The 113313-nt window shown below is 41.0% G+C and overlaps 1 protein-coding gene, 1 non-coding gene and 2 pseudogenes across 2 annotated transcripts; 2 read left to right on the top strand and 2 right to left on the bottom strand.

Moving 5' to 3' along the window:
* Positions 1-30782: 30782 nt before the first annotated feature.
* On the top strand, positions 30783-82489 carry IL2RA (interleukin 2 receptor subunit alpha). The gene is made up of 8 exons (XM_070408772.1): positions 30783-31023; positions 68059-68238; positions 68864-68971; positions 71277-71492; positions 72936-73019; positions 73390-73461; positions 75909-75975; positions 80562-82489. Exons 1-8 carry the CDS (start codon positions 30960-30962, stop codon positions 80584-80586), a joined length of 816 nt encoding a protein of 271 aa, XP_070264873.1. The 5' UTR covers positions 30783-30959; the 3' UTR covers positions 80587-82489.
* On the bottom strand, positions 53869-55024 carry LOC139006347 (THAP domain-containing protein 5 pseudogene; annotated as a pseudogene).
* Positions 82490-91188: 8699 nt separating the features above from the next.
* Positions 91189-91295, top strand: LOC138999789 (U6 spliceosomal RNA). Its single transcript, XR_011469451.1, has one exon. It is a non-coding gene; the product is annotated as a U6 spliceosomal RNA (small nuclear RNA).
* A 4216-nt stretch (positions 91296-95511) lies between these two features.
* LOC139021190 (transmembrane protein 223-like) lies at positions 95512-96188 on the bottom strand (annotated as a pseudogene).
* Between the last annotated feature and the right edge of the window lie 17125 nt (positions 96189-113313).

Here is a 113313-nt window from a genome sequence, read left to right as displayed (position 1 = left end):
TGAGTCAATAGACAATCTAAGGAAATAGATAATTAAGGACACCAGATAACATAATTATTATGGCAACCCAGAACAAAAATACAAACCTTTCAAATTATCGAAACACATACACACAACTACAACAAAACAAACAAAATCACATAGTAAAATCTTTGAAAAAACTACAAAACACAAAGCATAACAAAACAATACAACAGAATTAAGATCAAACATCTTACAAGAAACACAAATGAGAAAAATTGGCTTATTTAAAATAGACAGCTTTAGACTGGAACACAAACCATAACACTTTATGTTGTATACAATTTAGAGTTATTTTAAAAGTTGGAAAATACAAGAATAGAAAAACTATACCAGGAATATACAAACATAAAGAAATCAGGGATCACAAACTTAGTATTACACAGGGTTGATTTCATGACAGAAAGCATTGAATGAGATTAAGAAGGGCATTTTATAATCATAAAAGTCATAATTCACAATGAAGAAGATATAGGAATATTTGTACAAATAACAATTTCATTTTTCATAACAATGATAGGAGATATAAAGAAAAAGACAGAAATAATTGGTATAGTTCTTGCTAGCTTAAGAGCATAAGAGATAAATGAGGATAGAGAAGAGCTAAATGTATAATTAATATGGTAGATCTAATATATAAACTCTGTACAGAGATTACATCTTTGTAAGTGTCCTGGGTACACTCAGAACAATTGACTATATTTTAGGTCACAGAGAAAATCTTAATATATTCCAATAAGTTCTATTTATTTTATGGATAATATCTGATCACAATTTAAAAACAACTAGAAGCCGAAACCGGTTTGGCTCAGTGGATAGAGCGTCAGCCTGCGGACATAAGGGTCCCAGGTTCAATTCCGGTCAAGGGCATGTACCTGGGTTGCGGGCACGTCCCCGGTGGGAGATGTGCAGGAGGCAGCTGGTCGATGTTTCTCTCTCATCGATGTTTCTAACTCTCTATCCCTCTCCCTTCCTCTCTGTAAAAAATCAATAAAATATATTTAAAAACAAAAACAAAAACTAGAGATGTCAACAAAATTATTAAAAAAAATAAAATAAAAAAATAAAAACAACTAGAAATTAATAACAACTGTGGTTCAGTTGGTTGGCCATTGTCCTGTGTACCGGGGAGTTGCTGATGTGATTCTCACTTAGTGCACATGCCTGGGTTTTGGGCTCCATCCCAATGGGGGGCATGCAAGGGGAGGCCAAATTGATGTTCCGATCTCGCATTGATGTTTCTCTCTCTCCCTTCCTCTTCCAGAAAAAAAATCAATAAACATATTTTTTAAATAAAAATGAAATAAAACAGAAAAATATAGACTTAAAACAATAACTCCAAGGACTGATTCTTTGACAATAAATAGGTGAGCTGTTAACTAAACAAGAAAAAGGGAGGAAAAGCACAAATATACAAAATATGGAATAGGGAGAATTAACTCCAGATGCAGAGAAAAGTACCATTTTCTTAAGAGCTGACTCTGTTTAGTTTTAGCAAATAAATTAGAAAATCTAGATGAAATAAATAATTTTAGGACAATATAATTTCTCAAAATGGACTTTAAATGAGTTATAAAATTTAAACAGACCAACTATCACAGGAGAAATGGGGAAGAAGAAGACGAAAGAGCTACTCTCCAAAATAGCACCAGGTCCAGATGTTTCCACAGGGGAATTTTACCAGGCCTTTAGGGCCAATGAATTCTGATGTACTGTTTCCGAGCCTAGTGAAAGAAGGAAAGCTTCAAATTTCTTGTATGGAGCCAGCACAGTAGTGATTCCCAGCAAATATAGCCCAAAGAAAACTGCAGGCCATTCTCACTTATAACTCTCAATCCAGAAATCCCAAGTAAAATATTAGTACAGCATTTGCACAGAGACCCTCAGTCCTAGAATAATGTTATTCCCAGAGCTTCAGGTATCAGCATCCCCTACCAACCGCCACCACCATGGGAAGGGGAACGTTCTGGAAGTAAGACATGCTTAGGACTGGAGTGCTCAGGCTAAGTTTCAGGAAGACTTAAAATGTGATTAATAACCCTGGCCAGAGTGGCTCAGTTGGTAGGAGCATTGTCCCATGCACTGGAAGATCTCGAGTTCAATTCCGGATCAGGGCACATACCTAGGTTATGGGGACTATCCCCCATCAGGTACAAGAGGCAACCGATCAATGTATGTTTCACATCAATCATTTTTCTCTCCCTCTGTCCCTCCCTCTCTAAATCAATAAAAAAAATAAATCAAAATTTAAAAAAATCTGAGAGGGGAAAGTTGAACATTTAAGAAGTAAAATGAATTTATCAGGTGTCTCTGATAGTTTTGGTGGGTGGGCACAAACGCCCTGATGCTGAAGCCAAGAGCCTTGGGGACGCTCCAAGTGGAATCTGCTGTCTTCCAAGCCTCCCTCATTTGCTGGACATCTCCAATTTGCAGGCTACTGACTACCACTGCCCTCCTTCTGCTTGGAGTTTTGCGCATTTCCAAATCATTAAGTCACACATTGACAACCTTTTGATTACAGACCATAGATGCAATCACCTTCATTGTTTGGGAATTTTCTATTTTAATTCTCAGGAGGAAATCTTTTTGCTTCTCATCTCTGAATATATTAAAACATTATTCTTTTTTAAAAATATATTTTATTGACTTTTAGAGAGGAAGGGAGAGGGATAGAGAGTTAGAAGCATTGATGAGAGAGAAACATCGATCAGCTGCCTCCTACACACTCCCCACCGGGGATGTGCCTGCAACCAAGGTACATGCCCTTGACCGGAATCGAACCTTGGACCCTTGAGTCCGCAGGCCGACGCTCTATCCCCTGAGCCAAACCAGTCAGGGCTAGAAACATCATTCTTACTTCCACTTCCTGTCTAAGGTAACTAATATGACTTTAGTTTACAAACAGAATTCAAGGCTTAATGAGATGGAGGACTGTAACCCAGGACATGCAATTAGAAGGAAGGATAAACCAATTGTGGATCTTGGACAGAAATAAGTGAAAAGATAGTATTAAAAGAAGGGAAAATATTCAAAAGATTTCCCAGATGCTTTAAAACCATGGGGAGCATTTAATTCTGGTTTGATCTGGGATATAAGTTAGTCCACTTACTTTTTTTCTAAATCATACAACTGGTTTCTGAATTGAATGTTCATCTGTGCCCTTGTGAACAGTTCCACCACAGAGATGAAATTATTGGAGAGGTTTCCACAAATCTGAGTCATTCAAGGGTAATTGTAATACTTTTTTCCTTTTCTCCTCTTCATGATTAAAAAAAAAATGTAATAAAAGCATTGTTTTTGCCATAATTTCAAAGACGGTCAGAACATTTATAGATCTTGGCAAAGGTGGATCGTTTAGGTAACTACTTATTCCAACTTTGAGATAGATGTAGAGTAACATGCTGTAGGTGTTATCTGTACTTAAGAGTCTCATGAAATATAAAACCCATTCATTGTTTAAAAAAAAAAAAAAGAGGCACAGGGGCCAATTCAGGCTGGAGAGCAAACATGCCTAGTGACACCTAGTGAAACAAGTTGTATGCTTTTTCTCCAGCTGTGCTCAGCATCCCGGAGGGAGGAGGGCAGAAAGTAGATGGTAGCATCAGTCAAAAACTAGAAATTAGCAAGGCAGGTGTTCTAGAAAGAAGGGCGCTTAGGTTAGACTGGCAGGAAGTGGCTAGAATGAAAAGACATAGCGTACAGGACAGAGACTGGAGGAGGACCAGAAAGAGTGAAAAACAAGTGGATGTATTAGAAGAAAAACATATTAGTTAAGATGACAGTTTGATCAAAATTATAATTTGATAAAAAATGATTGTTTCCAGGGACTCTATATATAGTGACACTTTTTATATATCATGAAGGATAGTTTTTGTTCACTTTTATGTAACTCTAAGCAGTTTTGTCCATTTTTCAGAATTTTTTTGCTCCCCCCCCCCCCACATTTTCTTTCCTTCTAAGTCATCCTTTACAGTTATTCCTACTCTGTAAATTTATAAAAGCAAAAATTTAGAAACAAACTAGGTAGTCAATAATAAAGACAGTGAAATGAAATAATTTTTGGTGACAATTTATATGGAAGAATCCCGTTTTTGTTTTTAAATAATGTAAATATATGCAGAGAAGTATGTAAGGGATATTTACCTATATGGTTTTCTCTGGGTTGGTGGGATTACAGCAGTTCTGCATTTATATATTTTGCTAATTTGTAATTTTTCCCAGTGAAATTTAAAAAATATATGTAGAATTTTCTGAAATTTTAAACACAGTTTTAACTCCCTTTCTATCAATTGATGTCTGTTGTGCTTGTTGACAAGATTTTCCATAAACTGAATCATTTTAATTTGTTGAAAACTAATCCTTTCAATAAGAAATTTACATTAAAAAACCATAATTTTCCTGCATTTTTAAAACTTTAATGAGGATATACTTTAGATGCTGAGTTTATATAAAAATGGTCAGGAAAATTAAGGAAATGTTTTTATCACTTTCCAGCCGTGAAGTTCCCACTTTTCAAGCAGGGAAACTAAGACCTTGATCTGAGAGAGATTACTCCGTGGGGGTCTGTTATCTTTTCCACCTGTAGCTTGGTGCCATCGCCAGAGTGTGTGGGCAGAAGCAAGCCTCACTTCAGAACTTTGATCATGAGTACAGCTTTGAGTGACAACCTTAATGTGGTCCTCAACGTGTAATCAGGTCATCAAAGCCAAATCAGCGATTTACGTGGCAGGATTGGGAAATGAGTTTATCTGTGATCAGAGGGTTTCGAGGGATTAGTAACCCTTTCAAGTTACACTCCCTCCCTCTGTGGAGCAGAGAGTAATGACGACAGCTAAGCGCAGAGATAAAACTTTCATAGACTGGTGGAGAGAACTAGTGCCAACAGAGTGCTGGGAATTTTAATATAAATCATCCCGTTTATCCCTAGATATCCAACGAGACAGGTGTTATCACCGTTTGAACAGGGAACTGACTCTCAGAGAGGTCAAAGAATTTGCTGAAATTACACATCAGCACATGGCTGACCTGTGATGAGAACACAGGTCTCTCGGACTCTCTGAAGCCAGCATGTTTTTTTAATATATCAAGCTGCCTCCCAATGAGAACACAATTTAACTAAGGAGCAGGACAGTGATGCCCCCCCAGATGTGTCTCTAGCACTCTGTGGCTTATGGCATTCTGCAGTGCAGTCTCCTCACTCTCACTGGAGCTCCCCTGTCCTTCCTACTCTGACAAACAATGCCATTTGTCAATCACTTTCTATGTACCAGGCTCTGGGCTGAGTAATTTACATATGCTTCCTAATTAACTCCTCCTAAGAGACCTATAAGGTAGCCATCATCATCCTCACTTACAGATGAAGAAATGGCACTTTGGAGAAATTACTTACCTAAGGTCCTAACTACCTGAACCCAGAATTTCCTAATTCCAAAGCCTGTTTGTTCTCTTAAACTAGTTAAACATGAGCAGAGAGCAAGTTCATGGTGAAATGCCAGCTCTATAAAATGAAAAGTATTTGTAAGGTGAGATAACATTTTATTTCTAACAACATTGCAGTAGGATTTAATATCCTTGGATGCTTCCTTAGATTTGATTGAGTTCCACCTTGCAATTTCATAGGAACTTGTCCAAGATCAGTATCGTAGTTTAGGAAGTTTGTATATCCAAGCCAAGGCTAAACAAACCCTCCAGTTTTAAAAGGGAATGGGAGAGTTGGCACTGCTTTTCATCTTCTCAGGTGTCACCGAAAAACAGAATCAGAAACAGAAGTGCAAACTCCATCTTTACCCAGAATGCATCCCGGACTCTGGACTGTGGGGAACGGCTGCTGTATGCAGGGAAAGAAAAACAGCATAGGATAAAACTCTCTGCAGTCAACCATCTCAGACACAGAAGGACTCAGCTCTTCAAAGTACCGGGCTTATACTGATGAACAATATCACATTTCCTTGTTGGGACCAGTAGAAATGAAATGTAGGAGAAGCAGAGAAGGTGGGGTGGATGGAAGGCACTTTTGCAGGAAGCTGTAACTGAAGCAGAGTAGAGGAGAGAAATTGCATGTGAGTATCCTTGTAGCTGAGTATGAAGAGAAATAAAAGCTAAAATTAAAAAAAAAAACCACACACACACACAAAACAAACAGATTCTAACACAAACTCTCTGTGCCTGAGAATTTCTGCTACCCTGGACTACGACCCCAGAATATTTCTTATCCAAGCCCCTGTAAATGGATTGTTTAGGAAGGACTTATTGAAATTTCCACAAAAACAAAACAGGAAAATGTACCCCAAACAGATCAATACAAAGTTATACTTTAAAATGAAAGGAAGAAAGTAAGTTACCCAACAAAAACATTGTGATGGAATAGGTGAGTCCTGGAACCAAATGCATTGCCATGGATTTTAAAAATGTAATGGAGCAATAGCCTCTATAAATAAGAGCTCATAGCAGAGATTTAAGAAAATATAATGTATATTTTAAAAAGGAGGTAAAGCATGGGGTGTTTGTGCTCAGGAAATTAGTGTGAAGGTCACAGTGGAAGCGGCACATCTGATAATAGCCCAGCTGAAAACACAGTTTGAGGCCCGGATGGCAAGACTTTGAGAAAATGAGAAGAAACCTGAATGGGCATGAACAGAGTTATAATTTTGGAGAACTTTCTAGGTGAACTGGAATAGTACACCAGTGGAAAGAAATGAACTATCTGGTGTGAGATGTTAGGTATTTGGGAAAGTCAAGGAAACAAAATGATAAGGACAATAGGATTGGATGGTGTCTTAGTTCATTCAAGCTACTATAACAAAATACCGTAGATTGGGTAGCTTATAAACAGAAATTTATTTCTCATAGTTCTGGAGGCTGGTAAATCCAAGATCAAGGTGCCAGCATATTCGTTGTCTGGTGAGAGCCTACTTCCTGCTTCACAGATGGAATCTTCTAGTTGCGTTTTCACATGAAGGGGCTAGGGAGCCCCATGGATTCTGATCTCGTGTAAATGCAATCCATTCATGGGGGCTCCACCCTCATGACCTAATCACTTCCCAGAGGCTCTGCCTCCTAACACCATAACAAAGGTTAGGATTCCAGCATATGGTTGTGGGGGACACAAACATTAAGGCCATAGCAGAAGGCTTTTTCTAGGTTACATTGGTATTTTACAAAAAGAAAATAAAAAACTGTGGGATTTAACAAGCAACTGAAAGCCAAGTTTAAAATCCAGAGGATAGTTCAAAATATTTTTAATTTCGCTTGAGATTTCGTCTTTGACCCATATGCTAACCTCTACACATTTGGGGGGATTTCCAGTTTATTGATTTCTAGTTTAATTCCATTGTGGTCTGAGAGCAGGCATTTTATGATTTCTAGTCTTTTAAATTTGTTAAGGTGTGTTTTATGGGCAAAAATATGGTCTATTTTGGTGAATGTTTTATGTGAGCTTGAGAAAAATGTGTATTTTGTTGTTGAATGAAGTAGTCTACAAAGCCATTATACCTATTTGATTGAAAATGTCAAGTTCAGTTACCTCCTTACTGATTTTCTGCCTGCTGAATCTTTCCATGTTTTTTAATGTGTGTATTTTTTTATTTTTGTTTTTGAGAGAGGAAGGGAGGGGGAGAGAGAGAGAAACATCCATCGGCTGCCTCCTACATGCCCCACTACTGAGGATTGAGACCACAACCCAGGCATGTGCTCTGACCAGAATGGAACCAGCAGCTTCTTGGTGCATAGGATGATGCTCAACCAACTGAGAGAGGGCTGTTGTCTCCAATTATGATAATGAATCCATCTATTTCTCTTTGCAGTTCTATCAGTTTTTGCCTCACATAGTTTGATGCTATTGTTAGGCAAGTACACATAAAGAACTGTTATGTCCTCTTGGAGAATTGACCTCTATCATTATGTGATGTCCTGCTTCATCCTGGATAATTTTCCCTGCTTGGAAGCCTGCTCTGTTTGAAATTCGTATAGTTACTCCTGCTTACTTTTGACTAGTGTTAGAATGGTGTATCTTTCTTCATCCATTTACTTTGAATCTATGTTTTTATATTTAAAGTGGGTGTCTTACAGACAACATAGAGTTGGAAGACTTTTGATCTAACGTTAAAAACTTCAAAGGTGCCCTGACCAGTTTGGCTCAGTGGATAGAGTGTCGGCCTGCGGACTCAAGGGTCCCGGGTTCGATTTCTGTCAAGGGCATGTACCTTGGTTGCGGGCACATACCCAGTGGGGAGTGTGCAGGAGGCAGCTGATCGATGTTTCTCTCTCATTGATGTTTCTAACTCTCTATCCCTGTCCCTTCCTCTCTGTAAAAAATCAATAAAATATATTTAAAAAAACAAAACAAAAAACTTCAAAGGTGAAGGTGTTGTAAATATTTACTTGGTTCCTAAATATTCGTTCTAGAAGAGAGCTGAGGACTCTCACTTTTGAGCTCTCCTGGTGGGAAGACAGGAGGCCCTTAAATTCCTGGTGCTATTGCCATTTTAAGACAGTGTGCCCACATTCCAACTTTTTAGGATTTCATCAGCATCAATTGTAAATTATGTGCACTGTGTATGTTATATGACTCATCTCTTGGCTGATATAGAGAGGAAACTTGAAAATGGATATGAGGTATACAAAGGGGACAATGGGTTGAGGAATCCCAAGTGCATTAGATGGTTCACTGAAGTGGATATGTCATAACACACATGAAATACACCAAAATATACCCCAAGCAGATTTTTAGGAATGGGTATCAGCTGTAATTTCACTCACCTTTTCTCTTAAAAGAACAGTCATACACAGGCCAGTTGGAATGAAGTTCTAAGGATAACTATAGTCTAATTTATGAAACTGGTGAATGCCAGTATTTTTGTAACTGATTACTTGTCACATTTCTCACCACAGGTAAAGACCCACCAATGTGTAAAGACAGTACCATTTCAAGTCATGGACTTGATGACCCCTTTTACATAAGGCTCTACTTCTGATTTTTTTTAAGGGACTGGTAATGAGAGGAGAGTCTAGAAGAGGAAATGAAAGGAGAGTCTAGAAGAGGAACTTAGGAACCTAGGAGAATAATGTAAGGCCAAGCAGTAGACAAATTCTCTAGAGCTGACTCTTACAATGTTGCCTGTGTCCATCTTCATCCACAAAAGAAGCACTCTCGTTGGATGAGTAGAGCACTTTCTCCTTGGAAAACAAAGTCTTGCTCTTTGGGCTTCCTTTCAAAAACTCTCTGGAGTCAATCTTCCTTTTGTTAGAACATTCTTTCAACAGGCAACCAAAAATGACTAGATTTAAGTTTTTAAAAATTACATTCATATTTTAGCTCTCCCCACTTCATACACACACACACATTATCTTCATTGGACATGTATTCCTGGACATTCATGGCAATAATTTCTGATTTGACTTCTATAGGGGCTTACATTCCCCTGTTAATTTTTGTTTCAGATGGTAATCTATTTCTAAGCTCTAGGGTTTTGTGTACTGGCCACATGCATACTACTTAGTATCTTTTTTTTTTTTTAATATATTTTATTGATTTTTTACAGAGAGGAAGGGAGAGAGATAGAGAGTTAGAAACATCAATGAGAGAGAAACATCGATCAGCTGCCTCCTGCACATCTCCTACTGGAGATGTGCCCGCAACCCCGGTACATGCCCTTGACCGGAATCGAACCCGGGACCCCTCAGTCCGCAGGCCGACGCTCTATCCACCGAGCCAAACTGGTTTCAGCTACTACTTAGTATCTTATATAAAAATGCATTTTGCAATAAAAATTTCAAGAAATTATCTCCTATTGTTATTGGTGGGGTGCTCTTTGTGTATATATACACACTAGAGGCCCAGTGCACAAAATTCGTGCATGGCAAGGGCAGGGAGCCCTCAGCCCAGCCTTCACCCTCTGCAGTCCAGGACCCCTCAGGGGATGTCTGACTGTCTCTCACAATCCAGGACCACTGGCTCCTAAACGCTTGCCTGCCTGCCTGCCTGCCTGATCACCTCTAACCACCTCTACCTACTTGCCTGATCGCCCCTAACTGCTCCCCTATTGGCCTGATCACCTTTAACTGCTCTCCTGCTGGCTTGATCACCCCTAACTGCCTCTGTCTTGCCCCACACCCAGGACCAGGATTCCCTCCTCCGGTTGGTTGCAGGCACCTGGGACCTGGGCTTCCCTCCCTCTGGCGGGCTGTAGGCACCCAAGACCCGGGTCGGCTTCGCCTGGATTGCCGCAGCTGCAGGGGACCGTGAGTGGGCGACTTCATCTGGGCTGCAGCCACAGGCGCGGAGGAGCAGGCAGCTCGACCCTCTGCTGGGCCACAGCCCCATCTGCTGGCGTCCAGGACTGCAGTGCGTGCGGCTTGTCCCTTTCCTGGGCTGCAGCTTGACTGGTCCCCATTCCTCTCTCACGAGCTCATTTGTGCCTGGCTGGTCCCCATTTCCCTCTCCCCAGCGTTGACTGAGCAGTTCCAGTGTGAGGGCGTGATGACCATGTGCATATTAGCTCTTTATTATAATATATATATATAATAATATATATACTTTTATATTATAATATATATTATATATACTTTTATTTTATAAAAGTATATATAATATATATGTATATATATTATATAATATATATATATGTGTATATATATATACACTATCTAATAAAAGAGAAACATGGTAATTAGCCATACAGCCGCTACCCTTCCCATTGGCTAATCACTAAGATATGCAAATTAACTGCCAACCAAGATGGCGGCCGGCAGCCAGGCAGCTGACGCGAACAGGGAGGCTTGCTTGCTCCAGTGACGGAGGAAGCCAGGTTCCCCGCCTGCCTTGCCGGACTCTCAGCTGCTCTCTAAGAAACATTGTAACAAATATAGAAGCTAAACAAAACCCCAGAAACCTGCTTTAGTCAGCCAGGCTTCAGCCAGCAGGACCGCAACATTGTTTCAAATACAGAAGGTAAACAAAGGCCAGAAACCTGCTTTCAGCAGCCGAGGCCTCAAAGCTGGAGCCAAGCCTCAGAGCTAAAGCTGGCCCAGAATAAAAAAGAAAAAGAAAAAAAGGAGCGGTTGGGAGCTTCAGTCACCCGCCAGCCTGAAAACAGCCCTCAGCCGCTCATCCAGGCTGGCCAGGCACCCCAGTGGGGACCCCTACCCTGAAGGGGGTGTGACCAAATGCAAACAGCCTTCATCCCCTCACCCAGGCTGGCCAGACACCCCAGTGGGGACCCCCACCCGATCCAGGACACCCTTCAGGGCAAACCAGCCGGCCCCCATCCGTGCACCACGCCTCTATCCTATATAGTAAAAGGGTAATATGCCTCCCAGCACCGGGATCAGCGGAGCTGCGAGGCCTCCCGACACCAGGATCAGCGTGACAGGGGGCAGTGCCCAAACCCCCTGATCGCCCTGCGGCTCTGTGTGTGATAGGGGGCGGGGCCACAACCTCCCTATCCGCCCTGCTCTGTTTGTGACAGGGGAAGGCGCCCCAACCCCCTGATCGGCCCTGCTCTGTGCCTGATAGGGGGGAGCTCCCCAACCCCCTGATCGCCCTGCGGCTCTGTGTGTGACAGGGTGCGGTGCCCCAACCCCCAACCCCATGGGTCCTGCTCTGTGTGTGACAGGGTGCGGCGCCCCAACTCCCCCCTCCCCCCCACAGGCCCTGCTCTGTGTGTGACGGGGTAGAGCCATAACCTCCCCATCGGCCCTGCCCTGAGTGTGACAGTGGCGGTGCCCCAACCACCTGATCTGCCCTGCTCTGTGGGTGATAGAGGGCAGCGCCCCAACCCCCTGATCTGCCCTGCTCTGTGTGTGACAGGGGGCGGTGCCCCAACTCCCCTATTGGCCCTACTCTGTGAGTGACAGGGGGGAGCTCCTCAACCTCTTGATGGGCCCTGCTCTGTGTGTGACAGGGGGGAGCTCCGCAACCCCCTGATGGGCCCTGCTCTGTGTGTGACAGGGTTCGGAGCCCCAACCCCCCTGGTGGGCCCTGCTCTGTGCATGACAGGGGGCAGCGCCACAACCCCCTGATCGGCCCTGCTCTGTGCATGACAGGGGGTGGCGCCGCAACCTCCCTATCAACCCTGCCTTGAGTGTGACAGGGGGCGGTGCCCCAACCCCCCAATCGGCCCTACCCTGAGCATGACTAGGGGTGGCATCGCAACCTCCTGATCCGCCCTGCTCTGTGCATGACAGGGGGCGGTGCCCCAACTCCCCAATCGGCCCTGGTCTGAGCCCGACCAGGGGCTGCACCTAGGGATTGGGCCTGCCCTCTGCCACCCAGGAGCAGGCCTAAGCCAGCAGGTCGTTATCTCCTGAGGGGTCCCAGACTGCGAGAGGGCACGGGCCGGGCTGAGGGACCCCCTCTCCCCGCGAGTGCACAAATTTTTGTGCACCGGGCCTCTAGTATGTGTATATATATATATATATATATATATACATTTTTATTTCAGAGAGGAAGGGAGAGGGAGAGGCAGATAGAAACATCAATGATGAGAGAGAATCATTGATAGGCTGCCTCCTGCATGCCCCCTACTGGGGATTGAGCCTGCAACCGGGCATGTGCCCTTGACCGGAATCAAACCTGGGACTCTTCAGTCTGTAGGCCAATGCTCTATCCATTGAGCCAAATCAGCCAGGGCCCCACCACCTGTTATTGGTGGAAGTGGAACTCTTGGGGTGCTGCGGGAGAAAAAATTTTCTGAGGCTCCCATGGGAAGATGAGGTATGGTGGAAAGCTTTATTGATGAGGTAACATTAAGGGAGTTTCCCTTCAAGGTCCCATTTCCCTCTGTCCCACCATGAAAAAAGTCCCATTTTATCTTTTTTTTAAAAAAAAAACATTTTATTGACTTTTTACAGAGAGGAAGGGAGAGGGATAGAGAGTTAGACACATCAATGAGAGAGAAACATCAATCAGCTGCCTCCTGTACACCTCCCACTGGGGATGTGCCCGCAACCAAGGTATATGCCCTTGACCGGAATCGAACCTGGGACCCTTCAGTCTGCAGGCCGACGTTCTATCCACTGAGCCAAACCGGTTAGGGCCCCATTTTATCTTTAGCAGAGATAGGGTTAAAGCTACTGCCCAGAGTTCCTGTTCCATATTAAGGTCCAGTCCAGTCCAGCATCTGAATAGCTTAGTTTGTGCTCCCAACTGCAGTCCATTGTGTGTGAGGTTCAAATGGCCATAGGCTATGGGGCTTATAGAGCCACATGGCAGGCTAGCACGGGTCATGGAGCAAGCAAGTGCAAGAAAGCAGAAATGAAACAAGGGGAACAAGAGAGTAAGAATTCTTTGTCTGGGGATTGCAACCTTTTAAGATTTTGTGCCTTCCTCCCTTTAGCCAATTATCTTTTCTTTTTTAGGTTACATTGACAGGTAAGCGCCTTCCCTAGGTCACCCTGTGCATGTCTCCATCTCCCTTCCCCCAGTGATTTACAGGGAATGGGCCAGTGGTTACCCGGGGAGTGTAAAATTGCAGCTTCCTGGTGAAGCTGCCCAGATAACTATGTTTATAATGTCTGGCCTCCCCTTTGCTTCTTTCCTAGTATTTTTTAAAAATACAGTGGGGCCTTGACTTACGAGTGTCCCGACTAACGAGTTTTTTGAGACACCAGCTGTCTCTCGGCCGATTTTTTGCATTGAGTTGATAGAGTAATTTGAGTTAATGAGCTCCTTAATGAGCTCGGTCTCGGAACTAATTAAACTTGTAAGTGAGGGCCCCATGTATATTTTTATTGATTTCAAAGAGGAAGGGAGAGGGGGAGAGGGATAGAAACATTAATGATGAGAGAGAATCATTGATTGGCTGCCTCCTTCACACCCCCTACTGGGGATTGAGCCCACAACCTGGGCATGTGCCCCGACAGGGAATTGAACTGTGACCTTCTGGTTCATAGATCAATGCTCAACCACTGAGCCACACCAGTCGGGCATCCTATTATTAATATTAGCTAGCTAATTACAATGGTAACTATAATCTCTTAGATATTTCATTATAAACTCAGTGATAGATTATTGATTTATTCAATGACTTGTTTATGATCCTACCTAAAGTTCTCTTTCTAGTCCAATAATTCCAAATAATGATTGCTCACAGTCCACTCTCATATTCCAAAGCATTCTTAAATGAGGATTGTTTTCTAACAGGGAACATGAGAATCAAGATGAAAAGTGTGGAGTACACATATATGTGTGGTTAGGAAAATAATAAAGATGACCTTGAGGAAAATAAAAATCTTTTCTTCTGTTTTCCTCACCTGCTACCATTCACTACATCTCAAGGTAAGGTGGCAACTCTGTGGACTAAACAGTACCAACTGTATCTCCCTTATCATGTGAAAAGACCACACTCAAAATATCTGTAATTGTGATCTTCAAAGAAACAGAACAACAAGTGCTGGTGAATTTTTTTTGTTTTTCAACAGGCATCCCTCCTTCCTTCCTTGCCTTCATTTCCTTTAGGTAAGATTTCTTCCTTAAGCAAAAACATAGTTTCTCTTTATTATAAAACAGTTGAAAAATAGAATTTAATTTGTTTCCATCCATTTGTTTCCCTTTTCTGTCATGGTTGGTTTTCCCTGCTCTAAGAAGAAACATTTTGTTTGAACATCATCTCAATAAAGAAAAGAAAGTCTGAAACATCTTCTTCAAGCCTTATTTAGAGAAGTCCATAAAGTAACTCTCCTGCATGCCTCTATGCTTTCTTGAGGAGAGATGAGGATGGAATTGAACAGTCAATTTTGAGTCATATAATTGTAGGGTTGAAAGAAACTATAGGTCCTGGCATCTTATTCAATACTTAAATCTTTTCTGTTACACCCACAATATTGGGGTTTCAGGGTGTTAATTCATTTTATCTCTTTTCCCTTTGAGTTTTGAACTTGTTGTGACATAGAGAGTAAATATATATTTGTCTTCAACATTGGTTCTGTCACAGAGCTCCTAAACCCCTTGGAATTTTCTCAGAGATGAGAGTGATATTAGGTGTCTTCTGTTATGTAAATGAGTAACTTTTGGAAAACCCCTAAGGATGGAGACTGGTAACCAGGGGAACCAATCACATAATTTGAGGATTGGAACTTTCAATCCAACCCTCTAACCTTGGGGGAGGGGCTGGAGATTGAGTTCAATCAGCAATGACCAATGATTCAATCAGTGATGCCTAGGTAATAGAGCCTCTATAAAACTCCAAAAGGACAAGGTTCAGAGAGCTTCTGGGCTGATGAACTCGAGAAGATTCAGGGAGAGTGGCATGCTCAGAGAGCACCAACCCTACTTCAACTAAAGTAACTCAGTTTTTGATCATCAACAAATCAACAAATGACAAGTGCTGTTGGGGTCCTGCCCCAGCAGGTCCAGGGGTCCCCAAAGGTGTGGACGGAGTCGGTGAAGAAGGAATGACATGGAGACTGGGTTCAGTTCATCAGCATAGCGAGGTTCTCCCTCCAGGATCTCAAGCCAGGAACTCCAGCCGAGTTCTGGTCAGGATCTTCAGCAAAGTTCTGGTCTCCAGCAAAGTTCTGGTTAGGATCCAGCCAAGTTCTGGTCAGGATCTCCAGCCAGGTTCTGTAGCCATGTTCTCTTGCTAGGTTCTCCATCCAGCTTCTCCAGCCAGGTTCTCCAGCCAGGTTCTAGCCAGGTTCAGTCGCCATGTTCTGTCTAGGTTCTCCAGCCAAGATCTGTAGCCAGGTTCTGTCCAGGATCTTTTGCCATGTTCTCTCCCTAGGTTCTCTCTCTAGGTTCTGTATAGGATCTGTCTCTTGGTTCTTCAGCCAGGTTCTCTCGCTAGGTTCTGTTTCTAGGTTCTGTATAGGATCTCCAGCCAAGTCCTGTCTCTAGGTTCTGTCTAGGATCTCCAGCCAAGTCCTGTCTCTAGGTTCCGTCTCTAGGTTCTCTCTTCAGGATCTCCAGCCAAGTTCTGTCTAGGTTCTCTTGCCAAGTTCTGTAGCCAGGTTCTGTTCAGGATCTTCTGCCATGTTCTCCTTCTAGGTTCTGTGTCTAGGTTCTGTGTCTAGGTTCTGTCCAAGTTCTCTCGCTAGGTTCTGTTTCTAGGTTCTGTCTTGGATCTCCAGCCTAGTCCTGACTCTAGGTTCTGTCTAGGATCTCCAGCTAAGTCCTGTCTCTAGGTTCTCTCTCTAGGTTCTCTATCTTGTTGTCTTGTTACGTCTGTATTTATACCAGTTGATTTTAATCCTGTCAATTTCTATTGCAAAGGTTAGGGCGTTTCTTATCTCCATTCCAGGGAGTAAAGATTATGTAGCTTAAGGGTGATTGTTTGTAGTTAAAGTGATTAACTACCCGCCTGGCACTTAGTTGAGAGGTTTTATCCCCTCCTTAACTTCAGGGAAAAATCCCTACCTGGGAAAACAACCTTTCTCGGAGAGGTGACCTTGGTTAAAACACATAGCGCTAAAGGGAGCAAACATATTAAGAACAGTATGCCATATATGCCAGGTCCCTTGAAACATATGCTGTGCAGATGTTTCTTCCCTGCAGCGACTGTGTCAAGCAGCAAGGATGGACCAGCTCCCGGCAAAGTGCTGGAGAGGATGTGGAGAAAAAGGAACACTCGTGCACTGCTGGTGGGAATGCAGACTGGTGCAGCCACTATGGAAGACAGTATGGAGTTTCCTCAAAAAACTAAAAATGGAACTCCCATTTGACCCTGTGATACCACTTCTAGGAATATATCCCAAGAAACCAGAAACACCAATCAGATAGGATATAGGCACCCATATGTTCATAGCAGCACAATTCACCATAGCTAAGATCTAGAAACAGCCTAAGTGCCCATCAGTAGATGAATGGATTAGAAAACTGTGGTATATCTACATGATGGAATACTATGCTGCTGTAAAAAAGAAGGAACTCTTACCATTTGCAACGGCAGGGATGGAGCTGGAGAGCATTATGCTAAGTGAAGTAAGCCAGTCAATGAAGGAAAAATACCACATGATCTCACTCATTCATGGATAATAAAGACCATTATAAACTTATGAACAATAATAGATACAGAGGCAGAGCTGCCTCAAACAGATTGTCAAACTGCAGCGGGAAGGCCAGGGAGGGTTGGGGGGCAGGAGGGAGGTGGGTAAGAGATCAACCTAAGGACTTATATGCATGCATATAAGCATAACCAATGGACATAAGACACTGGGGGTAGGGGAGGCCAGGGGAGTGTCAAGGGCGGGGAAAAAAAGGAGACATATGTAATACTTTTGTAATACTTTAAGCAATAAAACAATAAAAAAAATAACTCAGCTTTTGTTGATTTAAACACTGGTTTCCAGATTTAATTTTTTTTAAAAGAAGAAGAAAGATTTTATGCTTTAAAAATTTTTGAAATGAAAGCTGACATCTGAGAATGAAGAAGACCAAGACTGAGCTGAGTTTTACTCTACCCTCATGGCAGAGTTGTAGATCACCTTCAGCTGACATGCAGCATGGTAAAACTTTTTGTTGTAAGGCATGCAACTTTGGAGTCATTCATTACTGAAGCAAAGTGACCTAAGAGGTACTCCCATCTCTCACACTTTCTCCAATCTACTAAAATGTAAATTCCATGAAAGTAGGGACATGATTTTGTTCACTGCTATTTCTCTAGATCCAAAAATGGTGACTGGTACATAATAGTGACTTAATTGAACTTGTTGAATGAGCTCTCTCATCTAATATGCTCTGTCCTCCCCCTGTCTCTCAGGTGATGTCCTTGCTTCTTATTTCAGTGAGAAAATTAAGCAATGAGAAGAGAGTAATTTCACCACCACATTTACCAGCAAACCTACCTCTGACCCATTCATTATTCACTATTTTATACCAGTTACAGTAGAAGGACTGTCTATGCTGGTATCTCTGGCTGGTTCTTTCATCTATGCACCAAATCCTCTGCCTTTTCTCATATTCAAAAAGCTTTGTGCCTGCAATGATAATAATCTCTCTCTCTCTCTCTCTCTCTCTCTCTCTCTCTCTCTCTCTCTCTTCATCAGCATACCATAACTCCCTTAAAAAAAAACAAAGTAAAAAAATTTTTAAAAACCTCACTAATTGCCAGGTGTTAGAGGGATGGAGAGATGAAAAGGTGGAACACAGAGGATTTTTATGGCAGTGACACTACTCTGTATGATACTTGAACCCAGCGGTTCTCAATCTTTGAGTCGAGACCTCTTTGGGGGTCGAACCACCCTTTCACAGGGGTCGCCTAAGACCATCGGAAAACATATATATAATTACATATTGTTTTTGTGATTAATCACTATGCTTTAATTATGTTCAATTTGTAACAATGAAAATACATCCTGCATGTCAGATATTTACATTATGATTCATAACAGTAGCAAAACTACAGTTATGAAGTAGCAATGAAAATAATTTTATGGTTGGGGGCCACCACAACATGAGGAACTGTATTAAAGGGTCGCAGCATTAGGAAGGTTGAGAACCACTGCTCTAACCCATAGAATGTACACCACCAAGAGTAAACCCTAATGTCAACTATGGACTCTGGGGTGATGATGATGTGTCAACGTAGGTTTATAAATTGTCACAATGTACCACTCTGGCTTGTTCCCTTACTTCACTGAGATTTCTGGCCAAGTATCACCTTTTCAAATGGGTTTTTCTTGACATCTTCACCTATAAAAGTATCATTTCCTCCCCCGTCTCAGGCATGCTTTACTCACCTACATTATTTTTATTTGTAACACTTATCACCACGGATCATTACACTATATATTCATTTGTTTATTTGTTTATTGTCTGTCTGCTGCATCAGAACTTAAACTCCATAATAATGACAAGGATTTTGTCTATTTTATTCTCACTTAATGCCCATGCAATGTGCCTGGCACATAGCAGGTACTCAATAAATAGTAGCAGTAACAGAGCACCAGAAAATGGATAATTGTCTTCTTTGTATAAAGCATATAAACAAGTCACCAACATGGGGAAATATAGGTAATAATAAGAGAGGTATGGGTTTTTCATAAAAGATAAACAGGTGAGAAAATTAGAAATTAGTTTTGTCTTTACCATGGATAAAATTAACCTAATCTCAACAGATCTGACTCTCTTCATTTATCAAACAAGAAATAGAAAATTTCACAGTGGTTTGGGGTGGGGAGGGAGAGGAGGTAATTCAAACAAAAAAGTTCTGAACTTCTCAGAAAAAATAAATTTCATCAATTCGAGGTATTGTTAATACCCCATCTGGCCACGACTGATGAAACAGATACGTGGATTCCATGAATTTAAGCACTTGTAATGTCACTTCTAGATTCTTCAGACAGGTTCTTTTGTTCTATTTTAATCCTCCAGGTGTCACATTAAAAAAAAAGTTGACCTATTATGAAATTACCCCAAAATTCTTCATTTTGTTTCTGTTTTTAATTTTTATTTTATTATATCAAGTACTGAAAGTAGAAGTTGCTGGAAAAATTGTGGGGAAAGCTGTCAGTTTTTTTTAAATATATTTTTTTATTGATTTTTACAGAGAGGAAGGGAAAGGGATAGAGAGTTAGAAACATCAGTAAGAGAGAAACACGGATCAGCTGCCTCCTGCACATCCCCCACTGGGTACCCTGCAACCAAGGTACATGCCCTTGACCGGAATCGAAACTGGGACCCTTCAGTCCGCAGGCCGACACTCTATCCACTGAGCCAAACCAGTTAGGGGGAAAGCTGTCAGTTTTTATGGAGGGTCAAAGTTGCTCAAAACCTAAATAAGCAAAATGTTATCCTCCTCTCTCTTTACCTAGGCCCACACATTCAGAAGACAAGGCTATCCAGCTCAGTTTATGGAGGCCCATCTGCTCTTAAGAAGAGGCTAGTCCAGAGCCAAAGAGAACAAACTTTGCTCTTAAAAGAAAGGAACTTATATCAGCTAGCTAACTGCATCCAATTCTCTGAATTCATGGTTGAGAATACTGACCATCCTGACTCCTGAAACAGAAGATACAAGTACAATCAAACCTGTGTAAACAAACACGTTGCCTAATTGTGGACCCAGATATACCACAATTGAATATTTTCCCTCAAACCCAACTCCATAAAGTAAAAGCCTGATGAAAAACCAGTTGAGGCTGATACCATATTAATCTTGTCTCCCTAAACCAGAGCTCCAATGGGGTTCTCCATGCAAGCATTCATTCAACAGATACTACTGAGCATCTATTATGTGCATAGTTCTGAATTAGGCACTGGGAATAAAAACGTGACTTAGAGGCATTTCCTGCCTCTAAATACATGTTGGAATGATCAACCATGTCTCCAGAAACCGATAACACAGTTATAAATTTGAAAATGCAGAATGATGGAATAGTAGCATTGTTTAAAAGGTAGATCTAGACATGCTACCTGGGGATCTAGACATGATACTAAGTAATTGTGAGAGTGTGGGCGTTTCACAACCACAATGAGATTCAATGGCTTCATTTATAAAATGGAAACTGTGATAGTACACTGATCTCATCTAATTCCAGTAAGAAGTCAATGAGATAGATAATACATAAGATATGCTTAGCACAGTGCCTGCCATTTGGTATGTGTTTAATCAATGCTCAGCATAGTACCTGCTATGTAGTATGTGTTTAATCAATGCTAGTGATTATTATTGACTAGAGGCACAGTGCACAAAATTCATGCACAGGTAGGGTCCCTAGGCCTGGCTGGTGATCAGGGCCCATCGGGGCCTTCATTCCCCTGGCTGCCTTCGTTCTGTGCCATCCCCTGGTGGTCAGCACACATCATAGGCCGAACTCCCAGTCAGTTGAACTCCCAAGGAGACAATTTGCATATTAGCCTTTTATTATATAGGATATTACTGAGACAGAAGAGAAAGGATACTTCCCAATGTAGGGATAAAGTGAGACTTCTTTTAGGAGGTGGCATTTAAGCTGGATCTTAAAGAGCAAGTTAGATTTTGACTTAGAGATTTGCAGAAACAACCAAGAAAAGAGGAGGTCATGCTGGGGTATTAGTGAGCAGTTGATTTTTGTTGTTGCTTTGCTGTTTGTTTTCATGAAGCAAAGACAGCATGAGAATGCTGTTGAAGAGATAGGCTAGGGCAGGTTATGTAGGATCTTGAATGCCAGGCTTAAGGAATCTGGGCTTAATTTCACAGACATTATGGACATTCTTAGGACTCTACGTTTTGGATATGGAAAGGGAAAAAATAGTGTTCTTCAGAAAGACTAAACTGGAAGCAATGGGCAACAATGATGGAGGTGTGAAGAGATACATTGGAAAGCTGGGTAGAAGTCTGGACAAAAAATGGCACAGGCATGCCTACAAGTTTTATCCTAATACCTACAGCCCATTGAGCTCAGCCTGAGCCCCTGGATCTGCTCCAGGCAGCCAGCACTAACTGATCAGTGCTGGCTTGAAAGACAAAATGTATTATTATCCATATCAAAACTATAGTCACGACGAAGAGGTGAGGGACCTTTTTCTGATATTCATCCCGTAAACATATCCTGTCCTCAGATGGAAAGGGAGTAAAGGAATCTGACTTTTAGACAATCTGTGAGATCTAACAAGAATGGTCATCATAAGTTGCAAACTGATACCAAAGTCAAGTTTCAACTATCACAGATGGAGGGCTCTGTCTTTTATTCATATAAGCAACTGTTCTCTTCCAGTGTTTTATAGGCAGAGCAATTCACAACAGTCAAGTAGCTCATTGGGAACTTGACAAGTGAGTAGGGGGGAGTTATTTGATTCATAGTGGATTTTGGTTTTCCACAGTAACATCTGTGCCCCATCTAGTAAAATCTGGTGGAAATTACATACTGTAGAAATTCAACTCAGTATAACAATAACAGGATGCACCTGTAGATTTCGTAGAATTGGCAGCAGCATTCTCTCAACACCAGTTTGAGAGAAGTAAAACTGTACAGCAGCAACTGGACCAAAATTTGAAGTAGTATTGCACATCTCTCAATGATGGGAGGTATCAATCATGGCAGATACTGTTCATTCCTCCACTATCCATTCAACAAACATGTACTGAAGACCTGCATTGTCCAGCTTCTTTTCATTGGTTGATTTGCTATTAGGGAGTTTATCAAGTTGATAGCTGGTCTGCAGTTAGTTGGGGGCTTTTCTGCTCCCCAACTCTCATAATTAGATTGTAAACTCTTTGAGAGCAGAAACCTGATTTTTATTTGTCTTTGCATCTTAGGTGGAGTGTCTTGTACCTGGATCCTTAATCTGTACTCATTAAATTGAATTATACTAAAAGATGCATCCAAGAGTACATGAACAATTAAAAAAAGTAAATTGTGCCCTAACCGGTTTGGCTCAGTGGATAGAGCATCGGCCTTCGGACTGCAAGGTCCCAGGTTCGATTCTGGTCAAGGGCATGTACCGTGGTTGTGGGCACATCCCCAGTCGGGGGGTGTGCAGGAGGCAGCTGATCGATGTTTCTCTCTCATCGATGTTTCTGACTCTCTGTCCCTCTCCCTTCCTCTCTGAAAAAAATCAATAAAATAAAAAAAAAGAAATTCATTATTTAACAAAAAAAAAGTAAATTGTGTGACCTTAAATGGAAGTTTCAGCCTTGGGTGGTGTTGCTTAGTGGTTACAGTGTCAGCCCGTACACAGAAGGGCTGAGGGTTCAATTCCTGGTCAAGGGCACATATCTGGGTTGCAGGTTTGATCCCCTATCCCAGGTGGGGTGCGTGCAGGAGGCAACCAATTGATTTGTCTCTCACATAGATGTTTCTCTCCCTCTCCCTCTCCCTCTCCCCTCTTCTTCTCCCTCTCCTTCTCTCCCACCCTCCCTTCCTCTCTTTCTAAAAATCAATGGGAAAATATCCTGGAATGAGATCAACAACAACAACAAATGGAGATTTCAGGTTCATATCTAAAAGATAAAGGTCAGAAAGGCCCCTGGTTCAGTTCTTACTGAAATGAACAAGAACATCAACTATGTCACCAGTAGGCTCTTTTCACCACCTCTGGTCATTCTGCTGCCACTATCCAAGAAAGCAAAGAGTTCTCTTCTTTTTGGATCGTGACTCTGAAACCGCAGCTCAGCCCATCACTCTGCTAGAGAAAAGAAGATGTGAGATGAGAGAGCAAGGCTGCTTTTATGTGGTGCAGCTGGGTAAGGCAGAGCAGGGCTGAGTGTTTAAAGCAGTGGTTCTCAACCTTGGCTGCACATTAGAATCACCTGGGAATCTTTTCAAAATCCTGATTTCTGGGCCCCATCCTCCGGGGCCACAACATTAGTAACAAAGAAACAGAATTTCCGGAGGATGAGGCCCAGAAATCAGGATTTTAAAAAGATTCCCAGGTGATTCTAATGTGCAGCCAAGGTTGAGAACCACTGGTTTAAAGGATCCCTGCAGAATACACCAGTCATTTCTTTTGTCAAGGGCCCAGCTCTTCTCTCTGAGTCAGTTGTCAGTATCCCCAGAGTTTAATCTCTTAGATCTCCCCTATATCCTAGCATAATGCTTTAACTGTAGGTGTTCAGTCAACATCTGTTGATGGATTACTTGATGGCAGTGAAATTCTTTTATCGAAATTTCACCTTTCCCTTCCTTAGACTTCCTCAGTAAAAATGCTAGCAAACAATGAAATGGTAAAGAGGACAGCAACAGGAAAGAAAAGAGAAATCACATGATTCCTGAGCTAAATAGATTTCCTCTTGACCCTATCTCAGAGAGAAAGCTGTGCTCAGCATTTTAACTCATCATCAAAGCTAATTCAATTCCAGAAGCCATGAACAAAAAATGGGAATTTTATTCAAGATTTTTGTGGATTGTTAGGAAAAAGGTTTAACGCTACAAAGCAAATTGAAACTATTATCTTCCAATGATTTTTAAAAATCCCTTTTAAGTTCCCTATTATTTTCCCCAAAGTTCCTCTTAATTTTTCACTCTATCCTAATCTCTTCTCTGGCACTCTCTTTCAACTTCTCCATCATCTGTCCACCATTTCTTTTTTTCCTATAGAGCAATTTTTCTTGTTCCTGGCATCTCTAATGTGCAAACTCATGTCCCCCCTATCAACCAACCCTTGGAGAACTAGTGTTTTAATAAGTAATAAGTGAATTCATTAGAGAGCTCATCTTAGCAACCTTTAGTCTCCAGTATGACTCCGTCCTCAATGATCAGGAGTTAGGAAGCTATGGCAGCCCATTATCAAGTGGGACTCACCATCTCTAATTGTGTTCACTTTTTTCTTACTTCTTTTTCCCCCTTATCCCATCCTTTCTCCTTACTTTTTCTTTCTGTACTCAATCATCATGATCCATTGATTGTATGTTTCTTTCATAATCTGTACCACTGCTCATTAGGGAAGTGTGGGGAGAGACTGGGGATCCACAGTTTAGAATAGTCTGGATGATAAACGTCAAAAATAAGCTTCTGTCTTCAAGGACTTTCCAAAATAGTGGGAATGAGAGAACAACCAAAAGTCAACGACTAATTCCTACCCATTAATGGTACCACCTTTCTGCCACTCACCCAACCTCAGTCTCATGCACGTGGATTTAATCATCTGTTGTCTTCTCCCACCTCCCTTACCCCTCCTGGTCTCTTTGTTTTGTATTTACTTGCATCTTCACCAGGGAGTGTCCAAGGAAAGGAAAAGATGAAACTCTAATCAGTGTATTCCACCTCTGCCAAAGCTCACAGATTCCATTCTTCATATACCAGGTATTAAAAACTGCATTTTTCCTTTGCAAGATATTCTGACATCATTCCTCCTTGTCATTCTAATTGGCATAACCTCATTCAAATCCTTACTATTTCACGCCTAGAGAGCATCTTAGCATTTGTATGTATCCAATCTCCTCTTTACCTTTACTCTCTCCTGCACACTGCACCAGCTCAGGCTAATTATGATGTCACTTGGATCATGCCCTGCCCTTATTTAGATATCTTCAGTGGCTAAAGTTCAAATATCTTATTCCATCCTTCAAGGTCCATCCCACTCTAAATCCAACTAATGTTTGTTTCTACCCTTAGCTTTCACCACCTGTGTACACAACTCCACCTCTGGTGAGCCACAGACCATGTCTTGCTACCTCAGTAGCCACCTATCAAGGCTACACCCATTATTCAAGGATAATTTTTAGGCCTGTCCCAATTATATCAACCTCGTAAATTTTCCCTTTCTGAATTTCTATTGTTCTTCTTATAATGAACATAAATGTTTGTCAATTTTTACTGTTAGAAAATTGTCTCAAGTCAAAGATAAGGCAGCCTGGGTCAGATATTTATTGTCTGATGTAAAGAACAGTTTATTTTGGGAATTACCAAGCATTTCTGATAATAGAATTGAGCAATTTCCTGATAGACTTAGATTCAGCTTGCACATTTCACCATCTGTCCTGTGAGGAACTTAGTTACCTTTAACCAAATGTTCCTTTCTTGAACCCAATCTATCAATGTTATCTAACTACCCTTTCTTCTTAAGGGGAAAAAAAATCTATCGAGAAAGAAATCTTTGAACTGGACTTATTGGAAAGTACCTTAAAAAAGGTTTGAAATAAAACTTTGACATATACTCACAAATAATTTGTCTGAGCCCTGTCAGCATGACTCAGTGGTTGAGCATTGATCTTTGGAACCAGAAAGTCACGGTTTGATTCCTGGTCAAGGCACATGCCAGGTTGCAGGCTTGTTCCCCAGTAGGGGTGTACAGGAGGCAGCCAATCAATGATTCTCTCTTGTCATTGATATGTCTATCTCTCTCTCCCTCTCCCTTCCTCTCTGAAATCAATAAAAAAATATTTTTGAAAAATGGTCTGAAATTGCTTTAATATATGGTAGTGATATTTTTTATGCAGATATGTCTTAACAAATAACAGCTGGACAACCACATATGTTACCCACTGTGTTAGGTGACATGAGTTCAAAGATAAATTGGGTGTAGGACTATCCTCTAGAGGCCCACAGTTTGGCATGGAGATCCTTAATCTGTGATTCTCAGACCCTTAAAGTTCAAAGTGCCCATGACTTTTCTGAAACAGCCTGCCAACTTGCTGTGTATATGCTGATGACCATTTTTTTCCCAAGGGAAAAAACCATAGATTCCATCAGATTCTCAAGAGGCTTCTTAACCACTCAAAATATTAACCAACAGAGGAAGAAAAGGTGTATAAACAGTGGATTACAATGCAGCGTGAGTACCATGATAGAGTGAGTATAAAGGATTAGAAAAGGCCTCCTGGAGGAAGTGATCCTCCGGTGTTTTTCCATCTCACCTGTAAATTCATTAAGGGCACCAGCTTTGATATATTTAAAGCCTCTGTATGAGATTATGTACAATTCATGACAAAATGAGTCTACTTTTTCTTCCCTCTCTCTCTCCATCTTGTCTCTACATAGTGCAGTGAAGCAACAACTGGAAAGCTCAAGGTCATCAATGACTGAGTATTCAGACTGAAAGTTCAGCTCAGTGCAATCTATAAAAGCCAATTGGATTATTTTTTTACATTAGTTCACCCTACTACCAAGAGTTGGTCCTCTTATTTTGTCAGAAAAAATTATGGGGGGCTTTGTGATATGGTATTTTACATTTTTTCAGTAATATGAATTCAAATATTTTATAATTACAATCAGTTAAATACTTGAAGATATTTGCTCTTCTGCTTTACTAGTAGCCTTAGGTGTTGCTTAGCTACTGAGCTTCAGGCAATGTGTTGGTTCAAATATCAAGGTGATTCTTATATGAAACTTAAAAATAATCTTAGGAAGAAACCTTGAATAACAACATGTCAAACAATTGAATCATTTAGTTAGATTTATTGTTTTAAGAAAAATGGCAGGGTCCCCATATTTTGAAAAGATAAGGTGAAACATATTTTATTAGAAGCTCACAAAATGCTGTTTTTCTATTTATGAAGAGTCAGATGAAAGCTATTACATTATGATGGTTATTCTTACGTGATTTGAGAATTGTTGAGCCATTCCTAAGGAAGCCTGCTGCCCCATGGGAAATCACTGATACAGGAACATGTGGTGTTTGATCTGTCCAACGAGGCTAATTATACTGTTAGGGTAGGCTAAGCTGTTGTAACAAAAGAGCCAACAAAAATGTGGCTTAATGTACAAGAAAGTTTACTGCTTTCTTACATAGTAATTTGAGGCACGTGTTCTGGGTCATAGGTCGCTGTGCTCCAGGCATTCAGGAACCCAGGTGGAGCACAGTGCTGCCATTGTCAACACCCAGCTCCCAAGGTTACTCAGGTCACAGCATTCCAGCCAGCAGGAAAGAAGAAAAACCAGGGTTTCCAGTTAAACAAACAAGGCAGAGGTGCTAAACGTCACTTCTATTGATGTTTCTTGGCAATAACTTTGTTACATAACCAGACTTGGCCACAGGAGGCTGAGGAATGTATTCTGTTCAGTTGCCCAAGAAGGATTTTGGTGAACTACTGGCAGTCTCTACCATACCAACTGTCAGATTGTTGGTTTATTGGTCTCTGTTCCCTGTCACATAACAAGTTTTAATTTCATCATATGTTTATGGTATTATTCAGCTTAATGAACACCCAACATTTATATCACGCAATCATGTTGACTTGGCTCTATGACTAAAAGACTTTTACGTGGTTCCCCAGCTGGGACTGACAGATGGTCTGCGGTTAGTTGGGGGCTTTTCTTCCCCTCAACCCTCATAATTAGATTGTGAACTGTTTGAGAGCACGAACTCTATTTTTATTTGTCTTTGCATCTCCCAGACCCTGGGTGGAGTATACTGTACCTGGACCCTGAAGGAGAGAGCCCACGTAAATTGATGCGTGCAGATTGAATTTCCAGAGTCTTAGGAGGAGGAAGTTCTCCAATGTCATGTGTCCAGGTCTTGCTCAGGAAGCTCTGTATTCAGGAGGCCATCATTTAAGGTTTTCAGATGAGCTCAAGGGGCAATCTTAAAGTCCAAATCAGATACATCTGAGCCAAGTTTCATGCCAAGTCACTGGTTAAGAATCATCATGCCAACATATTTTTAAACATATTTTTTAACCCAGAAGACAAAAAAAAAAAAAAAAATCCCAAGGGCAATTTTAATCTGTATTGGAAATTTAAAAAGTTTTGGGAATTTAAAAAGTTTTAAGTGAAATTTAAAGGCAAGAGGGACAAGATAATAAAAAGCTACTGGTATAACTTTACCAATTCAATAGATGCATCTCAAACATGATGCATTTTACAATCAGTCCACATTTAGAAAAGCCACCCACCCAATCAGTTTACTCCCCAAACAGATTTTGGCTGATAGTTTCCCCTTTAGTACTGGATCATTTAAAAAACACAAACTTTCACCTGGCTGATGCGGTTCAGTGGTTGAGCGTCGACCTATGAACCAGGAGGTCACGGCTCAATTCCCAGTCAGGGCACGTGTCCTGGATGTGAGCTGCATGCCCAGTGGGGGGCATGCAGGAGGCAGCTGATCAGCGATTCTCTCTCATCATTGATGTCTCTATCTCTCCTCCCTTCAAACTAAAGATATGATGGCTTATAAGCTAATCCTTGAAACATGGGTTGTTTGCTACCAAATATTGCAGTAATTTTACTGACCACAACCAGTTATTTGGTTGTCTTTGTTATAATGACTATTAAAAGATAATAATAGTAAAGAAAACTTTCGTTGTTATTAATACTGACCACAAATAAAAGACAACTGGTGTGTTTATAAGGCACGTTGTAACATACAAAATTCCTTTAGAAATCATTGTTTTTCACTTTGCTCAGAATTTTCAATCACAAACTCAAAGTGAATAAAAATGAGTTACAAACCAAGAAGAGTAACCCAAAAGAAGCTTGCAAAGCAGTGAAGGATGTTAATACTCTGCTGAGGCAAGTTTTTGACACCCATCTTTCAATTGCTTTTTCCTCTGCACAGAGGGTTTTAAGTGCTTTAGAAAGTTTCCAAGAAACTTTTGTGCTTCCAAGCAACAATTCAACTAGTATAACAATTTACAAATATTAATTAGTATTTTCTTTGCCCATGAGCTCAATTAAATTCTCATGAGCTCTGCCCACTGATGTCTCCAGAGAATTCCCTTCAACCCACAATCTGCACTATACCTAATCTCTCCTCTCCTTTCTTCACCCCCACCCCTCCCAGTACCAGGGTCAACCTGTGCCCTCTCACACCTATAACCCTCACCCCAGGGTCCTCCCATTTGAATGCCAAGATTACTTTGAAATCTAATCAAGTAAAATTCAAGTTAAAAAACATAAAAATGAATCAAAGATCACTATCAAGTGATCAAGTGAACATTGTCAGTAATGGGATAAAAGGGTGCCACAAGTATACAGTATCACTACTGCCAAAGATGCAAAACCTGAATCTAATCATGAGGAAACAATTAAGAAATCCAAATTGAGGAATAAGCTATAAAATAACTTGCCTGTATGCATCAAAAGTGCTGGGTCATGAAATCAAGAAAAGACAGAGGACCTGCTAAGGACACGTGACAACTAAATACAAGTGGTTCTGAACAGGATCCTTTTTCTTGAAAGAACATTATTGAGGCAACTAGAGAAACCTGGCCTGGAGATTCAATGGCAGTGATGCATCAATGTCATTTCCTGATTTTAATTATAGTGACGTTGGAGAATGTCCTTGTTCATAGGAAATGCACACTAAAGTGTTCTAGCGTGATGAAATATCACATTGGCAACACTCATAAATGTTTTTTTTTGGCGGGGGGAGGGGATATTACTTGTAATGAAATTCCAATTTTTCTGTAAGTTTATTTCAGGATGATAAGTATAGCTAGGGATCGCTAAAAGGTAATCTTGTCACATTTTGGTAAGTATCTCACTCTGAGAAAGAGATCAGTTTACTATTTTTCTCTGTAAATTCTTGTACTGGAAAATCTGGAAAGCACTCTCTTACTCCATTGGCAGAATCCCAAGGCTCTTTTCAGAGGTAGCTATCTTTCTGAGAGGTCAGGGGTAGAAGAAACATGTACTGGAACCATGAACTGGCTTGCCCAGATGGTCTTCCTTTTGTCAATATCTTTGCTTTCTTTCTAATATTTTAAAAATTGTATTTTAATATAACAAGATGATTGTTAATGGACATGAATTTCCAGATAGCAAAAACAGTCAACCATTGCAGGAAAATCAGGAGACAGTGCTCTGATAATTAAACAAGGAAGCAAGATTTAATTTTGCAAAAATAGTCCAAAGTTTAAAACCAAAGCCCACCTTTAATATTTTCCTTTAAGAGAAAGACTAATCTGGAAGCAAAATATAAAACAACAGCTCACATTTGGGAACCCAGAACATCCTGGTAAAATGACTGGTAACAATAATAAATCTTGGGAGATTGTTAATGTATTCTGAGTATGGGTCAATCTGCTGCTTCCTATTCAAATGCCTGCTCTTGGAGACCTGTCCTGATGCCCACTAGACTTTTTAAAGGGATCAGTGGTCACACAGCTTTAGGAATTGCCGTCTACAGTCAAGGCTCCTCTTACACAGGCCATGCTCCCCTATCTGCCTGACCCCTGCTGACTCCCCAGGGAGCTGCAAGTTTGGGGGAAGACCTCAATTTATGAAGTGCTAGATGAGACCACTGCCAAGAAGTGCTTGCTCACCTTCCTTTAACGGCAGGGGAATCTCCCTTTCCTGTTCTGGGTGAAGCTGAAGAAGACTCAATCCTTCTCACCAACCTCAGCCCACACCTCCCAGCAATTGAACTTGAAAACACCTGGTTAAAACCACTTCCTATCTGAGACTAGAGAAGAGAATGTCAGGCACGATTTCCTGGCTGAACAAATCAGCCTAAACGCTTATAGAGAGCCACTCCTCACTGTCACAGAGACTGGATGGACCAGCAAGGATGACAACCCTAATGGATTGATCCTTTCATCTTCCATCCTCCCAGCACGATGCTAACAAGAGGCTGACCGGAAACCCAGAATTCTGCAGAGAAAGATCTCTTCACTGTCCCTAAGTAGGCAGTCTGTCCAGGTGCCAAGATGAAGTCAAGCTTACTGATGTGGAGATTCTTCACATTCATCATGGTAACTGACTGCGTGACAGGTAAGGGGTTACAGTTGCCCTCAGGAACTTGGAAAGGCTATTGGATGTTACCTCTCCCCAGCCACAGATTCACAGAGAGCACCTAAGTAGAAGGTACAGAGAAGGAGGTTGAATCCTGGGCTCTACCCATTCTTCACAATGCTGTGAAGACCCATTTTATGCCCCAATTGTTCCTGATCTATATAAAGAGCTAGGAATGATGGGCTCTCCTGTCATTACCCAGTTAATTTTGGAATGAATAGAGTGGTCTGATAATTGAAAAGAAATTTTCTTTTATTTCCCAATGGATTTAGTTTTCTGCTGCACCCACCAGCTATTAAGATATGGCTAAAAATATGCTAGAAATCTCTCTAAGAGCAGGTAAATGTGCCTGGATGTCAGTAACTCATATAGGAAATATTGGGATAACTTAAGATCTCAGAATAGTTTGGCTTCAAGGATGTATACTTGGTTCTCTACTGCCTCAGGAAATCATACCTAGGAAGCTTCTTATATGTGCAACTTTATAGACATTTTGGAAATATAAGTGTGCTCACTTTCAGAACACTACTTTCTCTTGTGTTCTTATGTGTGTATATGCATGTACTATATGTATGTGTATAGGATATATATATATGTATATGCAAGTTTTGAATTTCATTCATCCTTTCACATGGGGTTTGTCAACGTTTTTTGGATTTTTTTTTTTTAAGAAATAACTACCAACTTCTACCTCAAAACCATCCTTCCTACCTGAGTGTGAATTTTCTCATAACTTCTCTTGGTTACTCAGGAAGACAGATAAGGTGGCAAAGTCTATAATTTCATATCCTTAATGTCTAGATATATAACAATGCTAACTGGTCCCAGAAAGATGTGCTAAGAAATGAAACACAATGATGCATATAGTCTTTTTGCTTGTTTGGGGGAAGCGGCCAAGTTATATTGGGCTGTGAACTGACCCAGGTGTAGGTACTTCTTCACTTTGGAGCTAAAGTGGGCATGATTTTAGAAATGCTTATAATGTGATTTCTGTCTCAGCAGGGTCTTTGCAAAGTGGGAGGTCAGTTCAAGCCAGAACAGAGAAGTCTTTAAAACTATACATGTCCTATTTCTGGGAAACAAGTTTCAAGTAAACTTGTGTTATTGCTAGCAAATGGTGATTTATCTGAGGAATAGTCTTGGTGGCAGTGGGGCAAGTGGAAGTATTATGAGGACTCTTTCATTCACTCAGTTCTCCAAAAATCTATCCAATATCTCTTATTCCTATTTTCAGCACTGTAGGAAATATAAAAATAAACCAGACAGTCTCTATCCTTAAGAGATTTATAACCTAGTAAGAGGAAAAAAGGCATAGACATAATAAAAGTAATGCAGTAATAAAGTTGGAATGTGATAAGATCTATGGGAGCTATTAGAGAAGGCTTCGTGAAGGAGGCATGCAAGAAGAGCCCTGATGGACTAGTAAATTTCCATAAGTAGAGATTCCAGATAGAGAGGACCATATGAGCAAAGACACAGAAGAGCATTAGGGAACCACAAGTGGTCTGCTGCAACCCCTGGCATTGCATGGAGATGTGAGGATATTGGGAATTAAGATTGGAATGGTAGGATGAGGTCAAATGAATGATCCAAGGCCTTAGATAACAAGTTAAAAAATTTTAACTCCATTTGGTAGTCAAGAAAAGACTACTAGAAAGAAAAGTTATCATCTATAGAGTGCCTTCTATGTACCGGTATATATCTTATTTTTAAAAAATATATTTTATTGATTTTTTACAGAGAGGAAGGGAAAAGGATAGAAAGTTAGAAACATCGATGAGAAAGAAACAAATCAGCTGCCTCCTGCACACTTCCTACTGGGGATGTGCCCGCAACCAAGGTACATGCCCTTGACTGGAATCGAACCTGGGACCCTTGAGTCCGCAGGCTGACGCTCTATCCATTGAGCCAAACTGGTTAGGGCGGTATATATCTTATTTTAATCTTTATAATGACTTTGCAATGTGGGTGTCACAGACCCACTAGATGAAGAAGAACCCAAAATTCAGAAGTCTCACAGGCAGTAACAGAGCTGGGGCTCAAACCCAGGTCTCTCTTCCTTGTGCTCTGTCTGTTCTGTTCCCTTGAGACAGGGTCAGAGCTCTGTGGAGAGGTCTCTGGCATAGGGTGGAGAGACATTAGGTGCACAGAGGCAGTTCATGAGGCTCTGGATAGTCCAATCCAGAGGCAAATGAGGACTCGGTGGTGAAAGAGAATGAAATGGGTTGGGTAACAAATAATCTCATCTCAGACTTTTTCCTCCAAGAACCCAGTCTTAAGTTTTTTTATTTGTCAGGAGTGAGAGGTCTCAATTGAAATCAAACAGACTGTCAACAGATGCAATTTCTAGCTGATTCATAAGGCAGATTTTCATTCTGAAAGTTTCCAAAGCCACCATTTAAAAATTGTGATGTGTTACAATTAATCAACTTGAATGTTTTTAGTCTCTATATTACTGGGTCCTGGGATGTGGTTAAAAGAAAATTCTCCTGATGTTACCATGGCACATTATTGAGGCACTTTTCTCAGAATTGTGGAAATTCTGAGAGTTTATCTATGCCTTGATCATCTTTCTTTCATTCTAGGAATTCTGTGAACAAATCTTCATCCCTTAGACTAAAAAATAAAAAAAGACAAAAAAGTGCGGAAACCCATTAAGATGATATTTCTAATTATCCCTTCTTGTAAAGATTACTGCCCACACTGGAATTTCCCATCTTCACATTTGTCATTAAAACAAAAAATATTTAACTCTTCACACCTAATCATTCAATTTCTCTATATCCTAAAATGTTATTACCACTATTACCTTGCTCATCTTCAAGGTATACCTTTGGCCCTGGCTGTGTAGCTCAATTGGTTAGAACAGTGGTCGGCAAACTGCGGCTCGCGAGCCACATGCGGCTTTTTGGCCCCTTGAGTGTGGCTCTTCCACAAAATACCACGTGTGGGAGTGCACCTACAGTGCGATTGAAACTTTGTGGCCCATGCGCAGAAATCGGTATTTTGTGGAAGAGCCACACTCAAGGGGCCAAAGAGCCGCACGTGGCTCTTGAGCCACAGTTTGCCGATCACTGGGTTAGAGCATCATCTGTATACACCAAAGTTTTGGGGCACATACAAGAATCAACCAATGAATGCATAAAAAAGTGAATTACAAACTGATATTTTTTCTCTCTTTCTAAAATCAATAAATAAAAAATCATTTAAAAAAAGATATACTTTGGTGAGACAGGGTTTTGGTAAGCATAGGAAGTATCTCATAAAATAGTTTCTACTTTTTAAAAAATAGTCTGTCTTGCCCTAACTGGTTTGGCTCAGTGGATAGAGCATCAGCCCGTGGACTGCAGGATCCTGGGTTCAATTCCAGTCAAAGGCACGCACCTTGGTTGCGCAAGCTCGATCCCTGGCCCTGGTCGGGATGTGTGTGGGAGGCAACCCATTGATGTGTCTCTCTCACATTGATGTTTCTCTCTCTGTCTCTTCCACTTTCTAAAAATCAATGGAAAAATATCCTCAGGTGAGATTTAACAACAACAACAACAAAAAAGTGTGTCTTACATAAGCAGTGCTGTATACACATGTACATATGCTCCATTTTAGATTTAAGAAAAATGAGGCACAAAAGAATTGACTTCACAAATGGACAGTTAGAGATGCCAGCAAAGAACTGTGGGTGAGCTCTATAGCCCCACCACTTGACCCCCCTCATCTCAAAGAAAAGTATTCTTAAAACTTTTTTGGCTAAATCCTTGAGTATGCTGAGTACTTCTGTGTAATTTCTTGTTGAAGTCATTCCTATAATAGCTAGAGTGACCCTTAAGTCAGGCTATCCCTCAACATGGTGGCCACTGGAGTTATTTCCCTGTATCTCTCATTGCTCAATGAGCTGTACTGGCAGAAACCTTGCAAACAGAGCTCCCTTAGGGAGTGGGGCATGTCACCGGAGGTCAGTGGATAGAAGGATTAGAGGGAAACTGAACTTTGCAGGGAGCTGATAGAGGGCCAAAGCACTTCCTCACAAACATTGTTGGAGGACTAAAGAGAAGGCATGTGAAGGATGTGATTTTTGACAAATTTGTATACTTCCCTGGACCTCAGTTCCTCTCTGTAAAATGAGAGGGTTGATAGAGATGATTTCAAGGCCCCCTTCCAGTCTATGTAAAGAATTCTGATGGGGGGCAGGATGCGGGAGAATAAGCTCTGCTTGAAAGGCATTTTCAAGCTGGGGTTCTTTGGGACAAAAACGTTTCCCCCAAATGAAGACATACACAACAGGATCTGGGCCTAGCGACCTTTCAGTGTCAAAGTACCAAAGCTGACATCTCATGGCAGGTTATTTCCAACTCCCTCCGCTGCTCTCAAGCATGACCCAGTGCCTTGGCAATTGTTGCAGTTGTAAGAGGCGAGGCAAAAACACCACTCACTGTTGGCCTTCAGCTGCTGGTTTGCTTCTTTAAGGAATTTTTGCCTGAAACCATTTCCTCGTTCCTCACAGGAGAGATCTTAGATGAGTGGGAACCGATTTCTCTTCTCTTTATCCCAGGCCATTCCCTGTGAGAAAAGGAAAGAGTATCTCAATTCAATGGATTGCTTCAAAAAGTTATAAGCCCTTCACCCTGAAAATGTTCAAATAGAAGCTTGGCCACTCCTGTGGGATGCCATGGAGGGGTGCATGCCGGCCAGGAAGGTGGACGGGTGACGTTCTGGGCTCCTTCCTACCTCTTCATTCTGGTTCTCCTCTGCCTCCTTCCAACCTGTATTTATTTTAAAAAACATATATATCTTTGAAGATTTCAGAGAGGAAAGGAGAGGGAGAAAGATATAGAAACATCAATGATAAGAGAGAATCATTGATCGGCTACCTCCTGCACACCTCACACTGGAGATTGAGCCCGAAACCCGGGCATGTGCCCTGACTGGGAATCAAACTGTGATCTCCTGGTTCATGGATTGATGCTGAACCACGCCAGCCAGCCCACCTGCACTTTTTACTTCCCCTCCGAGAAAATGAAATTAGGGATATGTGATTTTCAACCTTTTCAAATCCAAAAGAATCCAGATAACATATAAGTGTGGATTCTTGGTTTTAATCCACTGTGTGCTCCCCTACTCCAAACTTTGGGTGGCAGTGAGAAACATAAAAGGAAGGAGAATTTGAGTGGGAAGGTGACTGAGGCTGGGTGAGGGGAGCCACTAAAAAGGTAAAATGTGAACCATGAGTTTATCTGTACAGGGTTGGACAAAAGTAGATTTACAGTTGTTGATATGGAAAATTCCATAATTAATAAATAATAATACAATAATAAACTGTTTTGTGTACTCCCAACTGTAAACTTACTTTTGCCCCTGTATTTGGTGAACTTCCAATAGCCAAACACCCCGAATAAGGAGCTCCTCCACTCCTGCCCTCTCCACAAAGGCATAGGCTCCCTTCCTCTGGAGGCAGAAAGCGGAAGTGATAGGCTCGGATCCCTTTGGATTTAGAACCTAGGGTTTCTTCCCTCTGGACTGACAATGTGTATCCCCCCTGGCATCAATCTATGGCCTGTCTGAGGCCCCTCTGTCACTGGGGGTCTCTACACTTCCTGAGACGCTCTTGCTTTTGTTCAATTCTTTGTCTAGGCAGCTATCAGGTAAGGAAAGATTAGAGACCCTTAAAGAGCTCCCTTATCTCCTGCCAAACTCTTTGGTGACCCTTCCTGATGATTTCTTCAGGAAGTTCTGGTTAGGTAAAGTCATCTGCTGCCCCAGGTACCATCAAAAACGGGGAGCGGAGGGGGAGAAGAAGGCCCAGCAAGCCTCATTACATAAAGATGAACCTCATATATCACTCCTATGTACACAGCCTGCATTTCTCAACAAGAAAAACAATGTGATAGCAACAATCCATCTAGCTTTTGGTTCTTAATTAATTTATTTTTTGAGTGGTAAGTTGGTAAATCCTTAAGAAAATCTGATGAGGTCTATCAACTGCCTTCTTAGAAAAATAAAGTGCAAATGCATAATTCTTGGGGATTAAAGCCTCCCTATAAATCAGGGTCCCCAGGTAAGACATCTGATTACATTATTTGATATCTTAACACCCATTGTCTTGAACAGAGAGAATGAGATACAGGAAGTTAACCTCCCTGGAAAGGGAACTATAATTGGCAAGGGCAACCTAAGAGGTCTGGGAGCCTAGATAAGACAGCAGGTAAAGGGTGCCCAGGACAAACCAATGACACAAGGCAAGCAAGAAAAGTGGCAAAGCCAGGACTAGAATCTAGACCTCTTAAATTTCAGTCCAATATTCCCTGCATGTCTCTACACAGACTCTCAATGACAAATCCATCTGGCAGGATTACTGAGATGAAAAATGTGACAGTCCTTGCCCTCAAACTGCTTTTGGCTGAACAATGGGGATGAAACACCTGCTGAGCAATTTTCTTCCCTTGACTGACAAGGGAAGCCAACAGTGTTTGCCAATGAGTCAACAGCCCATCACTGAATCCCCCCACAAGGCTTTCAAATAAATCACCCATTTAGGGGAAAAGAGTAATATAATTATTTCTAGATATTTTAGGTATTTTCCACTCTAAGATTACTCAGATAGTTTTTGGCTATTTGACTTGTTTTAAGGTTACTCTGGGACTTGCTGCCTTCAATAAGGAAACACCAGGGAAAGCATTTAGAGTAGTTGTTACCAACACCAACCATACATTAATTATGCATCTGGGATGTTTTAACAAGTAATGACCAACCCTTGGCCCCAAGAATAATTAAGACCAATTAGTTCAGATTCTCTGGGGATGAGAATTGGACATAAAAATAACTTTTTAAAAGTTCCTCGAAGGATTCAAGATGCAGTCAGGATTGAAATCTCCAAAATAATGATTCCCATTTTAGTCTGATTCTATGATTTCATTTCTATTCACTGAGAAAGAGTGCCCTAGTACAGTACTTTCCCAACTTTAATGTATTTACAGATCACCTGTGGATATTGTTAGGCAGCAGAATCTGATTCAGGATGTCCAGGACAGGGGCTGAGATCCTGGTTCAAACAGGCTCTTACATGATGTGCATGGACCCTATTTTGAGTAGCAAGGCTTTTGTGTTAGAGAAGAAATACAAGTTGTGTCTATCCACACAGAACTTGCAGCTAAAATGGGCAAACCAATCTGGGAAAGATTCAAGATCAAATATTGCAAAGTAGTATGTGGCAAAACTGACACATTCCATAGCGATCAGAATAGGTGGGCAATATGCTTAGGGAAGGCTTCTTGGAGGAGATGGGACTTATTGGCTCTGAATTTGTGCCTGTGAATATCAGAAGATGGGTTGCAGGGTGGTGTTTTCAATAATTTTGCTAAAGTTGTATACATGTATCATGCTCTATGAGCAACAAACTGAAAACAAGATTTTACTAAGGCAATAAAAACATTTTACATATATATATATATTAGAGGCCTGATGCACGAAATTCATGCAAGAGTAGGCCTTCCTTCCCCTGGCTGCTGGCACTGGCTTCCCTTTGGCATCTGGGACCCGGGCTTCCCTCACAGCGCCGGCTTTGTCCAGAAGGCCATCCAGAAGGATGTCCAGTCTAATTAGCATATTATGCTATATATATGTATATATATATACATATATGTGTATATATGTATACACACACACATATATACATATATACACATATATGTAAGCATTTGTGTGTGTGTGTGCACGTGTGCACGTGCTGAGCAAAATGAGGCTAAATGGCTAGTGATTCTCTGATTTAAAGAAAAAACTTTTGCTCATACAAAAAGTATCTCACTTTAATCCTCCATCTACACACATCACTGGGACCTGGTAGACTTCATTCACACAATAGATCCCTGGATCAGCATCACCAAGGCTACATGACACCTTGGTTAATAGTTAAGAAGCCCAGGGTCTTATTTCCCCACATCCAAATGTTGTCCCTGACCCAGCCCAGCTAACTGCATGCTGGTGGCTAGAGTATCCTGACAGCTCACACCTACACCCCACCACCCAGTTCATGGGGCTTTTGATCAGCAACTCTGCCTGCAGCCCAGTGACAGGAATCCTGCCTACAAGAGGAAACTAGGGCACCACAGTGTGGGTGTCATAGGTGGGGGTCACCAGGCTGGGAGAAAGATGAAGGGAAGGAGTAAGGTGCTGGTCAGAAGTCTGTGCCTCTGGGCAGGCCCACCAGATGGTGGAAGGAGAGGGTCAGATTAGCCAGACATGCTTTCTGGGCTGCTTTCTCCCTTGCCCAGGAGTCCCCACACTCCTTATTCCAAATGCAGTGAAAGAATAGGCTGGTGTCAGACTAGGAGCAGTTGAGTACTTTTTCCTCAAAAAAAAAAAAAAAAAAAGAAAGAAAGAAAAGAAAAATCACCATGTTTCTAAAGATTAAAAGGAAGTTCAAAGAAGGCAATTGGTTCCTTTACACTAAAGAGCATGGAAAGTTGACTAGTTTCCAGTAGGCCCTGATCGCCTGTGGTGACAAAGAAGGGTGAGCTGATGAGCGAAGCTGTGAACTGGAAAACAGATGGCTGGTTACGGCAGGCTGTGCACAAATACTAATACCAACACGCAGTTTCTCCTTTCAGGCTTATTTGCTCTCAGCCTGTTCCAATAAATATTTTAAACTGTAATGATAACAACAAGAGCAACTATTCATATTCTATAGGCTATCTTTCAGGTATAGTGTGAAAACATAGTATTACTTCAGCTAATCCTCAAAATAAGGCAGGCCATATTGTTATTCCCATTTTACACCTGGAAAACTGAGGCTTATGGAGGTTAAATATGTGGTGCAATGTCACACAATTAGGCTGTGAGCCAGGCAGTCTCACCCCAGAGCCTGCGTACTTTACTGTTCTTCTAAACCAGTGATGGTGAACCTATGACACGCGTGTCAGAGGTGACACGTGAACTCATTTTTTTGGTTGATTTTTCTTTGTTAAATGGCATTTAAATATATAAAATAAATATCAAAAATATAAGTCTTTGTTTTACTATGGTTGCAAATATCAAAACATTTCTATATGTGACACGGCACCAGAGTTAAGTTAGGGTTTTTCAAAATGCTGACACGCCGAGCTCAAAAGGTTCGCCATCACTGTTCTAAACTGCTGCTAAGGGTCAAAGATATATGTGCTGTGTTAACAAGAAGTTCATTTTCACTCTTTCAAAAGTTGAAGTAAATATGTCCTGGGGTATGTCCCACTGCTTCTGTGGCTGTGCATTAATGTGCCTGTGCCTACAGGAACCAAACCCTGATGCCACGGGGAGCTGTCCCTTAATGTACGAGAGGGATGGTCTCTTAAGGCCCATCAAGTCCCTTGAGTCTTAAATTCTCTGAATCTTGCTGTTCCCCTTCAGTGCTCCTTCTACCCTCAAAAGAGAAGTTGGAGTTGTCTTCCTTGCATTTGACGGTGCTTCAAAGAAACTTCAGTCGGGCCACGTCTGCCCCAAACGCCCACAAAACAGAGGAAATTCTGAGCACCTCCGAGCATGAGTCAACCACACCATGTTCAGGAATTGCCATCTCTGCCCACGGAATCACCCACTCTTTTCTGTTTGGGACCAAAATAGATACCTCCTTCAGCAGGCTCACTGCTTTCTGTACTCTCAGCAATAAAAACAAAGGCAGGATAGGTGGGTGCCTCTAAGGCAACATGGTGGGAGATTTCTCTGCTGTGATGGTTTTTCAGAGTGAAAACATTGCTGCCAAGGTAGAGCCGACAGACAGGGATGGTGGGACAAGTGGAAGAGGGAAGCCATAGGGCAGCTGGGGACAATCTTGCCTGTGGCAGACCTTGTAGTCATTTGCTCATTCCTTTGTTTATTCATTCATTCAGCAAGTATGTATTAAGCAACTACTATGTGCCAAATACAAAGTAGGAGATGAATGTAACCCAGTCCTTAGTCTCCAGGAGCTCACCAGGCATCAGGGGAGAAATACATGGCACAGATAATTACAACCCAAGATTTAAGGTACAAGAGTAAATAAAGAAAGAGTGATGGAACACACAGATAGATAGATGGTCATTCTTACTGCAAGTCCCAACATCTTAAGTCAATAACTGCCTCAAGTTTACACTAACATTTGGGACAAAAAAAAAAAAAAGGAAGCTGAGAGCATTGTTTGGTCATTATTAATGACTAAGATCAAACACTAATTTTGAATTTGGAATAACAGAGAGAGGATGTGCAGAAACTATCTTTTTCTCAAGAAATTGCTTTACAGGAAAATGGAAATATTTCAACTGGGAGTATTTACAGCTCTTTAAGATCCCATTGTTTGATTTTCCCTGAGGCCCCCAAGTGGTGCAGAAGCCCCATTTATTGATGGTGCTGACCAAGTGCTGCCTCCCCAGTGGGGCATGAACCCGTCCACCACCCTAAACACCCAGGGAGGACGGGAGGAAACCTAACAGGTTTGATTTATGTTATTGTGTACTTAAAAGCAAAGCAACAGTGGTGGGTTTTTTTATTTCATGAAATGAGCCCTGTAGAGCAAATTGGCCCGTATCCTCATTGAAAGATCAGTTATCATGATACCAAGTAAAGGGCAAAGAATCATTTCTAAGAGTTTTGTTTGAAGTCCCCAAAACACAAGTTGACGTCAGCTTCTTCCTGTCTCAGAGCGCTGTGAGTTTCCCGGGAGTTTTGGGGGTGATGACTTTACAAGAGGTTGCTCATCTGACACCTTTCCTGACTGTGGCCAAGGCTGTCTCGGCTTCCCCGACTGATGAGACCGGGCACAGCCTTCAAACCCAACTGAGCATCTGTGTGGTATCTGTTTCCGGCCCCTGTGGTAGTGACACCTCTGTTCAGAGCCTGATTTAGAATAAAAGTATCTTTGAAAAAAGAAAACTCCTTATTTTAAGTGGAAAGCAAAACAAGCAACTACAAACACCCCCCCCCCCCCCCCCCCCGCCCCAAAACCATTTAAAATAAAAGGGCAATTTCTTCAGACATCCTGCTAACACCCAAGAGAGCACGGAGACCGCAAAGGGTTAGCATTTCAGCTCTCGGTATTCAAACATTTTTTCATTTATTTCACTTTTGGCTTTCACTGCATTTCATTCATTGGGCCATGAATTTCACTTTCCCTCTCCCAGTGAGTCTTGAGTTTCCCTCCTCTGGTTTGGGTTTGCCATAGGCTGGGGCAGGAGGAACTTTGACCCAGAGCAGGCCGGGCCCCCTGAGCACCCTCCATTCCGCCTCTTCATGTGGTAGTAATTGCGGCTCTGAAGCCTTTCTGTGGGCCAGCCATGCCTCAAGCTGAACACTTTTCATGTTTTATCTCGCAGAATCCTCAGAACAACCCTATGAGACAGGTACCATTATTATCACCCCCATGTTACAGGTGAGGAAATAGGTTGTGAGGCCCAAAATAGCAGAAGTGGGCTATCTGCTCCGTCCTTGTACAAGGAAAGCAACTGTCCCATGGCTTGTATGCAAGCCAGCCTCCCATCTCTCATTTGAAGTCATTCTTTGATTTATCCCCAAGTTAATCTCCTCTGAAAGCAAATTTCATGATGACTTTTCCCCGATCAAAGAGCTCAAATCATTTCCCACTGCCTATAGGACACATCTACTCGGCCTGGCATCTAATATTCTTACCTGGATGTCCACATGTCCTCTGCAGAGGGCACCCCAGCTCCATGCACCCCTGCCAGCAGCTCTCCTCCTATTCTTCACCTGTGATTTCAAAGCTTGGCTCCTAGGGAAGCCTTATTTCCAGCGCCCCATCCTCCTTACTGGAATCATCTTCCACATCTCAGCTGCCTTCTTGGGATTCTGACCAACTGGAAAATACCTTGGGAGAGCAGAAAGGGCTCATTAGGGAATCTATAGGCTTGAATTCAGATCCTAACTTGGACTTGCATGACTCTAGTTTCCTTTAAACCAGGCATTGAGTGCCATTCTCTGCAGGCACTAGCAAGGTGATGGGATCTGATGGACACAGTGCGGTAAGCACAGTCTGAAGAAATGGCAGGGTAGCCTGCGAGGGCAGAGGAATCCCACAAAACCAAGGCTGGGGAGGGCCCAGAAGGCTTCCTAGAGAAAAACGACAACGAGGGAGACCTGCAGGAGAGGCAAGAGTCAAGAAGGGAGAAACTAAGTTTTAAGTCCAGCATGAGCGAGGAAGGCCAAAGACAAAAGACACAGTGAGTTCCGAGCGTGGCACATAGTTCGAGGCCGGAGCATTCAGGTACACAGCAGAGGCGGGGGCTTTTGAAGCTGGGTGTGAGCTATATCACAAAGCCTTGCCAAGTACAGGGGTAAGCACTATGTCCTGAGAGGAACAGAACACCGCAGAGCAGTCTTAGGCAAGGGGGGGACATGATCTGGAGAGTTGGCACCTGTCTTCATTGTGAATGATTAGCAGCAGATGGGATGGGAGTCAGGGAGTGGTAGACCCCAAAGACGCTGAGTTAGGCTGCTAGCTGAGGTGAGAGTGGATGGTAGGCAGGTTTCTTGAACCTCCAGGGGCTTCAGTTGCTGTGGGTATCAAATGGGAACAACACCCCTCAACCTTCAGCCCACTGGCTATATAAGACAGGCTGCCTAAAATAAACAGGATGTAGAAGGTGCTCAATAAACATAACTTGCTGGATTTCTAATCTGCATGACCAAAGGCCCAGAGGACCTTTCCACATGGCTATCTCTCAGGCTTCTCACACTGAATACATCCAGAATTGCTCCCCCAGGCTCTTTCTCCCCCATTTTCTGCTTCAATGGCAACACCATTATCTACCCAGCTGTCCTGGAAATCTGGGAAAATTCCTTGTTTCTTTCCTTTCACTGGTCCCATGTGCCCAATCAAGCCCCAATCTCTGGAGACTCCAGCCCTTACAATCTCTGAACATTAGCAACCTCTCTCCATGATCACTCTCCTCACCCCCACTGAGAAGACCCACGACAGCATCCCCACAATGCAGGACAGATGCAGGACAAGGGCAATGGGAGGTCATAGGCTGCAGTGACCACAGGAACAGATGCAGCCAAGGCACAAAAGGGAGGAAAGGTCTGAACGATACAGCTGTTAGGCTGCTGGGTCCAAATATTGCCTTTGCAACCGACAGGCTATGTGGCTCTGGGAAGGTCATTCACTGAACCTATCGGTGCCTCACTTCCACCACCTATAAAATGCAGATGATAAGAACTACTCATCTAATAATTAACTAATTATTCAATGATTCTTACTGATAATTATGTTAATTAAACTATAGTATTTTGTATATTATTTACCATATACTTAATTCTATTTTAATAATATAATATTGTATCATTTAGCATTACTATTTATAATAGCCTATTTCATAGGTGACTGAGAGTAACAGGGGAGTCAATGTGTGTGAAGTGCCTAGAATAGCTCTGGCGTGCAGTTACTCTGAGATACCTTGGACAAAGTGTATGCTCTTACGCAAGCAAGCAGATTGAGAGAGGAGTCTTGGAGCCCCCTTTCTGTCCTGACATTCTATGGCTTAATAAATACTTGCCCTATAATGGAGTGAAAAGTAACATCTCTTCAACATCATGCTGACTATGCCATTTAACTTCCCAGGGGGACAGCTATAATGACCACATCCTTGATGAGTTCCATTTGTTACTTTTTGGCACAAAGCAATTCCCAGTGAATCAGGGTAACAGATCTTGAGTTTCCATGTCCTTAGAAAATTCAGCCACCTTGGATTTAACGCCCAATATTAATGCCCATTGCAGGCCCAGAAACCATGATTTCACGGGGTAACTAAGAATTTATGTAAGGCGGGAATGGCGCAGAGCACTGAGAATGTGGGAGGCTGTGTTTCCCTCAGTGCTGGCTGAGGGAGAGCAGCCCACTCTTGAGTCCACAGGCTGAACTCCACAAAAGCCTTTAAGTTAACACATTGCGGGCCAGTAGTTTTATTGCCAGCTTTACCCAGTGGTCAGATAAGTTTCTATTGAACAAGTACAAAAAACGTTTTACATAAATGTTAAAGGCACGCTTTAAAATTAAATACCCATTGCATTTTGAAGTTATTTATTACCTGTTCTTACAAGCTAATATCTTTTTAAAGTATGATACTTTGTAAAACACTGTGTAATATGAAGTAGAACCAAACAAAGCTGGCAACTGTAATGCATTTCTCTTCTCTTACTATTATTTTTGCATACTTTGCAAACTTTAGTAGGATATTTCCTTTTATATAAAGTTTCTGCAATTGAAATGCTATTGTAATAGTTATCCTGGTATATGTGATGCCCTAATTCCAGATACAGCTGAAGTAGTGACACAATAGAATCATTCAGTTTTTTTTCCATGCACCTGTGTAAATTTCCATATTGCAAATATACCCAGTCTTGCTCTCACATACCATTATTACAAGTAAACCATATTTAATAATTTTAGCTGGATTGTAAGTTCAAAATATAAGACGTCTCCTTCAGGGAATCATGCCTTCATCTAATGATAATTCTCGCATAGGTTTATAGATTGTTTGAAATTTACTAAAAAAGTGGTCGAGTACAGAATGAATTTTAAATAGCCTGGATAAAGATTTAGTCATGTTTGCATTGTCATTGAAATGCTAATAAATCCAGATTTGTTCAAAAATGATTTTGACTCATCGTCTGAGGAAATATTGGAACAGCTAGAACTGGATTTGTAGACCAATATTCTTTCCAAGTATCCTTTCGAGTATGCCCCATTAGCACTATAAGTCCTAAAATATTTTTCATATCTGTTGGAGTAACAGGAGACCAATTTATTGCTATTGAAATTTTGTGTTTTCCCAAATTTTGGTTATAATATATGCTCAATTGATGACAAAATAGTTCAAACAGATCGTCGTCAAAATCAAGTTGGTGACTTCAATGATGTTCTTAGAATCACACGGTATAACTGGGACCCCAAAATTACCTTCAAATTTTTCCAAATTAGGTTGAAAGTCCTCTTTTGACCAATCATTATCTTGGCAACCAAGATGCAAATTACACTCAAACTCATGTGTAGAATTGTTCAAATTTTCAGGTTCAGAATCACTTGAAATTATTATTTTTCGCCTTTTTGAAGGAATAACTATATCACTGCCACTGTCAAAGCTTTCATCACTTTCACTTGGAATATCTGATAAATTGTCAGCAAATATACCCAGAATTTTATCATGTTCTTCGTCACTATCCATGGTTACTGAGCACTTTAAAAATATCAAATTGATATAAAAAACAGTTTTTATTACTAACAACAAGAGACTAATCACTTTTAATTCCTTTTGTAATTTTTAACTTTAGCGAATGCATTTTCCATTACACCATTTCTCTCTAAATGACAACAAAAAACCGAAAATTTTTGTGATTGGCCACAAGCCTTAGAACAAAAACATGAGAATTCTTGTGATCTGACCGCAATGTGTTAAATTGGCTTTTCTAGCCCTAACTGGTTTGGCTCAATGGATAGAGCGTCGGCCTGGGGACTCAAGGGTCCCAGGTTTGATTCCGGTCAAGGGCATGTACCTTGGTTGCAGGCACATACCCAATAGGGAGTGTGCAGGAGGCAGCTGATTGATGTTTCTCTCTCATCGATGTTTCTAACTCTCTATCCCTCTCCCTTCCTCTCTGTAGAAAATCAATAAAAAATATATTTTAAAAAAATTGGCTTTTCTAAGGCCAGACCCTGGAGTATAAGAGAGGATTTTTGGTAACATAACCTCCTCCCTATCCTGTGTTTCCCACCCCATCATCCCACTGGAAGTGCAAGGTCAGGGGCAGCATGGTGGGGGTCTGGTGAGAACCTGTTTCAGGGTCACAGATGCCCACCTCCTTGCTGGGTCATCACATGGCAGAGAGCAGGGAGAGGAAGGCAGCTCTCTCTGCCTCTTAGAAGGTCATGAATCCCATTCATGAGCGTCACCCTCATGACCTCACCTAACTGTAAAGGCACCACCTTCTAATACCATCACATTGGACAGTAGGGTATTGGGGGGGTGGGTACAAATATTTAGTCCAAACAATATACGTTTGTGTCTTGTTTAAAATTGTGATTCTTAAGAGCAAAGAGTGGCTTAGAGTGAGGGGCCCAAGCGTCACTCCCAGGAGATGGGTATGGAGATAACGGGAGAGGGTGGCTGAAGGCAACATTTGACCCAGGGTCATTCCAGGTTTTGCACATGTGGATTTGGTGTGCTGACACAACTAGTGCCTGTGTTGACGTGGCTGGCCCTTGCCTGACACCCAGACTGGGCTACGGTTCTGAGGAGAAACCCTGTTGCTGAAGTCTCCGTTGTTTCACATGACTTTTTCCTTTTTCCATCTTTTGTTTGTTTCTCTTCTGGTCTTAAGTTTCTACCTGGCATCATACTTAACCTATCTAGTATTCTTTACAGTCTCAGTGGAAATTCCGTTGTTATCCAGTTGAAAATCTTCTCAACTCTGCAGTCTAATTCCGCAGAAAACTCTCTTTGTAGTAGAAGACGTAGAGGATGGTGGGTGGGATTCATCCAATTAGCATATTTCTACTAAAAATATTATTCCATCCCAAGAATTAGGTTTCAAAGATTTGAAGGAAAACTGCTTTTAGATTTCAGAGAAAGAACAAGAGTATATTTTTACCCCCTTGTTTTTCTTATCTGACAACCCTTTAAGTCTCATCAGGTTGACATTCTGTGGTGAACTTGTGGTTAACCCTTTCACGTACAGAAGCTTGAGGAGACTTGAGGGGCAGAGAATAACAGTCTCAACATTTCTCTGGCAGAAGCGTTTAAGATTCCGAAACATGACAGTTTCGGTGTAGATTCAGCTGCTGGGAAAACTATCTTTGGTTGCTTGCCTTCTTTTTTCCTTCCAAGGTAAAGAGAAAATAACTGGATTCCCACCCCTGATCCCCCTTTTATTCTTGGTAACAAGTGTTGAAGAAGGCGCCGGTTGTTTTCCAGAAGGGTCTTCCCCCATGAGCCACTCATTCTTCAACTGTGGAAACTCTGAGTATTTGACCTAGTAGGCCCAGTCAGGCCTCAGGAACTGTGGGTCAGAAAACACGGAGATCATAGATGCTAATCACTGCAGAATGTGCCCGAATGCACCCAAGTTTCCTCCCTCAGAGCACACAGTCTCCCCTCTTATTTCCCCAGGGAACCAGGTGCTTTTTCTTTTTCTTTAATCCTCACCTGAGGATGCATTTTTTTATCCCACAACCTAGGTATGTGCCCTGACTGGGAATCGAACCTACAATCTTTTGGGGCTCAGGATGGCGATCCAAACAACTGAGCCACCTAGAAAGGACAGTGCCTTTTCCTTAATGACAGTAATTTCCCTTGACCCGGTTGCCCCAGCCCCCATCCTTGTGACGTCAAACTTTGCTTCTGCCACATTCCCCTCAACATTCATTCCTGCTGAACAAAGATGGATATTTGTTTGAGCGAATGAATGAACAGTATTACCACTGCCAATGCTCCCAATAATTTATCCAGGGCCCGTGTTGATGAAATAGTTTAAATAAATAATAGGTGATGCAGGCAGCCAGCAACAACCAGAAGTGGCTGGAAATATTCAAACTAAACTACGGGGACCTAGCTGGCAGTGATCAGGGAATTGACCATATTTTATTTTATTATTTATTTAAAAATTTTCTTTCCTTTTTAAATCCTCACCTGAGTATAAGTTTGTATTGATTTTTAGAGAGAGAGGAAGGGAGAGACAGAGAGACGTCGATGTGAGATAAAAACATAGATTGATTGCTTCCCGTAAATGCCCCGACCAGGGATTGAACCTGCAACCTTTTGGTGTACCAGAAGATACTCCAACCAACTGAGCCACAGGGACAGGGATGACCATATTTTAATAGATTTGAAACCCATTATAAACTATTCATGTGAATATAGATGGGAGGAAGGAGACTAATATAGAACTCTCATAAATAGTTCTTAGATGATGAATCCAAAAGAAACTCCATTTCTTTGCTCTGACACAATTATGTAAATAATTAACATTTTAAATATATTTTTTTCCAGCTCACAAAGTGACCTTACATATTTTATCACTTTGTCCTAAAAGCTGCACTGCGTGAGGGCTATAAAGGCAATAAACAGGATTTATGGGGCTTTTTACAGATTTCAAGATCCGTTGGCTTACATTATTTCTACTGACATATTTCTGTCATTCATAACTTTGCCATTCACACTCCAGCAAAACATTCTACTTACAGTCCCCTGAGCATAACATTCCCTCTGCCAAGTGGGTGACCTATTCTGCTGAACCTGTCAGGTGAACTTCTTTTCACCCTTCAAACATGGTAGAATCAAGAGCAGCCTTTTTCCTTATCTGGCTCATAGACAGGGGCAGAATTCCCCATGGGGGTGGGGGGCACCATGTCAGGAGACCAAGAGGACTAAATGGCAGGGCCAAAGGCAAAGACTTGGAGTGTCCAAGAAGCTCCTATGGTCACATGCTGGTTAATGGTTCTCAGGAATCTGCCATCTGCTCTTTGATTGGCAAACTCAATCGCCAAAGTAAAGCAACAAAATGCAGTCAATATCTCCCAACAAAAACTCAGTCCGTGTTAGACAAACCCACTTCCTGGATCAAAGGAAAAAGAAGGGAGGCTTGTTATTGTTATAACCAGAGTTGAGTCATACAGATGAAGAACACATGAAACCTCGCCTCTAGGCCATTTATTTATGCTACTAGTACAATCAGTTCTGTGCTTTAGGATGCTTGATTTGACAATATTTTAAAGACATATTGGAGGGATGGAGAGAGGAACGGTAGAGAGAAATGATAAGACACGATGCTATAGCAGGTGAACAGTGAGGAGGTGGTGAAAGTGGAGCTCAGAGGAGATGTGAACAAGGGTGCTGCACAGAGTCCCTAGCCAGGTTTCTCAGTTGGTTAGTGTCGTCCTGATACACCAAGGTTGTAGGTTCGATACTTGGTCAGGGTACATACAAGAAGCAACCAATGAATGCATGATTAAGTAGAACAACAAATCCATGTTTCTCTCTTTCTCTCTCTCTCCTCTCTCTCTCTCTCTCTTTCAAAATCAATTATAAAGAGAGTATTGATCAGATAAAAATAATGACTCATAGGAAGAGATTTGATATGAGGGCAAAGGAGAGGTGGAATTTAAAGAGGATGCAGAAGGATCAAGCTTGGGAGACTCAGATGATGGCAATGTGAGGGTCAGTAAGAGAAATGAGGGTCATTAAGAGAAACAAGTCCAAGAAGAGGATCAGAGGGTTGTGTGTATATTTGTTTTTAACTTTTAATTTTGAGATAATTGTAGATTCACATGCAGTTGTAAATTATAGAGATCCAATATATTCTTCATGACTATAGCACAATATCACAAGCAGAAAATTGACATTGATATAATCTATGAATCTTATTCAGATTGCACCAATTTTATATGAACTCAATAGTGTATGTGTGTGTCTAATTCTATGCAACTTTATCACATGTATAGATTCGCATGACCACCACAACAGTTAAGATACACAACGGTTTCCATCACAAGAATCCCTCTTGCTACCCTGTTGCAGCCACAGACACCTACCTCCTTCTTTCCTAATCCCTGACAACCACTAAGCTATTATCCATTTCTATAATTTGTCATTTTAAGAATGTTATATAAATGGAATAATATAATATGAAAACTTTGTAATTGGCTTTTTTCACTCAACTTAAGTCCCTGGAGATCCATTTTTCTCCACTTAATTCTCCTGAGATACATTTTCAGCATCCCTTAGTTGGTATTATCTTATAAAGAAGAGTGGAAAAATAGAAGGGCACAGAGTATGTCTAGACTAGCACTCAGGGCTAGAGATACAGATCTGAAAGAGACAGCATGGCATCATTACTAAGAAAATGGGCTCTGAAGCCTAGAGGAGATGCCCAGCTCCATTAATGTGGGTCCTCGAGCTGTGTGATCAAGCCAGAAATTACATCAGGCAATTTATCAAACCTCCCAGCACTTTAATGTCTCATTTGAAAAATGGCAGTAATAATTATAACATTTGCTTCATAGTACAGTTTTCAGAATTAAATTAGTCAATATATGCAAAGGGCTGAAATGATGAGACTTCTGAGAAAAAATAGAATGACAAGAGCCAAGGTCAGTTCATTGGCAAATTCCTACACTGCACCCTTCTTAACAAATTTTTGGTCATGTATTACTTTGAGAATCTTATGAAAGCTATCTTTCTAATTCCAGGCTAATTATAACAAGAACATCAGACAAATTCCAATAGTGGGACATCCTACAAAATATCTGACTAGTATTCTTCAAAACTATCAAGGTCATCAAAAACAAGGAAAATGAGAAACTATCATATCCTCTTCATGACCAAGAGGAGCCTAAAGAGACATGACAACTAAGTGTAGTTTGGAATTCTAGATGGGATCTTGGAACAGAAAAAGGACATTAGGGAAAAACTGAGGAAATCTGAATAAAGTATAAACTTAATTAATAATAAGGTATCCATATTGGTTCAGTAGCTGTGACAAATGTACCACCCTCAGATATCAATAATGGGGAGAACTTGGGTCCGCGAATTTAAAGAATGAGAGTCAAGTGAGCATTCAAAGAAAGAAAGCCAAAGAGATGAGAAACCAGGGAGTCATGACGTCTTATGATAACAAAAGTGAAATTTCAAAAGGGAAGAGTTAAATTTGGGAGAACATGCTAAACAAACTCTGAGGAGAATGAGAGCCATTGGACTTGGCAACTCATAGCTTTTTAGTGTGCGCTTAAAAAGATACTCCAGCAGAGGCAGAAGACACATTGAATAGCAATGGAGTGAATCGGTAGGGAGGCAATAGAAACAATGAGGTGAGCTACTCTTATGATATACTGAATTAGGAGGAAAAGAAATAAGGATTGATTTTTTGGGGGGCAACTTAAGTACCTGGATGCTTATAGGCTGAGGAGGGGGGTCCAGTGGGAGTAGGGAGCTAGAGCAGGGACAGCTGACAGGGCACAGTGCCAGAGGCAGCAGAGGAGAAGTAATCCAAAGCACAATGGTGTCAGGTTTAGAGAGAGCAGGAATATGTTTTAAGTGGAAAGACAGAACAGGGGAAATGATGAGTAAAGACGGGGCCATTATGAAATGTAAAAAGGAAAGTTGAGGGTACTCAGAAGCAAGGGAGAATGCAGAAGGCAAGTGAGAAAGGGATACAAAGCAAATACATCACCTGACCAAATTCTTAGTATAACTAAGGGTAGGGGTGGCAGTAGAATGCAGAATAGTGCCCAATCTTTTGACTTCTGGCTCTGGCTCTGCACCACTAGCGGTGTAATTTTGAATAAGTTACTCAGACAGACTCTCAGGCTACATTTCCTCACATATGAGTAAGATTGGAATTCCTTTCAAAGGCGTGTCATGAAAAATCTAGAGTAAACTTAAAAAAATATATGTGTACCAAAGGTATTATAATTTTCAAGCTAGCACATATCATCTAAGCATCCTCAAATTTTCATAAACTTCACCCAACTACCAAAGATAGCCTCTCATTCCATGGCCCTTTTCCTAGCCTCCCACAGGATTTCCTCCAGGAGGTAAATGAGCTTAAGGCACTGTGAAATTTGACCAGGGACCTGGGAGGAATTCTTCCTACTCCATCTTATGGATGAGCATCCACAGTGAGGAGGGACCACAGTGAACCAGTGAGTGGAACAGGAAGAAGACTTGGGTCTCTGACACTCAGAACTGATTTACTTTCCTTAAACGTTTAGGTGGTAGACTGAAATTGGCCAACAAGCTCTCAACCCAAGGTCATCATACTAAACATCTGTCATTTTAAAATAAAGACAAAATGTTCTCTTCTTTTAAGGTGTTCACATTTCTTACCTCACCAACATCTATTCTATTGACTGCATCAGCAACTCTCTTTGTCCTACTGGGATCCATTGTGTCATCTCCCTTTGCTCCCCACCTGCCAGTGGTTGTCCAGTCATACTGATCATCCCTTCTCTCCCATCTCTCCAATCTACCTACATCCTCTGCTCTTTCCCAGTACCAAGGCTTCTCTTAGCTCTCACACAGCCTACTATAATGGTCTATTAATTCCTTACCCCTCAAACTGTGGTTGGAACAACAGCAGCAACCCCTGGGAGAAATTCAGGTTCTCAGGTCCCTGGATCTGAATTTGCATTTTAATAAATTCCCCATGTAACTCATGTGCACACAAAAGTTTGAGAAGCACTAGCCTAATTGATCACTCTACCTCCCACCTCTTGCTGCCCCCAGTTAGCCATCTGTAAATGCAAAAAGAAATGTTCTTCTTAAAGAATAGATCTGAGTACAGCATCCCATAGTCATAAGCCTTCAAATGGCTCCCTGGTGCCTCACAGATGACATTCACATGATTTCCTCCATGATTTTGTCCTAACCATCTACCATCTAGCTTTCTCTGCTAGACGTCCTGAGTGCTGAGACTCAATGCTGACCTAAGTGGAACGGAGAGCTCTCAGTTCCTCATACATACACAGTATTTCCCCAACACATCACCTTGTCTCTCTCATGCTGTTCCCTTTCTTCTACTAATCCATGCCTGGGAAATGCTTTTTATCCCTCCAGACTCTGCTCACAGAGTCGTTATTTTCATAGCTCTCTTCCACTGTCCTACCTACCATACACAAGTAATTGCTTCCTTCTGGGAGTTCACATCACTTTGCATTTGCTTTTTTTTTTTTTCCTACCAGTTATCATTTTTCTGCAGTTCATAATGTTAGGGCACTCTTTGAGTTTCATTAAGCAGATAAATTTATACAGGAAAAAGTTCACTTTACAAATAATTGGTTTGGCTGCAAAACACTTATATAAAAGTCATAGCTTTGAGACGTCATTATATCATAGTAACTTCATATGTTGTGAAATGGTTTTTTATAATCTTGACATTTTCTCAGAGCCAGTTCTCCTATTTTAGTTGCCTTATAAGAGTTTCCAAAGACTTCAATCTCCCTAGAGTTTGTTGCTCTTGCAGCTCAAGAAGAGTAATCTTTGAATGTAATTTAGAGACTTTCTGCCAAAGATGCTCCTTATTTATATCCTGTCTGCAGTAAGAATGTTCAAGTTGTAAGACTTCTGTCTCATAGTCTAGCTCCTGATAGGAGTCTTCACTGTCTATATCTTCCATTTCTACAGTTTCTTTTTGGACAGGCATAAAAGAATTGTAGGTTTGAAATTTTCTGTGGGTACATAAATGGCAATAACAGATTATTTAGGTTTAATTCTTCAACCGTTTGAGTAATTGTGCTGAGTAAGTATGCATTTTCCTGTGCTGACTTAATTTCCACTGAATTATTTGTAACAAGATGATTGGTAGTTATTTCAAGCACATCTTGGGTTTCCAAAGACTGCGGAATACTTTCTGAATTTGAAATTGTCAAAAGTAATAGTTGTTGAATTTAGATTCTCAAAAGACGTGTGAAAACCACCTGTCTTGGTTAATTGATGTTTCCAAGGTAGATTCTGGTTTTCCAGTATCTTCCAGTTTAACTAGATTAAGAGTTAATATGTTATTGTGTATACTTCCTGCTTTTGGAGCTGGTGGCTTCACCAACGCAGATGAATGGAGTGATTCTGCATGTTCAGGGAGGACTCCTGTATTAACTGTATTTTTCTTTGGCTCTTTTGATGCAAATGATTCTTGTGACTTGCCTTTCAGGCACACCTCTTTCTCATACTCTATTTTTTTCTTCTGACAGTTGTTTTTGGAGGGTCTGTCTCCTGACTGTCTTCAGGCAAAGAAAATATTGTTGGAATTGCAGTTTGTTTCAAATATCGAATCCCCCATCTGATGTCAAGAGAGTCAGGTGTGAAATGGTCATTACACAGGAACTGGTATTTACTGGGCATCCATGAATCTCGTTTCATGTTCTTTAACCATTTTTCTCATCTTTCTTTGTCATGTAGAGGAAACGGGTAAAAACTCAGCTTGAGGTCCTTATTATTCCTTCCCCATGGTTATTACAGCAAATTGCTGCACAGTAGCGAGGCATTGCTCCAGCACGCCCCAGAGGGAGACCCGAGACCTTTCTGACTCCGGCACAGCTAGACCCTCCTGGCCCGTGTGAGCAGGTCCCACTCTAAACCTGCTGGCCCTTGTGGGGGAGGGGGGGGCAAGTCCAGGCCATGCGCCACCACGCCTGCGCCGGGACAGCCTCCTTTTCCCCATTTTTTCTATCACAATCTCTGATTTGTCATTACTCCTACCTAATGTTTCTTGAAAGTTTCTCACCATGGTCTGCCAAATTCCTAATTCATTTTACTGCTATATTCATATCTGTTCCTGAGTCTGCTATCCTGCTTGTTCAATATTTTGAATCTGACTTCTGCACAAAGCCAATGGCATCACCTTCTGAGCTTTTATGGTTCCTTAAGGTCAGTGAAAACCTTTTATCCACACTTCTGTCCTCTTCATCCTTTCTTCTTTCTGAAATATTTAACTTGGCTTCTTGAAAGAATTTCTAAAAGTGAAAGTAAAAAATTTAAAGGCAGAAAAGAGGGCAGCAATAGTAGGCTTTCTTGTGATTCCTATGCCACCACCTCTCTCTGAATTTCAATCTCCTGCCATGTAAAGTCAGGATGACAATATCTACCTTTCAGTGGTGTAGTAAACATTAAAGGCAATCTAGACAAAGGATCAGCACACAGGCAAGGCTCAGCTATCATAGTTACTATTATATAAATGGCCCCAATTGGAGGACCTGAGTTCTCTGACTTCTTCGAAGATAATGATCTGAATTAAACCACAACATTTCATAAGCACTTTCCAGTGACCCAGATAGTTTAGACATAGCTCTACTTTTCTCCTCGAGAAAGAACCTTCCCCAGCTGGGTGAAAATCACACTCGTTCCTGAAGATTATGATTCTATATGATGGGAAAGTACTGAACTGGGAATCAGGTTGCCACACAACCTATTTCCTCATCCACAAAATGTGGAGGTTGACCTAAATGATCTTTAGGGTTTCTCCCAGCTCTCAGTTTTAGGATCCTCAAGAGTTATAGTCAGTATGTCCTACGGTATTTTGCACCAGAAATACTTGGTTTTTGCTGGTTGGGCTTCCTAAGGAAGTTGGATACTACCTTTGACATCGGGTATATCCTGGTTCTTCTTAGATCTAACATAGAAGATGAATGGCTTTAAGTGAAGAACCAGATCATTTCTTTATTGAGTGCCCTGAACTCTTAATATACTTCTATACCCTTTGTGTAAAGCTTAGTAAATCATCATCTAGAATCTTCTGCGCTTAGTGCAGTGGTCAGCAAACTGCGGCTCGTGAGCCACATGCGGCTCTTTGGCCCCTTGAGTGTGGCTCTTCCACAAAATACCACGTGCGGGCATGCACGTACAGTGCGATTGAAACTTCGTGGCCCATGCACAGAAGTCAGTATTTTGTGGAAGAGCCACACTCAAGGGGCCAAAGAGCTGCATGTGGCTCGAGAGCCACAGTTTGCCGACCACTGGCTTAGTGAGTCATTCTATTGTATAGATCAGGGGTGGGGAACACAGAACCTGAGGGCCCTATAAGACCTGCAAAATCACTTGGTCTGGCCCTGCCAAGTAAACTGAAGGCAGGACTTGAAATTCAATAAATCTAGGAGCTCTTTTCATAGCAACATAAATTTATATTAAGTGAATTATATCAAACAAATGTTATAAACATCCAAATGGCCCTTGGCAGAAAAAAGGTTCCGTACCCTGGTATAGATGGAAAAGAAGAGAGGCACAAAGATGAAGCCACTTACTCAGTTTTAGAAACAGTGATGGTTGGGCTGTGAGTAAGCATAACTTGACCTTGATTCACCCACAGAGCGAAGAGTTTTATCACAGACTCTGTCCACATCCTTTTGAAGCCCCATCCTTTCCCTTATTTTTCAAGTTGCTCACACGGGCCACAAGGGTCAGATGAGTTCCTTCTCATTTTAAACAACATCAGACCAAAAAAACCAAACAACAAAAAAAACCAAGCGTTTTTCACCCACCCATCTTTCCTCCAGCTAGAAAATTTTCACTGCACCCTCTTATTGAGTAAAACAGCCTGGAAACAAATTGCTTTGTAAGCAGGTTGCACAGCACCTGAGGCCCCTGCTCACTGTCTACTGGGGGAGGTAGTCCTTAGGAAGAGGGCAGCTAGAGAGAGAGAGAGGCTGCAGCAGCCATTGCTACTCTCAGTGTGTGATTGCAGCACCAGCAGCATTTGGGAGCTTGTTAGACATTGTCTTAGCTTCCACACTCACCTATCAAATCCAAATGAGCATTTTAACAAGACCCCCCAGGGGACTTGTGTGCATATTAAAGTTTGAGAAGCGTGGCTGTGAACAACTTAAGCATAGGTCCTACTGGTTGGAGAGAATCCAACTTAGACGTCACTCTCCCAGATCAAATGACTTCCAAGTGTTGATATTTCTAGGACACAACATATCTCAGCAAAAAACTCATTTTAGTTATATTCCCTTTAAAAAAAACAAAAGGGTAAAAAAAAATAAAGGAGTGGGCTTATGTAGGGGGAGTTGGCAAAATAAAATAAGGGGTGTCAGGATTCCAAATCCAGTTAAGAATCCCTGAATCTCTTGCTCCTGTTCTTCCTGTGTGATGGAAACACGTATAGGAAGAAAAGAGAATACCTCCTTTAGCTACATTTCTCATCTTTTTTTTTTTTTTTTTTTTGAAACCCAAGCAATAGAAGGTACACATTTCTATTTGAGAATAGTGATGGGTGGTTGGTTATATAGTCTAATACTTGAAAGGACAGAGCAGATGTCTGGGAGACAGCAAAGCTGGTTTGAATCCCTAAAATTGTTGCTATGTATCATACAAAAGCCTAATCTTTCCCTACCTAGCATGGCATGTGAGTGACATGGAGAAATTGAGTCTCCAGCATCCACTGGAGGGAAAACAAAAAAAAACACAAAACAGCAGGAAAAAGAGAAGAATGTCTCAGGGCCCCTCACTCTTCTCCCCAGACCTGTTTGGTGATACAAGCCAGAGGAAGGTGGCTCTGTTATTGTCACTAGTGTCAGCTGAAGAAGCCAAAAGTGCACTCAGAGTGTTATACTTCAGTTGAGGAAGAGGCAACAAATCCATAAATATCCCAAGGTAAGATGCACCTGTGATAGTATTTCAGAGACAGTGATGGAGGCCGGGTGTGAGAAGGGAGTGGAACACATGGATCCTGCTTGTGTCTTCCAAATTACCATTCATAGAAAAAATGTGAAATAATATGTGAAACATTTTCAACATCAGAAGAGCTCAGTTTAATGCTCTCTTAATGGATGCCTAAACCCTTGGGATTTTCAGGATTAGTAATGTGTTGCTGTTTCCTTTTCCCACTGTCCACATAAAAGGTATAAGAGCTAAAAGGTCAGGCCATATCAGTGTACTCCTGCGCCTATTGTAGGACTCCCCTGCTGGGAGCCCCACTTTCCAAGCTCTGGGAACTTAGTTATCACCATCTCCCAAGGTTAGGAATCTAAAGTTTTACTCCAATCCATAGGCAGCATACACTTTTTAAAATTTTTTAATCAAGTATTTTTGACACCCTTATATCTTGATTTATAATAACATTAACTAAAGAGGGAATCTGGTGTTCAACTGGAAAGAGATATGAAATCAGATGAGATGGTTGGAAGTCTTTACCCATTATTTCCTCCTCTGCCTCCCACTCCTCCTTAATTTTTTTCTTCTTTCTCATCATTTATGTTTCTGCAGAGTTTGTTTTCAGGCTCTAGAACTGAGGATGGAATGATTATATTAGCTACACTACAGGCCTGGTGCACAAAATTTGTGCACCTGGGGGGGGGGTCCCTCATCCCAGCCTTCACCCTCTCCAATCTGGGACCCCTCGGGGGATGTCTGACTGCCTCTCGAAATCTGGGACTGCTGGCTCCTAACCACTCACCTGCCTGCCTGCCTAAGCACCCATAACCCCTCTGCCTGCCTGCCTGATCGCCCCTAACCACCTCTTCCTGATTGCCTCTAACTGCTCCCCTACTGGCCTGATTGCCTCTAACTGCTACCCTGCTGGCCTGATCACCCCTAACTGCCTCTGCCTCACCCCGCACCCAGGACCCAGGATTCCCTCCTCCGGCTGGTCGCAGGCACCCAGGACCCGGGCCGGCTTGGCCGGGGCTGGCTGCAGCCGCAGGGGACCATGGCCGGGCGGCTTCTCGAACTGCAGGCACTTGGGACCGTGGGGTGGGCGACTTGTCCCTCTCCTGGGCCGCAGCCTGGCTGGTCCCCATTCCTCTCTTGTGAGCTTATCTGTGCCTGGCTGGTCCCATTCCTCTCTCACAAGCTCATTTGTGCCTCGCTGGTTCCCATTCCTCTCTCCCCAGTGTTGAGTGTCTGAGCAGTTCTGGCACAAGGGTGTGAGGGCATGATGACCATTTGCATATTAGCTCTTTATTATATAGGACTAGTGGCCTGAATTCGTGCACATTGAAAGGAAATTAATTAGAAGAATTATTTTAATATTGCTGTTCGCCCTTTCTCTAGAATAGAAGTGTCAACCAAATTCACATCAACAATGACAGATGGAAACACATACATTCATTTGGCACCAGGAAGAGCTTTATATGTATCGCGCATGTGCGAGTCAACTTAGCCTTTTATAGATATAGAATAAACTTGCTTACTTAGACCTGCTTTCTGATGTAGTTACACTTTTTCTAGCTCTGTGAAGCACCCCAACTTCTCTTTCAGGTAATTGTCAGCAACACAGCAGTAAATATCAACATGAAGCAGATTATTATTGTAGATCACTCAGGGAGAACAAAGGGTGAGATATTTAACTGTAGCAGTGTTTGACTATATTTTGTGCAGTGAGAAAACCTGAAGTCATTTTCAAGGTCCACCATTTCTTACTTCTTTTCAGTTGAGTCAACTTCCTAAGCTTTCTAAATCTCCATTTTCTGGCTACAGCAAACCTGAAAGGCCAAAGGTACTTGACATCTGTGGGACTCAATGGTACTGGGGAGTTCAGGCTCTGAGGATGACCTTGAGAGAACCACATGTCTTCTATGAGATTCTGGTTCTTCATCTATGAAATGGAGACAGTGTTTCCTCAAACACTGTTATCAGGGTGAAATGCTGATGCAAAAGTCCTTTGGAACAAAATAATCCTATACAAAAGTCACATATTAATGATTTATCAACCTTCCTCCTTCTTTTTCTCTATCTCTTATTTCTAATCCATCACCCTTCTCCTGTGTTTAACTCCTTATAATTAATTATTTGGGAATCCAGATCATTCCCTTCTTGGGAAGAATATTTTTCCATTTCTACTCCAAACCTCAACTAGTTGGCAAAGAGCAGAGGATTGTATGAACTAATTTATGTTAATGAGGGATATTAGTCTGCTCAGGCTGCCATAATAAAATACCAGACTTAGCAGCTTAAATAACAGAAATTTACTTTCTTAAACCTCTGGAGGCTGGAAGACCAAGATCAAGGTGCCAGCAGGGTTGGTTTCCTCTGAGGCCTTTCTCCTTGGCTTGCAGACAACGGCCTTCTTGCTGCCTCTTCACAGGGTCTTTTCTCTGCGCCCATCCCTGGCATTTCCCAATTCCTCTTCTTGTAAGGAAAAAAGTCAGGTTGGATTAGGGCCTGCTCATATGAACTAATTTAATCTTAATTACCCCTTTAAAGGCCCATTCTCTAAATACAGTCACATTCTGAGTTTCTGGGGGTTAGAGCTTCAACATATGTATTTTGGGGGACGCAATTCATCCCATAACAAAGAGTCAATGATAAGTGATATTCTAAAATTCCTGGCATTGTAAAGAGGATGCTGAAGGAGAAAGCCATAAAGGATGACTAAATGAAGGATGGAGATTGCAGCATCTCATGAGCAGCTGGATAGCAGGGCAAGGGGGGCGTGTTGGAGGGATTGGGGCTAAGGGCTGACTTGGCATCCTTCACAGACCAACACATAGGCAACCACCAGCAGCAGACACTGTAAATACTCTCAGTAGAGAAAATGACATCTAAATCCAGAATTGTACCAATACTTAAAATTACAGAGAGAAAAATATTTCCCCTCCCACCTTCTAAAGAAAATTCTGTGTTTTCCTCCTGAGCTTCTAGGCCCATTGTGAGCCAAAGAAATAATAGAGCTGAGTGCACAGAACAATTTAGAGTCAGAGCCTCGAGTAGAAATGAGAAAGATAGGCACAAGAATAAAGGCAGACAAATATCACATGATCTCACTTATATGTGGAATCTAATGAATAAAATAAACTGACAAATAAAATAGAACCAGAAGCATGGAAACATGGAACAGACTGAGGAATCTCAGAGGAAATGGGGAGAGGTGGTGGGAAGAGATTAACCAAAGAATGTATATGCATACTAGAGGCCCGGTGCATGAATTTGTGGATAGGAGGGGTCCCTCAGCATGGCCTGCAGGGATTGGGCTGAAACCAGCAATCCAACGCCATCTGCCACTCCTACTTGTGGCTCCCGCTCATCCCGGGCAGACCCACTGTGCCTGCTATGGTCTCACGCCCAGTCAGTCCTGATCAGGAGAGGCTTGTGCTGCTGTAGCAGCACTTGCCAGACATGAGCCCTGGATCTGGCGCCTGTGTGTGTGTGTGGGGGGGGGGGTGGGGGGGGGGCGCTGGAACACAATCTGCCCTCCAGGTGGACAGTGGGATGCCCTTGCTGGCCTAGGATCCGGATCTGTCCCACTGATTTGCATGGGTTGTCAGGAGCCACCTGGCGGCCACTTTTATATTGTTTCTTCCTTGTGAAGTGTCTAGGGAGGGGAAGTGGCTGCAGTGCCTGAGGCTGATTTCCAGGAGGCCGGTCCATTGGTGTCTGGTCTGTTCTCCGGAGATTGGACCTGCAGGACTATTGGGGGAGTGAGTGGCTGCCGCTGGGGCAGGTTGGTCAGCTGAACGGCACTCCCACTGTGGGAGCACACTGACGACCAGGGGACAGCTCCTGCATTGAGCATCTGCCCCCTGGTGGTCAGTGAGCATCATGGCAACCAGTTGACCGGTCATTTAGTTGTTTGGTTGTTCAGTTGCTTAGGCTCTTATATATATAAATATGCATAACCCATGGACACAGACAATAGTGTGGTGAAGGCCTTGGGTGGGAACTCAGTGGAGGCGAGTAATAGGGGAGAAGAAGGGGAGGGGCACTGTAATGCTCTCAACAATAAAGATTAAAATAAATAAACAAACAAACAAATAAATAAATAAAATAAAGAATAAAGGCAGAGGAAAGCTCCTCCCTGTTAGCTGAATTTTGAGAAAGAATTTTCAGTTTTTAGTGAGTAAAAGTAGAAAATAAGGAAAGCTGCCATGCTATGTGGGAAGCAATTTTTAAGGGCTAATAGAGGGAAAGAAGATTCAAAGATGTTTTGCTGGGTCATGTAAATGGAATTCTCTTTTGTTATTTCTCTACAAGACTTCAGGATAGACAAGGCACTTTCAATTCTTTTTTAGATGTTGTATTATGGTTTCTTTTATGGCAGCTAAAAATATTCCAGATTTATTACTATTCGAGTCGAGTAAAAAGGAACAAATCTCCAGGGCTATCTTTCCCACTCACTCTCCCAGCTCCCACTTTTTTTAGATGGTGTTTTAGCAAGACATTTCAGGGAAAAGCATTTTAACCAAGCTCATTGCTACTTCTTAGCTAGAGACCAGGTAAGTTTCAGTGTTCTAAATTCCAGGAAAGATGCTTTTATAAAAGGAAAGTCTGTAGGAGAAAGAAGTTCTGGAACTTCTTGTCTCCACATGATCTCTTCAGATACTCGGGCTAATTCATAACAACTCAGGAAATTTCCATGATCTTATTTAGAAAAGCATGCTATTATTGCTATTAGAGTTTTTAAGGACATTTTTTTTCAAATTTATGTGGTTATAAATGTTTTTGGTTTCTGGCTGAGTTATTAGATTCCAAATGCATCAGAGGTTGGTCAATCCTTGATTATTTGCAGTAACCAATAATTACAAGAGTTGTTAAGCAATCTGCTTAATGATTTTTTTATTTTTTATTAAATCTTTATTGTTCAGATTATTACAGTTGTTTCCCTTCCCCCCCCTCCCCCCTGCCATAGTTCCCACCCCACCTTCTGCCCTTAGGCGTCCCCACTGTCCTCATCCATAGGTACACGATTTTTGTCCAGTCTCTTCCCATACCCCCCAAACCCCTTCCCCCCCTCCCTGAGAATAGTCAGTCCACTCCCTTTCTATGCCCCTGATTCTATTATATTCACCAGTTTATTCTGTTCATCAGATTATTTATTCACTAGATTTTTAGATTCACGTGTTGATAGATGTGTATTTGGTGTTCATAATTTGTATCTTTACCTTTTTCTTCTTCCTCCTCTTCTTAAAGGATACCTTTCAGCATTTCATATAAGTGACCCTTTGGTTTGGTGGTGATGAACTCCTTTAGCTTTTTCTTATCTGTGAAGCTCTTTATCTGACCTTCAATTCTGAATGATAGCTTTGCTGGGTAAAGTAATCTTGGTTGTAGATTCTTGCTATTCATCACTTTGAATATTTCTTGCCACTCCCTTCTGGCCTGCATAGTTTCTGTTGAGAAATCAGCTGACAATCATATGGGTACTCCCTTGTAGGTAACTGATTTTCTTTCTCTTGCTGCTTTTAGGATTCTCTCTTTGTCTTTTGCTCTTGGCATTTTAATTATGATGTGTCTTGGTGTGGTCCTCTTTGGATTCCTTTTGTTTGGGGTTCTCTGCGCTTCTGTACTTGTAAGTATATTTCTTTCACCAGGAAGGGGAAATTTTCTGTCACTAGTTCTTCAAATAGGTTTTCAATATCTTTCTCACTTCTTCTGGCACTCCCATAATTCGGATGTTGGTACGCTTAATGATTTTTTTTTTTTAGATAAAATTACTAATAGTGAAATGCACAGATGTGTACAATTTGATGAGTTTTGGCAAATCTGTACACCCATATAATCAACGTCTCTGTCACCTCACTTTGAGTCAATCCCCACCCACCACAAGAAACCTGATTCTTTCTGTAAACTAGTTTTATCTTTTCTTGAACTTCATATAAATGGAATCAGACAGTATGTAGTATTTTGTGTCTAACATCTTTGTTCAATATGATGTTTTTGAGGTTATTTAAAGCTACTCATATGCTTTCATTTCTACTAGACAAATACCTAGGAGTGGAGAGGCTAAATGTAGGGTAGATGTATTTAACTTCATTTTTAAAACTTTCAGTTTCCCAAAGTAATGGTATTATTTTACACTCCTATCAATAATATAAGAGTTCCAGTAGCTTTACTTCCTCTCTAGCATTTGGTAGTGTCACTCTTTTACGCATTTTACCCCTTCTAATGGACTATTTCATGGTGGGCTCCAATTTTCTTTTTCTTTATGTCTACTGATGTTGAGCGCTCTTTCTAGTGCTTATTGATCATCATGTATTTTCTTTGGAGAAGTGACCCTTCAGGTGTTTGCCCATGTATTTATAGGGTTATTTGCCTTTTTTTTTTATTATTGATTTGTAGTTCTTTTTATAATGTGGACATGAGTCTTTTTCTCAGATTTTCGCAAATATTTTCTCCAAGTCTATCTCTATCATTTATTTTTTCCATTTTCTACTCATCTTAGGATAAGTAGAAGTTTTTAATTTACTGTCCTTTTATGGTTAGTGTTTTTCTTCTCATTTCTAGGAACTCTCTGCCTATAACTAGCTTGAAGAGCTATTTTCCTTTATTTTCTTTTACCAGCACAATAGTTTTTAACTTATATTTTTATATCTACAATGTATAGATCTAGTGTCTAAATATTTAGATATGTAACAAAATGTATTTTTGGGTATGCAATATTCTGTTGATCTAGCTTGTCCATTCTTCGACCAATACCACACTATCTTTATTACTGCAGCTTTACAGTAAGTCTTGAAGTCAGGTAGTGTCAGTCCTCCAACTTTGCTCTACAATATTGTGTTAGCTATTCTGGGCCTTTTGCTTCTCCATATAAACTTTGGAATCAGTTTGTTGACATCCACAAGATAACTAGCTGGAATTTTTACTGGGATTGCATTGATTCTATAGATCAAGTTGGGAAGAATTGACATATTGACAATATTGAATCATCCTATTCATGAACATGGAATATCTCTCCATTTATTTAGTTATTTGATTTTTTTCATCAGAGTTTTATAGTTTTCCTTATATAGATCTCATAAATATGTTGTTAAATTTATATCCAAGTACTTTATTTTTGGGGTGCTAATGTAAATGCTATTGTGTTTTTAATTTCAATTTCACTTGTTCATTGCTGTTATATAGCCAAGCAATTGACTTTTACATATTATTTTTGTATTCTTTTTAAAAAATCCTCACCCGAGGATATTTTTCCATTGATTTTTAGAGAGAGTGTTAAGAGAGAGGGGAAAGACAGAGAGAAATATCAATGTGAGAGAAACACATCGATTGGTTGCCTCCTGCATGAGCCCCAACCAAAGCCTGGGCTGGGGAGGAGCCTGCAATCGAGGTATGTGCCCTTCACCGGAATTGAACCTGGAACCCTTCGATCTGCAGGCCTACTTCTCTCCACTGAGCCAAATCGGCTAGGGCTGTGATCAGCAAACGGGCTCGCGAGCCACATGCGGCTCTTTGGCCCCTTGAGTGTGGCCCTTCCACAAAAAACCACGTGCGGGCGTGCACGTACAGTGTGATTGAAACTTCATGGCCCATGCGCAGAAGTCAGTTTTCGGAAAGGAGATAGAGGAAACAAGTATACAAGACGAATATGGATGGGAGAGTTGGAAGGGGTTGACCTCAGCGAACGTACCTCAATCAGATTGAGGACATTTTTAGCAAAGGCCAGCTTAGGAGTACCCTAATTAAGTTAATAACAATGTACCTACCTATATAGTTTAAGTTTAAAAAATTAGGCTCTCAAAAGAAATTTTAATCGTTGTACTGTTGATATTTGGCTCTGTTGACTAATGAGTTTGCCGACCACTGGGCTAGGGCTAGCTTTGTATTCTGTAACTCTGTTATAATCACTTATTAGTATGAAGAGGGGTTTTTCTTGTCTGTTCTTTCAGATTTTCTACATAGTCAGTTATGACAACTGCAAACTCAGGCAATTTTATTCTTTCTACCCAATCTATATGCCCTTTATTCCCTTTCCTTTTCTGTTGCATTAGCTAGGACTTCTAGTACAATGTTGGAAAATGGTGGTTAAAAGAAACATCCTTTCCCTGGCCAAGTGGCTTGGTTAGTTAGAGCAGCAGTTTATGCACCAAAGGGTTGCAAGTTCGATTCCTGGTCAGGGCGTGTATGGGAAACAACCAATCAATGTTTCTCTCTTACTTCGATGTTTATCTCTCTAAAATCAATAAAAACATATCCTTGAGTGAGGATGAATTAAAAAAATGGGGGGGGGGGTAGTGGACATGCTTCCCATGTACCTCCATTGGTTGTTCTGATTATTATGCCTATCTTGTTTTAACAACCAGATTTCCCTTCTAATACTTAAAAAGTTGGTTGGTATTGATGTCTGATAAGTGCCAGTGACTGATACTGATGATATGGGCTGTAGTGAGAAATGCCCTTTTGCAGGAGTTAAGGGATAAAATAAACGTTAGCCCAGTCTCTATATGAATTACCATTCTTTTTTTCTGGACAGAGGAAAAAAAGCAGAAGTAGCATCTATCTATACCTATTATGTGCCTAGTGCTCTGTAAGTTACCTTAATATGTTATATGTTACATCAAGTAATCTTTAAAACAAATTAGTAAAATAATTATGATAATACCCACTTTATGGAAAAGGAAGCCATATCATAGGTAAGTCAAAATAATAAAGTTATACAACTAGTTAACTGGTAGAGCTAGAATTTAGAAAATCACCTTTATCCCCTTTCTTGTTTTATTGTGGTGATTATTATGATTACCAGAATGTACTGAGTGCTTATGATACATGTTCCTCTATAACTGCTGGCCCACTGAGCCAGTGAGATTGCTTTTATTTAGTCATTTCTTGGTTAGAGGTGGGGAAAGCTGTCCACATTCTTCTCACCTTCTGTTCTTGGGGGCAATAGGAGTATCCTAAGTCTTAGATGGGGGATGATATCTAGGATGACAAGATGCTGGTGAGCAGAGTGTGCGGGCACAGGGAACCTTCACTACAATCCAAGTTATTAATAAGCAATCAGCAGATCATCCTCTACCAGCAACTACTGCAGCAACCAGCCCAGATTAGCTGCCTTTCTGGTGGGTGGAGAGGATGGCTGTGGTAGGGGCCCCAGCTTTCTCACCTTTTCCTTTTTCCTGTGATCCTTCTTATCCACTTCTTTTATCCAGTGTGTGGCTTCTTCCTAAAAATCTAGTTTCTTAAAAGGGGAACTTGTTGCATCTTTCTGATTAGACCAATATCTTTCCCCCTTTATAGTTGAGTGTTTGGCCACTACATCAAGGGTCTTTAGTAGGAAATCAGGGTCCATTTTTTGAGCTGAGTGAGGGGCAGGTCTTTACAGTATAAAAAGGAATTTGGAAAACTCACAGATGGGTAGGAGGGTGAGAAACACACACTTCCTACTAGCCAGACATTGAGGGAAGCATTTTAAATTTTTATTTTTTTTTCAGTGGTGCAAAGTCATTAATTATAGAAAGTCGGACAATCCTGAAAGGTTCTTTTCTAACACACACATTTTGTTTTTTAATTAAATTTACATGGTCCTAAATAAATAAATAAATAAATTTACATGGCTTTCCTCATATTCCTTGGTCTTCCTCTTTCTACTTGCTCAGCATGAGGCATTTTCAGAATAAAACTTCATTCATTTCTATTCATTTACTTTAAAATATATTGTAGTTTATGTTTTAATTTGGTTGAAATTAAATTTTGAACTGTCTCTCATACAAAAGTTTCTAAAGAACAATGGCAACAGACTTAGTTTCTTTCTAGGAAAAAGTGGGGTATATATAAATCCTTTAAATAAAACACAGATATGTGTGATTAAATCACTGCATGGTTAAATGTGTGAATGTTTAACTGGTAATATGCTTCTTTCCCTTCTCAGAGTTTTGTTATCCCAGCCCACCAAATCTCAGACACGCCACATTCAAAGCCATCACTTATGAAATGGGCACCTTGATAAACTGTGACTGCAAGAAAGGATTCCGCAGAAGCAGCGAGACGATCTTTATGAATTGTACAGGAAACTCTGCCTGGGAAAACCAATGTCAGTGCAAAATGAATTGTAAGTGTTTCCTTTTGTAACTGCCAAGGGGAAGAGAAGATCATAGCAAAGAGTGAGACAGAGCTTCAGATTTTGTTCACTTGGCCCCACAGACAAAAATTGTTCAGTCTGAACTACACAGGAACTAATTTTACTGGTTTCTGGAATATTCATATATTAAACAAATATTTAAGGAGTGTCTTCTAGGTCTAAGTACTGGTCTAGGCATGCAGGATACCCAGTACTCAAGAAATCTGTATTTCAGGGTTAGGAAGGAAACCGACATTACACTAATAATTATCGAACAATTAAAAAACAATTTTAGTTCACAGCAATGTGAATATACTGAATGCCACTGGACTGTACACCTAAAATGATTGATATGGCAAATTTTGTTATGTCTATGCTGAAGGCCATTGTCATTACACACATGAATACTGACAGGCCAGTGCTGTTCTGGGCTTGACATGAGCAGGGCCCACTAAAAGCACCCCAAGGGCAGGGCTCATGTGTAGCACATCTTTGATATTTCCTGGTGCACTGCAAGCACTAGAAAGACCCTTTCTGAGTAAGTGAATACATGAAGCATGTTTACTATTACAAACATTTGTGAAGTTGTTTGCTTCATTCCATTCATATTCTCTAGCCCTCAGGAACACACAAAAACAAGCTACTCCTAAACCTGAAGAACAGAAGGAAAGAAAAACCACAGAAATGCAAAGCCAAACACAGCCCACAGACCAAGTTAACCCAGGTAAGAGGTGAATCTGAACAACTGTTGTCTGAGTACTAGGAGCCAGCCCTTCTCTTGCAGGTATATGATGTGGTCCCCAAAGGAAGAAAGTCTGTCCCATTGTCCTTTCCTCTAAGGATATCATGTCAACAATAGTATTTGCAGGCTCTTGGCTCAGCATTTCAAGTCGCTCTCACAGAAGCCAACCTGGCCTCGGGAGTTCTTCCTGGTTTGAGAGCTGGCTGAATATAAGTCAATTCAATTCAATTCAATTCAATTCAATTCAGTTCAATTCAATTCAATTGGATTCGATTCAAAAAGCACGTGTTGGGACTAAGGGTACCAGGCACTGCCAACAGAAGATATAAATATGAGCAGAAAATAGCTCCTTCTCTAAAGGAAATACTTTGTTTTTTTTCCCCCTAAATAGAAGACAATGAACTGTCCGAAAAGCAATTTACTTCAAGATGTTTCTTAGGAGGAGTGTGTGTGTATGTGTGTGTGTGTGTGTGTGTGCGTGTGTGAAATGTGCTGGGCCATACTGGTGAGTCGTGAAGCTGCAGACAAATACCTCCTGGCTAATGGGCTATGGATTAGTGAGCACCATAACTACCCAGTTGCTGCTGCAACTTTCCGAGATGAATAATGTTGATTAAAGTCAAGTCATGAAGTCAGGAGGAAATAGAGCCCATTAGAAAAGCCTGAACTTTTGGGGGACCAGCTGACCTTTCAGAAACCTATGGCCCCATGCTGATTGTATACGATTACAAAGAATTTGAACATATTGTATAAAATCTCACTTGTACCTCACAACCCAGTGAGTGAGGGAGGAGTCGCATTACTTCAATTTACTGAAGAAACTGAGACATTGAAAAGGTAAAAGACTTGGCTAAACTCACATATTTTAGGAATAAGACCTTGGGTCTCCCGAATTAGACTAGAAATCTTTCTACTGATTACTTATTTTAGACTAGTTCGAATTTATTTGCATCTTCCATTATTTTTTTTTTAAGAATAATCCGGGGGCATTGTTGCAATGTGAGGTTTTTATCCATGTATACACACACACACACACACACACACACACACACACACCCAACTTTGTACTTGAATGGTATTTCAAAGCAAGTTTAGTTGTTGTTTTTTCTCTACTTCTCCCATAATATCCTCCACAATTATTGAAAGGTTTCTCAAAAAGTCAATGTTTGTTGTCCTTACTCAAGAGATAACCAGCTGGTTTTAGCTAATGGACATTTCACATATTGTCTTAATTAGTATGTTTTCATTTAAAAGAAGCAAACCCAATTAAAAACAGGTTCAGACAGTTATGGATATTACTGACTGTAAAAGAAATTTTTTGAGACTAAAACATAAGTTCAGCCATGATTTGCCAGGTGTTAGAGCAAACTGCTCAGGCAGAACCACTAAGCTTCCAGGTGGGGCTGAAGGTTACATAGAGTATTTGTAGAGCTTATATTGGGTATTCAGGCTGTGGAAGGTCTGGAAGGTCAGAGAATATGTGTAGCTTCACATGTCTGAAGAATAGAGGGTACATATGGTTCCATATGTCCAGATTGGGAATGGAGTGAAAAATCCTGAGATTATATCATAGCAGGACATGATCTTTAGGGTTAAAGGTCAGTCAGGCTTGGGTTTTAGTTTGGGAGTGGAAAGTTACTGAACACAGGGAATTTCCAGAAGCCTTCATTGGGCTAATGCAGGGTAAGCTTCAGGTATGGCTTGATCAGAGATCAGGCTCCAATTCTCTGAGATTCTCTCAGCTGCTCTCTCCTCCAGGCTTTGGCTTTGTCCCCAGTCCTTCTACCATGGTCCCAAGATGACCATCAGCTGCAACCTGAGGATGTAGCTTCCTCAATCAGCAGTGGAGATAAGGGGTGGTTGGTCTTCACTTTTCAGTGACCCAAATTGGGTTAAGCCTGCTCTTATCCCTCAGCTGAGACCATCCTTCCCAGTCCTGTGCACTTACCAAAGCTCTCACTATTGTCAGAAGTAATTACTCATGCCTCTGTGTTCCCATAGTGAGTGTCTGTTCCTTAACTATAATACTCAGAACATCCTGCCTTCATATGTCTTTCTTACCCAATTGACTGACCCCTTCTGCAGGAGTGACTGAGTCTCTGTGCCTTCCCGCAAAGTACTTAGCCAAGTCCTGATACATAGACATTCTCAATACATACTGGTTAAATGAAAGAAAATAAACGAACAAACAAAAAATAAGAACCAAGGTCTGGGCTCTAGGAAGGGGAAACTTGGACTCACAGTGCTCTCTCCAACTTGCCTTTGGAATTTCCTTCCCCTCTTCCAGGTCATTGCATGGAGCCTCCACCATGGGAACATGAAGCTTCAAAGAGAATTTATCATTTCGTGGTGGGCCAGACAGTTCACTATGAGTGTGCCCAGGGATTCAGGGCCAAACAGAAAGGTCCTGCCACAAGCACCTGCAAAATGATCTGTGGGGAGACAAGATGGACACAGCCCCAGCTCAAGTGCACAAGTGAGAGTGAGAAAGATCAGTTTCTAGGTATGGTGGCACCTTCCTGAGTTCACTAGATTGCTTTTTCCATCAGGCCGACCAGGGTGGAATTCCTGACCCACCAGCTATGTAACCTTGGACAAGTTAATCTCCTTGGGCCTCTATTTTTTCTCATTCTATAAAAAACACTAGAGAAACTCATAGGTCTCTATCACTTAAGTTCCCCTGTACCCTGAGTGGAGATAAGTAGCAGGAGAGGGAAGAAGAGAAAAGATCTTTGGAGTGTTCCAGAGCCCCCAGATCACTCACTGGTGATAATGCTTCCCCTTTCTTAGCTGATCCTGAAATCCCACTTCTTCCTCTAAGCTACCAAGACTTCCTCCCTCCCTCGTTCAAAGGGGAAAGTCCAACCTGCAACCCACACCTTTCTAATTTACTGATAATGTAAATCCATTATTTGTACAGTGCTACACTATTGACAGGCAACTTCCCCTTGCATACTTCCCACCTGAGCTTTGATAAAAATGCAAATGTGCAGAGAAGGGACTTATTCAAACACTAGCATGCACACTCATGAACTCATTCATCCATAAATACAACCAATGTATGTTGAGATCTTCTGCTATTTTCATTCTGAAATCGTATTACTATTTCTACAATCTAAAGTCACTTACATTGTCCTAGCCAGGCGGTTCAGTTGGTTGGTGTATGTCCCATACACCAAAAGGTTGCAGGTTTGATCCCCTGTTGGGACACCTACAGGAGGTAACCTATTGATATCTCTCTGTCTCTGTCTCTCCCCTTTCCTCCCTATCTCTCTAAAATCAATAAAAACATATCCTCAGATGAGAATGATATATAAATGTGTGTGTGTGTGTATTAAAAGTCAGTTACATTTAACAATGGGTTACAGGTTTCTTTGCTCATCACTCTTTTCCATATTCCATGACTTCCTCTTGGATTCTTGAGAATTCTGTGTTTCTTTCCCATAGCTTGTCTCCAGTAAGCCATACTGCTGGTCATAGCATGTCCCTGGTTTCCTTTGTAAAAGGATGACAAGGTGGGGCAGTGTCTGGGTAAATGACAACACCCATGCTGAATGGGGACCTATAACAGAGAAAAGCTACCCTTTTGTGCCTTTCTACTTTGTTTGATAGTTCAATGGTATTGGTATTGTTATGACCTGTTTCCAAGTCACAGATGGAAACCAGGCTGAGTAAGAAGCTTAGAGAAAGTAGTTTCTCAAAGTTCTATGGAAAACCAAGGTCAGAATTAGAATTCCCTCTCACTGGGCTCTGCTGGGGCCTCTTACACCACTCCCTGTGACTCTGATGTAGAGCCATGTGACGTGGCACCCACAGATAACATGCCCAGCACTGAGATTCACACCTTAGCTAGTGTGTATAGAGTCAACTGAGGTGGGTGGGTGGGGCTGGATGTGAGGCCCCTTCCCCTTTCAGTTCCACAAGCATTGCTTACTCTCTCCGCCAGGTGACGAAGAGTTTCCAGCAATCATGGACATTCCTTCTGGGAGTGAAGCTTCCTGTCCCTTCACCACGACAAGTATTACTACAGGTATGGCTAGAATCTGTTTCTATGAAGATAAAAGCCATTATATCAAATGGGAGAGAGGGAAGACAGTTTGCCTGGAGCAGCCTCGCCAGCAAGGGCAGAGCTGCCCCATGGATGTTAAGATGATCAAGATCCGCATCCGACCTCCCAATCCTCAAAGGCTGGAAAACAAGTGTCAGAAAGAGGCGATACCATACTGAGGGTGGTGTCTTGAGGTAGAAGAAGGAAATGCTTGCGCACGGCCTCCCCTTGTCCTTTATGTCCCTTCCATCAGTCTCTGAGGTTCTAGCTCAGGGAGAACCCTAGCACTCTCCAGCCTGTGCAATCCAATAATTGCCTAAACAGAGCATCTTCTCCTCTCTCTTCTGCATAGATTTTCAGAAACCTACAGAAGTGTCTACAACCACAGAGATGTTCATATTTACCACTGAGTATCAGATAGCAGGTGGGTAGGAGTCACTTCTATTAGCAACAATTGTGGGACATGTTGCTTGGTGGGTGGGTGGGTTGGTTAGTTGTTTATCATGAGCCCCTATTTACACTATATGTCTATAAGAGTTAAATACTAATGCAGAAATTAACATAACCTAAAATCACAATGAAGTCTCAAACTAACCTCATTCAGCTCCTCCTGAATGGATCCTAAATGACAAAATACTCCACACTTGGAAGTGAGGGTTGAAGCAAAGAGGGAGGGAGAACGTATAACCAGGGAAAGAAAAAACAAATTTCTAAAACAGTACAGTTGTTTCCTGGTAGGAGGGGAAAAACATGCTTTGCAGCAAGAAAAAAAATAAAATTTAAAATGAGCTCATAGAAAAAGAATAGGATGGAGATCATCAGGGGCTGGTGCTGGGGCCAATAGGGAGATGGTGGTCAGAGAGCACAAATTCCAGTTAGAAGAGAAGTTCTGGGGATGAATGCACAGCATGGTGGTTGTAGTTAGCAATGCCGTATTGTATATAATTGAAAGTTGCTAAGAGAGGAGATCTTAAATGTTCTTACCACAAAAAAGAAATGGTAATTATGTGACATGATGGAGGTGTTAGCCAATGCCATGGTGGTAATCATATGGCGCTCTGTAAATGTATCAAATCAACATGTACATCTTAAACTCACACATGTATAACTATATATAAAAAACCAGCGACCATAACGCCATAATGACTGGAATGACCAGTCGCTATGACGCCCACTGCAACCAGCGAACCGCCCCATCAGCCTCTCCCACCCTGACCGAGGGTGGGCGGCCAGCCAACCCCCCCATGACCCTTCCCCCAGGGTGGCTATGCCCCCAATTGGCCCACCCCACTCCGATCGGCCTGCAGCCGTTTCCCGCTGGCTTGCCCCACCCCTGATTGCTCCCCTCTACCCCAATAGGGGGCAGGGCCAGTCGGCCAACCCCTCATGGCCCCTCCCCCTATGCCAGCCCCACCCCTGATGGGCCCCCACCACCTCATCTGCCCGCAGCTCCTACCCCTGCCAGCACTGACCCTGATCGCCCCTCACCCCAATAGGGGGCAGGGCCAGCTGGCCAACCTCCTGCAGCCTCTGCTCCCAGCCAGCCCCACCCCTGATGGGCCGCCACCACCCCAATCAGCCCACAGCCCCTCCCCATGGCCAGCCCCACCCCTGATAGCTCCCCCACCCCAATTGGGGGCAGGGCCCACTGGCCAATTGCACGCAGCCCCTCCCCCAAGCCAGCCCAGCCCTGATCAGGCCCTAATTGGGCAGGCTGGCTGGACCCCAACCATGCACAAATTCGTACACTGGGCCTCTAGTGTCAATTATCTATACCAGCGGTTCTCAACCTGTGGGTTACGACCCCTTTAGGGGTCGAATGACCCTTTCACAGGGGTCGCCTAAGACCATTAGAAAACACATACATAATTACATATTGTTTTTGTGATTAATCACTATGCTTTAATTAAGTTCAATTTGTAACAATGAAATTGGGGGTCACCACAACATGAGGAACTGTATTAAAGGGTCACGGTATTAGGAAAGTTGAGAACCACTGATCTATACTAATGAGAGGATAATATGCTAATTAGACCTGATAGACCAGACGCCTTCCGGACTTCCTTCCAGACAAAGCTGCATCGGCTGTGAGGGCTGAGGAGGGCTGGCAGCTGCGGTGGCTGCGAGGGCTGGCAGTGGCGGCAGCAGCAGTGTGATGGGAGCAGCTCCTTCCCCTGATCACCTAGTCGCCTCCCACAGAGTGAGGCCAGAGGCAGCAGCAGCGGTGGGGTGATGGGGACAGTGCCTTCACCTGATCAGCCCGGTCACTTCCTACAGAGGGAGACCAGACTGCGGGACATCAGTAGGACATCCCCTGAGGGCTCTCGCAGACTAGGTTGAGGGACCCCCTCCCCCAGTGCACAAATTTCTTGCACCTGGCCTCTAGTATGTCAATAAAGCTGGGGATAAAAAAAGAAAAACATGCTTTGTGGCCCATTTAAAATAGATAGGTAGGTAGATAGATGGCTCACTCCAGTACTATTGGGAAATATGAACACTTTCAAAAGATGCTAAAGTGTTTATGATTTATCTTTATGTTCTGATATTTCTTTTACCTGTCATAGGCCTCACTTTCAGGCTCTTTAACTGAAGCCTGGGCTCTGAACCTTTCTGAAAAGAGGGTCTCTCAGTTTGATCTCACCTGAAAGCCTTTTGAGGAAAGGCACCATGCCCTTCTCCATCCATGCCACCTCACCCAGTCTTAGAGCACCCTAAGAAACCTGTTGGGGGAGGGAGCTGCACTCTGGGAGGGGAAATCAGAAGCTGCAGAGCCCACCTCTTCGGGATGTCCTTGCTTATGGGGGGATTTTCTCAGCCTGCTCTGTGACTTAGCCCAGGACATACTGTGTTGATCTGCTTCTCTGTTGGCAGTGGCCGGCTGCATTCTCCTGCTCATCAGTATTTTCCTTCTGAGTGTGCTCACCTGGCAGCGGAGACGGTAAGTCCCTTATTAAGGAAGCCCTTGCCCAAGCTATCTGTGAAGCCAGAGTAGGAAAAGCCTCAGGGCAGAGATACCCAGGTCCCCAGTGCTCCCCATCTTCCTACTACCCACCGGCAGTTTGGAGAGCAGTAGAGGGAGAATTGGCCAAGTATGCACTCCCAAAGAGTCAATCACAAAATTAAAGCCACAGGGAATTGGGAGAGCAAAGGAAACTAACATTTGTTGAGCACCTATTGTATACCAGTTTCAATGAACATTATCACAACCTGTCTTCTCAGAAACCTTCTCATAGCTACATCTTGGACAGATTAAGTAACGTAAACTAGATTGCACAGCAGAGCTCCAACTGCAGCTTGGAGAGCCCAAGGTCTTTCTGCCCCATCACCTGGCTAGAAGGAAGCTAAGTCCCCCTAAGCTTCTCCTCTCCTGAGCTCTCACCCCACCTCCTGTAGACACTCACACCAGAGCCCCCTTGACCAGGAACATGACCCATGTGTGGCCTTATTTCTACTAACTTGGATTCTCAATCTTGGCTGCAGATTGAAACAACCAGGAGCTATTTTTGTAAATTGATTTGAGGGAGGGAGAGAGGGAGAGAGAGAGAGAGAGAGAGAGAGAGAGAGGTGAGAGACATCAATCAACTGCCTCCTGCCCAAACCCTGACCAGGGACCAAACTCAAAACCTGGGTATGTGCCTTGACTGGGAATAGAACCTATTGCCTTTTGGTGCATCAGATGATGCTCCAACCGATTGAGCCCACCAGCCAGGGCAGGAGATATTCTTTAAAATACTAATGCTTGGGTCCCAACCAAAATCTTTGGGGATTGGCCCCCGACATCAGTACTTTTTTCTTTTCAATTGAGATAAAATTAATTATTTTAACGATTTTCAAGTGCATAGCTCAGTGGTTTTAGCAATGTTGGAGATACACCACCACTGTCTAATTCTACATTAGAACATTTCCATCACCCCAGAAAGAAACCCTGAACTTCCCAATTTCCCTGGTCTCTGGCAACCACTAATCTACTTTCTGTCTCTGTGGATTTACCTATTCTGGACATTTTATATAAATGGAATCACACAACATACACCATCATGTGACTATGAAATACATACTTTTAAAAACTCAGATGCATCAAATACATTCACATCCATTTTTTCCAACTCTGCACTAAGCCACTGATTCTCAAATTTGATGGGCATCAGAATCTCCTGGTGGTTTTGTTCATACAGACTTCCAGCTATACACCCAGTGTTTCTGATTCAGCAGGTCTGGGATGGGGCCTGAAAATGTACATTTCTAACAAATCCACAGATGATATTGATACTTCTGTTCCAGGAACCAAACTTTGAGAACCACTGCATGAGCCTAACAGTATTGAGGATCAAGAGAGTGAAATAATTTTACACACACACACACACACACACACACACACACACCCTGCTTCTCCCTTCCTTTAGCCAGCAGGCTATAGAGACCTATTATGTCACTTTTTCAAAGATACAGGCTATCCCTATGCATATACCAGAGTACACTCTGGCCCCACCCTAATATAAACTCCCCAGTAAGACCCTCAGAAGATATTTGTTAGATCCTCTCCTTCCTTCAGTGATGACTTAATATCTCTCAAGGATCTTTTCATTTCAGTAGCTTAAAGACAATAAGCCTTCAGACATGAAGGGGTGAAGCTATTTGGGAGTGGTAAAGGTTTTGGAATTTATGTTGTGAAATCATGAGTCCCACAGCTCCTCCAGAATTACAATCTTCCAGGAGACTCAAACTGACCCCTCTGTCAGAGACTAGTCCAAAATCCTTCCTAAAGTCAAATTTCATCTAATAATGCCCTCTTATGGCCAAACAGAATCCTACATTTGATCTTATTTACCTGCCAGCAATTACTAGGAACTAGTGATGAGCCAGAGCTGGCTTACACTGGCTCCTGAGAGCCAAAGTTAAATTTTCAGGAATTTTACAAACTGTTTTAAAGCATAACCATTGTGAAAAATTAAAGTATGCAAACTTATAAATAAATTGCATTAAATACAAAATTAAATACTCAAAACTAATCACTTTCCTAATTATTTTACTACATTTTACTCCTCCCTTTGTTCTCAGAGTTATTTACGGCTGTTGTGTCTATATCAAGAAAACATTATATAATTATTTGCTAGTGAATATCTCTTTCTAACTCTGTATTCAATGATGTCACATTAGTAGCCTGAAATTAGGCATGGTAGCAGTATTTACATATGGAAATCAGCAAACTTTTCCAGAGAGCTAGTTGGATATACATTAAAAATTTCCCAGCACACCACTTAATTGAAGCCTTGCCTCATGAAGCTCTGAGCAAAATAAAAGCAACCAACTGGGCTAAATAAAAACTAGGGAAAATAAGCACAGTTTTGTCTAATATGATAGCCGCTAGTCACATGTGGATATTTAAGTTTAAACTTAAATAAAATAAATATAATTAAAAATTGAGTTCATTAGTTGCATTAGCCACGTTTATATTTCCATCATCACAGAAAGTTCAGATAGGACAGTGCTGGCTAGAAACTAAGAGTTTTCACTCATGAAAATCACTAAGCACTGTTAGTTGCTATTATTATTCCTTTTCTGCAACTACCGTCCTCCACACAATTAAAAAAAATTTATAGACTATCTCTTCTGTAGATGTGGGTCAAAGGGTACAAATTTCCAGTTAGTAGATGAATAAATTCTAGGAATCTAATGCACAGCATTGTGCTTATCATCAACAAAACTGCATTATATACTTCAAAGTTGCTAAGAGACTAGATCTTATATATTCTTACCATAAAAATAAAATGATTGTTATGTGATACAACAGAGGTGTTAGCTGATGCTACAGTAGTACTCATATTGCAATATATAAAACATATCAAATCAACATGTTTACACCTTGAACTCACACAATGTTATATGTCAGTTATATTAAAAAAAAAACTATTCCTAGAATATCTGAATTTTATTAACCAATGTTACCCTAATAAATTCAACAAAAATATATTGGGGTGGGAAAAAGTAGGTTAAATTATCAGCCATCATTACCTAAAAGATAAAACATAAATAAGGATACACAATAATAATAAGAATAACAAATAATATAATAATTAATATATAAATAATAAAATAAGAAAAAACTCCTTGTTTCGTGTAGTACAACTGTAAACCTGCTTTTGCCCATATATATATGAATATTTGCCATGTGTCAGGCACTTGTCAGGGGCCTGAAGATAAATACAAATGTCCTCTGTTCTCAGGAGCTTACAGTCTAGTAGAGAAGGGAAAAAATAGAGAATTTAATATGATTTGTTGGAGCCTAAGATTAAGGTGTTATAGGAGCAAAGAAAAAGGGCACTTAACCATATGTGGGGGTGCCAAGAAGGCTTTTAGAATTGAAGGTGCCTAAGAAGCCTGAAGCCAGATTTTAAAAAGGCAGGAGATAGCTGCTGGGCAGAGGGAGTGTGGGGAGAGGGAAAGCAGTGAGAGGGAGTATCATAACGTTTGGGAGAAGCCAAGAAGTTCTGAACATAAAGTGCATGGGGCAGTGGTGACAATGATGCTCTGGGAATGGACCAAGTCATGAAGATCAGGCCAGGCTGAGGGGTTTAGACCCTATCCTGAGGGCAACAGAGAGCTCCACAGAAGCTTTACTTATGGGACAAATGGTAGCATTAACCCTTTGAATAGTCCAGCTACAACAGAGGCTGGCTGTAAGATGAGTGATAGTGGTGGCAGTCTGGTTATGTTATAATGGAGTAAATCCACACAGGAGATGATTACAGCACGAACTAGGTCAGTGGGTGTATGTTAAAAAGGAGCAAAATAATCAAGAAATATATAAAGGAGGTCAAGGTAGCTGGTTTTAAGTGAAGGTTAAGGAAAAGGGATGACTCAGGGATGAGTCCAGGTTTTAGAGTGTGACAGTAGGACCTGGTAGTCACTATGTAAAATGAGAATGAAATGTGAAGTGAGGATCTAGAGTAGTATCCCCCTTGGGGGTTAACCCCCAAGCAGAGCCCATCCTCTGGTCCATTACCTAGGACACGCTCAGCCTCCACACCACTGGAAACAACTGTCCAGTCCTGGAACTGACAGGGAAATGGAAGGGCTACCTTGGGCTCTTTCTCAGATTGCCTCACTGCACAATGATTGAATTTTCATGCTGTAAGAACCACGGGGCAGTCTTGGCTTGGCGGGATAGAGAAGACTTGAGATCAGATTTCAGCATGTAGGAAGGTAATAGTATCCTGGGGTGGAATTTAAAGTTAGCAGGTCAATGTGGGCTTAGTTGAATGTTCTACCCACTCAGCGGTTCTCAACCTATGGGTCGAGAACAATGAAAATACATCTTGCATATCAGATATTTACATTACGATTCATAACAGTAGCAAAATTACAGTTATGAAGTAGCAACGAATAATTTTATGGTTGGGGGTCACACAACATGAGGAACTGTATTAAAGGGTCGCAGCATTAGGAAGGTTGAGAACCACTGGAAACACATTTTTCTTGGTTCAGTATTACACTGATAACTATGACTTCGTTATATCACTACAGGAGGAAGAGTAGAAGAACACTCTAGAAAGCTAGAGTGGTAAGAAGCTGAGAACAGCCCACAGCAGTCATGAAGCACAAGAAAAATCAAAGAAGTTAAACACTCACCTAAGCTGCATCTCCTGTGATAACCTTGGGTTTTGAAAAACTCTGAAGTCACATCACAGAACAACAGGCAACTGCAACCCCATAAAGTTCTTATACAGTCTTTTGTGTAAAAGCTCAATCTTAAAATCAGTTGACTCAGATGTCACAGCTGGACAAAATCACATGACCAAAGCAATTAATGAGAAGTTTAAAGAAGCCAGCTCTGGAGTATCAATGAGTGAGTTCAATCTGCTTCTAAGTACATCATTGGAGGCACAGCAAGGAACAACTAGAACTCTCGCTCTATTTTCATGTATATGTAAAGCTTGATGGGCCAGGAACTCTCTCCACGCCCTAAATAGTATAAAGAAAATAGCTTAATGTTAATTTCATCCCAACTGCCCAGTTTAGACAACCCAAGGGAAAACCTAGTGCGAATGTAAATAGAGATACACACACTCTCTAGCCTACGTAATAGAGGATCTTGTCTCCTAATTCACATAGTTCCTTTCCCAGCCACTGAATGACTAGTCCATTCTCCTGGTCACATTCCTTAATGAATGTCCTCTAAGAACTCTAGACTGGTAACGTGAACGCCTCTTTTTGTCCTTAGGTCAGTCCTCTAAACTATCCCTACTCCACTGAACCTTCAATTTTGAATATCAAAAGAGTAGAGACTATGGCAGAATTATCTTTGGGTAACACCAAAATGGGGCAGTTGAACCCTTGGAATTGTAGAACTTAAATATTTGAAAGGATTTTACTGGAGTTCATGTTAGACCAGAAGAAGAAACTAGGTCCAAGATAATGAATTATACCTATTAAAAAGTGCCACCTATTCATTACTAATATGTTTCTTTAAGAGTTAGTTTCTTTGAGCATGCTGTAAATGATACTCTGAATTTGTCCTGCAAGAATTAGATGTTTGTAAACAGACATATTATGTGCAAATGTGTACACTTTCAAATAAGTGTCATAAAAACACCAGTAAGAGATCAATATTTATGGAAAGAAAGAAGAAAAAAGGGATGAGTGGGGAAGAGATCACACTGATAGGATGCAAGTATGGAAAAGGTCATACCAGTAGTCCTCAAACTGTTAGCAAATCAGAATCACCTGGAGGCCTTGTTAAAACACAGATGGCTGGGTCCATTTCCAGAGTTTCGGAGTCAACAGGTCTGGGTTGGGTCTGAAAATTTACATTTCTAACAAATTCCAGATGACGCTGGTGACTATTCCAGGTACCACACTTTGAGAACCACTGGGTTATATCTCTCCATGCCCACTGATCCCCAATGCCTACTGAAAAATCAGCTTCAGGTCCTGGGATTTCAGTGAAAGTTCTTATACAGTCTTTTGTGTAAAAGCTCAATCTTAAAATCAGTTGACTCAGATGTCACAGCTGGACAAAATCACATGACCAAAGCAATTAATGAGAAGTTTAAACCTGCATCCAGTTTTCATTTTGGAAAGGGCAGGAAGGTGTTATGAAAAATATAGGAAGGTGCCAGCAGGTCCATATTCGGATTAAAGAAACATTTTCTGTTTTTTTCTGTGACCAACCAAGTACCATACAGATTCCATTGTCAATATCCCCCCATCACTGCCCCAAATTTGTGTTTTCTAGTTAAACTAAAGTTGAGAGGAATCTGAGACCATAATTTTTTATTTTATTTTATTTTATTTTATTACTTGAGTAATTTTGAATTGAACTATCATTACTCATTTTGGGGGAGGGAGTTCTGTGAGATCAAAATTTTTTCATAATAATTAAGATGTTTATTTACCTTTTTTACTCTAATTCTCTTCCAAGTGTATAGTGGAGTTTTCTAGAAACTACGTGATATGTGATCATGTCATCATTCTGATGTTAACATACAATGAGTTGATTACTGTTGTTTGTAAAGAAATTAATAAACAATATTTTTTGAATTTCTTAGTTTTAGTATCTAAATAGGGTAAGTATCACTAGCTGTAACTATATAAACAAAAGGTCTTTGACATCCTCAATACTTTTTAATAACATACAGATCCTAACAAATAACTAATAACCACATCATCATTGGACATTTCAGAAATGCAGATCAAAACCACAATGAGATTCCATGTCATACCTACTAAGATGACTTTAAACAAAACAAAACAAACAAAAAATTTAAAAAAAGGAGAAGCCCGGCCAGTGTGGCTCAGTGGTTGAGCATTGACCTATAAACCAGGAGGTCACAGTTCAATTCTCAGTCAGGGCACATGCCCAGATTGTGGGCTCGATCCCCAGTATGGGGCATGCAGGAGGCAGCTGATCAATGATTCTCTCGTCATTAATCTTTCTAACTCTTTCTCCCTCTCCCTTCCTCTCTATGAAATCAATGAAAATATATTTTAAAAAAGAAGAAAGAAAAGAAAAGAACAAATGTTGACAAGGACATGGAAAAATAGGAATCCTTATACATTGGTGGTGGAATGCAAATGGTGGTGCAGCCACTGTGGAAAACAAGTTGTCAGTTCCTCAAAAAGTTGAACATTGAGCCCTACCTGGTTTGGCTCAGTGGATAGAGTGTCAGTCCATGGACTGAAGTGTCCTGGATTCGATTCCCAGTCAAGGGCATGTACCTGGGTTGTAGGCTAGATCCGTGGCCCTGGTCAGGGATGTGCAGGAGGCAACAAATTGCTGTGTCTCTCTCATATTGATGTTTCGCTTTCTGTTGTCCACTCCCTCTAAAAAATCAATGGGAAAATATCCTCGGGTGAGGATTAACAACAACAACAAAAAAGTTAAACATTGAATTACCGCTTGATAACAATTCTACTCCTGATTCTAATTCTAGCTATATACCCAAGAGAGATGAAAACCTATGTCCACACAGGAACTTGTACATGACTGTTTTATAACATCACTATAGCCAAATAGCCAAGAGGTGAAAACAACCCAAATTCCCATCAATGGACAGGAATTGTTAAAACACAGATGCCTGTGCCCATCTCCAGAGTTTCAAGGTCTGGGGTGGGCCTAAAACTTTACATTTCTAACAAATTCCAGGTGATGCTGATGATTCTGCATGATGGTACTACACTTTGAGAAACAGTGGTCCAGGTACCACACTTTGAGAACCACTGGAAATTGTAGGATGTCCATACACTGCAATATTACTCAGTCACAAAAAAGGAATGAAGTACTGATACATGCTATGATGCAGCTGAGCCTCAAAAACATTATGCTAAATGAAAAAAAGCCATATACAGAAAGCCACACGTTGTATGATTCTTTTATATGGCATGTCCAGAATAGGCAGCTCCATATAGTCAGAAAGTAAAGTAGTGCTTACCAAGGCATGGAAAGAGTAATCACTTAATGGGTATTCATGTTTTCTGGGATGATAAACACAACAACTCACTAAAAGACTGAAACCTAATCCCTAATTGTAGCATGGTGGACTAGTTCCCTCCCCCGACCTCAACACCACATCAATAGTTCTCCTGTATGGTAACAGGGAAAAGCAGCTAAAAGAAACCCACATCTCATACTCTATTTAAGAAGTCTCTCCAGGAACCCAGAGACAATAGGAGAGACAAAGACACTAGAAAAGATTTTGCCTCTTACCCCACAGCAACAGCAAAGAGTAAACACAACCACAATCTAACTCCTAGCCAGATAAACACAAAGCCTCACACCAAAGGCCTGCTTACTTCAGTTCCTTTTGTCTACTACATCATGTCCAGCTTTCAACAAAAAATTACAAGATACGCTAAAACAAAAAATCACAGTTTGGAGAGACAAAGGCAACATTAGAACCAAATTCATAATGGCAGAGATGTTGGAATCATCAGACTGGGAATTATTCAAAACAACTATGGAAAAGAAATCATTCTGCCTGGCTGGTGTGGCTCAGTGGTTGAGTGTTGACCCATGAATCAAGAGGTCACCGATTTGATTCTCTGGGTTGTGGCATATGCCTGGGTTGTGGGCTCGATCTCCTGTAGGGGGCATGCAAGAGACACCTGATTGATGTTTCTGTCTCTCTATCCCTCTTCCTTCCTCTCCCTCTAAAATGATTAAAACCTTTTAAAAAATAAAGAAATCATTCTGACACCTATGGCTATGTCCTCCTAAATCTATCCTTCCATTGGTAATAAAAACCCCCAGGTTTTAGTGGAACACATCCCTCTTCCCAGCTAAGGATAATGTTTGCTAGTCTCCCTTTCAGCTAAGTGCGGTCATGTGACTAAGTTCTGACCAATGAGACCTGAACAGAAGTAAAGTGTGCAATTTTCAGGATGTGTCTTTGAAGAGAACAGGTATGCCTTTCCCCTTCTTTGTCTCTTCCACTGGCTGGCAGGTGGTCTTGATAGTGGGCGTTAGGACTACCAATGTGATAGAAACTGCATGTTAAGTTTGACTGGGAAACAAAACCAACAGAGCCTGGATGCCTGACACCATGGAGGTGCCACACCAGGACAGCTTACAATTGGACTGTACCTAAGACAGAAAGATCCTTCCAATCAGGACACTGTGATTTTTTCCCTATATCAGCATCCTATAACAATTATCCGTTCTTACTAATATATGACATATACATGCCTCTCTACCAAATTTGGCTTATACTGTCATATTAGCAACAAAATATTTCAATAGAAAATGGGACAAGAATTAGCTTTCAACACTTAAGCATGCTTTCATGTAAATACATGTTTTTGTTTCCATAAATATTATCTTAAATTTTTTCCCTCTAGGAGGTAAGTAAGTATACCAGAGAAAATGGTGTCAATTGTTTGTGGTAATATGACTAGTCCCTTACTCATCTTCAACGAATGACTGCAATTAACTTACAATGTCCCTGAAGTCTTTCCAAATATGTTGGCTCACAAGAGATGTTCCTATCAGATGGTGCTTTCTGGCCAAGTTAGGAATTAGAAAGAGATTTTCAAAGTCAATCCCTGTTATTCCATTCCTCTTTTCAAGAATGTCTTCTTCCTCTTCTACAATATTGAGAAACATGCCTTTGTAGTTATACTACTGCTTTGGGAATAGGGACCAAAAGAAATATGTGGTCAAAAGATAAGAATTATCAAGCACAGTATTAGCATGTGTATCACTTAGGATTCTAAGTAGCAAATAATAACAAATCCAAAACAACTTTTCACATAACTGTGTACTCCTCAGTGGTAGTTTTCTTCATAGCTCAACAACCTTATCAAGAATGTAGTTTGGGGTTTTTTTGTTGTTGTTTTTTCCCCCTCTCTCTCTTCTCCATTTCCAGTGATGTCAGCTTTATCCAATAGCAAGATTAACTTCACGTGGCCATTACAAATGTAAATATTCCAGAATTTTTATCAGATCATCATATCAAGAAATAAAAATAGCTTCTTTCTTAAGAATGTCCCAAGAAATGGCTTCTCTAGTCTTATTGATTCAAATTAAGCCTTATGTCTACCTTGCACAGTAAGATGATAGTTATTTCTTTAGGGGAGACCCACACATCCCACCCTTAGAATTAAGAGTGGAATCAGCTTCTCTTATTGGCTACTTGGAGTGGGGAGAATGGTAAACAAATGAAAAGTAAATTGTTACCAAGAGAAGGGAGAATGGATGTAAGCAAACATACTTTTCTTTATGGCCTATAAGGGAGTACCTATACTAATAATAGCCTAGGTGGTCGTCACGCCCTCATGCAAGACTCCCTAACGTCATCACAAGATGGCCATCACAAGATGGCCACATGCACAGTGGAGGCAGGGCCTGGGGGAGGAGGTGGGTCACAGCAGGGGAGGGCAGCTGGGAGCAATCAGGCCAGCAGGGGAGCAGTTAGGCATCAATCAGGCAGGCAGGGGAGTGGTTAGGGGGTGATCAGGTTGGCAGGCAAAAGTGGTTAGGGGCAATCAGGCAGGCAGACAGGTGAGCGGTCAGGAGTCAGTGGTCCTAGATTGTGAGAGGGATGTCTGAATGCCTAAATCGGCAGTCGGACATCTCCTGAGGAGTAACAGATTGGAGAGGATACAGGACAGGCTGAGGGGCACAGCGCCCCCCACCCCGTGCATGAATTTCATGCACCAGGCCTCTAGTTATTTTATTAAAAATCCTAAGTTTTCAAATAATCATACTATTACAAAGCTTAGAAAGTACTATCTCAAAGCTCAGTCATGGGAATAGGAAAGAAAATGTGGCCTTAGGCTTTATTAGGAGTGGAATGTGGGGTTTTTTAAGGGCATAGAAAAACTTCTTTAATGTTCTTCCATTGCCAATGTGCTAGGCAGTCCAAGTAAAATTTGGGCTTAGTATCTGAGATGCAGCACTATGTACTGGAATGTTTGTGTGAAATGATCACCACAATCAAGCTAATTAACATGTCCATCACATGAAATAGATATAGTTTCTATATATGTGAGAACAATTAAGATCTGCTCTCTTAGCAAATCTTAAGTGCACTAGAAAATATTAACTATAGTCACCAAGCTATAATTAGATCTCCAGAACTTATTCATCCTGGATACCTAAAACTTGGTATTTCTTGACCAACATCACCCATTTCCCCCACTCCCCACCCCTGGTACCACCATTCTACTCTCTAACTATGAGTTTGACTTTTATAAGTTCCTCATATAAGTGGGATCATTTGCTCAAAGTATTTATCTTTCTGTGTCTGGCTTATTTCATTTAGCATACTGTCCTCCAGTGTTTTCCATGTTGTTGCAAATGCAGAATTTTCTTTCTTAAGGTTGAATAATATTCCATTTTGTGTGTGTGTATTTTTTTTTTTCCCTATTCATCTGTTGATGGACACTTAGGTTGTTTCCATACCTTGACTAATGTGAATAATGCTGCAATGAACGCAGGAATGCAGGTATCTTATGAAGACACAAATTATATTTCCTCTGGATATATACCCAGAAGTTGGATTGCTGAATGATATGACAGTTCTTCTTTTAATATTTGAAGAACATATATACGATTTTCATAATGGCTGTACCATGTCAGTAAACTTTTTATATTTTATTTCATCCCTTCCCCCCAAAATTTAAACTTGTTGTACTTCACAGAATTCCATTGTCTACTTTTGCACTATGCACATACCAGTAATAGGCATCCATTAATATTTGTGGAAAGAATAGTTTCTTACTTCATTAGAACTGTAGAGTAACATCTATTGGTTGAGTAGCAGGCAAAAGAGTACAGATCCATTGAGCTTCCCCCCAGAGTTCTAGATGTATCTTCTGGTCCTTATTAGTGCCCACTGATAAATCTTTTCTCTTATATTCTTTGTGCTTGGTATGTAGAACATTTCTTTGTGGGAAAGGTTCTGAAATTCTGCATTTAAATCAACTGTCAGATAATTTTTATTCCTACATTAATCTGTTCAACATTTATGCACACAGCCAATAGTACCATAGTTCTTTAGGGTATGCAACTGCCATCTCCTACATCTTCTGTTTCGGGTTCCCTGGCAAATATGTTTCCATCAGTAACTTTGAAAGAAAAATAGTGTGGTAAGTTGAATAGATCAACAAGGACAAAATTATACAAAGATCAAATGACAAAATATTATGAGCACACCACTGAGAAAAGAATGCATCTGGGGGGGAAATAGACTAATAGCTAACTATCTTTGAGCAGTCAGACAGAGAGCTAGGTGTTTTCATTTCTAATTAGATCTGAAAGAGAAAATTTGATTTAAGCTCTTTAGATTACCTTGAAAGAATACGGCCTGATAAGAGAAGACACTACATGTTTGAAATCTTCAATATTTTAGGTGGAATAAATGTTATAGAGCAAAGTGATTAATTGTGAAAGTAGTACCATTAATCAGCAAAGGAGTAAAAGACCCAACACCAGAAGTGCTGAAGCATTCCTGTCCTTTCACACCCTCTTCTCTGTGGTTAGGGGCTGAATCTTTGCAAATTATACTTCCCAGATGATCTTGCCCTTGCTTCTGGCTAGGTTTGGTCAATGGCAAGTCCTAAAAAGAATTAGAAGGCAGATGAAAAAAGAGAAGACACAATCCTTCCTTTTTATCTGCTTCTAGTGATATCTCTATCAGTAAGAGATGGTCCAGACTCCAGCAGTCCTTGGCAGTTCCAGCAAAGAGAGCAGTGGCTGACCACAATCAGATTCTGTGAGTTACAGACTTTGAAATGTTTGCCTTTACAGCAGCACTGATTTCAGTAGCAGCAACAGTTTCCACCATATCAGCCATAAGTACTCCTGGACTCTGGTAACACCATCTCCTCCCTTTTGTTCCTCAAGACCTTGCTTTCTCCAAATCTCTGAGTTATTTCACCATTTCAATTTTTCTCCTTCAACCCTTTAGACATTTTTGTAACCAGATCCTGGTTTAAAAAAAAAATCTCTGTTTAGCCTTCTATTTCTGGCCAAGATGGAGTAATAGGCAACAATTTTACCCTTTTGTATACAACAACTAAAAAATGAACAAAATATATACCAATCTTTTTTTTAAAATATATTTTATTGGTTTTTTACAGAGAGGAAGGGAGAGAGATAGAGAGTTAGAAACATCAATGAGAGAGAAACATCGATCAGCTGCCTCCTGCACATCCCCTACTGGGGACATGCCTGCAACCAAGGTACATGCCCTTGACCGGAATCGAACCTGGGACCTTTCAGTCCGCAGGCCGATGCTCTATCCACTGAGCCAAACCGGTTTCGGCTATAACAATCTTTAAGACATTGGATATGAGATAATGAATCGGATCCCTAAGAGACAGAAAACAAACAAGGTGAGCCCTATGCTGGTCCCAGCTTGCTACCATGAGAGAGTTTTGGGGCATGGTGCCAGGAAGAGAAGCCCAGGTGGAGACTAGCTGAGTGTCCAGAAAGACAGAGCACAAAGAGGAAAGGGCAGCACTGAGAAAGAACCCTGAGACCTGAGGATTATGAAAAGACTGCTTGAGTGTCCTATATTTCAGCAGAGTACTATCACCAAAGTGTGTAAGAAAACTACTCAAGGCCAGGAAAAGATGCAGTGGTTCTCAACCTTCTGGCCCTTTAAATACAGTTCCTCATGTTGTGACTCAACCATAAAATTAATTTCGTTGCTACTTCATAACTGTAATGTTGCTACTGTTATGAATCGTAATGTGAATATCTTATATGCAGGATGGTCTTAGGCGACCCCTGTGAAAGGGTCGTTCAACCGCCAAAGGGGTTGTGACCCACAGGTTGAGAACCACTGGATTAGAGGGAACAACATTCAGCTTAAATGGGGTTGAGAATAATGCCTATTTTCACCAGCTAGCCTGAATCACTTTCTAGTTCCATAATTAATGGAGCATTAGGTAGGGTGCTCAAAAAGGCTAAGCCTCAGTAGTGGGGAATAATTATCCCTAGACTAAAAGCTGCTCTAATCCTGCTTAACACACCTTAAAAGCAAGACCCCAAAGGATCAAAATATTTCCAGGCAATTAAATACATCCCAGAACTAAGTTCAAGAACTTTTACAAGAATGCAAAAAATATCCAGCAACCAAGAAGGTAAAACCCACAATTCAGTCAAGAATTACCAGCCATGCAAATAAGCAGGAATATATGACTCATAATGATAAAATGGCCAGTCAATCAAAAACCAAAGCAGAACTGACAAAGATGTTAGAATTAGCAGGCCAGCACATTAAAGCAGTAACAATAACTTAGTTCAATTTGTTTAAAAAGCTAGAGGAAAAATTATACATGTCAAGTAGAAACATGGAAGATAATTTTTTGAAGACTCAAATAAAACTTCTACACTTGAAACTATATGGTTTTAAAATACACTGGATGGGATTAACAACGGATTAAATATTGCAGAAGAAAAAGTTAGTGAACTTGAAGACTTGGCAATAGAAACCACCTAAAATAACCACAGAAGAGGAAATGGTAATAACGAAAACACAACTGTGAGCTCTGGGAAAAATTGGAAAGAAACCATCAAAAATAAAACACCGAGGGGAAAAAGACTAAGAAAAATAATAGCACATCAAAAGATCCTCAATGTCACTAATCCTTGGGGAAATGCAAATCAACACTATAATAAGTTACCTCACACCCGTCAGAATGGCTATTAAAAACAAAACAACACAGAAAATAACAAGTGGTGGCAAAGATGTGGAGAAATTGGAACCTTTGTGCACCATTGGTGGGAATGTGAAATGGTGCAGCTGCTAAGGAAACAGTATAGCAGTTCCTTAAAATATTAAAAATAGAACTGCCATATGAATCAGACATTATACTTCTGGTAATATACCCAAAAGAACTGAAAGCAGGGTCTCAAAAAGATATCTGTATCCCCATGTTTATAGCAGCATTATTCATAATAGCTAATGCATTGAAGCAACCCATACATCAACAGGTGAATGGATAAATAAGATGTGGTCTACACATACAAGGGAATATTATTCAGCCTTAAAAGGGAAGGAAATTTTGCAATAAACTACAAGACAGATGAAACTAAGACATTATACTAATAAAATAAGCCAATTACAAAAATGCAAATATTATCTGCATATTCTATTTATATTAGGTACTTAGAGTGGTCAAAATCTTAAAGACAGAAGGTAGAGTGCTCGCTTCAGCAGCACGTATACTAAAATTGGAACGATACAGAGAAGATTAGCATGGCCCATGCACAAGGATGACAAGCAAACTCGTGAAGCCTTCCATATTTTTTAAAAATCAAGTAGCCATATCAATTGACACAGAAAAAGCATTTGACAAAATCCAACACTCTTTCTTCATAAAAACTCTCAGCAAGGTAGAAATAGAAGGATCATACCTCAACATAAATTAAAGCCATATATGACAAACCTACAGCCAACATCATACTCAATGGTCAAAAACTAAAACTATTCCCCCTAAGAACAGGAACAAGATAGGGATGCCCACTCTCACCACTCCTGTTCGAGATAGTACTGGAAGTACTAGCCATTGCAATCAGACAAGAAGAAAAAATAAAAGGCATTAAAATTGGAAAAGAAGAAGTAAACTGTCCTTATTTGCAGATGACATGATATTGTACATAGAGAACCCTAAAGACTCCATCAAAAAATTATTAGGCCTAATAAATAAATTCGGCAATGTAGCAGGATACAAAATTAATGGCATTTCCTTACACCAATAGTGAACTTATAGAAAGAGAAACTAAAAAAGCAATCCCATTTACCATCGCACCAAAAAAGTTAAGATACCTAGGAATAAACTTAACTAAGGAGGTAAAAGACCGATATGTGAAAAACTACAGGACACTGAAAAAAGAGATAGAGGAAGACATAAACAGATGGAAGAACATACCGTGTTCATGGATTGGTAGAATCAACATCATCAAAATGTCCATACTACCCAAAGCAATCTATAGATTCAATGCAATCCCATTAAAATACCAATGGCATATTTCACAGATCTAGAATGAACATTCCAAAAATTCATCTGGAATAAAAAAAAGACCTCAAATAGCTGCAGCAATCCTGAGAAAGAACAAAGTAGGTGAGATCTCAATACCTGATATCAAGCTGTATTGCAAAGCCACTGTTCTTAAAACAGCTTGGTACTGGCACAAGAACAGATATATAGATCAATGGAATAGAATAGAGAACCCAGAAATTGACCCAAACCACTATGCCCAATTAATATTCGACAAAGGAGGCAAGAACATACTATGGAGTCAAGACAGTCTCTTCAATAAATGGTGTTGGGAAAATTGGACAGATACATGCAAAAAAATGAAACTAGACCACCAACTTACATCATACACAAAAATAAACTCAAAATGGATAAAGGACTTAAATATAAGACGGGAAACCATAAAATTACTAGAGGAATCCACAGGCAGCGAAATCGCAGACATATGCCGAAGGAATTTCTTCACTGATACTGCTTCTAAGGGCAATGGAAACTAAAGAGAAAATAAACAAATGGGACTATATCAAAATAAAAAGCTTCTGCACAGCAAAGGAAACCATAAACAAAACAACAAGAAAGCCCACTGCATGGGAGAACATATTTGCTAATGTTATCACCAATAAGGGTTTAATCTCCAACATTTATAGGGAACTCATACAACTTAACAAAAGGAAGATAAACAATCCAATCAAAAAATGGGCAAAGGACATAAATAGACACTTTTTGAAACAGGACATACAGAAGGCCGAAAGACATATGAAAACATGCTCAAAGTCACTAATTATACGAGAGATGCAACTCAAAATGACAATGCAGTATCATCTCACACCAGTCAGAATGGCTATCATCAACAAATCAACAAACAACAAGTGTTAGAGAGGATGTGGTGAAAAAGGAATCCTTTTGCACTGCTGGTGGGAATGCAGACTGGTATAGCCACTGTGGAGAACAATATGGAGTTTCCTCAAAAAACTAAAAATGGAACTCCCATTTGACCCAGAGATCCCACTTCTGGGAATATATCCCAAGAAGCTAGAAACACCAATCAGAAAGGTTATATGCACCCCTATGTTCATAGCAGCACAATTCACCATAGCTAAGATTTGGAAACAGCCTAAGTGCCCATCAGCAGATGAGTGGATTAAAAAACAGTGGTACATCTACACAATGGAATATTACACTGTGGTAAAAAAGAAGGAATTCTTGCCATTTGCAATAGCATGGATGGAACTGGAGAGCATTATGCTAAGTGAAATAAGCTAGTCAGAAAGATAAATACCACATAATCTCATTCATTTGTGGAATCTAATGAATAACATAGACTGATGAACAGGGACAGATCCAGAGACAGAGAAGCAGCAATCAGATTGTCAAACCTCAGAGGGAAAGTAGGGGAGGGTGGGGGTAAGGGGGAGAGATCAACCAAAAGACTTGTATGCAAGCATATAAGCCTAACCAATGGACACAGACAACAGGGGGATGAGAGCATGAGAAGCGGGTGGGCGGGGGGTTAGGGATTAATGGGGGGATGAGGACACATATGTAATATCTTAACCAATAAAGAAATTAAAGATAGAAAAGATAGAAGATAGAATAGTGGCTGCTAGAGCTGTGGAAACTGAAGGATGTGGAAATATATATATTATGGTAAGTGTCCGACTAAGTCAGTGGTCAACAAACTCATTAGTCAACAGAGCCAAATATCAACAGTTCAACAATTTAAATTTCTTTTGAGAGCCAAATTTTTTAAACTTAAACTATATAGGTAGGTACATTGTTATTAACTTAATTAGGGTACTCCTAAGCTGGCCTTTGCTAAAAACATCCTCAATCTGATTGAGGTACGTTTGCTGAGGTCGACCCCTTCCAACTCTCCCATCCACACTTGTCTTGTATACTTGTTTCATCTATCTCCTTTCCAAAAACCAACCTCTGCGCATGGGCCACGAAGTTTCAATCATTCTGTACATGCGCGCCCGCACGTGGTATTTTGTGGAAGAGCCACACTCTAGGGGCCAAAGAGCCGCATGTGGCTCGTGAGCTGTGGTTTGCCGACCACTGGACTAAGTGGTCGACCTACTGGGTGCTATGACGTGCACTGACCACCAGGGGGAAGATGTTCTGACCAGTAGGTTAGCTTGCTGTTGGGGTCTGGCCAATCGGGACTGGGCAAGATGGGGCTGGACATGCCCTGGAGTCCTCCTGCATCCCCTCACATGGTCCCTCCCTGGCCACTGGCCCTGATTTGCCCCAATTGGGACTGGGCAAGATAGCTTTGATAGCCCCGATAGCTGACCAGGCAAAGGGACCCCACCCATGCACGAATTTCGTGCACTGGGCCTTTAGTTGTTTAATAAGTACAGAGTTTCAGTTTTGAAAGATGAAAAGAGTTCTGAAGATGGATGGTGGTGATGTTTGCACAACAGTGTAAATATATACTTAATGACACGAATTGCACACTTAAAGTGGTTAAAATTGTATATTTTGTGTTTATATTTTACCACAATTTTCTAAAAACAAGAGTATTTACTATTCGAGTCCATTTATTTTATATAAATTTCTAGAAAATGTAAACTAATGTACAGTGAAAAAGCAGATTATCAGGAGAGAGGACAGGAAAGGGCAGGAGTGAGATTACAAAGGGGCATTGTATTGATTGTGGTTTTACAGGTTTTATATGTCAAAACTTATCAAATTGCATGCTTCAAATAAGTGCAGTTTTTGCATGCCAACTAAACCCCTAGTAAAACTCATAAAAAAATCACCTCTGAAATTCCTGGACAAGTGTCTGGGATTTGGGGGAGGGGTGTCTTTTTTATTTTTTGGTTGTGGGATTTGTCTCTGACTGAAATGTTCCCTGGCCTCACCAGCTGGTAGATTCAGATAAGATCATGCTATTGATAATAACCCATAATTCCTTGATTTCTGCTCCCCCTGATAGTGTAGAATTTTATCCCTACACTCACCCGCGCACATTCAGATGCTTTTGGGAGTCCCCAGGAAACAGTTGGCAGGATTGTATTTGCACTAAAACAATTTATTTGTGCCCTATTCTTACCAAATCCTCCATGAAACCTGTATCCTCAGGTTATGCCTGTAGTTTTTCTTTCCATCAAGTTCTCACACATGGCCAACGGGCCAGACCAGGGGCAACCTCAGACAAACACCAGTATGTCTCCTCTTTTCCTCCCTATTCTTCTCCCCTTGGGTCCCTCCTCCCAAACTGCCAATAGATTCCTGCATCCTGCCCCATAGGTTCATCAGATGTGCCCAGAGAGATGTGATTCCCACTGGCCAACTCAAGTGACTGCAACTTCCAATCCACATATATCAAGATGACAGTGTTGACACATCTATTAGGGCCTCTGGACTTAAGTTCTCCATGCATTCATCTGTTTTGTTTTTTGTGGGGTATTTTTTAAGGAACCTGCCCTTGGGATAACTGCTTTTATTTTCTGTTCATGAATCTCAGGTCCCTTGTGTGTCGCTAGTGGTCACTCCATCCGTAAGGTTCAGTTTTTATTCCCCTTTGGGAGGGGGGAGTCTCCCGAGTTGTTTTTTCACATGCTACAGTAGGCATCCACAGTGTTGTCTTCATGTTGGAGAAATGTCCAGCTTTGTCCAAGAAGATGTAGAAGCGGTGGTCTTTGACCTTCAGAGGCAACATGGCAGGGACTTTACCCCATTGGGCCATGCAAGATATTTGATTCAAGGGAACAGTGAAATGGGCACCCAAGCCAAAAGGAGCATGAGTGTGGAGGGTCACCTGCTCCCGTACAGCCTGAACTCCCCTATAGCATCACTGAACGCACAAAGAGGAGGGAGAAGATCAGCACCAAGTACCAGGGTACAGATGGCGCCATAGCCCATGGCCAAGCCTAGCACCAGAGTGTGGAGCACACGTCCAAGCGGCCCTGTCTAGAAACTCCACATCTGGAGGCACATTGGGACCAGAGTTGAGCCAAGGCTGCCATGGCCAGGGAGGCCCAGAAGATGCCCTGGCCAGGGCAAAACAGCCCGAGAGCTGTGAAGAAGTGCCCTGCTCATGCTGGGAGAGCAGCCTGCCCTGGGGCGGGTGGCCTAGTACAGGTAGGTTCCATGTGCGGATAGGTTCTGCAGTATGACAAGCAGCTGCAGTGACTACCGCTGCCCAGGGGCCACCATGGCCCACACAGTGCTGCTTCTGGGGGCGGGACTACCTCTATGTACTCATTGTACAAATATGTAACACCACTCCCTAGGGAAAACCGGCAAACAGGAGGCTCCATAGCTGTTGTGATAGGCTGATAGGTAAAGTAATACATTTTGGCAGAGTTAGAAATTAGGCGATCACACTATGTTCTGCACCCCTGCAACCACCTCCACTTAGACTCATCGAAACAAGGTCACAAGATGTTAATCTACTAGAACAATAAATGTGGGGAAATACGGGACGACCAGGAGAATTGGTTTCCTTCCCTATACCATTCTCACTGCCCAAACTGTGAAGGAAAAACAGAAAGGAGATAGTGACATGTACGCTCAAGGCCTCCACCTTCCTCCTGCTCTGTGATCTGTGCAGGAAGGCGAGGTTCTGATACACAGTACCCCATTAAATTGAGACGGTCGACAAGCTAGGCAACTACATAGAGAGATGGAGATCTTAATTTGCTTGATTGTGGTGATCTTTTCACAATGCACACATGTATCAAAACATCAAATTATACACCTTAAGTTTGTACAATTTTTATGTCAAAAATATCTCAATAAAGCTGCTAAAGTGTGGGGAAGGTGCTAGGGGAGTCTGGCTGTTTTGAGAGCCCAGCCAGGAATACAAATCTACCACTAGAAGTGGGAAAATCAAGAAGGAGCTTCCAGGGATGCCTCTGAGTTTCCCTCAGGGCAAATTCGGCCTGAACAGGGCCCAAATGTCCCCATGTGTCCACATGGAGAAGAGAGGCTAACTTAGGGCATGAACAGGCACACTTTCCAGGGCATCACAGAGGAAGGAGCCTGAGCACCCTGCCACAGACCCCAAAGGAGTTGGGTCTCTGTGTCAAGAAGAGAAGGGCTCCCACAGACCTGCATGCTGCCACGTGCCAGGGCCTGGAACAGGAAGTCCTCAGCACTGTTGACATCTGAGGCAGAAATGAGAGAGACCTCCCCTCTCCAATGTGTGGCCAATTGGAACTGTCATGAGTCTCTCACTCCTGGAATCCCAGACTGCCTGAGCCCTGACAGCAGTACTGGAGGAAGAGGGCATGGAATCCTGAGGTAGAATTCTGAATTAAACCCTGACTGAGTTAATAATTGACCTAAGAAATTAATGGACAGAGGGGAAACATGGAGTGAGTAAGATTCAACTGAAGGCACCTGGCAGATCAGAGATTTAGAATCAGAAATTAAATGTCATGACTCTAAAATGCTTCTGCCACCCTGGGCCTTGCAAGGGTAACTGCTCACTCTGCCTGGAAAAATCAGATGGCATCTTTGCTCCCCAAAGTACAAATTTGGGATTCACAGCTTTTTCCTTTCCTCCTCTCTAATAGTTTGCCTCCTGAGAGTTGTATCAGTCATTATACGCTGATAAACCTTTTGCTGCAGCTCAAAGGAATCCTACAAGACAATGATATTAGAGAATAAATAAATTGCAAGTATAGCAGGTCACATAATCCCTCTAATGCAGTGGTTCTCAACCTTCCTAATGCCGAGACCCTTTAATACCGTTCCTCATGTTGTGGTGACCTCCAACCATAAAATTATTTTCGTTGCTACTTCATAACTGTAGTTTTGCTACTGTTATGAATCATAATGTAAATATCTGATATGCAGGATGTATTTTCATTGTTACAAATTGAACATAATTAAAGCATAGTGATTAATCACAAAAACAATATGTAATTATATATGTGTTTTCTGATGGTCTTAGACAACCCCTGTGAAAGGGTCATTTGACCCCCAAAGGGGTCGCGACCCACAGGTTGAGAAACGCTGCTCTAATGGGTACATTTGTTCCCAAATATTCAGTGCCCCACCACGCAGGAGAATTCTGTTGTTCATCCTCTTAAACTCAGGCATGGCTATGTGACTTGCTTTGACTAATAAACATTAGAAGTGTGTGTGTCACCTCTGGGCTGAAGCTTTAAGAGACAGCACAGCAAGTTTCCAGATAGAAGTGCCTCGGTCAGTCTGAGTCTCAGTGTGAAAGCAAGTTGGAGCAGAGTCTTAGCCAACCTGATAAAATGTAACTTGAATAAGAATCAAACTTGTGTTGTGATAAGCAACTAATATTTGGAGGCTGTTTTTCACTGAAGCCTAATCTGCCTCTGATTCATACACTACCATTCAGAAATACACAGAAATCATAGCTTCTGTAATCTATAATAAATTTATAATGAATCAGGCAGACTCACCTACTAGTTGATAAGAAAAATAACACTATGTCCCATCCAATTTAAACAATCCTTGTAGGCAATGTTTAGTCTCTTTAATAAAAATGCTCAGTGTCTCAAATATCCTCTCCCTCCGTTTTTTACCCTAAAATGTTTTCCAGGTAGTGTGGAGAAGGGTGCAGAGGAGAATGGCTCGTGCAACTTCACGCCCATGGGAAAGAGCCAGGATCCTCAAAGGCCATCTCTGTTCCTACAGACCCTGACACTGATTGCCCAGCTGGAATTCTCAGCTGCAGCTGTAGTGGTCATAAATTGTGCCCTAACCTCTCTCGGTCCCAGCAACACCCCTGATAGCTCTGCCCTGCTGACCCAGTTTTATCTCATCTCCAACAGGCTTCACAGACCATTCTAGAGGGGCCTGAGACCCACAACAGCCTCACTTCTGTCCCACCTTGCAGATGAGAAAATGGAGGCAATGTGTAGGAAACTAAAACTCCAGTACTCTTGACTTCAAAACCTATAGGCTCACAGCGCAGAGCATGCTGGCACTGTGACACACCAATGACACCCAGCACTTCCCTTGGAGCACTGCCTGGGAGAAGACCAATAGTAGAACCATGATTCTGAGTCCAGTACAATAATACAAATGTTTCCTCAGGGACCCAATTATTATTTTAATTCCCATTCTTGCTATTTGGATGGCGTTTTCAATAATTAATCTGATCCTAACTGAATGAAAAGAGAAATGTATTCTAGTTAGTTCCTCCAGATGTTCCTGGAAACAATCTTTCTGATTTCATAGACTGATCTGGGGAAGTCTCAACAGAGCATTAATCAGGAAAGAACATGCCTGGCTGAGTGTGCATTTCTTTCCCTACAGCAAGAATCTGAGCCTTGTTCCCTCTACTTTCTCAGGTTTGAAATGAAGGATAAGATCTTGTTTCCATAGTTTCATCATAAAGGAGCCAAGATCACTGTGCTTTGCATGGATCTCTGGACCTCTCATTTAATATGGCGAGGAAAAAAAGCTTTTCAGAACTGTAAGCAATTTCTATATTTCATAGGCGCCTATCAGTCATCAAGTTTTCTTCATCATTCCATTCCCAGTATGTATGTATGTATTCATACATTTTGGCTTTTTCTTGTTTTGGATGATTGAAATAAAGAGTCAGATTGATAGTTACAGAAGAGTTGTGGGGATGAAAAATACAGCACAGGGAATATGGTCAATAATATTGTAATAATTATGCATGGTGCCAGGTGAGTACTGAGAATACTAGAGGAACCATTTAGTAAGTTATGTAAGTGTCTAATCACCAGCTTGTACATCTGAAACTAATATAATATTGTATACCAACTGTAACTGAGAAATAAAAAATTACTAAATTAAAAAAACACACAGTGGTGTCTATCTGAGCAACCTATTATATTTCACCAGATATTACGCCCTTCTTGATCTCCACTACAGGAATCCCGTGGAGACACACCTCTCCTGGATTAGTTTATTCATGGGAGAGTTAATCTGCAGACCCATGCATAAAGGGCACATGGGAATGATGGAGCATGGCAGAGGGACTATTCAATTATCAAAGCTAGAAAAAGGGATTTTCCATATGGAAAAAAATGAAATTAGATCTGTACTTCATACTATGCAAACAAGTTAACTTCAGATGAATTAAGGACTTGAAGGTCAAAAACAATATTTCAAACTTCTTATAAAAACTTGTTATTGAAACCATCAGTACCTGGAGTTCTCTTTGGGGTAGGTTATTAACTACAGTTCTTTAATAAATGTAGGTATATTCAGGTTATCTATTTCTTCTTGGGTTGAGCTTTGGTAGTTTCTGTCTTTCATGGAATTTGTTCATTTTACCTGTTATCAAATTATTGCTCATAAATATTAACCTTTTAATGCCTGTAGCATCTGTAGTGACATGTATCCTTTAATTGATATTATTTTTAATGTGTGTCTTTTGTAACTTTTTAAAAAGTCAATCTGGTTTGTTAATTTTATTGCTTATTTCAAACAACTACCTATTAGTGTCTTTGATTTTTTCTATTAGTTTTCTGTTTCAATATCAGTGATCTGCTAATAATGTCATTATTCCTTCATTCTGACTACTCTTTGCTTTATTTGCTTTTCTCTTTCTGTTTCCTTTAGATGGAAGTTGAGCTAATTGATTTGAAATCTTCCTTTGTCTTTAATATAGGAATTTAATATGATAAATTTGCCTCTAAGCTTTGCATTAGCTGTATCTCACAAATTTTGAAATGTATCTTCATATCATTAAGTTAGAAATCTCTATCTCATCTTATGATTTCCTTCTTGATCCATGGATTATTTAGAAATGTTTTATTTGTTTTCCAAATATTTTACACTTTTCCAAATGTCTTTCTGTTAGCCATTTTCGTTTTATTATGTTGTGGTGAGAGAATATAGTTTGTGTGGTATGAATTTTTTTTTTAATTTATTGAGGCCCAGAATAGGATCCCTTTTTTTCTGACCTAGAAAATGATCTATCTTGGTGGAATGTTCCATGTGCATAAACAAATATGTACTCTACTGTTGTGTGCTACAAATATCAATCAGGTCAAGTTGGTTGGTAGTATTTTCAATCTTCTATATCTTACTGATCTCTTGGTTCACTTGTTCTATCAATTACTGGAAGAGGAGTATTAAACCATACTCAAATTATGCTTATAGATTGTTTTCTTTCTCCTTTCAGTTGTTTAACATGTTTTAAAGCTCTGTTATTAAGTACTTTAACATTTATATTGCAATGTCTTCTTGATTAATTTACCCTGTTAATATATGATGTCCTTCTTTATCCTTGGTAATATTTTTTATTTTTTTTTATTCAAAATCTTCTGTTACAGAATATCTAGGTTTGGAACTGTTAATGCAATGTTTTGTGCTTTTTTGAAGGTGTGTTTCTTAAAAGTGAGCATTCATAAATGTCAATATAAGAAATTCTGGTAGTTTACTCTTTGGTTATCATTGGAAAATTAAGGTTTCTAAGAGTTAAGAATTCTAATTAAATTAGAAAGAAATTGTATGGTTTTGGTAATAGAAGGCATGAGGCATGGACATGCATTTTGAAGGAAAAAGAAAGTGAGTTAAAGTTGTAAAAAGGTTTGCGAAAGTTATAGAAGGTTTATAAGGAGATATGTTAAGAGGAAGTTATATAAATGATACAGACCAGTAAGTCAGAACAAGCAGAGTAGGGAAACTGAGTTAAATAGCAGTTTGAAGCCATATAGAAAATCTAGATGCCAAGCAGTCCATAGCCATCTAGTAAATCCTATCTCCCCTAAACCAGGGACACTTAAAGAGTAAATGGTTTGCATTTTTCCTCCCAACCAGAAGGTAAATAGCTACATCAACCTACTTAGAGAGACAGATAGCAGAAATCCAATTAGTGTCATTTGCTGACCACACCCAAAGACAAGTTAAGAGAATAGACCTCGCCTGGCCAACATGGCTCAGTGGTTGAGTATCAATGTATGAACCAGGAAGTCATGGTTTGATTCCCAGTCGGGGCACATGCCCAAGTTCTGGGCTTGATCCTCAGTTGTTGGGCATGCAGAAGGTAGTCAATCAATGATTCTCTCTCATCATTGATGTTTCTCATTCTCTCTCCTTCTCCCTTCCTCTCTGAAATCAATGAACAAATATTTTTTTAAAAAGAGAGAGAAAAGACCTCATTTTGGTATATCAGCATAAAGCTGATGAATTCTATTGAGATTCCCCACTAGACTTCCTGAAAATGCCCACTTTAAAACCCCTTAAAATGAAGGCCCAGCATGCACTTTCCTGATTAATAAATTTAATTAAGTGAATAAATTTAAAGATCAAAAGTAAGCTAATACAGCATTAGAATTTGGTTCTTTCCCACTTCATTAAAAGGACAAGGATTTTCCTCTTGCTTTTCAGATATAAGGAGTCTTGGCTTTTAAGCACTTTGGTAAATTATTTTCTCCCTACCTTATCCCCTCCAGAATTTGGAAATTCTTAATGATTACTGAATCATGGCAATACAATTCTTTTATATATATATATATATATATATATATATATATATATATATATAATTTTTTATATTGATTTCAGAGAGGAAGGTAGAGGGATAGAGAAATAGAAACATCAATGATGAGGGAGAATCATTGATTGGCTTCCTACTGCATGCCCTACTGGGGATGGATCCCACAACCTGGGCATGTGTCTTTGACCAGAATTGAACCCAGGACCCTTCAGTCTACAGGCCAACGCTCTATCCACTAAGCCAAAGCAGCTAAGGTGGCAACATGTTTCTTTGCATGAATTCAATAAGACCAATTTTCAATTGTAGTTTTATTAATCAAGACTTTGACTGGCATGTCATGTCTAAGAGAGTCATGCCTGGACTTTGAATGTCACCAGAAAGCTTTATGGAGTGAAAACTGACTTTGAAGCCAATTAGAGCTCCTTGGAGAAAGCTGTTACCTTGCTTGGTCATGTGGTTCTTGGCAGTCTTTCCATGTAAGGAATGAAGGTTACTTTCCTGAGAGATGTCAAGAAAGAAACCTCAAGATATTTGGGGAACCTGAAGAACTTGAGGAATTTACCCAAGTCTACAGGTATTGAAGGGAAGGCAAACCTGATTGCAACTAGGTGGCTCAGATTCTTTGCCCTGTGGGGCTAATTAAAGCTCAATCATGAGATTCCAGCAAAGCAGATTTTAAGAGCCCATACAATCAATTGCTATTTTATTGTGTTTATACAATCAGGCCAAATTGAAACTGGACTTAATATAGTAAATAAATTGGTCTTAATTTGGTCTTTAATAAAAATGAGGGTGATTTTAGGGGGAAAAATTGTACTTCAATAGACTCTAATACACAGTTGTGAATATTAGGCACTAATTCAATTAATTGTCTCCAAAGTTTTATTTTTCACCTGTGAATTAAACTGGATCCTGAATTTTTCTAATTTTCTTAAATATTTGGCTACAACCTTCCAAACTAATGTTTCCTTTTTCTCCTATCCTTTTACTTGAAATTATGAGAACTAAAACTTTTTTTCTTCCATTGGACCATTTATCATAATTCTTGTTCCAGTTTTTACCCCAATAATACTAAGATTTATAACGAAATTTATCTCCACCAGGGTATAAGCTCTACTCATACTCAGGAAATACCACCTCTAGACACCATCGCCACCTCCTTTGTGCCAGGCTTCATCATCCCTCTGACAGAGAGCAAGGATCTCTTGATTCTAAAAAAAAAACATTGCCCCCATTCGGCAGGAAGCAGCTATAAAAGAGACCCTGCACCCTTTTTCTCTGAGAAATTTCAGAGCCAAGAACCTTGGGGTAAGGGAGGGTCTGGTGGAGGTGGGGAGGCAATGCTGTAGGCAGTTAGACAGACATAAGCAGAGCAAGGACAATGGGCCAGGTACAGAAGGTCACCAGGGTGGGAAGCCCCAGGTGCCTAGCAATGGATAATCAATTGTAGGGTGAGACTTCGCTCCCAGGGTGACTTTTCCTCCCATTTCATATCATTACTAGTAGTCAGGCAGTCTAAACTGCCTTTTCCTCCCTAAAGATAACATCTAGGCCTCAGAAAAGCTCCAGGCCCAGAAAAGCAGCAAAACCAGACATGTGACGCACTGGCTGCCTCAGGACCAGCTTTTACCTCCCAAGTCACTCAACAGGTTTACTCAGCCTTGGATATCACATATAAACCCCACCCAGCATTCTAATCAAACACTGACTGTAATTAATGATTTAGCAAGTGCTAGGGATTTTTTTTTTTCTACATCCCTTCTTAGCAGAAGACAGGGTTCTAAAACAGGGATGATCAACTGGACGGGAACCTGTACTCTAGTCTATCTCTCACCCAATGTACAAATCAATCTTTACCTGCCCTGTAACCCATCATATCCAACACAAAAGGGCAGTCCAGATAATCCCTCTCCTCATAACCCTCAGTATCTCAGCAGGTGTTGGGAGTGACATAGGGGGCTTAACCACTGCTCTATCATATTTTGAAAATTCATGTGACTACTGGCTAAAAAATATAAATTGGTATCTACTTCCCTTCATAGGGCCATTAACATTCCTATTCCTCATCCTCGTTTTTGGCCCAGGTATTCTGCGTAATTTCTCATCTTTCCTTCAGGACCACTTTTGAGCTTCACCAACAAGTCTCTCAGGGAAATCATGCCGCTGCAACCCCTCACTCCAACCATGAGGAATCTATATACTGTTCCAGCCAACTATAATCAAAGTCCATCCCTTTATGATCTCAATGTACCCTCTCAGCAGGAAATAACTACAGAAGAAATGACCTCCATCCCTATTCCATAAAACAAAAAGACTGGAATGTTAGGTCTGATCAAATAATCAAATCAATACCCATTCCCCTGGGAAACTGACTTCTAGGTAATTTCGCAACTGACATTCCCTTTCGCTTAGACCACATTCCATTTGCTAAGACCAGTAAAGTTCCTCTCCAGATTGCCCAGGATCCAGACTCACCCAGAGAATTCCCCACCTAAAAAGCCCTTCTAGAATCCTTTAAAATCTCCAACTCCCCATCCTTGGATGCTGGCACCATTTTGGGGCTCAGCTCATCTGGTTTCCAGATAACCCAATAAATTTATAATTTTAAAAATATGATATTAATATAGCTCCAGTTTTCCTTTGATTAGTACCAGCATGATGTATCTTTCCCCATTGTTTTAACCCATTTGTGTCTTTATATTTTAAATGTTTTTTTATAGTGGTACTATAGTTGAGTTGCTTTTTAAATCCAATCTGACCATCTCTCTAATTTATTGGACTGTTTAAACTATTTAATTTCATTATTGATATGGTTGAGTTTAAATCTATCATCTTACTACGTGTTTTCTATTTGTACCATCTGTTCCTTGTTATTTTTTTCTGATTTTTTGGTGACTTTTTTTTTTTAATCTCTACTATCAGTTCATTAGTTCTATCTTTTTATGTGTATGTGTGTATGTGTTAATCCTCACCCAAGGATATTTTTTCCATTGAGTTTTAGGGAGAGTGGAAGAGAGAAAGGAAAGATAGAAACACTGAACACTGGATCCTTGGTCTGAAGGCCGACGCTCTATCCACTGAGCCAAACCAGCTAGGGTCTACCTTTTGCTTTTTTAGTGGTTGCTCTAAGGTTTATAAAACACATTTTTTACTTATCAAAATTTAACTTTAAATAATATTGTTGTACTTTACCTTAAGTGTAATAATCTTTCAATAGTATATTTCCATTTCCTCACTCCCATTCTTTGTGCTATTGCTGAAATGCATTTTACATCTACATGTTATAAATCCCATAATACATTCTTACTATTTTTGCTTTAGATAGTAAATTATCCTTTAAAGAGATTAAAAATAAGAAAACATTCATATTTGTCCACATTTTTGCCATTTCTAGCACTCTACATTCCTTTATGTAGATCCAAATTTCTTTCTAGTCTCATATTCCTTCTAAGAATTTACCTTAATATTTCCTGTAGTGCAAGTCTACAAATGATAAATGCACTTAGCATGCATTTAGTACCTTAACCAAAAGAAATTAAAGATTAAAAAATAATAAAGACACATGCATTAAATAACAGCTATTTAATGTAATTTAAATGCATATGTTATATAATAAATGTAATTTTTATTTTTTTTTCTTCAGCCCTAGCATGCAGATAGAGTGGACCAAAGTGTTCCAAGTTCGATTCTGGTCAAGGGTACGTATCTTGGTTGCAAGCTCCTCCCTGGCCCAGGCCCTGGTCAGGGTGGGTACAGGAGGCAACCAATTAATGTGTTTCTCTCACATCAATGTTTCTCTCTGCCTTTCCCTCTGTCTTCCACTCTTCCTAAAAATCAATGGAAAAATAACCTTGAGTGAGGATTAACAACAACAAAAAACTTTTCGCCCTAACTGGTTTGACTCAGTGTATAGAGCGTTGGCCTGCGGACCAAAGGGTCCCAGGTTCGATTCTGGTCAAGGGCACATGCCTAGGGTTGCAGGCTCGATCCCCAAGAGGGGGTGTGCAGGAGGCAGCCAATCAATGATTCTTTCTCATCATTGATGTTTCTATCTCTCTCTTCCTCTCTGAAATCAATAAAAATATATTAATAAAAAAAGAACTGAATCAAATATGGCAAATTTTAAGATTTTTTTTTAAAAAAAACTTTTCATTTGTGAAAGATATTTTCACTAAATATAGAATTCTAGGTTGATGTTTTTCTTTCAGTACAGATGTTCTTCGGCATATGATGGGGTTCTGTCCCAATAATCCCATTGTATGTTGAAAATATCATTAAGTCGAAATGTCTTTAATAGACCTAACCTACTGAACATCAAAACCTAGCCTACAAAACACTTACATTAGCCTACAATTAGGCAAAACCATCTAATTCAAAGTCTAGTTTATAATAAAGTGTTGTCTATCTCATGAAATTTATTATGTGTATCACTTTCACACCATTGTAAAGTTGAAAAATCACAAATCGAACCATTGTTAAGTTGGGAGCATGTGTATTTTAAATATGTCATTCCATCTTCTTCTGCTTGCACAGTGCCTAATGTAAAGTCTGCTGAATATGGACTATTTCATTATTCTCATGCCATCTTTAAGATTTTCCCCTTACCATTGATTTTCAGCAGTCTGAGTATGATGTGCTAGTTGTATTTTTATCTGTGTTGGTTGGGGTTCTCTGGGCTTCCTGGATCTGGAGTTTGTTGTTGTTTTTTCATTCATTTTGGGAAAATCTCAGCTATTATCTCTTCTTCTGTCTTCCTCTTTCTCTTAATCCTCATAGGACTCAGTTGCATGTGTGTTTAGATCATTTCATATTATTTCACAGCTTTTGAATGCTGTTTTATTTTTTGTCCTGCCTTCTTTACTCCTTATATTTCAGATTTACCTATCTCCAAATTCACTGATTCTTTCCTCTGCTAAGCCCATTATGCTAATAAATCTGTTGAAGGAATTCTTCATGTCTCATATCATGGTTGTATTAGACTGCTAGGGCAGGCCCTATGTCCAAATACAGTCATATTGGGGGTTAGGGCTTCAACATATAAATTAGAGGGAAAAAGGGGAGGTCACAGTTTAGCCCATAAAAATGGTATTCATTTATAGTATTATCATTTCACTCTTTTTTAGAATTTCCATCTGATAAAATTCCCCATCATTCATGTTGTGCAACTTTTCTACTAGAACCTTTTAACATTAACTATAGTTATTTTAAAGTCTCTGATAGTTTCAACATCTGCGCCACCTCTGTGTCTAACTCTGTTGACTGCTTTACCTAATTTTTTTAAAGGTTTCATATATTTATTCAGAAGGCGATTCAACTATAGAATGAAGCATTTTTAGAACCATGAAATACAATGTTTTGAAATCTTATTTCCCTGCAATTGTTTATTATAATTTTTATAATCCTGAAGAGATTCTCGTATCTGAAGTTTTTTAAGCATTCAGGTATTTTGCATGATGTCTGATGTGATCAGTAATAAAGGTAGCAATGAAGTAGTAGCTATGATCATAACCCGCTTGTAACCTAAAGACAACAGGGATTTCCTATTCTGTACAGGCAGCTATGAAGTTATCAGGTAGTAACTGTCCATCTGAAAGAAACTGGTCATCTTTTCCTTGATCAATTAGTATGTCAAGCTGAGAACCTGGAAAGGACTTCACAAGAGGAGCAGCATCATAAGCTTTCCATTTACTTTGATCTGCTCCCAAATATGCGTTAAAGGCTTTTTTGCCCCAAGGACAAAGCACTGGACTGCAAATTAAAGCAAATGCTGACACAGATTTGTATTTTCCAGGATTCTTTAAAGCACAAATCAGCCCTGACCGGTTTGGCTCAGTGGATAGAGCGTCGGCCTTCGGACTGAAAGGTCCCAGGTTCGATTCCGGTCAAGGGCATGTACTTGGGTTGCGGGCACATCCCCAGTAGGAGATGTGCAGGAGGCAGCTGATCGATGTTTCTCTCTCATTGATGTTTCTAACTCTCTATCTCTCTCCCTTCCTCTCTGTAAAAAATCAATAAAATATATTTAAAAAAAAAAAAAACAAATGAGAAAGCAAAAGGTTTTCCTCTTCTTCCAAGTTCTAAAATTTTAAAATTCATGAACCAAACTCACCAGGTGATGGGTTGAGGAAAGTAAAGAAAAGGTGGGGCAGAAGAGAAAGGGCAGAAATATTTTGTGAGCGTGAAGGAGTGCCCCGAAGGTGACAGGCCAACTTGAGCTCTTAGGTAGGTGAGGGTCCATACCCTATGTCATTTGTTGTGACTGGGGGTGGAACATGATCCTGCTTAATCTTGGGGTGGTTTGCTTACAAGTTTATCATCTTAGTTGGGTGTGGTTTTGCTAAAGAAAGCGATACTGCAGTGGGAACATGTGTCCCAACTGTCATAAGTTCCACCCAGGGTGGAGTTTCTACCCTCACCATCTGTTCATGAGGCCTCCCATCCACCTCCTCGGTGCCCTGGTATCCTGCTGTGGCAGATGGCTTGGCTCAGTATCATGGATTACATATCTCTGAATGCTCGTTTACCCCCTAACTTGTACTGAACATTTTTAGCTGACAATTTTCTCTACAATCATCTTAGGTAGTTTACAAAGAACAACATGGTAAACATTATATACTGTATATTATTTATTTAACACTTATTGAGCATTTATTATATGTCAGGCTCTGCTCAAAATGCTTTTATTAACTCATTTACTCCTCACAACTACCCTATGGTGTAGGTCCTATTATTTCCACATATGCAGTACTGGTTTCAAAGACAATTAAAAAGTAAAATTCCAAAGCAACGTTGAGTTAAAAAATAATGAAACTTTAAAAAGTTGTTAAGCTCACTCTACTCTGATATATTTAAATATTTAAAGATCAAAATTCATTTCATAGCTTCATTTTTCAATTACAAAGGTGATTAAATTATAATATGAGGCTCTAAATTAATATAATTGAGTTATGAAAAAATAATTGGTCTCTTGGAGATTTTTGCTACCAAAGATTCATCACAGAGAGGAAAGGGGTGATTTCCCTCAAGAGCAGGCAAGCTTTTCTGTTCCAGAATTTGGAGCTCTCCTGCCTCAGGAATGCAGTTTACAGATTTTTTATTTGTTTGACATTTGTTTATTTGATTGCAGGATATCAAAGAGGCTGACCCAAGTAGGCTTTTTTTTCTGGAGGAAGACCTAGGCTGAGATAAACAGCCTAGATTGTCTTTGAGGATAACTGGATATGCAAAAAGTATTTTGAAGGGATTGAGGATGGGCTACCTAGAAGGGAGTCAGGTGGGTTTGTAGAGACCAAAGCTTGAAGTGTGGGTCTGCACAATGATCATCTGGAAATAATAAAAAAGAAACAAGTCACAGGCCTCTCTCTATTTTCCTGGGTCTGCTGGACCCAGCGATCCCACTTCTGGGAATATATCCTAAAAACCCTAAGACGCCAATCAGAAAGGATATATGTACTCCTATGTTCATAGCAGCATTATTTACAATAGCTAAGATTTGGAAACAGCCCAAGTACCCATCAGTAGGTGAAATGGATAAAAAAGTTGTGGGACATTTACATTATGAAATACTATGCTGCTGTAAAAAAGAGGGATCTCCTCCCTTTTGAAACAGCATAAAGGGACCTGGAAAATATTATGCTAAGTGAAATAAGCCAATCTGAGAAAGACAAATACCACATGATTTCACTTATTTGTGGAATCTAATGAACAAAATGAATTGACCAAAAAATAAGACCCAAAGCATGGAGACATGGAACAGAGTGACATACCTCACTGTGGGGTTGGGGGGACAAGGAGAGATAAACCAAAGAACTTATATACTGATATGCATGGCCCATGGAAACAGGCAATAGTGTAGTGAAGACCTGGGGGAGGGGCGGTTAGGGGCTGGGAGGAGGAGGGTAAAGGGGGGTGGGAAATGGGAGATATCTATAATATTATCAACAATAAAAAATATTTTAAAGAGAAGAGAAGAGAAGAGAAGAGAGGAGAGGAGGGGAGGGGAGGGGAGGGGAGGGGAGGGGAGAGGAGAGGAGAGGAGAGGAGAGGAGAGGAGAGGAGAGGAGAGGAGAGAACAAACAGGTCACAGGCCTTATTTTCCTGGGTCCTGGCAAAACCCAAGGGAAGGGAAGAGAATTATTTGCCATGAGCATGGGTGGGGGGATGATATCAGATTTTTGTTGATCTTGGCAAGTGGAAACTTGAAGCCAGATATGATATGATTTACAAAAATAAGTAAGTGTGGTACTTTTATACTTTGAGTATCACATATCAATTCTTTTCTCTTATAGCCAATGTTTGTTTTTCTGTTCTTAAGCAAAACTTCTTCTATGAGTGGACTTGTTTTCTTTCATTTCCTCCACCTCATTTTTACTGCCTTGGCTTTCCCAGGTTAGCTGTAACAACTAGATGCCTTTATGCTGATTCCCACAGACTTATCCTGTCTTAGTTCCCAAGTCAGTATCTCCCAAAGCCAATCACACTATCACTTGGTGAGCATTAGAAATGCATCATCCACACTATATACACCCAGCCTGAAAACTAATTGTGCATGGTTCCAAAATGGCTCCCCAAGTCTTCTTGATAGCTTTCAAGAACCTTAAAATTCCCATATGACCAAAAAATTCCACTCCTAAGTATATGCCCAAGAAAGCTGAAAACATATGTTCACACAAAAGCTTGTACATGAATGTTCATAGGAGTATTATTCATAATAGCCAAAAAGTGGAAACAACCCTGGCCAGAGTGGCTCAGTTGGTTGGGTGTCCTCCCGTGAACTGAAAGGTTGCTGGTGCAATTCCTGGTCAGGACACATGCCCAGGTTGTAGGTTTGATCCTTTCTGGAGGTGTGCAGGAGGTAGCCAATATATGTATTGCTCTCACATCAATGTTTCTCTCTCCATCTCCCTTTATCTCTTTCTAAAAATCACTTAAAACATTTTAAAGTGGAAACAATTCAAATGTCCATAAACAGGTGAATGAATAAACAAAATGTGGAATATCTATTTAATAGAATATGATCTAGTATAAAAAGAAATAAAGTACTGATACATTGAACAAAATTATGCTGAGTGAAAGAAACCAAACAGAAATAATATATTGTATGATTTTATTTATGTGAACTATTCAGAATGGGCAAATCCATAGAGACAGAAAGTAGATTAGAGTAACCAGGGACAAAAGACGGGAAATTGGAAGTGACTCCTAACAGGTACTGGGTTTCTTTTTCCAGTGATGGAAATATTCTGGAATTTGACAGTGGTGCTGGTGGCACAATATCATGAATATACTAAAAACCACTGAATTATACACTTTAAAATTGTGAATTTTATGTTATGTGAATTACATCTTAATTTAAAATTTTAAAATTCTAAAGCAAGATGTAGGAGGAAGAGGTTGTGGGAGGGGAGGAGGAAGAGGAGAAGGAAGAGTCAGAGAAAAGGAAAGGAAAGAAAGAAGAGGAAGAATAAGAACCCATTAGCCTTAAAGAGATTTCAAGATGGCAGTAGAGTAGACGGAAGCTATGCTCACCTCCTCCCATGAACAAACTGTAATTACAACTAAATTTAAAGAAAAATCATCCTGAATCACCAACTGAAGGCTAGCTGAAGAGGAATAAACAAGGATTTACAGAAGAAGCCACGTCGAGACTGGTAGGAAGGGCAGAGACGCAAAAAAGGCTGGCTCTGCTCCCACAGGTGGAGGCTGAAGTCCTCTCCACTGTGAAGGATTCCCCTCCGAAGCATGGGGCCTAAACCCCAAGCTGGGCTCACAGCCCAGAGCATCAGAGCTGGGAAGAGGCACTCACATAACATCCAGCTGTGAAAAGCTGCAGGATTTCTGTCTGCCAGGGAGAGACAGAGTCCAGCTGTAGACACAGGCACCCTCTTAAAGGGCCAATGCACAAAATTTAGTTCACAGCCACTCACCCTGGGCTCTAGGGGAGGAAGGGTGGGGTGAACTAGAGTTTTGTGAGGAAAGTGGGGCTTGTGGTTCTGGGAGAAAGCTGAAGGGAAAGCTGCCAGGATCTCTGTGCTGAGTCATTCTTCCATGCCATCTTTCTTGGGTGGAGCACTCCCCTTTGTGTGGCATGGGGGGGGACGGGGAGAAAGGAGGATGACCAATTGCCCCACCCTCTAGACTGCCTCTCACCCCACACTGTGGAGTTTAGGCCCTGCCTTGAGTCAGCTGCCTTGGCCAGGGTGTAGAGGTCTAGGCAGACTCAGGGGGTGTCAGTGACTGAGTTGTCTGGCTTTGAGGCAGGGACTATTCCCACCACTTTCCCTGTGAACCTGACTGGCACTTCCTCCTCAATGGGAGATCAGTTAAAACCACCCTCCCAGCTTCCAGCAGACTCAACCTCCCTGCTTCAGAGGCCCCACCAGCCCCCACGCACACGATTCTTAGTGGCTTCACCCTGCCAAGGTTGGAGCAAAATCTGAGACAGAGTCTTGTGGCTCTGGGGTGAAAACTCCACCCACCCCCTCCCCCTCCCGGGAGGTGCACTAGCCCCATCTTCCCTACTCTGCCAGAGGCTCTTTCAGTGACTAAGCCCAATAGGCAGCCAGCAGGGGTAGGCAGGCCGTGGTGGGTCTCAGGGTGCCTTTGGACTTGTGCCTACCTGTCCCGGGCCTAGTGCTGAAACAAGCTGGCCTTGGTGTGCAGCTTGGTCCTTTCGGCCTGCACCCAAGCCCAACGGAAGCAACCACAAACTAGACCCCTTGAAACTCCAAACAGGTTGCCGAAGGCCAGGCACAGACAGCATCTGACACTGACCTACACAAGAGTCCCTCCCAAGAGGCCCAGGACCAATACACCCAGTGGCCAGCTTCAGACAACATCAAAGCAGAATCCAATAAGCTTCCCAAACAGCATATC

Source organism: Myotis yumanensis, unplaced genomic scaffold (genome assembly GCF_028538775.1).
Source record: "Myotis yumanensis isolate MYYU_CA2020_CCGP unplaced genomic scaffold, mMyoYum1.0.hap1 SCAF_1, whole genome shotgun sequence".
NCBI lineage: Eukaryota > Metazoa > Chordata > Mammalia > Chiroptera > Vespertilionidae > Myotis > Myotis yumanensis.
The sequence above is the reverse complement of the archived record's forward strand: the minus strand, read 5'-3'. Positions and strand labels throughout refer to the sequence as shown.

Excerpts from the sequence above, each read along its gene's own strand:
- IL2RA (XM_070408772.1), top strand. The coding sequence starts at position 30,960 with ATGAAGTCAAGCTTACTGATGTGGAGATTCTTCACATTCATCATGGTA. Across the intron at positions 68,239-68,863 it reads ATGTCAGTGCAAAATGAATT|CCCTCAGGAACACACAAAAA; the intron begins GTAAGTGTTTCC and ends CATATTCTCTAG. Across the intron at positions 73,020-73,389 it reads CACGACAAGTATTACTACAG|ATTTTCAGAAACCTACAGAA; the intron begins GTATGGCTAGAA and ends TCTTCTGCATAG.